At 41.6% G+C, this 144,179-nt stretch overlaps 8 protein-coding genes and 1 long non-coding RNA gene across 13 annotated transcripts in view; 4 read left to right on the top strand and 5 right to left on the bottom strand.

Annotated features, from left to right (window-relative positions):
• LOC111232840 (lysophosphatidic acid receptor 6-like) overlaps positions 1-968 on the top strand; it is a 1,546-nt gene extending 578 nt beyond the window's left edge. Inside the window, exon 1 of the mRNA XM_022760503.1 lies at positions 1-968. This exon is cut by the window's left edge and continues 578 nt beyond it. Within this exon, the coding sequence (XP_022616224.1) occupies positions 1-356 (356 nt within the window). The 3' untranslated portion in view covers positions 357-968.
• Positions 969-2,082: 1,114 nt separating this feature from the next.
• Positions 2,083-7,423, bottom strand: LOC111232866 (integral membrane protein 2C-like). The gene is made up of 6 exons (XM_022760540.1): positions 7,176-7,423; positions 5,400-5,543; positions 5,005-5,193; positions 4,226-4,336; positions 3,425-3,575; positions 2,083-3,229 (listed from the first exon to the last, which is right to left on the bottom strand). Exons 1-6 carry the CDS (start codon positions 7,266-7,268, stop codon positions 3,138-3,140), a joined length of 780 nt encoding a protein of 259 aa, XP_022616261.1. The 5' UTR covers positions 7,269-7,423; the 3' UTR covers positions 2,083-3,137.
• Positions 7,424-16,293: 8,870 nt separating this feature from the next.
• Positions 16,294-26,723, bottom strand: cab39 (calcium binding protein 39). Of its 2 annotated transcripts, XM_022760517.1 has the most exons (9): positions 26,517-26,723; positions 22,570-22,725; positions 22,237-22,401; positions 21,286-21,404; positions 19,954-20,122; positions 18,931-18,990; positions 18,296-18,361; positions 17,591-17,734; positions 16,294-16,931 (listed from the first exon to the last, which is right to left on the bottom strand). In XM_022760517.1, exons 2-9 carry the CDS (start codon positions 22,681-22,683, stop codon positions 16,743-16,745), a joined length of 1,026 nt encoding a protein of 341 aa, XP_022616238.1. In that variant the 5' UTR covers positions 22,684-22,725; positions 26,517-26,723; the 3' UTR covers positions 16,294-16,742. The 2 variants fall into 2 exon arrangements, with proteins under 2 accessions (XP_022616238.1, XP_022616239.1); XM_022760518.1 differs by lacking the exon at positions 22,237-22,401.
• A 4,302-nt stretch (positions 26,724-31,025) lies between these two features.
• LOC111232802 (transcription factor HES-2-like) lies at positions 31,026-32,342 on the top strand. Its single transcript, XM_022760454.1, has 4 exons — positions 31,026-31,088; positions 31,229-31,324; positions 31,416-31,494; positions 31,969-32,342. Exons 1-4 carry the CDS (start codon positions 31,026-31,028, stop codon positions 32,340-32,342), a joined length of 612 nt encoding a protein of 203 aa, XP_022616175.1.
• Positions 32,343-36,939: 4,597 nt separating this feature from the next.
• Positions 36,940-40,315, top strand: LOC111232845 (transcription cofactor HES-6-like). Of its 2 annotated transcripts, none has more exons than XM_022760511.1 (4): positions 36,940-37,193; positions 37,508-37,594; positions 37,694-37,775; positions 38,952-40,315. In XM_022760511.1, exons 1-4 carry the CDS (start codon positions 37,107-37,109, stop codon positions 39,416-39,418), a joined length of 723 nt encoding a protein of 240 aa, XP_022616232.1. In that variant the 5' UTR covers positions 36,940-37,106; the 3' UTR covers positions 39,419-40,315. The 2 variants fall into 2 exon arrangements, with proteins under 2 accessions (XP_022616232.1, XP_022616233.1); XM_022760512.1 differs by having other exon boundaries at positions 37,078-37,193; positions 37,513-37,594.
• Positions 40,316-47,805: 7,490 nt separating this feature from the next.
• Positions 47,806-61,414, bottom strand: LOC111232799 (period circadian protein homolog 2-like). Its single transcript, XM_022760451.1, has 21 exons — positions 60,889-61,414; positions 57,011-57,103; positions 56,583-56,737; positions 56,230-56,351; positions 55,768-55,969; positions 54,266-54,317; positions 53,606-53,748; positions 53,203-53,281; positions 52,973-53,079; positions 52,727-52,877; positions 52,499-52,607; positions 52,115-52,382; positions 51,710-51,857; positions 51,484-51,620; positions 51,098-51,304; positions 50,720-50,965; positions 49,413-50,539; positions 49,062-49,287; positions 48,644-48,881; positions 48,383-48,533; positions 47,806-48,267 (listed from the first exon to the last, which is right to left on the bottom strand). The coding sequence occupies exons 1-21, from the start codon at positions 61,341-61,343 to the stop codon at positions 48,112-48,114; spliced, it is 4,572 nt and encodes a 1,523-aa protein (XP_022616172.1). The 5' UTR covers positions 61,344-61,414; the 3' UTR covers positions 47,806-48,111.
• Positions 61,415-68,967: 7,553 nt separating this feature from the next.
• pik3cb (phosphatidylinositol-4,5-bisphosphate 3-kinase catalytic subunit beta) lies at positions 68,968-117,838 on the bottom strand. Its single transcript, XM_022760480.1, has 24 exons — positions 117,652-117,838; positions 105,733-105,812; positions 92,319-92,514; positions 90,017-90,245; positions 87,843-88,072; positions 85,055-85,234; positions 83,779-83,946; positions 80,988-81,077; positions 80,632-80,886; positions 80,411-80,507; positions 80,072-80,202; positions 79,625-79,675; positions 78,593-78,781; positions 77,936-78,057; positions 77,465-77,608; positions 77,221-77,320; positions 76,560-76,756; positions 76,350-76,459; positions 76,082-76,160; positions 74,372-74,539; positions 74,157-74,280; positions 73,903-74,048; positions 71,171-71,303; positions 68,968-70,852 (listed from the first exon to the last, which is right to left on the bottom strand). Exons 3-24 carry the CDS (start codon positions 92,475-92,477, stop codon positions 70,715-70,717), a joined length of 3,240 nt encoding a protein of 1,079 aa, XP_022616201.1. The 5' UTR covers positions 92,478-92,514; positions 105,733-105,812; positions 117,652-117,838; the 3' UTR covers positions 68,968-70,714.
• Positions 110,952-113,737, top strand: LOC111232819. Of its 3 annotated transcripts, none has more exons than XR_002665571.1 (4): positions 110,952-111,042; positions 111,230-111,346; positions 113,127-113,205; positions 113,663-113,737. It is a non-coding gene; the product is annotated as an uncharacterized LOC111232819 (long non-coding RNA). The 3 variants fall into 3 exon arrangements; XR_002665570.1 differs by lacking the exon at positions 110,952-111,042 and adding an exon at positions 111,050-111,137; XR_002665569.1 differs by lacking the exon at positions 110,952-111,042 and having other exon boundaries at positions 111,093-111,346.
• A 10,422-nt stretch (positions 117,839-128,260) lies between the features above and the next one.
• foxl2 (forkhead box L2) lies at positions 128,261-130,191 on the bottom strand. The gene has a single exon (XM_022760464.1). The coding sequence runs from the start codon at positions 129,963-129,965 to the stop codon at positions 129,045-129,047; it is 921 nt and encodes a 306-aa protein (XP_022616185.1). The 5' UTR covers positions 129,966-130,191; the 3' UTR covers positions 128,261-129,044.
• Positions 130,192-144,179: the final 13,988 nt, after the last annotated feature.

Genomic DNA, 144,179 nt, shown 5'->3' with positions numbered 1-144,179 from the left:
ATGATGGGCCTGGTATATCTCCATTTATTTACTTTGTGGCTGTGCTGTTGCTCATCATGCTGGCAGTCAACATTGTGTGCACTGCTCTGGTGTCTTGGACTCTACGCAGACGTCTGAATGAATCTGCAAGAATCCGCAACAAGGTGAATGTAATGCTGATTTTTGCCATGAACTTGATTATGTTTATCATATGTTTCTTGCCTTTGACGATTGGTTTGGTTGTAAGCAAACGTAAGGTGACACATTTGACATGTCTTGCAACTGTGAACTGCTGTCTTGATCCACTCTTGTATTACTTTTCTTTGGACGCCTTCTGGAAGAAAAAACAGGATGTGCATCTTCCAAGAGAACAATAGACAAACAACATATACCGTTTTCATATTTTCATGAGATGGCACCAGATACAGTGTATGTGATATTCTGATTTTCCTAATTTTTCAGCTAAACAGCTTGTATGGGTGTGGGTTCGTCAATTTGTTTGACTGTATGGTGGATTTTATCAACAAACCAACAGTAATTGTCTCTTCAGCAAAATGTTTTTGAAACTTTGTGAAAGAGGTGAAGAAAACGTTTGTTGATGAATATAATTTGTGCCTATAGGCTGCAACACCACAGCTTCATGTTGAGAGAGAGTTGAGCCAGTTTTAAGAGAAATAATGAATCTTTAAGTAATAGTTTGACAGTTTATTCACCCTCTTCTGGGGAGTTAGATAAGAAGATTGGTGCCACTCATATCTGCGCAGTAAATTTTTTTGCCAAAAGTCAGACGAATAGCTCTCTCATGTCCGTACATAACCTACAGCCAGGAGGCTAGCTTAGCACAAAGACTTGAAAAATGGGGAAATAGCTAGTCAAGCTAGTAGTCAAGCTAGCCAAGCGTGTAAACCCGCTAAACTGTGATCTTTTTTTTTTTACATTTTAATTTCTTTACCAATAATAAAATGAAGCTAAAACACGTGAATCGGTGCACTTCAGATTTTTTTTTGACCTTTCAACAGAGCCAGGCTAGCTGTTTCCCCCTGCTACCAGTCTTTATGCTAAGATAAGCTAACTGCTTCCAACTTTGCCATCATATTTAGTGTTAAGGTATTAAGTGGGTTTCCAAAATGTCTTTCTTAATTTTCTGCCGTTTTGTATGAATCTTGTGTTATGCCTTTTTCCTTCAGTCATCAGACCTGAACTCTCAAGACTGACAAATGTCTTGCATGTTATTAAACATCCAAGCTGGTTTATAAGCAGCTGAGAAAGATAACCAAAAAAAAAAAACCCTTACTTTTACCCTTATTGTAGCATCATCCTTTTCTCATTGTGTATTTGATTATGTGTAATCATGTTCTGACTCTATTATGTATTCCATATTATAAATCATATGATGTGACACCTGCTTTTGTCTTATTTGAGAGTGTCTCAGCAGTGGAGACAGCAGATCTCCAGCCCTAAACCCTAAAATGATCCAAAAGTAATCACTGCTAATGTGACTGCGCAATGGGGACTGGCAAAAGGGCTTGGTTTTATATTAACCATATATTATGATTATTATTCCATCCATTACAAATGCAATAAAATGTCAAATGAGGCAACTGGAGGAGAGTGATGTGAATTTTTGTTATCTGTTCAACATCAAAACCATGCAGAAGTTAAGAGAGGAAATCCCCAAATGTCACAACTTTCTCACTTGACGTAGGAGTACTGTTAGTTGTGATCCAAGAGCTAGATAGTAAGTGCATCCACCCCAAACTACAACTGTTTGTGCAAATAAATAAAAAAAGTAGAAAGCCCGTTTAAATCTTTCTCTGTGATTAAATTGCTTATTTTAATTAATCAACCTTACAAGTGTGAGGAAGGTACTCTGGACATTACAATGTCCAGTCGATAGCACTGAAAACTCTCCACCTGTAGCTGCTACTATTAATGATAACCCTAATGTACTGTAAATTCTATACTAATGCTTCTAAATTATATATATAATATACATTAGGAATATTAATGTATATTGTAGTGAAAACACCTCACTACAGAATGATGTCATTGGGTGCCAAAGGTTTTGGGGTCTTGGATTAAATAAAGAGTTATTGGATGATACATTTTTTCACTACTTTATTCACAGACAGATTTCATTGGCAGACAAAATATACAGATCAGAGTTTGTTTTGTTTAACTAACATATGGTATTATATGCTCCCTCTCAGTAGTATTGACTTTAGTCCAGTCTCTGACTCTGGACTAAGGCTTTAAACGTTGGTTTACAAAACATTCTAACAGTGCTGTTTTTCTCTTATAGATAAACACATGCAAGGGAAAACAAAGACATTACTGTAAAATGATTCACAAATGCAGTGATAAGGAGCTTTTGAAGAGCAAAAAATAAGCACAATAAAAGAGAAAAGCTGATGAAAAATGAGAGCACCAAAAATAAATATGGGTCTCCACCAGTTTCAATTATGATGGAATATTATGCATAAAAAAAGAATGCAGTCTAATGCCCAACGCAACGTTCTCTAACAATCTACAATGTACTGATGCTTTTTAAGAAGGAAATGAAAAGCAGGAAGAGAGCAAGGAAGCAACAGGCAAGAGGATTAAGATGCAAGCAACTAGTCATCAGCAGTTACGTGTTTACATTACTGAGATTATGAGAAAAAAAAAAAAAAAAAGCTAGTAACTGGAATCTGGATCATGTTTGCTCAGAAAAGCAAGGCGTCATGCTCTGCATAGATGACCATCTTGGCAGAACTAAGAGACACAAAGTAACCTCCAGGGGAGGAGAAAAAAAAAACAAAAGAAAACAGTCACCTCCCCCAACGACAGTAACCATCACACAAATCCCCAAAGAGCAAGAGGAGAGGTTTTCAAAGTATAATTCATTACTGGCTTAAGGACTTTGCTACATGGAAAATCCTGTGATAGAACCAACAGCTTAGTATTGCATCACACTTCAGGGTAAATATTACCTATGGGAAATAGAGAAAAAACAGGCAGGTAGTGAAATAAAAGAAAATCTTTAACAAAAGGTCTCAAACCAAAATCACAAGTAAAGTGCAACTCAGACATGATCTGATCCACCGGAGGGTGCTACAGTGGCTGGGGAAGTGACTGTGGGCTTTAGGTGGGTGGGGTGGCATGGATAACCGTGGTGTTTACGCTTCATCGCAGATAACAGTCTCCACCACAAATGTATTCTCAAAGTGACGGATGTGGTGGCAGTCTTTTGCCTCGCGCTTGTTGATGCCTGTGAGGGAAACAGGGTGAGACACAGAGAGTGGATCAGCAATGTGACTTTGTGTAGTGCGTGCTGAGCTTCAGATCTAAACACAACAGTTTGAAACAATAAAGCTCCTTCTTTCCCCGCAACAAAAACACAGATCATTTATCAGGTAACTAATGAGCTTTTCTTAAACGCTTTCCTCCATTAACCCCAACTCACGTCTGCGAGTGACTCGACGGTTCAGGCGGTACGTGTCCTTCCCGTTGCACAGGCGGTAGATGAAGGGTCCCAGCTGACGCATGTTGTGCACTTTGCCCGTCACCACCATGTCTTCATGGATGATGTAGGTCTGAGGCAAGTATGTTCCTTTCTGCAAGAGACAAAGAGGTGGTGGTACCATAACAACAAGCTCACTGGGATAATGTTTTCCAATGCTGAAGGGCTGGATCGTGCAAAAAAACAGCTAAAAACAGCATCATTCTACAGCAAAGTGCAATTGCAGTGATCAGTGGATTTTTGCTTTTGGGGTAAATTTTAATAAATCTTGGGGTAAGTGAAATCCAAATCTGAAATCTGACACAGGAAATTGCACCACTGACCCAAAGCAAACCACCTTGATAGTGCTGACCTTTAAGAGAGTGGAGGGCCGGGGAGTCCAGAAAGGAGAAAGATATTGTGCTGTAGATTATTAGTTGTGTGTAACCATCCACTTCTTTTATTTAACATCCTCTGCTGGTGTATATATAGAGTGGTGTATATAGAGAGTTTAAAATTAAGGACATAATTTAAACTATATCTATATATAGTTTATTGAAAAAAACGTGTGTATGTTTTTTCAATAAACTGTGTGAATTTATTTTCCAATTAGCAACCGAGCTAAGGAATAGCAAGTTAGCTGGCTAGCTCAGAGGGATTTTTCCCTCATCAATAAACACTTTATTGAAGTGCGGAGTTCGACTGGGACTAACCAGTGCTAGCATCTTCCAGGCTTGCCAGCATCGTAGCTGTTAGCTCACCAACCTTGACGTTGATAAGAAGTTCCCAGAGGTTGCGTGGAGGCATCACGATGGTGGTGTTGAGCTCAATAACGTAGCACTTGTCCAGGGCAATGTCATGGTAGGCGGTAAGTCCCTGGAAAATGATGCAGTTCATTAAAGACAAACCCCAAAGATCAGCGCTCAGGTTTAGCTTCTTATGACCTGTTGGCATCTGAATAATTTTAGCCATGCTAGCTGTGAGTCTGCAGAGATGGTGTTGTCAGTTACACAATCCCCAAATCATTTCAGCGCAGCCTGAATATTGAATTAACTGCCATTAAGATTGTGTACAGTCCCCAGAGGATGAATCCTACTGACTTCTTCCAGCTCCATAATCAGATCCATTTTTTTCAAAATGTATCCAATATTTTGGTAATGGCATGACCAAACGTCTGAAAAGCAAATGCTATTCCTGACGTTGTGTTCTTTAGCAAATATTAGCATGAACATATTAAACTAAGATGGTGAACATGTTAACCATTATAGCTGCGTTACATCAGCATGTTAGCATTGTCACTGCAAGCACATCAGTATCTTGACACTGGCATTAAACTCAAAGCACCACTGTGCTAATTATAGTCTCTGAGATCTCATCTTGTTTTATATTCAAATTTTTTCTTGTCATATTAATTTTTCTTTTTCTGTGGCTTCTTTGAAGTGGACTGCTAAAAAGCACCATAATGAGTTACTTGTGGTTGAGATTTAACTGTGCACTCTCTCTATTCAAGTTGCATAATGCATAATATGTGCGTTTGTCCTCACTCTGTGGAAGTCGTGGATTATGTCAGCAGGGTCGCTGCCTCCAAAGTGAGGCACGGGCACAGAGATCTTCTCGTAGTTGTCGGCCAAGTAGATGCCAACATTTTCCTCCAGCTCCTGACGCCCACGCAGTGGGGCGTACACAGAGTCTTCATAAAGCACCCGGCAGTGGAACAGGTTCTCCTCTGGGATCTGGACATGCACACACACACAAATCAGCACCTACATCAACACTTCAGCTGGAATATTCAGAAACAAGTCTGTAGCAAGAGTGCCCTTATTATATAGCAGTGATGTGAATAAAAAATTAAGGACATAATTTAATTTATATTACAGCGCTTGATGCAAAGACCAACCTGAGACACATACAGCACAGAGTACAGTTAATGAGGTCTTACATGAGGTATAAAGTAGTAGCGGTAGACATAGATGGAGGCAAGGACCAGACCGGCCATGAACACAACCAGGCCAAATGTCAGGCAGCACAGGCCGTTAAGGAGAGACTTCTTGGGCCTAAGCGGCAGGACTAGCTCCTCCTCATCCTGGAAAACACACACACACACACACGCACGCAAACACGCACAATACACTTATTAATACTTCAAAAAAGGCACAGAATAGGATTTCCAGGCAGCTTCAGTCCAACTTTCAGCTTACTCATCATCACCGTGACGAGCAGCTGAAAATGACCTGAATTAACCGACTGTTAAAATAGAAGCTTGCATAAATGGCAATGCAGCATTTCGAACAGGAATTACTGAGCACTGAGCCCAGCCAGCGGAAGGCATGACGGAGCGCTTGGTAATGAAAAGTTGTCTTGAGATGGTGAGTAATCTTTCCAGACGCCTCCAGTCTCGCAGCCCATCTGCTGGTGCCACGCGCCCAACCTGTGTTGGCAGGGTGGCACTACACACAGATAGTAGCCACTCACTCAATGCGCGCTGCCATTTACAGTGATAATGACTAACTGAGAGGCGGCTCAGTGCTTACTGTAGCTGTACTGCCATGTGCCTGTGGCAGGTAAAAAAAGAACAAAGGTTGCTATTCTTAACCAGAGCTATGTGGGGAAAAATAACAACGGTGTGCATAGGAAATGGATCTTTAGAGAAACTTTAGAGAAAAATGATGAAAATCATTTGAGAAAGGAAATGACACAAAAAGCTTGAAAGCAGTCGTTTTGTTTCACATGTTCATGTTTGCAATACAGTGTGTGTGTGCCATATACGCAGAATTACACGTTTCAGTTCAGTGTACTTGAGGAAATATTTGGAGACAGAGGGTGCAGAAGTACAAGGCGACAACTGTGCCAACACACAGTTCTGTTAGACTGAGTTCTTTGTGTTCTCCCTCCCCACTGAGAGAGATAGAGGCTCTTTAACACCAGCTAAGAGCGTGACACACCATGAGGCCTGTCTGTGTCCTGTCTGTTCGGTGCATTTGGATGAACAGATCTCAAAGTCACACGAGCCACTCCAGTCCTGCACTTTTGCAATATTCACTTTATATGCGTGCCTGACGTCTTATCTACATTCCATTATGCTTCAACATCTTCGGGGCTTGGCCATGTAAATTTGATAAGGGCTGAGTTGAAGCCATACTGGGATGCCCCTACAGCAAAGTTGAGGACTCCACTGTTCTGCCTCCTTAAGAGCTTTAAAAAAAAATTATCTTGCATGTGCTGCAAGCCACAACAACCCATCTGCCATTTTGTCAGCCAAAGCTTGTGCATTTCTTGCACTCTCTCTTTTTTATATAAAGCTGGAGAGTTCATCTAAATCTGCACTGAAGGAAAAAAAAATCGTTAGCAGCCATGTCACTTACAGGGCAAAATCCAATACAAAGCCTTCTATTGTTAAATTGCTTTTGGCATGTAATCGTCCATGTAGTCCTAAACAAAGAGTATGCATTTGCACATTGTGATAATAACTTGCATAAAGCCTGCAATAAGCGGCACTGGCGCAGTGGAAACCATCACAGCATTGACATGTTTTGTTTGCAACCAAATGGCGATAGACGCTGTCAAAAAAATCCCCTGCTGTTCATGGCTGTGCAGGTGCAAGCTGCCCTGCAAGAGCAACCAGGAGACAGCAGACGGGCAGGCATCGCAACATGAAGACAGCAACGACAGGCGTTATGAGAATAAGAAGAATAACAATAAGCGACGCGCTACTCACCATCGGATGAGGGATGAGAATTTCGGTCTTGTCGCCATCATTCTCCTTTTCCACTTTCTGTCCCGCGACAGACTGGAAACTGATCTTCACCATGGCTCGGTGTCACTGTTCGTGTGTCTGCCTGCTGCAGCGCCTTCACTCTTCGTCTGTGTGAACGGTGTCTGACCAACCTCTGTGAAACAAGTCCGCTCACCTAGTCGACGGGCCGCCCTCTTCTCACCGCTGGGCTGCTTCTCTATCTGTTTTTGTCTTCATCCACCGGAAGTATTTTTTTATTTTTTTATTTAAATCTTCCCTTAAAGGACCAGTCCGCTGCTTTTCGTTTACAGTAGTCGGACTCCATTCAAAAACTATTGAATTGAACAACTATCTGCTCTCAGTTAATTTAGTATGACATTCACTGTTGAATTGCGCATACACCCAATTCACCAATCAATAACCAGTAATTCTGGCCAAATAAACAATAAAACAACCTAATCTTCCTCCTTTAATATACCTAGTGGACGAAAATTAAAACACAGCTTGTTTTGTGTGATGACATTAAAGGTCTTAAAGTAGCTATAATATGTATTTTTATTATAGCAATGTATAGTCTGAAATGACAGTGACATTTTGGCTCAATCCCATTTCATCATCTTTAAAAAAAAATTTCAATCACAACTCCAGGCCTACTGGAAAAGAGGCTATAAATAATAATAATAATAGCAATAAATATTTGCATAACCTTTCATACAAGACATGCAGCTCAAGAGCTTCACAACAAAGATAAAACATTATTTATAATCATTTACTGAGTTATGACATTGTGTTTGTGTGTGTTTATGGCAGGACCTGAAATGGGACAGATGCCGGTGAAGTAACTGCAGCCACATGGCAGTTTTTTGAGGACATGCATGAGGTGTTGGGTGCCAGGCCATCAATGGACCCTCCTGTCGTGGTTGCATCTTTTAGTCTCTGATGATGATCCGGTACCAATTCTTATGGTAAGGTTTAAAAAGTAGGTGCAATCACATTTACCATGAAATGCATTAGTTGTAGCCCAGAATGTGATTGATTATGGATCTTTTGATGTCAGAATGGTAATTTACAAGGTAATGTGATTTTGGTGTTGATGATATGAGACATTGGTTTATTGTCTTATCTTTTTTTTTTTTTAAAGAAATATGTTTTGAACAGTTATGTACTCTACATAATACAGCTGCACAATTAATTGTATCAAAATTGCAATATGACCTACTGCAATTTTCAAATCATGGGAAGGCTCAAGTGTGTCAAAATACTCGTGGTGCTGCAGAGATGTCCTGCTCAAAATGATCACAATTACATTTTTTCAATATCATGCTGCCCTAGTACAGAACACAAGGTCATATCACCCAGTTCTGGAATATAATTCCTTCTCATTTTTTTGTTGTTTCAAGAGATCTTCGAGCCCATGAGTTCCGCCACCACCTCTGACACAGCATCTTCTTCCATGGCAGCTAGTACTAGCAGCCAGTACAGCTTAGTAGCCTCTCCTATATCTACCCCAAGCCCTCCAAACCCCTTCACCGAAAAAAGAAAACGAAGATGACAAATCCCATTGATTTTCTAACACAGGAAAGTGCTAAGGAGCAGAAGCACCATGAGGAGAATGAGGAGAAAACAGAGCAGTTCTTGGTCCTGTTTGAAAAGCTCATTGATAAAATATGAGTTGTGTAGTTTTAATGTGCAATATTTTTACCCTTGCATCACACAAGTTCCTGTGTATGTGAACTGTTTATGTTATTGCACGATTCAGATGCCTACCTCAGAAGCACAGCTGACTGTTGTAACCTAAAGTTATTTAAGAATCTACAAATGTAGCTTCTACTTTTATACAGTTTTTTTTTTATGTGCCAATGGAAATCCATTCTGAATGTGATGCCAGTGGCCTAATAAAGTGCAAGGCTGTTTATAACAAGACGTTTGTGAGTGTGAATAACATACATACTTAATATTGACAGTAAAATTCCTAAAACAGATTAGTATGAAAAGATTTATTAGAAAAAACATTAGGAAAAACTTGTACACATCCCTGAGATAAGGTATAACCAGTATCTGTATTTAACAACAAATGATTTCAACAAGCTAACGTAACATATATACATACACACAACTATATACACATATCCATTTCTTGATCACAGACAGCTTTACAAGGCTTGCAGACAGCCTGAGATCAGGGCAACCAGCCTGTCCCTTGTAGTATTCTCGGAGCTCTCATTTTCTGCTAGGGGGTCATGGATAGGTTGGGGTTCGAGGGTGTCCTCTGCAACATCGCCATCTGGCTCCAGCATGTCCCCATTCTCTAGACACACATTGTGTAAAAAAGGCACAGGATGCAATAATCTGAGGTGCAAATGTAGGTTTAACCTCCAAGGCTCTGAAAAGGGTAGACCTCCATCTAGTCATCATTCCAAAAGCCCTTTCAATTATGCTGCATCCCCTCGAATGATAATAATTGAAGCGCCTCTGTATTTGTCCATTAATTATTCCATGTTCTTTGCCCACATTACACATTGATTACTCACACTCAAGTTAAAACAAAGACATTGAGCCTAACTTGACTGATATTAACACATTTGATGCATAGAAAACATTTTGATTGCTTTTAGAGTAATTACTATAAATTTATGCTCAGGATATAAAATACAATTATGTATGAGAAGGCACCTAGGCCAAAACTAAATTCTTCACTTACATATATATTGGTACTAAGCACTTGCACATACATGCATACTACCGTGCATATACATACATGCAAAGGCTATATATATTCATAAACACATACATAGATATGCATGCATAATGTGAGACTATGTGTATGAGTATGAGAGTATATGAGTGCGATTATGTATGTGTGTGTTCTCGAGTATGTATCCGGTAGGCACCAAACTTTAACCGAAAGTTGCTACCACTAGGTGGTGCACCGACCAACAATAAACATGAAAGAAGAAGTAAAGATACAGGTGGAGGCAAAATGCATCATGTCAGTCAACAATGTAGCTCAGGCTGAAGCTGTCTCTTTGCTGCAGACTGCTTGCTAGGGATCGAAAATCGATGAATTCAAAAATGTGCTACTTTGGAAAAGGGTGCAATCGCCATTCACACCAGGGTCAAAGGACACTGCAGGAGATGCGGCGCTGATCGGCAACACTCGGGTGAACCCGCTAATTTTCACCCCTTTTCTGCTGTAATGTCTCTCAGAGCGCAGACACTGTAAACACACCTGTCACCTGTCAAACCCAGACCTGCTGTAAAACACCGCGGCTACACTGCGCTCAGGGATGAAAGAGTAAAATGCAGCCCCAAAATTAGTTTTTAAGAACATATAATAACCGATCAGCGGTTTCGACACTTATATACAAGCACCAACCCGGAGAGGAGATGTGACAGATCCCTTTTACCAGTTTGCATGGCGGTTAGGAGCTCACTCTTCGCCCCGACAGCAGACATCGCAATCCTCTACACTGAAGCTTCAAAAACACCGAGCAAGAGAGAGAGAGAGAGAAGCCATCACTAACTGCAGGAGCTAAAGCAACTAGCAGATGAATAGCATGCCTACCTGTAACCAACCAGATCAGACATCCCACACCGTTTCCACTCTGATGCACAGAAAGCTAGCCGGCTAGCCAATATTACGAACAAACTCAAGACAGGAAATACAACTGCTCACGTCTCAGACCCATGGCAAACTGTTAACTAACATGTTGTTTATCGATCGTTTTAACATAAAGATTGGAAGTGTGATTTAAATGGAGATATTTTAATATGATGCAGGCTGCTGTTAACACTGCTTAACTTGTACCGTGACAGAAGAAAACATTGAACCAAGATGGCGTCCCACACGGAACTCACCTCAAAACTACGGTGCCCCACAGCGGTCAAACAACACCAAAACCGGGATTCACACGGGAATAAACATCGCAAATGCCACACCCAGTGGCTTATTTAGGCTACTGCCCCACACCCGCATGACTATATGTATACATGTACAGTATATCCCTGATAGTATGCATGTATGTGCAAGAGCTTAGTACCGGTATATTTGTATGTGCAAGTGAAGTATTAAATTTTGGCCTAGCAGCTTCTCATAGAATTGACTGAAACTGAGTAACACACATTGATATTGTGGATAATAGAAAACTGAAAAATAGATTGATTCCGCACAGAATAGATTTTAGTTTGCTCATGTTACGGTATTATTTGCTCAAAAATATTTTTTCTTCAAAATATAATTTGTGTGTTTGCAAAATGTATTTGTCTGTGCACAAAAAGTCCCACTGAGCCCTCAGGAATGAGGCACAAAAATAACTCCATACTTTTACAGTATATATAATATAAACTACAATCATGGTTTCCCTTTTAATGATATTCAGTTTGTGATGTGCAAACGTTTGTTTGGCTATTTTACATCCAGGCGAGTAAATGTCGCACTGTTCACATAACACATCAAGAAATGAACATTTTCTCGAACCACTTTGCTGAGAAAGTAAATTCAAAGCCTCCGAGTCTGTTGGACTTACCTCCGGTGCCGGGCAGTTGATTTCCTCGTGCAGACAGCATGTAAAGCCTGGTGGACGTTTCAGTGTTTGGACCGTGAACTGTTCTCAGAGGGAAGGCATGGGCTCAATGTGGCCTTCCTGCTTTTTGTCTTCCTTATTTAAAGCAAAGTTGGCGCCTTTCGGCGAAACGCCTGTGTAGCGACTACTTTTCCTAAAGGCCGCTGAGAGACTTAGTAGGCTCCTGTCTGTGACACGTCCACAAAATCATACGGAAATCCAGATGATGTTTACCGGAGGTTTATTGAATGAAAAAACTCAAAAAGGACTAACAAGCAGCTGTTCCATAAAAATATAAACACCTGTTGTGATCTGACTGTGAGAATAAAGTGTTGATAATACGATGGTGATGGTGATGATGGTGACTATGGTGAAATATCGGAGCTCTACTAACTCCCTTTGTCTAAATCTCCCGCCGCCACCCAAGTGAACAGGTAAAATAAGGGGAAACCACACCCATGTGTCAATCTACGGAAGTGACGCAATACGTGCAGCCCAAGCAAATATAAACATAAGCAAAAACATATTTTGGCTCCTACAGCCTATATGTGCACAGTCCATTAAATCAGACAGATGTGCGCACCTCTGGTTTTTCCCTGCACACACAGTTTCCTGTTCGTCTGATTTCCAAAACTGTCACGGGTACGAAAAGTTTCTGCGTTTGTTTGTTCCCCAGTTTACTTTTCTTATGCAGTTATTCAAATTATTCTGGCAAAGACTCGGCCGGGTCTGGACCCAGAGATCCGGCTGAAGTGAGGTCCGCCTGGTTTTCGGAGTCCAACAACCCACAACCAGGCCTGAAGCACGCCACACGTGCCGGACGGCCATTAGGCCTACTGTTCTGGCGGTACGGGGCCTGAACGACGTTTGTTATTTTTCTGCTATTTTCCCCATGCCAGCCTTTCCCCACAACATGCTGCTTTATTAAAAGACACATTTACACAACACAACTACTCACATTCTCATGGACACAAAGTAAACCAACATGAAGTCCACAAGCAGCAGAAAAATAATCAATAAACTGCGGTGGTAAGTGAAGGTAAACTGCAAGTATAAGTCCAACAGCAGCTGTGCATGAAGTTCAAGTTACTAATAAATAATAATCCCAACGTTCATAAACAAACATTAATTTGAAAGCAGTTTTGACTAAATGAAAGGCTTAAATGTCACATATGTTACTCCTGGGCCCAAGGACAGTTAAATCTGAATTATCTGTCCTAAAGTTAGAAATCAGAGAGAATCTACTGGGCGGAACTATATCGTATGCCGTTTTCTGCTTGAAAAAAAAAAAAATTGATTAAAAGTCAGAAGTGACAAATGAAAATGTGGAATGCAGAAATTGCATTGTTTTTTTTTATTGAGTCAGGCTACTGAAGGTATATAGCTGGAATTACTTTGAGCCACTAAGTATCAGAGCCCCACTCATTGTTATAGAATAAACTGGGATGACATTGTACATTTTAATGTTTCTTACTTTATAGGAGAGTGCTGCATGTTCACAAATATTCACCAGTTAGTTCTTGGGCACAGGAATAACAAATGTGAATTCTTAAAAAGGGTTGGATTCTCCTTTTAAATGCACAATCCATGATTATGATATAGTGCTCCATCCTCAAAGCATCTGGAAAAATAACTAAAATTATGAATATTAGAATCATTATAGAAGCCTATTGGGGTCTATTAAGATAACCATGTACACTAGAAAATGAAAATGTAATTCTGTGATATTAATGTTCTTGGATAACACTGGACTTTACTTGATGAATATGAGCAAAGCAGCAGAAGCAGTCAGCAGGACATTTCCAGGAATGGATGAGTGGAGCTAAGAGAGTGAAAGAAGACAAAAACAGGAGGGAATGTGAACAGAGTGATCCAGAGTAGATCAGTAGAATAAACTGTTGTCTGATAATATTAGTACATGTCAATGTTGTTTATCCTATGATGTTATTCTTTAAAGGAATTTATTATCATTAGAGTAAATGTTCTTCTGTTGGCCTAATATTCAGTCCAGAGTCATGAAGACATTTATTTGTCCTTGTTGTGGATCCATGACTGCTCAGTTAGAGCAGCACATATTATTATGGTCTGGATTTAAATGTAGATTTTAATCAGTGAACTCTACTCCAGCATAGTGTAACAAAAATAGGTGTAAAGATTTGTGATGCTGTTTATGCCAAATTCATTCCCCATCTATGTCATGTAAATTCAAAATAGTCACATCAGACAGTCTTTGCCTCTTTTTATGTGACAGTAGTGAAAATTAGTCATTGTCAAAATCTGTTGTGTTGTGGCTTCAGAATGATGGAGACGGAGAACAATTAGATTCAAAACATGATGCAGGTTTAAGATGATTTTTTTTTCATGGGCAACTTTCATGTTTTTTCCAAATGATGTTCAAATGGCCTGATACAGTAAACAGTGCACGTAGCTGCTGTGAATGGGGAAAAAAATTCCGAAGGAGATTGTCCCCTGAATATCGACTTAAATTGGGGCTAAGCCCCAAATGTTTACAATGTCTGGCTTCGCCCCTGCTCAGCAGGCAGCTGTTTCCAGCTAAAAGCCTCTAAAATCCACTGTACACCACCTGCTCAGCAACAAACTGCAAACTATTGTTTCCTAAAAAGTGAAGATATCAATGCTATGTTCCCCAAGTGCCCAAAATCAGATATTGCAAGTTTTTCTATGACCTCAGTTACTTATGCTAATAAGAAAAGTAAAAGCTGTAATTAATCATCCATGAGAAATGTCAGTGAAAACAGTGGTAAGGGTTTTAAAGACTTTACTTACATCATTGTTGTGAATGGCTGTTGTGAATTGTGTGAACTGATTACCAAACCATTTTGGAACAAGTGATTGCAATATTAGTGTACGATAACTGACAGTTGCTAATAAATACAAAAAGGCAGTGCACACAGGAAGAAAATGACCACAGCTTTATTTTATTCCAAATGTTTTTTTTTTTTTTATTTCGATTGTAGGGCCCAGGCCTTTGACACTTCTGAAAGCACCCACACACTCTATGCTGAAACTGGAGTCAAAGTCAGCATACAGCCATACAGCCAAGAGCTCAATTTGACATTTCAATGTTGTTAAATATTTGGAAAAAAGAAACAATTCCAGTACAACATCTTTAGTACAGCATCATGCACAGCCAGTGGAGGAACATGCATGTTCAATGCGCATGGAGGAAGTGTGGGCTATCTGAGTCGTGCTGTTGTCTGCACTGAGATGGTTTCTAATTGCCAGTTTGAATGTGTAAATATGTCTCGTTACACAGACCGTGTCAGTCACGGCAAATTAACAAATCTGTGGTTTCATCAGTTTTGCTCAGCACCATGAGGACAATCCAACATGCCCAAAGTACTCTGCTACCCACAATGCTTTACACTCATAATTGTACTGGAATTATAAACCCTTTGAAGAGAACGGCTCAAACATGAGGTGAAGGGGGAAAGTAATAATGATGTGCCGAGTTGCCAATGTCCTGATGAGCTGACCCCCCCCCCCCGAAGCACACTCACTATGGGGCCACACAGCACTCCCAGGCCACCAGCCAAGTGGTGAGAACAAGTGGGGGGGGGGCAACAGATTAATGCAATGGGGGGGGGGGCGCAATCCCCAGTCCTCGACTCCAGTTAGGTGATGTTGATCGCTCTGCACCTCACAAAGTGCACAAACACACAAGCTTTAATTTTTCAGTTAATACTCTCCCAATTCCCTCCCTCCCCTTCTGCACTGCTCACACCCCTGCAGCAGTCTGAGAGATACTCAAAATGTAGATGGAGAATAAAAAGAGGATTAACAGATCCAGAGCTAATACCATGACATTCCTCCGCTGTACAAATTGTTAATATCCTATAGGTTAGCTAAATGTGAGCTGGCCCTTTAAGTTATATACAAAGAAACCCACCAGCAACCATTTCAGCAGTAAAATGAAATGCAAAAACAATGTCACTTAACTTGTTTGTTGTTTCTTTTATGGTTTAGAAAGTAATTTGATTACAATTAACCAAAAACATGATGTTTAAGGTAATATATATATATATAATATATATTCATATGTCAAGGTTAAACAAAAATCTACAAAGCAAAAAAAGGCATATGTACATGTTCACCCTGTCCCAGAAAACAATAAAGAGACCCAACTCTCAGGCTTTGACAAATTCATACCTTGCATCCCTCCCTCCTTCCCTCATGTGCTTCAAGTGCTGTGTCATAACAAAGCGCACAGGAGGTAAATGGTTCTGTGTGATGGCATCTGAGAACTTGTCCCCACAAATCGGTAAAATGAACCACTGATGCTTTATTGGATGAAGGCATAGATGCGAACTGTAGCGGTTGCTGTGATGCACGTGCATTTCCGAGTCTGTGGCACTGAACATGGGAGCCAGACTGGGCAGGCCATCACAGAGCCGACGCCAGGTACAGCCTTGGATCTGTCACATTTCAAGGCATGCAACAAACACACCAATGTTCAACTTGCTCGTACCATTTCCATCACAAGGTTCTAGCTGATATTCTTGCAGTATGTGTGTATGCATGTTTTTTTTTTTTAATGTAATACATATATGCGTGTAAACTTGTGTCTATTTTTGATCCTTGGTGTCGATCAGGAAGTCTGCCTTACTTTAAATGCACGGACATTTTCTGTCACTATGTTTGATGGACTGTTGTGTCATTATAATATACTTTACATGTCTCAATGTGCAAGAAAGCAGCAGCATCTATTATTTTCTCTTATTTCTTTTGAAGGAAAAAGACTGAAAAAGAAAAAAAATAATCAAATGTTCTCTGAGGAGCAGAGGAGCTGGCGACTTCCTGATGAGTTGATATGGGTACGTTTGTATTTCGTTGGTTTTTCATTTGTTTCCTCGATTTTTGTTCAGAAACCAGAACAGCAGCTGCTGATGGTTCCGTTAAGCAGACGTTGTCTGGATGTGTTCCAGACATGGTCCTGGTGGCTCCTCCCCCCACCTCTGCTCTTCCCTCAGGCTTCCTGCGGGGCAGGCCTCTTGAGGTCCCTGATCTGTTTGACCAGGTAAGTCTTTTCATCATTGAACTGTTCGTCCTCTGTTCTGTCGTTCTGGAACTTGCTGAGAAACTCGATGAGTTTCGTCTGGTTCTTCAGCAGGATGTCCAGGATGGGCTGAGTCTTGTTGGGGTTGGCCACAAACACCTGGTTGTGGAGGAATAGGACAAGGATATCAATATATGAAGAAAATGTCCGCTACGCTTATCGCTGAGCACATATTTGATACAGCTACAAGGATGTGTGTCCACTAGGCATCTGTGTTGAATGGATTTACAGAAGCTGCAGCTGCTTTAAGTGACACCACATTAAAGAGTTTTATGTTAAGACTACTTTAACTTTTCAAAGAGGTGCTCATGATTGTCACTTTTTATGAGTGATCAAAGTGGAAAAAGAGGGAATTTAAAGTTGATTGATATCACTGCTTACAACTGTGGAAGTCACTTAGTCAAGGGTTGTTCCAAAATGCCATACAAGCATGGTAGATGAATTAGCAATAAGTATACATAAATAAAGGAATAAGTAGGGCAGGGATAAAATCAGTATGTCTACTGTCCATATGTCCGCTCATAATCTAAAAATAACTTATGAGTGGACATTGACAAAAACATTAATTGGACATTAGCCAGTTTTCCTGGTGAGTTTTTGTCTGTTATTTGTTTTCATATATTTTTTGCAAGGTAAATCTGTAAGCCTCTCATCACCTCTGAGGGTGTTTTTTTTTTTGTACCTTTACCACTAAGCGCTTTATTGTTTGTTCAAGACACCTCATGGACACACACCGTAAACTGTGCTTTGATTTTTACCTTAAAAACATGGAAAGCCTCAAACTGGATGTTGCGGCTTTTGTCCCGTAGCAGATTCATCATTAGTTTGAGATTCTCTGGCTTGCTGATGTATTTCGTCATTATGGTGAAATTGTGCCGGTCAAGAAGCAACTCCCCCAGTAACTAGATCATTTCAGAGTAAGAAACAGCAATGAATATTAATTTGAAGATTTTTTCAAATTGGCAAACAGTTGCACATTTGCCAAATTGGCAGGATGTAATTTACTTTACCCACATAAAGTTTAATTTATTTGAAAAATCTCCATCATAATTGAAAATACAGGCTTGTTTTTTCTCCTTTACTAGTGCCAAACAAACCTAAACAGCATCATCAGAAATGAATAACAAAACATCACTTACAACTTGAGAGATAGCAGGTTTCAATCTTAGGTAATATTTTTTTGGCAGTGGGAGATCTGTCTCACTATATTTGGAATACAGATGGTGGCTTAAGAAATTATGCACCAATCAAAAACATAAGGGAAGTGAAGAAAACACTAAAAAAATTAAAGGAGTTTTAAAAGACTTTGTCCCACCACTAGATGGCAGTCATGACAAGTTGATGGGGATGAAATGATTTAGAGAAACCCAACACTCTGACAAGACCCCACCTTTAAATAGCTCTCTGAATACAGTTTCACTACTACATGGGACCTATTTACAGGCACGAATCGGGGTCCTTACCTTGAGGGACTGCCTTTTAGTCACGTAGTTTTCTGAGTGGAGTAACTTCTCATATTCACTAAAGAACTACAGAGAGAGAGAGAGAGAGAGAGAGAGAGAGGTAGTGAGAGAGAGAAAAGACAGTAAAAATAGAAGTGGTTGACGGTGAGAGGGGGAGTGTCATCTAAATGCATTAAGTAGTGGTTTTTGTATCCGTCTCTTGTATCAAAACACAATGAAAGGAAATTTTGGCAAAGACTGACAGGTACTTTGTGTCTACAGCCTGCAAATGATATCCCAAATGGCTGGTTTGATGTTGTTAGGAAAGGGACTGCCAACATGCCAAACACCCAGACCGCCACAGTTTTAATTCACATGTAACTGGTCGAACGAAAGCAGTTTGTTTCTTCTGAGCGTTTTTAGAAGTGGTCGTCTAAGACACCCTGAATTCCAATAAAAGACCAAAGCTTTGAACAACTGGTCCATAATGCACAAAAGCAGCAGCTAAACACATTGAGATGAATGATTATTTGCTCTAATCATTTATTATGATCAACTCTGTACTGTTGAATATTTTCACAATAATAAAAATCTCGATCTCACTTTGGGTGAATCCATTCTCATTAAATACTGGCTTTAGTTGAGTGTGGACTTACTCTGTCATAATGTTGCTCCAGAAACTCTGCACTCAGTAGCTTGTGTCTTGTGAGGAGGTCCTGGAAATAGACAATACTGACTATTAGAAATGAATTCAGATGAATGGTTTTGACTTAGCCTGGCCCCATTTGTCTCTATTTGGACAATGCAGGAACAACAAACTCAAACAGATGCAAAAAATAATCCTTGGAAATGCATTGCAATTTTGTTAAAAAACAGAAAACCTCTGAACCTAAAATTAGACTGAAAAACGTTTTGGGTTACAGTGTGATTAGTGATATTTCTGGACATAATCCCTTTCAAAGACATAAGACGACTGCTTTATCTGTAGCAAATTAATCCTTTTTTTTGGATGGAATAAAAATTGCTTTGTATTAAAAGAAATCCTGCCTTTAATGCCAGGATTAAAATCTGACCACTAGTATTCATTTAGCAGTGGTGTCAGTTTTTTTGAATAGATCAAGATGGACTTCTAACTAAATTCAAGTGGAACATTTCAGAAAGTTTTCACAACAGCCACCATGACTTTCTGTTTTGAAACTTCGAGGCAGATTCCTGACAGCTCAAGTGGTTCATTCAGGTCTCTAAATCATAACTCAAAACTCTGCATAAAAACCCAGTCTCTCTCATTATAACAGCTCCAAACCCACAGTCTCTCAGACTGTTTGTGTCAATGCGTCGTTATAATTGCAATATCAGCAGTAGCAGCAGCTGCTACTTGCCACCGACGCATCATCAAATTTGCTGTTTGAGCTGTCAAGTTGGTCACAATGTTTCAAATTATATAATGTAAAACAGCCACCGCCACCACCAACAACAAAGTAGCAGGAAGCTGGAGATGGGGATGCTGAAGACAGATGTCATGAAACTGTAAAAAGCATCTCAGCTCATCACCTAAGTACGTCAATTAGTTACTTCTGGAATTATGTTTTTGGTTTCTTTTGCAAAGAAATCAGTGGCTTTGACAAGTTTAGGGGTATAAGCTTTTACTCAAAGAAAATCAGTCAATTGAGTCAACTTACTTTGAAAGTGGCAAATGCGTCTGAGGCGATGTCGAACGTGGACATCTCCACATATCTGAAGAAGTCATAGAACTGCTCTGACCACAGTGTGATTTTGGCCAGTGGTTCATGTCTGATGCACTCCCTCAACATGATACCGCAGTTTAGGGCAATCTCTGGAGACTCATACCTGGATGAAACAGCCAAATAGGACAAATGTATATTGATCTGTTGATAGCTAAGGCTGCTAAGCTGAAACAAGTAGTAAGTGAGGTGCCAATGAAATACAGTGTTACACATCACAAATCCTGCTAATTAGGTCATTAGTGAAGATAATTTAGTTTAGTTTATTAGTTACTTTGTAAATACAGTGCTTCTGGAAAAACATGTTTTCACACAATACCTATATTTGCATATGGTGTAGGTTCTCCCAGCACACCACTTTGTTATCATGTTTAAATTAGGTCCCTTAGGTGTAATTCAACAAACATAAAATAAAGAAATACATCATAGTGTGTGACAGAGACAAAATATGTAAATCCAGGGAGTGGTTGTGATAAAGCTGCTGTAAGTCTGGGCGTATCAACTTGTGGCAAAGGTGTGAAATAGGACAGTGGTGCATCATATTGTAACACCTGAATGCATGGAGGTTCAAGCAATGCGCTTGGTTCTTCAGAAAACAGTTAAATGACAGTTGGGTTGGCAAACATTACATCTGTGTAGGCATGTGCATCATCACCAGTACACCAACAACAACCCTAGACCCCACCAACTATAGCTGAACTGAAATATACACCTGTGTATTTATAAGTTGTCTTACTTAGGAAATTCAGCCCAAGAGCCAAATTCATTTCTTTATGTATTTTGGATCAATGACTTGAACCGCAAGTTAATCTTAGAAGCGACTGTCTTGTTTGTCACAGATATCATATATCAATAACAGCTGCCAAATATTTGTTAAGCAATTAAAAAAAAAAAAAAAAAAAATCAGACACAAATACATTGGGGGATTTTTAACTACTTTTTAGCAGTGTATTATGCTCTATTAAAAGTGGATTGGAGAAGATTCATGGAGCACAGGAACAACTGATGAACAATACAATATTGATCAACAATAGTTGAAACTTTATCAGAGGGAGCTAGACAGGCGCAGCTTCTACAAAAAAACAATGTTGCTTCAATGGCATAAACATTTGGGCTTCTTCTGCTTTAGGCACAGTCAGACCATTTGAAAACATGCTCTCATTTCCTTTTATGTTAGGAAGTGATTTAGGAAGTCACTCGAACAAGAATTTAAATGATCAAGGGGAACATGATCAGTGTGCGTTTGTTTGTGTTTGTGTGTGTCCTTACCCTTTAAGCAACATAAAGAGGATATTCTGCTGGGTGCAGAGGTACTCCACTGTGGGTGTCCGAGTGCCAATCTGACGCCTTAGGATGTTGTTGAAGATCTGAGCCACATCTTTCTTACCCTGGTGGCAACAGATAACAAATTAACACAGGCTTCATGAAGCTAAATTTTATGTATACAATGGAGAATACAATACAGCAGTGAGGTCGGAGTGGAAAGCCAAGATGCAGGTCTAAATGTAAGATATGGTGCTTTTTGAAATATGACAGATATGTGAAACTAGCTGATCATTTTTTCTTAAAAATTTGTGGATTTGATATTTCTTTGCTATTGCGATGAAACTTTTCATTTTAGGCATTTAAGCATACGAAGAAGAAAGATAATGACAAGGATATTGACAAATGGCTACAAAAACAAAATGTCACAGTGACAGAAATCCAGCATACTCTAACTGAGTGAAACATTTTAAAAAATATATATTGAGTCACTGTCATTTTTCTCTGTTGCACTCTTGTGATTTGTAATTTTCTTTTTTAAAACAGGGAGGGAGAAGGTAAAAGAGGAAGAGAGAGATCACACAACACAGTGAGTCATGCAGTCATAGGGAGAGTCAGGGAAGCCTGCAGCAGCAGTTTCCACACAGCATCAGTCATAGACACATTGCAGGGAGACATGAGTTTACACACCTATCAACATAGGCAGGTCTGTCACGTATACCCAACTGTCCTCACTACCTGAGTGCACATTTTCAAAACATTTGCATCCCTTTCTCTCACAAGACACATTCTTACATTCTTACTGTGTGTACAAACCTTAGATAAACTAAGACCACTTCACTGCACACCTTTAGCATTAAATATTTCATGCTTTATTTCCCTTTCTTTCGATCTCATTCATTCAATATTTTTCTCCTCCCTTTGTTCTAATTCTATAAAGGAAACATTAAGTCTCACCTCAAAGTCGATGAGCTGCAGGTCTGCTATCAGGGTGCTAAGTAAGCCGCTGTTGTAGAGCTCCTGGGCTAGCTGGGCCACTGCCTCTGTCTGGGGCTCTTTCTCATTAGTCCCATATAGGATCTCCTTCATGGCCACCAGGCTCTTTGACACCTCCTCTGTGGCCTGAATATATGCATATATATATAAGTACACACAGTCATATACACACTATCAAGCAGACATCAAACTATTTCAAGCTTTAGAAAAGCTCCCCCCAAAAATCCCCTTTTTGGCTCCAACTGACATTTCAAAGGTGATGAATCAACTGAGACTGTGTGAGATTCACTGTACCTTCTCTGCCTTTTTGTCAGAGATGTCATGTTTCTCAAGCACTGTCATGCTGTCCTTAAGGTTCTTGACGATGTCCGCCGGCGACTTGTGGGACTTGCCAAAGGGGAAAGGCATGGCGGAGAGTTACCACGAGCAACCAGGCAGCGGACTGTCCACCTGAGGGATGAAATGTAAAACAGAGTCAGAGCTCTGTAAAGATGGAGAGACCTATGATAGTGTTGTTGCACTGTATATTGTCTTTCCAGAAAGTATCTATCCAATACTGTGCTCAAGCTCATTATACAAAAGCAGAGAAGTGGGTGGTGTGTTAGGTAAGGAAGTTGATTACAAATACAAAGCCTGTGACTGACAAATTATTTAGAAGTCATACTCATGCAGACAACATCAGACAAAACAAGTCTGGAAAAAACAATAGATCTTGATAAGATCTTGACAGTTGATACAGGGCAACTACATGTGGAGCCTAAGTTTATACCAACTTCATATATAGCAGGGTGCCGTGTCAGGTCAGGATGTAGTACTATTCAATGGACAATATGAAAATAGAACTATCTTGACATTGTGTATATATATATATATATATATATATATATATATATATATATATTAGACAATGAAAATTAACCACAGTCATTTATTAAATCATCACCTGTTCTACCTAACTCTGACTTTAACTACCACTCACTCATTGTTCATGTGGTGAGACAAGTGACCAATATTGCATAATATTGTTACACCATATCTTGCAATAGGTTATTTATAATTTACCCCCAGTACTGAGATACTTTTTATGTTCCTGAGACAGATGTATTTCCTTTCTTTTCTACTAAAGATTACTCTTTTCTACTCTAGACATATAAACTCTAGCAAATCAGACTCTTTCCAGTTTATGGCAGTTTGATGTTGAAATAACAGGACAATATTCATGCTGCTGTTTCTGTGTATGTTAAAATGATCCCATCTGTTTATACCACTCTCTGAACCGAACACTTATAATAATGCACATAATAAAAATAATATATACATTGCACCTTTTTATAATATAGCATATAATACAGATATGGTGTTGTATAGTAGATGTGTGTCTTCCTATATAGGATTTATAAAATAATCATCTGAGTTGTGATACTACTGTTGTTATTGTGGGCAAATAATCTTGACAGTATAGCAAGTTACACTGTGATTAGCCCTAATGTAGTATCAAAAACAACTTCCAACTAAGAGACAGAAGCAGGTGTGCTGTTCGAGCTTATCTCCAAAAAAGGTACTGTCCATGGGCCAAGTCCTCCACAACTTATGTCCATCTTTTAGACTTAATGCAGTTGTTGCTCTTGTGTGGTCATCTGGAGCAAACATGTTTACACTACAAATATTCCAATGAAAAGCACCATTAGCTCCTGCTGTAAAACAAACTACATTGGCAGGTAGCCATGATGCCAAACTGTGACTTTTAAGCCCTAACGAAGAAACTGCAGCTGGTATTTAATGCTAACACAGTTTCATACAAGGCAAATATTTAAAATACAAAAACACTGGAGAAACAAATTATATATTTTTTTGTAAATGTCACATCTAGATGTGACCGTTAATGCTTTACTGGGCATCAGTACAGTCTTATGGATCTTTGCTATGATGTAGGCCTACATTCAACATGACATAACCTCAGAACTTTAATATGACCCACTCCCTGTACAGTGAAAAATATATCTAAATAAACACATAACTAAACATATTGTACTTCAGAAATTCTCCTCTCTACAAAAACCTCTAACCCTGAGTAAAAATGAACCATGCTACAAAAACCAGAGCAATGGCATGGTCGATGCAACTGACAGATGTGACAACCATATCTCACTGCTGCTATTATTTAACTGGGTTACTTAACAAGGACCCTTATCTACTCAATTCACTGACACTCCCAACCACCTTACACACACTGTGGGGCGAAAGCCAAGTTTTCTGAACGGATAAGAAATAAGCTGAGAGAGCCTGGGCTACAAAAGAGTGTAATTAGCAACACAGCAGCCTAAATGTGCTTCTTTGCTAACAGAACAGGTCATGTGGGGTGGCTACACTACCTATTCTAAGAGCCCGAGACAGAAAAACACATCAATAAAACTTAATCCCAGTCTCATGATCATTTGAACTAAAAATATTTGCATTAAGCATGCTGCACCGTGAGCCACCTGTTTCCAATATGATACTAAGGTTTGCCACAAAACACCAACACTAAGTCATTTAGTCACTTATAGGTACACATCAAACACTAGGTATAGTATGAAACCAACCTGTTGTCCTGCCGGAATCCTCTAAGCTCTAAACACAAACCCTTCAACCGTCACACTCTTCCTCTTAGGTCTTGGCAGGGAGTCCACATTTAGAAAGCAACGCTGAGGCCAGGAATATAAACCAAGCAGCACCGAAGTGGGAGGTGCAGGTCACCATTCATATATGATGTGTCATGAGTGACTGGGCTGAAATATTACACCTGTCCCTGGCTTCACTGGTGAATCAAGCACTCGAGTTGTGCTTGCTTACATCCTCATTAATCTAGACACAACTCAACTTCGCCAGGTGGCCAAATCCGTCTTTCGCACAGGTTAATGCCCGTTAATGTAGCCAGCAGACAGCAGAACCGCCCCTCTGCTCCTGACCCGCTTGAGTATCAGTGACGCAAATAGGGAGGCAACACATATGGCAGGTTCACAATCAGCTGGTCACCGTTAACCAACAATGACTCCTTTACTAATCAGGTATCGTGTGTTTGAGTAATGTCAGGCCAACAAACGTCAGGGGTGATGTGGGCCTGACTTTTACACACACTGACCTAACATGGCCCTGCAGACGGAAACACGTCCAAATACCTGCCGACTGTCTTAAAGGGGAAAATTACCATCCTGTTAGGCAGCACAGACTTTACATATCCACAGTCACACCAACCTTGAATATAGTTATCCACCAGAAAACCATCAAAACAGTGTCAGAAGACCGCTCAAACGTCAAAGTCACTCCCACCGTTCAGTCCACAGGGCAGCAGATGCTCTGCTATCATCTGGCTGCAAGCTAACGAACACTGCGAGCAACTAGCTAATGCTAGTCCAGTCATTTAGCTAACTTATTTACATGTGTCGCGAAGCTATTTCTGCTACATATATTATTCAACGTAAACACTCACATAACTTGAAAACTTAAACAAGTTGCAAACCTACTGCCCTGTAAGTTGGTCAACACGAACCTGACAGAGAGCACCGCCCATCTGTGTTGTCCATGCCTGGTTTGTGATGGTGTAAAGCCTGCCAACTTTGCGCAATGCTAACAAAATGGATACTTGCTCATTGAGTAATTCTGTGTTTAGCAAATGCACAACTTTGACGCAGAGCCACAATAATATATATAATGCTGCTACCTTTACTCTTTATTTGACAGCTCTCTGTAACTGTTAGTAAGCTAACGTGGCCTATAATATTTCAATCACTGTCCACCTAACAACAGTGCTGCTGCTGCTGCTACTGGTTTTCTTGTGAAAGAGTGTGTGTATTGTCGACACACAGAAGGCCTCAGCGGGCCTAATGCTTGCAAACATTATCTAGCTGCTTTAGCTTCATTTAAAAAAGCTTAGAGTGTAGGGAGTACGTTTATGATAGTCGATTTTATAACGTAATATTGCTAGCGTTGGTTAGCTAACTTAGCATAACGTTAGCCAGGCCTGGCAACAGCTCCTCGCGCTAGTACTATCAAGCCCATGCCTGCCTTTAGCAGACCATCAACAGCAGGCTAGGTTCAGCTAAAACGTTTCTGGTCGGCTCACTGTGAGCTGTCCAGCAAGCTAACGTTAGCAAATATAGCTAGCTAGCTAACTTTAAGGCAGTCGTTTTTGGCTAAAGAAGCCTTACAGTACAATGCTTGCATATATTTATTCATAACAATATATATACACAACATAATACCTTGTAAACGGCGTTTTCAATAATTCCCCCCGATTTGTCAAGACAGCAAATGCAACTCAGGGGCTCCTTGGAACAAAAACTGCTTTGTTTTCCTTGTTCGTCGCCTCCCCTTGTTTGTACTATAGTTAATTGTGCGGCCCCTGTTTCCTAGTTCTTTCTCTGTCGGACTGGTAACGCCAGCAGCGGAGCGGTGATCACTGCAACAGCGTCTACCGCCTCCTCTGGCCGTCTGATGTCATGGCAACAGTGGCGGTTGTTCTGCGCGGGGATGGCAGGTGATCGTAGGAGGGCGCGCTCACCCCGTGGACAGATCATTGGACATTTAAATGTGACGACAGGCTGGTGCTGCTCCAGTTCTCTTCTCATAATGTACAATGTTGTACAGTGTATGGAGAGCATAGGAGGCGAAGTACTTTAGCATCCTACTCAACAAGACAAGTTTACAATGGAGAAATAATAATGTACAAATTGAGGTGACTGTGAGAAACTTGTATTTTACTCTGTTTTACACTTTTACAGCAATTCTACATTTATTTGTCAGCCACAGTTATCTGTTATTGCAGATTAGAATTTAAGATTGTCTCATAAAACATGACACATTTTGACCATCAACTATCAAACAATATTAATATGAATAGGATTTTTTTTTTCCCACTTGTTGCTCTACATAAATATTGAGCTGAGGCTGATATCATACAATTCAGACCTAGTGCTGTATATGGCCTGATATGATATACTTTTACTGCAGTTGAAAACATATTGACCCAGATACAATATCTGATCAGGATCTTAATTATCTGACTATTAATTAAATTTTAATGTGCATTATTGTAAAGAAATTATTTTAAAAACTATACATTTTGGGAAAATGCAATATGTCTAAATACTTCATCCTACAATAGATTTTTCACAAAACAAAATTAAACGCTTCATAAATGTTTTGCCTAGGGGTGGAGGCTGGGGTGGATTCATGGTTACCAAAGGTTGTAGCCGTAGACGGTCGCCAGAAGCTGGAGCTGGATCTGAAGGGTGACATTGATGATTTCAGCTTCAGCTGGTTTTCTGAAAATAAAGGCTGCAGGCCGAAGAAACTGCTGGCACAGGTGGGGGATACAACTGGTATTTTGAAAGCATTGTGTGGAAGTAGTTAGGTCTGCAGAGGGACACTGATGAGACTGGCTGCCAGGGCCTGAAGATAGTGTCTGAGAATGCATCTTGCTTGAAGGCTGTCTGATGAAGTGTTCAGGTAAAGGCTGAGGTGAAAGTTGTGGCTGAATGCTAAATACTGAAGGAAGTGGTTGCAAGTGAAGCTGAAACAGGCTGTCAGAGGCTTAAGGTGGAGGCTGGGGCTGAAACCGGAAGTAGCAGAGGAAGGCTGGTTCGACAGATGGCTGGCAAATGCTTAAATTGCAAACTGTTCCTGCTCATGGCTGTCAGACACTACAGACAGTTGCTAGATCTGCACAAATACAGCAACAGGAGGATGGAGGATTGCAGCTGCCCAGTGATAAACGCAGGTTTAAGCTGAGGCTATGTGTCAGTGGCTGTAGGAAGAGGTATATGCTGCAGCTTAGTGTTGGGAGCTGTGGGCACTTGTTGGTTCTGGAGGTTGTTTTTTTTTTAAATTACTGGGGTTGAGACTGGTTGCCAAAATATTTAGGTGAATACTGCAGCCAGCTGCCAGAAGCCTTGGTACGTGCTCTACCAGGTTTTTAATAGTGTTTCTACAATATGGTACTATAGCGACCTGATTGGTGACGAAACAGCCAATTGGGATAACTTTATCCTGTGTCTGTTATTGGCTGGTTTTGAGGGAGACACTCTGTGAGAGAGCTTGCAGGTAGATCTGGCAGGGCATGGGGGGGCGGGAGTGTCTGTGAGAGAACAACTGACTACAACTGAGTGAGGGACATTAGTATTGTACAACTATGTGGATGATAGCAAATGGAGAAATACATTTCTTGAGCACAGAATAGATTTGCTCAGTTTGCTCAGTTTAAGTTATTATTTGTCGTCCATCTTGAAAATCTACTCCACCTTCCAGGCACTACGGTGGAGATGAAGACAAAAGAACCACCTCCTCTCTGATTGGTCTCTGCTTTGTGATTGTTATGTGATTCAGGTGTTAAAATGGGCTCAAAATTCAACTTGTAACCTGAGTGTCATACACTGTGTGGGAACTTTGAGCACCAAGTTTTACAGTTTTCTGCGTTGTATCTCTTCACAGATTTTGACAAGTCTTTTGCAGTGTCTTTGTGCTACCTCACATCTGATATCATTTGTTCAGTTTTATTCACAAACAGGAATGAGGTTTAAATATGATTGATGAATCTTTCCTTGGATTGCTTCAAAGACATTTCAGTCAAAAGAAGAGCTGCCTAAAATGTCCTTGTTTACCCTGCAATGGAAAGTCATTTTATTAAATACAATTGCCATTATGTATTTTCATGGGGATGCCAGAATCAAACTCAGGCCAGAACAACAACCAGCAAGAAATGGTAAGTCATGCGTATGACTCCACCCCCTATGTACATGGGCTCAAATTAGGGTCAAAATGATTTTGAACTTGTAAAGTCATGTTCACAAATAATTCCAATGTTTGTAGTTGTTAAATCTTTGTAAACCTGTAAAATAAAAGCATGAGAAACTTAAGTTTCTACATGTGAGAAAAATTGTGATTGTGTTGACAAGATTTGTCTTTGACTGTGAATCAAAACTATGAACGAATGATCAGTGTTACAGTGATACTGACATTACAAGGGTCAAAATTCATACTTGTCAGTGTCACACACTGGGAATGTTGAATGCCCAGTTTTACAGTTTTCTGCTCTATATCTCTACACAGACATCCACAAAAGAACTTCTTCTCCACTGTTCACTGAATCAGTTCGATTCACATAGCGGCCTTTTCTTTAACAAATAAAAAAATCTCTTTGCCACAAGCACATTTTTTCACATATACAAGCTTTACAGGTTTACAAAAGGTTGATTTACAACTACAAACTTTGGAATTATTTGTAGACTGCTTGTTCTACAACCCTGTGTCAAATGATAAATAAATTAACCTTGTAACCTGTATGAAATGTGAACCTAAAAATGGTCTGTATGTGAGTGTGTGTGTGGTATTCCCCAATATTTTCCCCAGGATGCAGCATGTCTGCTTCCATATGGTGCCCAGTAAATCAGTCAACAAAACACTGGACCACATTCAGGTCGCAGAAGTGGGCTTACAAAGGGTTAAAACAAACTGATGACTGATGATGACTATAAAAGTGAAAGACTGGAAGAACATCCAGATTTTTGTTAGTTAGGCTATGTCGTTTCCCATGGCAACGGCTACAAAAAGGGATGTTGGCATTGAAACTTGATGGAAAAGACGCTGCCTTTAAAATTTCTGAGCTATTCAAATAGGCCTAATTATAATTCTTTAATGAAATTATGATGTAGGCTAATTGATTTGGCTGTTGTCTTGGCCGTATGGTTGGTTAGGTCTACTATCCATTACACCCAAGGCACTGGTCATCCGCTGGGCACCTGCCAAAGCCTCAGCGTCCTCCTCCTCCTCGGCCCGACTGTCCGCCCCCTCTGGAGGTTATTACTCTCTTCATGCTGATTAGGTTTGGATGAATAGCGGCCTTTGTTTGACGCCGGTTCCCACGACCCGGCATTCGCCTGGCAGTCGCGTGGCTCTAAAACAGAGCCCCCCCCCCCTCACTTTAAGGGACCCAAAGGTGGGGGGACATCTGGTCAATCTGACATCTGCTCACCAACAGTTAACAGCAGATTTGAAAACACTGAGTGTGATCAAAGCAGGATAAATACAGGGCAAGATTTTTTTTTTCTTCCATTGAAGCGAGTCCTATAGCTTTGTTTCTAAAAAAGAAGAGACATGTGTTATGTCATTAATATTCAACATCAGACTAATTAGTCTGACTAATCTGTAGAATTAGCAGGATTAATATGAGCTGCGAATCAGAATTAAAATAATACCGGCAAACCTGATTTATATGGGCAGATATATCCTCAGTTGATTTGTCAGTCTATTGTATCTTATCCTGAGCTTTGAGGGAAGAGGTCTGGCTTTTTTGCAGGTAGTGTAATGTTGCTCTTGAAAAGAATGGCCGAGGGGCTCCCCGGAGTAAAGCACGGTAACTGCACACTCTTGTTCATCCCTGGGAGAAGAGGAAACTGCAGTTTTTTGTTGGATGGAGGGTGGAGAGGGGGTGGTGCATGGTTTCAGGCTGGACATCTGTCGCTTTTGAGTATTTTTCTTTTTTTTTTTTTTTTTCTAGGCCGGGTCTCTCGGTTATTGAATGGAGCCAGTGACCTGTCAGTCTTGACTGATGGGACCCCGTGTGTGGGAAAATCCCGCAGCCAAAGAGTTGGAGCATTCACATGCTAATGGCGCCCTATAAATACGAGGGCCGTGCCGCGCCGAGGGCCCTAGAGACGCGTTGAGATTCAGAGGAGAAGGGGGACAGAAGCGCACGAGACACCCGAGGAAAAAACATGACTGCTTCATCTATGGCGCACAACGTGGGGAAACATCCCAGTGCCAAGGAGGAGAGAAAGGTAGTTTACACCTGGAAATACTATACTCAACTTCCTTTAAGGATATAGCTGTACAGTGGGCCACACACACCTCTGCGCTCCAGCGTGGTGCCTCTCCATGTCGGCTGCCTTTAACCGAGTCTATTCCTTTACCTCCACAGCTGAGGAAGCCGCTCATTGAGAGGAAACGACGGGAGAGAATAAACAATTGTTTGGACCAGCTGAAAGAAACTGTGATCGGGGCGTTCAGACTTGATGTGAGTATTTCCTCACGCGTCTCATCTCCTCTACAAGGAAACAGTGGATGCTGAAACAAGTTAACTTTTAATGCTGCTCGTCTCTCAACAGCAATCCAAACTGGAGAAAGCTGATATCCTAGAGATGACAGTGAAACATCTGCAGAACATCCAGGGCAATAAACTCACCGGTGAGGAACATGTCTCTGTGCACCTGCCTGTGTGTATCGCATATGCAGGATCTGATGCAAGGTTGCATTATATTGTAGTTTTTATTTATGCCTGTAAAGTTGGTTGATATATAAATCACTTATTGTGACTTGTTAGGGTGAAGCTGTGCAGTGAAGTTTGCAATGAAATCTCCTGACCTAGTTGACATTAGTCAGAAGGGGGCAGCAACAGCACATACTCTACATGCTGCAGGTTATGTCTTTCAAGTGTGAATGTACTCAGCTGTGAAGTGCTTAGAGGAGGGTTGTAATGTGTAATTGTTTTTAATAGTTAGGTGAAATTGTGTGGGTCAGCTGTGAAAGAGTTTGTGTATCCAAGCTGCTCCCTGGAGGAGAACTGCAGTAGCCTAGTTCAAACTGGTTTACTGGATGCAGGTTGTGCCTCCACCACCAGGTGTTGCTATAACCTCTCTCCTCTTCCCTTTCCCCCTGCAGACCCAACATCAGGCCTGGAGGCCCAGCAGAAATACAGCACGGGATACATCCAGTGCATGCACGAAGTCCACAACATGCTCCTCACTTGTGACTGGATGGACAAAACTCTGGGCTCACGCCTCCTCAACCACCTCCTCAAGTCCCTGCCCAGGTCCACCGATGAGCGCCCCCTCAGCCAGCCCACACCCAGACATAGTGTCCCTCCTCCAGCCAGCCAAGGTATCCCCGGCACACCCCTCAGAGGAGAAGCCCTGCCTGGGAGGCAGCTCCAGAGAGAGGGGCCCACCTGCCACGTAGCTGGACGTCAGGAGAGAGAGAGAGCTGCGCTCCACAGCTCCCACCTGGGGATGCTGGAGATGTGGAGGCCCTGGTGAACTGGTGGATTAATGATCTTGGTTCTCCATTTTGTTAGACCATCCTCTGTTATGTATCTTATAGATATGCTGCTCAGAAGACAAACGTGGGGCAGTTTTGTTCCAGTGACTATTATTGTAGGTGTGCTATAATGATTCTATACAGACCTTTTCTCAGTACTTCCCTTCAGAAGTTGACTTCTTGTAGCCTGCATTATAGAAGGCTCTTATTAATCTTTCATGTATTTATTGTATTAACAGGTTTATTTATTTCATATTATAAGGCATGACTTTACTTCTTAGACCACCTCCTTGCCATTGCATAGATTTTCATGTCTTCCTCTATTTCTGTATAATTAACCTAAACATTAATAATAATAAAACATATTTTACATTTTATTCAGCTTTATGAATGATATTGTTCATATATAGTTGTTCTACTCCATTATCTTTTCATATTTGTGTTATAGTGGCCATGCAATGCTGAAGAACAGGACATAGGCCCTGACATATAACAGTTTATCTTGGTCTCACAAGGAGAACCCAATTTTTCAGGTTATTTACTAATATTATTATACAAATATAGATATGGAAATATAATTGATTTTTTGACCATTGGATGATTAGGTAGAGATGAGTGTTAAAAATCCTATAACTGGAAAAAAAAAAAAAAAGATATTAGTTCACAAAGTAAACTTCTTGTAGCCTGTTAACATTTGGGAACATTTTCTAAGCTGCATTCATCAACACCTTGATATAAATTTCAAAGCAAATATCATGTAATCAATGAAATGGGTCACTCTCAAATTCTAACTAGATTCTGCTGCTCAGTGCATCTTCTCAGCCTCTTTCAGCTCATTGTTTTAAAGGCTGCAGCTGCAGATACTAAATAATTCAGCCTCACTGCATTTCCAGCAGCAACAGGCTGCTGTTTTCAGTAAATAAACTAAGATAAACACACAACCGGCCCAGCAACAAATGTCAGAGAAAGTTAATGAGTAGCTAGTGAAGAAACACCTAGCTAGGTACTAGCTAAACCCAGATATTTTTGTCAGATACTTTATTTTAGCTCTGATTTTCTTTTGCTGTTTATCTCTGTAACAGAGCTAAAATGAGAGTGAATATAAGCCTTTTTCACAGCAGATATTTAGACTTGTCAGAGTCAGAAAAGCAGAGGTGTTAGAAATAACACTGTGGCTCTTTTCTTATTCTAAGCTGTAACAGTGAAAACCAAGTCCATGAAACTGAAGCAGCTAACTGAATCCATCCATCACCTTTGTTTTTCCTGCTGTCAAATGTCAAAATGTCTTCAATTAATAAAGGCCAAGGTTTCAGAGTCACTTTCAGTTTTATGTGTTGAGGTTTTCAGATGTCTTCCTCTGAAGCCTCTGCTGTCAAGTTAATACAGTGGAGGTGGATGAAATACATTTATGGTGCTCAAAGCTGTGTCAAAAGACAATGTGACAGGTCACAATAGGAAAATCACAGGTGTGTGTAAATAATAAAATTAACAATGACTGAATTCCACACTGTTCCTGCTCACTGGGACACTTGAATAGAACAGAGCCATTGTTTGTTGGCTTGTTTGTTTGTTTGTTTGTAACGCCTTTGCTTTCTCTACCATGAAAATGTCCATAGGTGCTATTTCTTTGAAAGCAGTTCAGATGAAAACTGCTCACAGTGAGGTTTGTGGATTATTCAGAGTACAGCTCATTGTCACTGGCCAGACATGACTCTGAGTTTTTCATGTGTCATGTCATTTATTGATGTTTTGTAAAGTTCCACTCAGCTCCATTGTATCATGGTGGTGACTGAAACAGTAGCCTACCTCAAAATCTCCACAAAAGCATAAATTATCTACACGGCCAGATATCAGTGGAGATAAGATTTTAAAAAAGTATGTTAAAAAAGGGATTTAGTTGAATTGACCCTTTAGCACGTATGAAGATGGAGGTATATTGATAACAATAATAATAAAAATAGGCCTTAACTTTATTTGTATAGCACTTTTCAGACAAGAAATGCAGCTCAAAGTGCTTTACAACAATGACATTACATGCACATAAAAACAGGGGTAGAAAAACATAATTAAAAACAAAATAAAACCCACTGAATAATAATAGTGGCTTGCTTGCCTGATATCTATAGTTTCATAGCTGTTGCAGGGAGCCTCCAGTAAACCAACAGCAGATCCAGTGTTCTTCTTGAAGGCAACTAGTTTATCAAGGGAGTTAGCAATGTAGCTTGGTCCTAGCCCATGAAGGGCTTTGTATATAAGGGAGGCCCTTGAAATCACTTGTAAATGTAACAGGAAGCCAGTGCAAGGCATGTAAAACTGGACTGATGTGCTCTCTCCTCTTGGTTCTGGTTCATAGCTGAGCTGCAGAGTTTTGAATGAGCGGAAGTCTCTCAGTGTTTTTTTCCAGGAGGACAGTAAAAAGTTCATTACAGTAATCGAGTCTGCTTGAAATGAAGGCATGAATTAGTTTTCCATTACCTTTTTGATTTATAAATTGTGGTAGGCTACTTTAGCTGTGTCTAAAGTTGAAAAAGGATGTTTTCATCGCCCTATCTGTGAGTTGAATCTCAGATCTGAACCTAAGATAACACAGAGACTTGAAACCTCAGATTTAATCCAGAGAGATCATTTACCCAGATTATTAAACAGCATTTCTCTTTTTGTTTTAGGGCTGTCAGGTAGGATTTCCGTTTCCTGCCAAAAGACAAGATGGCTAATGGAGTTTATAGCTGCAGATTCATAAAATACAATTATGTTTATGTTTTTGAGATTGAAAGGATCAGACACCTAAGGTCAGCCTATGAACAGAGTGAAGGGTGCCTTTGACAGGAACAGGATTTTGCATGTTCCTATGGTGGAGACAATGACACCACTGATGATCTGTATTAGGCTGCTAGTGTCACATTCCCTCTGGCAGACTATCAACATTTTAGAAAGTTGCAGCATTTGGAGTTTGGAGCATCTTATAGCATCAGTCATCATCTCCATCTTTGCGCACAAACATACAGTAGAGTGTTCTGGTGGATTTAGGCTGCGACTTAAATAAACACGTGATTCATCATTTGCAAAATAGAAAGGTATAAAAGTGCATATGGCCAGCTCTCCAGCTATTATTGCCGTTTTGATTGGTCGCCACATGGCGCCAGTCGGCGGGTCTGAAGGGAGTGGGGGGGCTGGTCCCTCAGCGAGCTCACCAACAAAAGCGAGCCGAGACAGCTGCTCCCTCCACAGTCCACACCATTAAAGATCTGGAACAGGGATCTGGGGGTGGCGAGGTGCCAAAAATCCTCCACTTCAAAGGTCTGAAACTCTTCCTTTATTTGGGGCACTAGAGTTTAGTGGTGCTTTTTGCGGAAATGCTGCGCAATTGTGGAAATACCGTGCGTAAAAGAGCGCCTGGTGATAGGCTAAATCATTACATGTACCTGGAAGGTGGCACAGATGCCTGTGTGGAACAGACAGAACTGCTCTATTGTAGAGGTGATTTGCATCATAATACCTTGTACAAAACACGTATAATAACGAGGGCAGAGGGCTGAGCGCCCTTATTAGACATAAACAAATAGACATTGTGCGCAAAAGGACTAAACCAGCACATCCAACTACTACTGATACTGATATCACAGGCCAGCTTCATTTAATTCCTCACAGTCAATGTGTTATTTAAAGGATGCCAGCCTCATATTTTGCATTTTGGAAACACGCCACATTAAAGTAAAGATACCGTGCACAGGTACACGTTATCAGCAAAAGCAGCCAAATATTATAAACTCTCGCAGCAGAGCAGGCAACGTGAGAATGCAGTTGCACACAAATCAGAAGTCACAAAACAACGGGCAGAACAAACGAGGCGCAGGGGCAACACCTGTCGCTTTCTTTGGAGAAGGGCCCTTAATTCCCCCGGCTGATTCAGTTTGGGTCGAGGGGCCGCCAGCAGCAGCTGCCAACTGAAGGCATCGCGTTACATCCGCCTAACAGCCGGGTAAATCTGCTGAGGATCGGACACAAAAGCAGGCAGAAAGAAGAATGGGTAGGGCAAAGAACAGACATGAACAAATTCTTGTGGTAGAAGTGTTGAGATGCTAAATTCTCAGACAATTACATAAGAGTTTATAGCTTCAAATAATAAGCATTACTTTAGGTAATGCAGGCTATAAAATGATATTTCCAATATACTCTATCCATTTAACCCCCTCATGAATAAACACATATTCTTCAGGCTGCGTCTAAAAGTTATTTGAACATTAATCAGAGTTATTATCAAAAAATGAAAGTTGAGGCATCACTTTATCTGCTTCTGCATGGTAATGAATTTTGCACAGCTGAATGGGAGTACACACAGTGCATTAGCACCAACAGACGGGGGAAAACAGCGCGGTCGGCCCCCTAACCCAACAAACTGTCTGATTAAAGCCCGTCCAGCTCTACGAGGCGCAGACCGGGGCTGACCGGAGACAAAAGGGGAGGGCGCTCATTGGCTCCGGCCGTGTGCGCTCTGTTGTCCCCCAGCAAGAGCAGCTCAGCCCCTATTCACATGGTAATAAGCCCCTATAAATACTAACAACAGCCACTCAGCGCCAGCAGCACGTCTCAATAGGATTGCACAATAAACACAGGGCGCCTCGCCTCGCCTGCGAGTTTGTTGATTTTTTTTTCTTCCTGTAACCGGTTCCGTTTGCCAGCTGCCCCTCGCTGAAGACGACTCCAGAGGAAAAAAAAAAAAAATCAGCAGCGGGAGAAGCCTCAGAAGCGGCGATCCAACCAACATGGCCCCCTCGGCTCGGCCCAGCAGCACCGGACTTGGGTTGGAAGACGATGAGTCCTACTATGGGATTCAGAAAGCGGACAGGAAGGTAGAGCTACGCAGGGGATAACGCACTCTCTGGACACACCTGGCTATGACGCACTTGTCACGTCGGTTTTACACTGCATCAGTGTGTAACGCATATCACATCGCTGCAAACTGCAGTTATTTGCCAAGAGTTTCCAGCTCAAGAGGGAATTTACTGATTCATAGATGCAACTTTAATCACAGAGCGACTAATATACACCGGTGGTTTTCGTTTACGCGTGCACACTCCTCGTACTCAGAGATCCACCGCTGTAAGGACATTGTCCCTGAAATGTTTTTCTCTCTTATTAAAGTGTGATCTTTGTGTTCCCGCAGACCAGGAAACCTCTGGTGGAGAAGAAGAGGCGAGCTCGCATCAACGAGAGTTTGCATGAGCTGCGGACTCTGCTGGCAGACACAGACGTGAGTACGGGGCGCACAGTGCACCGGAGGTCACCTGTCCCTGTGATACGGACGTAGATTCAGTTTCTAAAAGGAGCTCTGCTGGTTGTTTCCCCACAGTTTCACTCCAAGATGGAGAACGCAGAGGTGCTGGAGATGACGGTGAAGAAGGTGGAGGACATCCTGAAGAACAGAAGCCAAGGTGTGTAGGCTACAGATTTGGTCAAACTATAGCCCGACACTCCGATACTCATTCAAGCAGTCTAGTTAATCTTAAAAAGTAGATGCATATTTTCAGCACTAGCTCTTATTCAAACCCTGACAGCGGGAGTTTACATCCTCTTTAACCCCAGTGATCTGTCCTGTGTGTGACCACAGGAACCAAACAGATGATGTTCAGTCTTGTAGTCATGTTTGTTGGATAAACACATTTTACACCCAAAATATAAGGACGTAATTAATATAGTTATTCTTTATTAATTATGTCTTTATAGTTTGGTGGTGACAATATATGTAGGGAAAATAAACGATAACCCATTAGAAATATGGAAATGATGTTGGTCCAACACATTCAGAGAAGCTGAACTCTTATGATATGAAAGCTGCATCAACATCCAAAATGCTACATGATGTGCAGTGTATGACAGTATGATATTACAATGATATATCACCCTGCTCTATCTGGAAAAACGTGACTCATCCAACCAAGTTTGAAATAAGACAAGAGCGTATTGATCAAATGCATCTGTGGTAGAACACCTGAAGAACAACCTGAGGGAACAATGCAGTAGTTTTTAGGTCTCCAATTATTCAGTGTTGTCACTTGGGTAATGTATCACACCGCTCCTGAAAGTCTTGAGACAAACCAACGACTGACCAGTGATAATGACTTGGATCAGTGGTGGAAAAAGTAGTGAGGTCTTAAGTAAAAGTAGCAATATCACAATTTAAAAATACAACATCACAAGGAAAAGTCCTGCATTTAACATTTTACATAAAGTAGAGTTTGATGAAAAAAACGTACTTAAAATATAAAACATACTAATAAAGACTGATTCCTTTTAGAGGTTTATATATGTTTTATTGGTGGATTAATATTATTCATGTTGAGCTTTTTCATCTTTAACAATGCCTCCTATTTCATAAGATGATGATACGTTTTGTTTGAAAAATTGTATATAAACTCACTGAGATGTCAGCAAATTTAGTGGAGTAAAAAGTGCAATATTTCTCTCTGAAATAAAGTGGAGCAGTACAAATTGGAAATCGGTATGTAAAGTATTAGTTCTCCAGAACCGTACTGTACTGGACCACAAGCAGTGGTGCAGAAGTACAAGTGCAGTAGAGTCGTTTCACACCTTTCTGTCTCCTCCTGCAGAAACAGACGCACTCAACCGAGAAGCCAGTGAGAGGTTTGCAGCCGGCTACATCCAGTGCATGCACGAGGTCCACATGTTTGTGTCCAGCTGTCCTGGGATAGATGCGACGGTGGCGGCGGAGCTCCTCAACCACCTCCTGGAGTGTATGCCCCTGAATGAGGACCACCTCCAGGACGTGCTGATGGATCTAATCACAGACACTTCTGGGAGCAACGGCAGCACTTGGCACGGAGGCGGCGAGTCCCTCTGCGCGACTCTGGCTTCACCTGGAGGAAGGAGTCTGTCCCTCGGCTCGTCCTCTGCCCTCTCCCCGGCCCCCTCCACTACGTCCAGCGAGGACCTGTGCTCCGACCTGGACGAAACCGACAGCGAGCACAACCAGAGCTCCACAGAGGGCATGGAGAACAGGGAGGCCCTGAGCATGCCCACCATGACCTACCCTCGGTCCATGTGGAGACCCTGGTAGAGGGCTGGATGGGATACATTACAGCAGGGTTTGTGAGTGTCCATTAATGTTGTGATACTCAGCTCTCCTGCTGAATACATATAAGGGAAAATTCCACCCTATGAACACTTTCAAAATAACAGTTTTTGGTGGTGTGCTTTGCATTTCTGGACTCATCTACCCCTGCAGATAACTGGCCACATGCATGGATTTTCCTCTGGACTCCCCGCATTGATATTCAATAATAAAATCTGTTCAATAAGAGACAAAGCGACCAATTACTGTCCTGACAGCTGCCTCAGTCGACCGCACATCAGTCTGCATTCAAGGAGGGACAATGACTGTGGCTTCTCTCTTCACCCACAACTGATGCAGCAAGTTCACAGCCGTTACCTGGAACTCTGGGAAATGTAGGAAACCACTAAGTGATGTAGCATCAGGCAGTGCAAGTTATATGGAACAACATTTCATCAGAAAAACATTCCTTGAGTGCTTTGGATATCACAGAAAAACGTGTAAATCTGAGTGTTAAAAGGTGGACTTTTCCTTTTTCTCTTATCAGATGGGTCCCTCTGTTCAAGGGCCCCTCCAGCTTGGGGCCTTCCTGAAAGTATTCCCCCTTTTCTTCTCAGTAGTGACACCCTGGCTTGTGATTTTTTTCCCCTTACACCTGAAGAGACCGTCCCTCTCAACACACTTATAACAAAAGGACCAGTTCAGGACGCTTACACTTCCTCTTTTGTCAATAACTCTGTGTATATAGGATTTTGTATGAGGAGAAAAGCTCTTTTAGAAGATTGGCAATGCCTCTGATTAATATAAATATTTCTATTGTATTTCATAAAGGCCTGTAGTTTATTGGACCAGTAGCCTCCTTCTGAATGACCACTTTATGTTGTAATGATGTTTAGAAATGTTTTGCCAGTATAATGTCTGAATTTCATAAATAAAACTATGTAACTGACACGCTTTTTGTCTGATGTGAATCAATGCTACAGAGGATTAACACCGGAGACAGGATAAAACTGAAGGTGATGGTTAATTCAGGAAGATTTAAGAAATAAAAATGTTTACAGGGAATGTTAATTTACCACTGAAAACTACTTTTTAGGCTTTCAAATTAAATATTATTCATATATTTTACACTTTTTCCTCACAAATTGTATGTTTTTGGTCACACAGTCTTAGGGCCCCTTTGGTGCCAAAAGCAAACTTCCCTTTCTGAAATACTCAACATTAAAATAAATAATCATCCGCATCATATCCTCCTCCTTCCTGTTAACACCCGCCCCTTCTGGGATCCGAGCTGCAGTCCCCTCACACCACGAGGACGCGCGGTGCGTGTGCGCACATGAAAGAGTCGCACCTCTCCAAGTATCGTCGCTCTCACCTCAGATACATTGAGCTTTTTAACAAAGGGCTGTGAGATCCTGTCTGGACCAGCCATCAACCTTCAGCGGCAGCGGCGGCGGCGGCGGCTCCCAGAGCGGCGCGGCCCCTCCTTCCTGCTGTAGGATGGAATAATGAGAAGGTCCAACCGGTTCCCACCCGGGAAAACGTACTTTTCTCTTGTTTTCAGAACATATGCAGGACCGATAGGAAATCTCACACTGTGGAGTCTTCGTCAGTCTGGAGTCCTGAAGGAATCATTAACACACCCGGGTGGTGGAGGAGGAGGAGGAGGAGGAGGAGGTGGGAGGTGGAGGGCCTGGGTGTGAACGTCGGAGGAAACGCATTGAAATGGGAGCGGACGAGACACGCTGATCAAAGCTCGAGCCATTTGACAGAGGAGCGTCAAAGCCCGCATAGTTGAAAAGACACTGAAAGGGACACAAGCAGGCTCAGATTCTTCAAAGGGATCAGCCAGCACACACCTACACCTACATACACACACACACAACAGCATCACTGACCCTGGCTCATCAAGGCACTCAGAGAAGCAGCACTGTGGAAATAGGGCCAAAGACTAGTGATGGGAAATGAAGGCGATTAAATTCTTTACTTAAACAAAAGTATCTCTAGTTCAGTGAATAATACTCAACCCACACATTGTGCATTCAAACTCCAAAGTAAATACAACCCAAAAATTGTCCCTCAAGGGCATAGGTTTGGTCTCAACAATGGTAGGGACGCAATAACCCCCCCCCCCCCAAAAGAAAGAGGACTTTTTTAATGCTGTCAATCAAATGGTTTATTAACAGAGGCACTAAGATCTGAGTTTATATTCAGAAAAGTATTTACATTCAAATAAAAACTTTAAGAAATTACCATATAACTTACAAGTTAACATCAGAATATAGGTGGACTATGGTTACGGTAAATATAAGTTATATAATATAATTTACAATGAATCCGTAATGGTGTGTATTTAATCACACTATTGTTTTAATACCTCACCTAAAACCCCCGAAAATGCATCTGTTTTCTCATCAGCCGCCTCTATCTGCTGTTGTTCCAGCATGCAAAATAAATAATGGTGACATTTTTCACGGGATTTCTCGACAGAAAACTAAAACGACGGTCATGAAATATAATAATACATAAGCCCATAATGCATTTAATATTAAACCCACCTCCACCCCCTGATAACCAATATTTGGAACTGCTATGCCAAACCTAAACTACTGCTACATAAAGATCTCACCATGGCCTTAACTACACACACTACATCCTAAAAAAACTATCATACAGTTGAATCAACAACTGTCTCAAACAATTTTAATAAAAACTGAACATTATAATCTTCATGGAGGAGGATTTACTGAAGGGCTGTTGTTTTAGACTACATCAGTTTTATCCAGATGCTCCTAATAAACTGACAACTGGGTGTGTTTTGGTAATTGTCAGTTGTATGCGCCGACTGGCACGGTGCTGAACTGATTCACCTGGCAGCCTAAATATGCTCTTTAGTTTATTGTTGCTCTGTCTAAACACGATTAATGTTGTTTCCTTCATCACATTGACTAACTACCCGCTGTACATTTAAACCTACACTAGTTCCGCTCCAGCACCTGGAGCTCTCTGCTCCTTTTAGAGACTTTCGCTAAGTCAGCAGTTGTTTACGTGCTATTCAGGTATGCTAGTAACTTTAGCTTAGCAGTTAGCGCTAGCTTCTCTCTCTCTCTCTCTCTCTTTCCCTCGCTCGCTCGGTGTGTCTTGAACCAACAGGTGAACTTGTTCATCAGAGTGTGGTGTTGTTGTAACTTCACTGTAGAGGATTGTGATGTTTACTACAACTTCAGTGTTGTCTGCTTTCTTACCTCCGACACACGGCTCCGCTTGTTAACCTCAGCTACCGTCGTCTGTGTACACAGTAGGCTTCACCGTGATAGGCTATTACTCGCGACGTGTAACCAATCAGATCGTGCTGTGGGCGGGACACTGCTCCAAACCACAGAGTGGTTACTACAGACCAGGTACAGGCTGCTGCATCAGAGCCAAAGTAGCCATTTTCAAATCAATTTATTTTATCGGTTGTCGGTTAAAGAAAATAATGATACCGATAATCGGAAAATGCTGAATATCCATAATCACAGGGATGAAGAGGGACGATTTGGTGGGGCAGTCGGAGCATTTGGTGGGGCATTGCCCCCTGTGCCCATGCCTAGAGCCGGGCCCGCATCTACGAATGACTTCACTCCAAACACAGTGCGAACAAGTTCAATCAAACATTGGTAGGAACGTGTCCCCACCGTCCATATGCAAACCTACATCCTTGCCCATGGTTTTTATAAATAAACCTATAATCAACCCATTAAGGTTTTTCTAAATTGTTTCCAGCATTTTAATCTTATCTGGAGGTGGAACTGATTTGAAACCACTTTATATGCTGCTGAGTTTAATCTCTAATGCATATTTCAAAAGCTGCACAAGCCACACAAGCAACAGCGGCTACATATTCATATACTCATCTTGAAATGATCAGTTCTGGGCAATTACTCCCATCAGCTGTCGCCAAGATTCACCAGTAGTTCCAAGTTTAACACCCACATGACATGACAGCTGCCTTTTACTGGAACAATTACTTTTTCAGTAGTTCTATAATTGTTTCTTTGCCAAACCCTGTTTCAAACAGAGTAAATCAAATTACAGTGTACGATGTCCTTAAATATATGCCTGTTCCCCAAACACAGTGGTCATTGTATGGTGTGGATGTTTAGGTATGACTGAATGGGTTGGATGTTGTTTTTAAGGACCACAGGTCAAATTAAATTACAGTCACACCCTATTCTGTCTGCTCAAGCCAACACAAATACATTATTCTTTACTGGAATCTTCATATATATATATACAGTGTGTATATACAGTATATATATATATATATACAAACCAGAGTTAAGGACTTTACTTCCCGCCAAACCCCTGCATGTCACCACAATCTGCTAACAGAAGATGACAGATGACAGGCTGGCCACATTACCAGATTTAGTTTTAGCAGAGAAAAAAAAAGGTAGGACTTCTGTGTCCAAATGCATCAGCTGTGAATTTGTGACCGTGCATATGAATTCTGAGGTTAAAGGTCAGTGAAATGCAACAGTTGGCGTGAGAGAGGTCCAACGGTGGAGGCGAGCATATGGCGCTGAAATAGATCCCCGGGGAACCCTGCCATCCTCGGCTGCTTCTCAACTGTCTTTGACTGTGAGAGAACAATCACTTTGTGTTTGCTGCCGCCCGCAGCAGCAGCAGGAGCAACATGCTCCTATGTGCTGCATGCACACATAGAATACACGTTATCACACTCTGCAGATTAATTAATGTTATTATTATTATCATTATTATTATTATTTGCAAGAAAATGCATATAATTTCAAGTGAAACTCATTGTTTTTAATACATAAATGTGAGTTTCTTCCTGAAGAATACACCTCAGTGTGTGGAAACAGTTGTATAATGACTCTGAGGGAGCTTTGTCAAGTCTGAGAAGAAGGAGTCATTTCAGCTGGAAACTACAAACTTATACAAACAGGGGGCCTAGAGATTGCAGCAGGTATTTACCAGGCAAAGAAGCTCTAACAGAAGATGCTGTTGGTTGTTGTTGCATTATGAAGGATGTAAGGTAAAAGACCTTTAAATGTTTTGCTCCACTCAGCATTGATCATACCCATACCTGCAAAAATTATTGATCTCGTTACATTTAAATAGGCTTTTATTCCATGTTGTTGTGTTTACCTTTTATTTAAAGATGCTTTGATGTTTTACAGGTTTATTCTCATTTTATATTTTCAGTATTGTAAGTTTGAATGTTTGTCTAAATGTTTGGTTTTTGCTTTAGGTTCAAGTGAATAAAAGACAAAAACTGCGGTCTTCAGTATTTTTGGAGCTTGAGCTACATGAGGGATTAAAAATCAGAATATATCAGCCTCTGCTGCTTCACCTCCACTGCCTGACTGTGTCCTCTTATTTTATAGAAGTGCAATACTAGATTTTTGGAGTATCCCTTTAATTTCTTACAAAAAAATGAAATTTCAGTTGTGACACGTCAATGTGAGTTTTTCCAATTGAGACTTTGATAAATCACACAAGCCCCTTCCACTGGACTGAGGGCCTCCTGTCAGTCCAACGCATTTGCTTAAACCTGATATGTAATCAGACAGTTATCTATGCATGCATATAATGTGACCCTGTGGTGGTGGTGTTGAAGTGTGTTGATTTTAAGATTTATTTTCTTTGTGGCAGATGTGGTGTCAATAGTTGTGTTTGATTGGTTATTCATGGTCTAAGCAAACGTGATAAATCATGTGATCACATAAGAGTTTACACTTTGCTTTAAGTTGCTGGATAAATGTATCTTATTGCTTTCTTTTTCTCTCCCAAATTAACTCTTTAAAATGTTCTTAGGGTAATTCTCAGCTACTATTATTATTATTTAAAGGGGTATTGCATCAAGAATTGAGCAAGGAAACAAGTGATTTCATGAGTGAACTCTTTGGTGTTGAGTAGAGAGAGCAGAGATCATGAACAGATGTACAGATGACTCACACTGGTTTAGATTTCTGTAGTTTTATAGCAACATTTTCTCAAACAACACATCTGAACTACAAAAATAGCACAGAACTGTGCTAGTTGAATATACCACAGACTCATACAGTGGCAATGAAACAAATTTACATAACCATACACAACATCATGTGTCACAAACGTGTGTATGCATTTACAGGTCAGGGTGCTTCCAACAGCCCACCAGTGTGTAGTTTGTTTAAAATGCATTTCCTCTCTTAGTGAGGCCTCAGGAGAAAAGTAAAGTTTAAAACTGGTTCTCTGTATTTACAGCGCTTTATTTCCACATTTCAGTTTTTACAATAATAAACAACATTCTTGCATTCTTACTGGTTTATACACAGGTGAGTGTTGGAGCCCCCCCCCTACATATTTTGCTCAGAGAAGAGACAAACGACAGAGACAGATTGCAGTGGCTGAAGGTGGTGACAACTGTCTGTCTTTGTCTGTGCATTCATTCATTCATTCATTCATTCATTCATTCATAGGAACAGAAGGAGTCCATGAAGCTGAGTCCACCGCTCTTCAGAATCACTTAAGTATCTGACCACTCTGTGCTTTGTCCACATACAAGCATACAAGTGCTATGTTCTGCTTACAGTAACATGACCTGGGATTTATTAGAGGTAGGGTCCATCCCCAACGACACTCAAAAGCTCTTACCTTTGTTAAAACACATGAAAAAAAAAAAAAATAGAAAAATAGAACATTAAAAAAAGCTTTGACAAGTTAAAAAAAAAAAAAAAAAAGAAAAAAAAAATCATGAGAACAAACTAACCCAGTGAGATGCTCTTGGTCCAGTCTGTGTTGCATTCACAAGCCCAACCCCAGCAGTTTCTCTGCCTTAGCACCAGAGTTGCTCCCAGTTCCTCATACTGTTTGCATCGACTACATGTGGATCATAGTTTCTATAACACTTCATGTTAGATGAAGAGGGGCTTGCATGGCTGCTGATGCACGTACAGTATATCATCATTTCCTGTGTGGGCCCGCTTTCTCCCGAAGGTTACTGACGCAACATGGTCCCCTTGTTTGCTACAATTGTAAAGCCGTTTTCCCACCATACTGCAGATTTGTTGTGAGGCTGTACTGCTGCACACACATGGCACCGGAAATATGCCAGTATGTAAAAAAAACTTTTTCTATTAATCCCAAAAAACAGATGTGTGTGAAAATTATATAAATTAAATATCTCTGAAAGGGTAAAAGTGGAGGTAATGTAATTTTGCATAATGTATAAATCCCTAAAATACTACTAATTTGTTAAAAAATGACATTTTGTAGCAGAGTTGCACCATACTGACAGAAAAAAAGAACATTCCTCAACATTTTTTTTTTTTTTATAAGATTCTGCAATTTACATGGATATATAAATATTTCTATTTATAAAAGTACTCCAAGTGTACCACCTTAAGATACGAATTGGAGGTGAAAAGGAAATTCTAATTCTCTCATTAGTTAAAATAAAATTAACATTTCTTCAGCTTTAAACTTGATTCGCAGCCTCAACTTTTCCCGTCAACTGCTGAGTTTCCTGCATCAATTTCCTGATGCTGATTGTTTTTATGCAACAAAAACATTGCAGCAGCCTCTGGATCTGTGATGAAACCCCACTTCTTCATAGCACCTGTGCTGTCGTTATACTTAACACTACATGGTATTATGTAGTGTTACCTGGCAACACCTGTAAACTGTTAAAATGAGTACTGACTTTTAGCAAAGTGGATTTGGCTTTAGCTTAAAAAAAACTACTCTAGATACATTATCTGGTAGAAAATAAATAATATACATGAACTTCTTGCACTATGCGTCAGATCATCACTGTGGAGAGTTACAACCAGCTGTTGAGTCAGGTGCTACCACTGCTGTGTACCTTGATATTGCAAATACTCAGGTCTGAGGAGAGTAGTGTGAAAACAACTCATCCATGATACAAAAAACTAACAAAAAAAAAAAACAAAAAATAAAAACAAAACACAATTTGACCCAGTCTACATCAACTACACTACAAAGGAAAGCAGAGGGGATTCTGGGGTTTGTAGGGCTTGAATGGAACCAAGAAACCACAAACATAATATCTGGCAGTATTTAAACAGCATTTTTAAATCGTGAAATCACGATTATTTTGTCAAAATAACATTTTTAAAATCAAATGTATTTATAATTTAGAATATTTATATTTAACAGACATCCATTTACTATTAACTTTTTTTTTTTTTTTTTTAATAATAACTCATCATGTCGCTGTGAAGCTTTGCCCCCAACAAAGAGGATGGGAAACAATTAAATAAAAAAATATCTCAGAAGCCAGAGGTCACCAACCACACACGTTGGATCATTTCAGAGAGTGTGTGTGTGTGTGTGTGTGTGTGTGTGAGTTGGGTAGAGTACTATAAACAGGGTGATGCTTCCAAAGCCCCCCATCAAGCACTGCTGCCCCTGTGTGGGGGCATTAAGAACTGCACTCCAACAGCTGTCCCACGTCCAACACACACGAACAAATGAACAGCGCACATCTTCATAAGTTCTGTTTGCTGTGTGTGTGTGTGTGTGTGTGTGTAGACATATGTGTGGGTTTGTGAGGATGGTCAGGCACACAACTGTTTGTCTCACATCCACGATGTGTGTGCATGTGAGTGTGTGTGAGCATCATCAGGGTCCATGGCTGGTCAAGTCAAGTGTGTCCCCCTGCTGGCGGTGTGTGTGTGTGTGTGTGTTCAGGAGCCCGATTTTGGTTGAGGATGCGAGTCCTCTGATTGGCTCTGAGTGTTGTGGTCCTCTGGGCTCAGCTCGTCGCCCAGCCCACCCATGTCCATGTCGGGCAGGTCCTCCTCCATGGGTGCCCCTGCTGCGTCCTTGCAGTACAAACACTCCTAAACACAACACACACAAAGACAATATTAAAATGTATCCAGGGTTACAGCAAACCTGATGAGACATTTCAGACTGGGTGAGAACTGTGATGGAGTTCGTATGAAAGGCCCTTACCTTCACATTGACAGCAGCAGGTAGACCCCCCCTCCTCATCCATGGGTGTTCCTCCACCAGCTCTCGTCGCTGGTCTGAGGAGAAGTGAGGCTGGCTCTTCTGCATCTGCCGCAGCCTCTCCTTGTCTTCCCGCAGAACCTTCTGAATGTCCCTGTTAGTCAGAAAACACACGGATTACTATTTAGGAACACTCATTACCCTTTTTGCTTGGAACTGTGTTTTTCCTCCTAGAACAAAACTTAATTCCAGTCAGGGACTCACCTGGAGGGCATCTGATATGTCATCATGACCTTGTCGTCAGCGTTGGCCATCAGCAGCCAGAGGGGCTCCTGGAGAACGTATTTGATGAAATGCTCTCCCTCTCCTTGAGTTGAGACTTTGGCCTGCGACTGGCCACCTTCAGAGCCTCCTTTGGCCCTCGTCTTGGCTTTGGCTTTCGCCCTGGAGTCATGTTCCAGGGAGTCAATGCTGCCAAAGTATTTGCTGGTGTTGCTGCTCCCTGTACACAGTTTTAGAGGGACAGGGAACCAGTTAAAAATAGACTTTAAAACGTGTATTTTTCATAGGAAATGTTGATCATTTATAACAATAAATAGTCAATAGTTATATCATAATGTAGGATAAATAGAAGTTAAGTTTATGCAGTGGTTAGAAATGCTCTTCATGTTCCTCTGCTGACCTGTTCTGCTCCCAGAAGCTCCACTCGCTGAGGTACCGGAGCCGTTGCAGCCTGAACCTGATCCTGAACCTGAACCTGATCCAGAGCCTGATCCTGAGCCCATAGAGCCAGAGGTGGCTGATCCAGTGCCAGAGTGGGAGTCCTCCTGCTCCTGCAGAAGGATATCCAGCAGGTCGCAGGATGAGGAGTTACCGTCACTGTGAGCCCCATCTCCTGGAGACTCCGCCTGAAACACAAGCAGGAAAACCATCAGAAAACGTGTTGGTGTGTATATGAGTGACGGAAGCGTAAACGAGACAGAGTTCTGGTGTTAAATCAAAGATACTGTCACTAGTTCATTGCATCTCTCACCTGTTGGTGGTTTTCAATCTTGGCCATTCCTCCGTTCTTCTCTCCTACCGCCCCCACTCCTCCCGACGCTGTCACAGTGATGCTGCCCTGACCTCCAGCGGAGGGCGCCGTGCTGTCCTGACGCTCCACTGACCGCTGCCCCTCCTCCATGCTCAGCAGATTGAGCTGCAGTGGCGAGCTGCACCGTGACTCAAACAGCGGCGGCGACGTTGCCGGCTCCTGCATCCCGGAGGCCGGGGTGGAAGAGCGTGATGCCGCCCCTTCTCGGGGCTCCACGGCCGGGGCTTTTGGGGGCTCGGAGGCTAGGCTGTAGGGGAAAGGCTGAGCTGGATAAGGGGCTTGTGCGACAAACTGAGGCTGCACTGGGAACGAAGGCTGGGCAGCAAAGGGCTGCTGGGAAGTGTAGGCAGTCTGAGGGGCCTGGAAAGGCTGCTGGGTAGTGTAGGCAGTCTGAGAAGCCTGGAAAGGCTGCTGGGTAGTGTAGGCAGTCTGAGCGGCTTGGAATGGCTGCTGGGGGGTAAAGGCAGTCTGCACAGGGAATGACTGTTGGTTGGTGAAGGGGGGTTGTGTTTGCATGGTGTAGGCTGGCTGCGGGGGCTGAAAGGGCTGCTGGGCTGGGTATGCAGGTTGTGTCTGGGTCTGCTCAAGAAAATACACCGGACTGGTCGTCGCCCCTAACTGCCCCATCTGCCCTATCTGTCCTATTTGGGGGAAGAGGTAATTTGGCAGCACCAGAGCCACCACAGGTGTTACAACAGGGGTGGGGAATGGAGTGGCTGCAGGTGGAGCTTGTGTGTTCTGCCCCTCTCCGAAGCCTGTGGAGAGGGAGGGGTCAAGGCATGCGGGCTGAGCTGGGGCAGCAGGTGCTGGCGGGTAGAGCGGGTACGCAGGCACCATGGTGGGGTAGGAGACGTTAAATGCTGACTGTGAGGCTTCTGATGGGGACCACGACGTCTGGTTGAGACCCTGGAGAGGGGGGCGGGGTTTACGGTTCAACACGGCGCTGTCTGACGAATCAGGATTCTTCATTCGTGGCTTCTTGGACTTCCTGTTACGGTTGCCTTTCTTGGCCGTCGTCTCAGGTCTGGTGGCGCCCTGTTTGACAGCACCTCGTGGTCCAGATGATTCTGAGATGACACATGCAGAAGTCAGATGGTTGTTTGTGTGTGAACTGGACATTTACAGTTTCTGTCTCAAAGTAACGGTAGTTTTCAAAAGAATTAATACTCAAACTGTCACCTCAGCACTGAGCAACTTAATGACATTAAGCATTTTGGCTTTGTGTGGTTACTGTGAAGACTCTGTACCTTCAGTGTGGGCTGCACCCCTCTGCTTGTGCAGATATTTGGAGCAATCCTTGTGGAAGCTCCTGGCGTTGCGGAGCTCTCTGCAGCGGTTGAGGAAGGCCTGCTCTTCTTTCTGGGTGTGTGCTGCCAGCACCTGTTTGGTCAGTCCCAGCCTCTTGTAGGCCTCCTTCTCCTGGCTCGGCGGAGACACCATGCTGACGGGCAGAGCTGGGGGCGCTGGGCTCTCAGCCACATCCTCGATTATCTCTGTAGAAGGAATCGGCGGATAAAACATCAGTTAAACAGATCTTATTACAAAAGATGGATGAGAGCACTCCTCATGCAGTTCCAGTTATGCTTCTGTGTTTGTGTTCTGCTTGATTGGAATCAGAAACTCACCCGACTCTGGCTGAGGCTTCTTGTCTCCCACGTGGACAATGGTGCTGCTGTAGCTGCACTGTGAGGTGATGGACACCACGCTCTCTGCCTTGCTGGGCAGAGTGAGGGGCGCCAGGGGGCCTCCTACCACTGCAGCGGCTGCAGACGGAGGCTTCTTAGGTGCCTTCATGTTTGGCAGGCCTGGCTGGGCGTCTAGCATCAAAGGATCTGGATGGGGAGAGATAGATCATCTGTTAGCTCCAAGACAAAGATGATTATAGTCCCGTAATTCCCGTCACTATATAAAAAGGAACACCAGTGAAGGCAAGCATCGACGAAAATAAATAACACTAGGGTCATAAGAAATTGGATCTAATATCCTGGATGTGTGACACATTTCCTCATACCTGAGTTTGTATCCTGAGGCACATGCATGCTGTCCTCTGAGCCCTTCTTGCCATCATCAGAGTTGGAGGAGGTGGTGTTTGAGGAGAACTGGTACTTCCTCTTCACTGTGATGGGGATGTTACAACTCTCCAGATACCTGAGGAAACATCAACGGATTTAATCAGAGAATGCACGTTTCACACATGTGACCTTTTAACCATCATCTGAAGACAAACAGGGTCTTACCTGATGACACTGTCCAGGCAGCTGATCTGCTGGTAAGAGCACACAGTCTGGTCTTTGCAGGTGAATTCTTCCACAGTACTGTCTCTGACCTGCAGAGGGGGCGCGGAGTCCTTCAGACGCACCGTTGGACTCTTCTGAGCTGCTGCTGCTGGAGAGAGAGAAGGAGGGTTAAATGTCAGAACCACACAAAGGCCGGATAAAAAAAAAAACCTGATGCACTTCACTGAAATATTAAGAAATAAAAAAATACTAATTTCTAATCCGTAGCTTTCAGTGACTGTTGTGTCAAATAATGAAATGACAGCACAGGGATTTATTTATTTTTTTAAATGATTCTGGGTTACAATTTTTTTTAATGCCATCTTAAAGTGACATTTTTAAAAGGTGATATTTAATTGAACTCACTATCAGTAGTCTTCTTGTGCTCAGGTTTGGATGGTAGCGGCGTGGGCAAAGAGGCGTGCAGGCAGACCTGCAAGTCCTGGTTCTTCTGCATGTGGACCCCTTTACAAATCTCCTGGAACGTCCTGGGAGGTTTGGCCTTCTCCGTCTCCTCTGCTGTGCCGCCCGGCGTCATGTTGCTCTCGCTGGACGAGCTGATGCTCACAAGTTGCTCGTGGGAACCGTTGCTGCCGTGGCTACCGTAACCGCTGGAGCCAATGTTGTGGACCGGCTGAAGAGAGAAAAGAGTGTTAAACAACCTGACTGATGCATGACTGAAAATGTTTATTTAATGTGTGTGTGTGTGTGTGTGTGTGTGTGTGTGTGTGTGTGTGTGTGTACACATACTTGGAGTAGCAGCCTGTGGATCAGTTCACTAATTTCCTGGATGTCCGAGTCTATGATCTTCCCTCCGTGGAAAACTGGTGCTGCAAAAACGTCTTCGTTCACAGGACCCCTAAAACAAACACACACACACACCACTGTCACCTGCCATGTTCAAACTGAAATATATTCCAACATGCCACTGCTGATGGCAACACACTGTGACTAAAACATTGCATTGGTCGTACTCACATCCGGACTTTGTGCCTGCCGATGACGAAGGAGACCTTGCGGCTCCAGGGGCTGACGAAGCTGGACCAGCTCGTGTCTATGGTGATGTACTCGCCATTTCTTGCACAGAAACGGACGGAGTGGTCGAACGGCTGACCGGCGTACTGCAGAACTGTGAGAGAGAATGTGTGTGAGACTCAGAGAGCTCCTTTCTATTTGTCAAACATCTCAACCGTCACATATCAAATGAATGAGAAGGGTTCTTACTCTTGCGATGCACAGCCAGCATTAAGGGTCGGTCACTTGGGTGCAGATTGAGAAGTACAGGGGTCCCGATCAGGTCCTGAGGGAGGTAACCCAACAGAGGAACAGCCCTGATGGAGAAACAGCAACAATTACTTTTTCTGATTAAGCAGGAAACAGCTCAACAGCACAGGTTCACACACGACATGACACAAATACTTCTGTATGAATTACATGGATCTCAGCCAACTCACCTCTCATCCACGTCCTGGAACACACAGTTAGGCGTGTGTGTGGTGGTGAAGATTCGCTTGTCGGGAGGGATTCTGGGAGCTGTGGAGAGAGAAGACGAACAAAATCAGTTAGCCACTAAATAAAAAAGATACTATACGTTTTTCAGTTTGAAAGGGGAGGGATAAATATTTCATAATCTGATCACAGGATTAAAATTTACCTTGTAAACATCTTATATAGTTACTAAACTGGACTATACACATGCTGCAATTGCTCATCTGCTTGATTTACATCACATTATATCTCATTTTTGGACGCTTCAAATAGTTAATACAGTTAATAATAAAGCTTTTAGTGATGTGGGATTATTCATTATGTCAGTATGTAGTAGAACGAACATTAAAACTGTGTGTGGAAACTCACCTTCGTATCCAGAGTGCACCCTCTCAGCCAGCAGGAGGCAGCAGAACTGCTCCTCTGAAAGCTCAGTGTCCTGGACTTTCATCAGGTAAGGAGTCATACGGAAAGGATAGTACTGGAGATCCCCTTCACGCTCCTTACCTCCACTATAACACACACACACACACACATTTAGGTATTATTATATATTTGATTTATCATGACTCATATGTAACATTTCGATTAATTTTTTATACTATTGCAATTATGTAATTTAAGTTAATGAACTTCTAATTTTATTAATTTGATTCTTTCATTATAGTGAAATGATTTTGTCTTAGTCAAGTAAATAATAATAATTTTAATACTTATTAACTCTAAATGGTTTATTTTGACATATAATACACCTATGTTGACTTCTTAATTATATCAAATCTACTCTAACTTTTTTTAATCTATACACAAATAATACATTATATAAAAAGATAGTTATATTTTAAATGACCACCAAGTTTTTAAAAAAGATTTTTTTAATTAGTAGTTGTAGCAACCAAACTAACCACAAGATGGAGACACAGTTGAAAAGCTCACAGCCGCTGACTTCCTCCCTGCTCACTAACCCTGTGCTGACTCAGAGCTCTTTTGAGCAGGAAACTATGGATCAGAGAAGCTGCTGTCACTCACCTGATGCGGCAGAAGAAGGACTTCTCCTGCATGCACTCCGTGGGAGACGACTCTGAATAAGTGACAAAGGAAAAGGTGGGATGAATATATCACCGAACGCATCGACTACTCCAACACAACCCATCTGTTAGTCATCGATAAGCAACTGAAGCACAGCTGCTCAGGGTCTGACCCTTTCTTTTTCCCCCCAGGAGCACATGTTCTGTTAAGTTGAAAAATTTAGGAACACGTCAACACCTTTAGGGGTGCAATGAAAATTTTTCCTTAATAAAGAGAAACAAGGAGACATTTACAAGCAAAATTGTGAATGATTTAATTAATTTGAATACAAAAAAGTACACTAGGTTTTTAATTACTTCTGCTTCAAACTATATTTTAATAAGTAATTATTTATACTTTAAACTGCTTTGAACTGTATAAACAGTATGAACACCTCTTTAATAAAGTAGTTCTTCTTAGTGGTGTCTACAGGGCGTCTGCGCTGACGGGAGGATCGTGGGATTTTTTCAACGGGCAGCATTGGTCATAGTCGCTGTTGTGTTAGCAACCTTTTTCTTGTAAAAGAAGAAGTAGAGGTTGCCTGGGCTGAATTTTCGTAATACTTTTTTATTTGCACACGTGCTGCTAAATACATTTTAAACTTCGCACATGTCTATTTTTAGTCGCCAATGCAGGTGATTCGCTCGCACTGTCGAGCCCTGCTGCTGAGTCATCGCTTGCACAGCTTGCGTTACCCAAGTGATTCCTGCAGAACAGTGCTGCTTCACATCACTGGCCTCATGATGGCTTCCAAATCCCCAGATGACAACAAGCTGTTTAAGTGAGACTACAAAATCAACTACAGTAAAACAGAGTTGATTGACAACAACAGCATGAATGGAAGCTACAGAATGATTGAAGGATTACATACTTTAATGCACCTCTGAAAGTTGTTTTTTAGTGGATTTTCTAAAATGATAGGAGACAAAATCAGATATCCAAATTGAGGTAATGCAATCCAATGAAACATCGACATATTCAAAAATGTACCAGAGGTAAACATGACCTTTTTGTCTCAGTCTCAATACAAAATAACACTAAGCTTCTGAGAAGTCGGAACTATTGCAGAGCTTATCGATTGGTTTGCGTTCGACCTATCAGGTGTACCTACTTAATTACACCATGTGACTGCACAAATTCGTCAGTATGTTTTCAGCAAATACGCAGCAGATGTCTGAGTAGGTGTTCCTTCAGTAACGTGTGATTGAGCATGTTAATGAAATATGTGATAAGTGTGTATGAGCATGTGTGTGTGTGGGGGTGGGTTACATGAAAGAAATTAGCACCAGTGTACGTGCAGGTGACATGGGTCGTGCTACACGTGCACTTTGTACCATCCACATCCATAATGTGCAGCACCATGTTGGCCGGGTTTAGTCACTTTATATCAATGAGACTCAATTTTAAAATCAAACAGAATTCCTGATATAACAAGGTTAAGATTTAAGTGGTGAGGCTGTTACCTGCTCCGGTGCACATGCTCCATGAGGGCAGCCGGTATGGCGTGGTGAAGCTGTAGAACACGCTGACATCCTGCGGCGTTAGGAACTCCACAAACTTGGCATTGTTGAACACCTCCTGCTTGCAGTTCAAGATGGACGCCGCTTGGTCCGAGATGTAAACGATCTTCCCCGTGATGAGTGAGACAGCTACAGCAAATATATCCTACAGGTAAAAAGATAAAACAACGTTTTAAAAAAAAAAAATCTTAAGTGTCTTTTCATTTCAGGATGTTCAAAACACTGAAGATAAAACCTTCTTTAACTGCACTAATACACTTGATATACTTCCTTCCACTAGTTTGTTCCACATCATCAGATTTCATTACTGCCACCACTTTCCATTTGCTTTCAAAGACAAACAGATTATTTGAATGTTACAGGGTGTTCCTACTTTACTGTGAAGTGGAGATTTGAGCTTCTTACAGTGTTTTTGAGGGTGTATTCAGATGTAATGCGGTTGATTTCCTCAATGGTGTAGGATGATACATCAAACCCTGGTGGCTGACTGTCATTGATCATCAGCATCTGGTAGTATTCCTCGTTGGCTGTAGAGGAAAGTGAACATGAATGAATGCAAACATGAGAGAGAAACATACTTTTGTCTCATAACTATAAGAGATTGTGATTCAGAGCATTTGCCCCAGATTGGTCAAAAATCCACATTTATCTGAAAAAAGTAACAAACAAATGTAACAGACGTCAACACTAGTGATATAGATTAACAACGATGTGAATACGTGTGCGAGCATGTGAATTAAAGCAAGAGCAACTCTTACCTTTCACCTGCTTGACACATCGCAGTGCATATTTGAGCGTGTTGACGGTGCTGGACTTCCCCTTGCTCCTTTTCTCTGACGGCAGGTGCATCTTCAGCTCCTTCAGGGTCTTGAAGAGCTCCTTCTGAGTCTTCGCTTTGGCTGACTGTTCGCTGCTGCAGGGCGAGCATGAGACACATACATGTGCATCAAAATGACGAGGTCTCATCAGCACTGTCACACTCTGAGAAGCACAGCTTTTCCAGCATGCAGAGCAGAACACGAGGGGTGTATGTGAGGGGATGGGGCATGAGGGGATGGATTGGCACTGGGATGCATCTACCGTGGGTCTGACTTCCACAACTTTCCACTGGTGTGTGCAAGTTAAAACTCTAACTGACAAATTGCACATGCATACTAGGGGTAGGCAAGCTCAGGAGTGTACTAACCTGCAGCCGCTGGTTGATGGGTTGTCCTGCTCGGAGCTCACCAGACTGAAGGCATTGGAGCTGCTCGGTGGCGACGGGCTGTGAGAGTTTGAGCTGGAACCATAAACAACGTGTCGTGTTATTGAAGAAGGTGTACAGAAAGAGCACAAAGCGGCGCATTATGAAAGAACAGTTAGAGTGGCCAAACAACATGTAAGACTCAACACATTAAGTGAGTCAAGGACATGGTGTTATAGACTGTACCCAGGATGCCAAGACTGTGCCATCTGCATTCTCTCTGTAAATAAGTCTATAAAAATATGGGGCGTAGCTAATAGGTGAGGTCAAACATTTCTTTTCTTGGAAATGAGATCTGAAAACAAGGAAGGCAGCTCAGGACTTTTATAACTTGTTCTCTACAAGTTATAAGATTATTAGATTAATGTTAACAACCCATTATCACTTAATATGCCTTTCACTACAGCAAATGATTCCACTCAAAAAGAATATCTTCAGAAGTCATAAGCAACCCTTAAATAAGATGAGGAAAAAAAAAGGAAAACATGAAATGCCAGTTTGGAAATGGGAGAAGAAAAAGAAAATGGAAATTTCAATGGGGTAATTTGACCACTGGGTCATTTTCCACATTTTTGTTTTATGTTAAATACAAATCTCAACCAGATGTAGTTTTTGAGGTGAACTTTTTTTTAATACTCTAGTAGCCCTCCTTTAATGGTTAGCATAGTGTACATAGTGTACATAGTGTGCCGTAGCTCTAAAGGGAGTGATAAACCACAAAAAATGCTGATAGAGGGCTCGTCACAGCGCTTCCTGTCTATCGATTCCACTCAGTCTGAGAGAAACAAAGCAACTAACGCACTGCACCTTTTTTTCTAAGGGAGAAACACAAGGAAAGAAAAATAAATCAAACACATACACACAACACTTATCTGACGCAAAGTCAGTTTGCGGTGACGGCTGGACAGCTGGATCAGCTGTCATCTGACTTTAACTGCTCTGTGGTGCCTTTTGTTGTGCTGGAATTTGTAGTTTGTACACATGTGATGTGCTATTAAATTACCAATAATAACACTACACACTTAACACTGCTCATGCTATTCTGATTTTACTGATGCCCCCTTCAAGACGAGCCAGAATGTGGAATATGCACAATCAACCAAATTTAAATTTCAGTAACTGGCAGCAATCCATTATTTTGCAAGTATCGGTAACAGCTGTGCTCATTTTGTATTTCTTATGCTACAGCTTCCCAAAAAATGTCAGAGTCAAAAGAGGCGAATGGGGAAATGTACAATATGGAAACCAAAAGAACTGCAATTAGTCAACTTCAGGCTGCCTGAAACTTCTGCTAAATGTTTCCACGACAAACCAGACGTTGCTGATCAGTGACCATGACAACAACATCAAACAAATTCATAAAAGCATAATGTAGAGTTTCGGTAATCTTCTCCTTTTCATTAACACTTTGATCGAAGCCTAGCTGCACTGTAAACCCTCCTCAGGCCACGTTTGAGGCTTTCTAGTAGTTTATTTATCTCAGTTTGCTGACAACACCAATATGCAGTTAGAACAAAGCAGGCTCTTACAGTCCTCAGATACTTACTTATTCCAATTATTTGCAGCTTTACAGTTAAATGTACGTGTCACGCACATTACTGTGTTCAAAAGCAGCAAACTTTTTGAAATTTGAACATGGAGGAAAAAGTTCATATTCTAACTGTAAATGCAACAGATGGTGTGCTGAGTTTGCTGTGTGATCCAGCAGAGGGCGCTCTAAAACTTCACTATCAGCTTGACCTATAGCTCCATTGATCTATCAGTAAAGTAGTTTGCTGTGAAAGTGGAGGACACTACTGAGCAAAGATGATCTATGCAGACAATCGCAAACACCAGAGCACCTGAGAAGTAGCGTTAAAGTATTTCAGTTCTACACCATAGATGACAAAGATAACGCTGTTTGTTGACTTTATACTAAGCAGCCTCCTTATTCCTCAATGACAACAAAACTGTGCATTCAAATACATTTGAACTCACTGCACATTAATTCAAATTCATTCAAACTTCATGTTTTGGAAAAAGCAGCAATCCTATAATCAAGCCTATCGTTGTCCAACTGTTGTATAACCAGAACCTGAGAATCAACAGAACTTGTAAAATTTCCCCTAACTTGTTATGCTTCACTCTCTTCTCATTAAAACTCACCTGATAAATCCCCAGGTCATTAACATTAACTCACCGCAGTTTAAAGCGAAGAAATGCCAACGAGTAGAGACAAGTTTATATTAATATTGGCTCATTTATCATTATTAGTTTTTTTTTTTTAACTCTAAAATTTCAGTATCAGTGTTGGCCTCAAAAATCCTGCAGTGGTCTGCCTATACTTCTCGTAGTTAATGATTGAGGCCAACTTTTTACCTGGTGTTTCTACTTAGGCTATTTGGAGCTAGAAAGAAAACATTAGGGCCAATGCTCTTGTAGGATATCAGGAAATGTGCTTAACTACTTAAATAAACTGTTATAAGGTTTAATTTTTAAGACATTTGTTCACTACATTACAGTCAAGCAGCACAGAGAGTGTGGAGCCATCACACTGAAACCAGTGGCCCTCGTCTTACTGTTGAACATCAAAACGGGAGGCCAGTTTTCCACATTCCTAAGGTGTATGTTTAAGTGTTGGACTCATTCTGTCAGCACATTCCAATACAAAATATCATCAGTCATTGAGAAGCTGAGTTCTCTCAAACACTTGGTGGATAAAGGGAAGCACTGCCTGCCTGAAATTAACTTTTGTCCTTTGCCTGTTGTCAGTTACTTGCTCCACTGCATTTTAAGGCATTTTTTTTTAAGTATTTATCCAGTGTTTTAGATTGGCTGAGTATAGTAGAACAGAGTCTGTGGAGGACAACTCTCAGTAGCATTTCATACATTAAGTGCAAATGAACATGGACTTTACAGTAACATTAGAGGGGGGAGGGTTTAATAATTCAAAAACTACATTATAGTGTAATGTGTAGTTCTACTGGAGATAGTATATGTGGGGTTTCTGCAAAATACTTGAGTGTTATGGTGCAATCAATTAATAGTGACCAGTTATTTTTGAAAAATGAATAGCAATATATTGTACATTTTATTGTGAAAATATACATTTAACAACGGATTTTGCTGGAAAGACGATGCTACAATGATGATGATGCAACACCACCATGAATAATGTATGAGTGAAGGTCATCCGTTATCTATTGCCACATTTGGTTATCAGGTTATTAAATATACCTATAATCTAACAGAATCCAATAGCTCTTAAATGCATTGATCATAAATGTATTGATGAGGTGTTGATTGGATACTAATCTTTGAGCCTGAAGTTTTATGTCTATGCTGTACTGGCCTGCATTTTGAAAAGACTTCCCATTTATTTTTCTCCACCTCATGGATGAAACTAGGGCTGGAGAAAACATTAGCGCTCGGTTATGTAATAGTCAACCTCCAGTAGGTGTGCTCTTTTCTTCAGACAAGAGACGAAAGTGATAGTCAAACAGATGCAGGGAGACATGTTACTTAAAAGCCTGGCACCTCTGAATGGCATATGGTTACTCAGCAAAGAGCCGGGCTGCAGGAAATTATAACAATCCAGAATTCTCATCAAAATCAAGCCAACAGTCATTGTCTTTTTGTACTCTGTCTCGTACTTAGGAATAAAACACTGCTCCTCTCAGTGTGAGTCAGTCACTACTAGCTTACAACAGTGACTCAGACCAACAACAAATGTTCCTTCCATTGCATTTAATGAACCTCCCTTCAGTGACCTAGATGGTCCGCTCCCCCATTGTGGTAAACACTTCATTTACTACAAGTTGGTGCATTTGATGTGTCCTCACCTTTTGTTGCTCCCTGAAGACTCCAGGAGAGCCGAGTCCTTGCCATTGCCATTGGAGCTGCCCACAGATTCATTGCCATGGGACTCGTTGCCATGCGACTCATTACCATGAGATTCTGTCCCGCTGCCACTCGAGCCGCTGCCGCCCATCTCTACATCCTCGTGCATGGGTGGGCGTGGCCGCTTCCTGTCTTCGTGCGGGGAGCCCGGCGAGGCAGGGTGTTCATGGCTGCTGTCGCTTCCCTCGGAAGCCAGTCCCAACTCTGGTTCAAGCTCGACCCCATCCCGCCCACCACAACTCTTGCTGTAACTGCTGGCCATGCGGTGAAGTTGGCTAATGGAGCCACAGGGAGAACCCTCCTCTTCCTCCACCTGGAAGCCGACCCTTTCCCGGGTCCGTTCAGGCCCGTCCAGGGATGAGTACAGGTAGTGCTTTGGATCACTGTCCTCAGACATTGGGCAGGCCACAGGGAAAAATTTGCAGAATTAAGCTATCTTCCACATGGCAATGCCATGAGATGCGTGGCACTGGGAGGTAAATGGAGTTGATGCCTCAGGAGGCAAGATGTAGTCTAAAGGAGGAAAATAAAACACAGGTGACATTACTCAGACAAACCATTTACAATACAGTGGACTTCAATAGACAGAAGATAAAATAAACAAAGTCCTAAACTTAGATACAATCAATGTGGATTGTGGATGGAAATCATCCATCAAAAGTGCAGTGGCCATCACTTTCATCTGATCATCCAGCACAACCTTGGATCTCAGCGTTTTTAAAAGTCAAACATACAGAAAAGGGCACAGCAGCACAGCAAGGGATCTTGCTGTGTGAACACACACACACACACACACACACACACACACACACACACACACACACACACACACACACACACACACACAGGCTGCTGCCATCCATCCTTCAAAAGATCTGTATAGTAAACAGGCTGTTGTTTGCCCTTTGCGGGTGGATTGAAGCCCCAAACCAGTGTGATCCAGTTCATGCTTTTTCACAAGAAAGGTGAGTCCGCAGAGATAAAAAGCCTCAGGGACACAACACAAACAACAACCTTCACGTCGACAGAAAATGCTTATGAAAAAATCCTTTGTATTATTGAAGCTGTATCTTCTCCCTGCAGCTGATGGGTCTCGTCTCATCACAAATTAACTCATTAACAGGTGGGAGAAAAAACACTGAGAACAGATCCCTGGGGGGTGAGAAAGCTCTGCCTCATATTTAACAGTATTATCATTAATGCCAAGGATGTAGACCCCACAGAAGCAGATGATAAACAGATGTGTTGATGCCTTGTCCATGCTCACTTTAGTCTAAATCAAATAAAGGTAGTCTTATGCAACACTGTGCAGTGCCCCTGAATCAATAGCAATATAAAAAAGATGTGAACTGTCCCTCAAGTAACATTTACCTTGAATCATAACATTAACTACACTTGTTACCTTAGACAACAAAATAAATACAACAAAATATAAAGAAGTTATATTTGTTCTTTAAAATGAATGAACCCAATAAAAAATACAGGAGCTACAGTTCCACAGTAAAACAATGGTTCAGCCTATTTACAGTATGTCTGTAAATAGTCCTAATAGGAAATACTGGCAACAGGTACTGGAACCAAATCCAAAATATTCACTTTTCTTCCTGCTGCCCACGAACAGGTTGCAGCTTTTTATATAAGTCTGCACATTCAGCAACATGTCTATTCTTTACTCTTTACATAAGCAATTTTACATAACTTGTCAAAGTTTATACGGAAGGTTTTTCATGTTTTTAAAAAAAACACAAAAAAACACACACACACACAAAAAACCACCCGTCAGACTTTCCAACCACCCACACATTCACTGCCATTGTATGAAATGACCCACTCTCAGTTTAACTGAGGCAGTGGCCAAGTGCTCACAGGGGATTTTCTATTGGCTGCTGTGAGTGACCAATCGGGAGAGAGCTAGGAGTGACTACAGGTTAGAATTATGTCAGCCAATTGTGGGGAAGTAAGGACTATAAGTATGTCAAAAGACATACAAATGTATTATTTCATTTTTGGAAAGAGAAACAGATCAACACTTCAAAAATAGTTTTTATGACACAGATTTATGACACAGCACATATTACATAAAATCAGACTGTTAATTATGTGTAAGACAATGCTATTTATTATTATTCACCCTGTTTACAGGAACAGTGTTAACTGTAAGCAGCAGGGTATTGGCCTTGAACAGCCAACAATAGGTGCTACAAAAATATTAAAAAACTAGGTTAACGCAGTGGAACACAAACTATATCAAAGGACGTTTGCCTCCATGTTGTCACAATTTTTCACAGATAAATGCTGTTCAGCCATGAAGATATTAAACATTGTCCACTCCAAAACTTAAGCAAACAGGCATGATATTGGTTTGCCGGTAAAAGCAATAGAAACCAAATCCAAAAATCACCATCAGCTCAACCAACTCTGATGCATTTACTGTATCTATGATTGTTTTAATCCCCTAAACAGAACTTGCAATAGTGGTATGGGCTTACCAGAGACCCTTTCCTCCATGAACATTACTTGACAGATCAGCAAACAGCAAAATCAGCAAAAAGTCAGCAAAAGTATTCAAACACACTTTCCCCCCAGATCCTGAAAACACTAAGAGACATGGCCACACAACAATTTAACTCTCAAAACAGAGGAATAATGACGTAATGACACTGAACTCCGGCTTCTGCTGGAGAGCTGATACACCCAACACACTAGCACAGATCTCAAGCATTATACAACTGCTGCTCCAGTCACATGGATTTGGCCATAGTGCAGCACAAAGTAGTGGTAGCCTTGTTTCATAAAACCACATGCTTTCACTTGTATCCAACTACTCTCAAGTGCATTCTTTGAGGAAATCTGAGACAGCAGTTACATGAGCACCTCTGAGGATAGGATATTAAGGATATACAATATATATATTATTTATCTTTCCTATAGATATATATATAAAATGCTGGAGACAATCTTCTTAGACTATCCAGTTAAACAGGGGGTAAAACATTAGTCCTGTGTTATTAGAGGAGAAGTAATCAGTATTTCCATGTTCAGTCACGTTAAGGTTAGTATTTCATTAAAAGGACATCACAAACAGACACCTGTCATTACACAACACAACTTGCCAAGTTAATACATTACAATGGTAACAATAATGAATAAAACTATAAAAATAACTTCTTTTCTAAGAGTGGTGTGTTAAAATCTATCTTCTTTGGAGCTGAAACAATGTCACCATGACTTAATTATTCTTCTGTCTTACAGTCAAGATCAGTTTCTCTCTGAGGTGTCATTATGGAGGCAACATGTTGACCATAAGCAGCTCAAGGTCTACCTATGGATAACTAATAAAGGTCTAACACCAATATGCAAATCCTATCGAACATAGCAGCATTAAACAGCATTGTGATTATCATGTCGACCTAATAATATCCACAGGTACAGAGAGAAACGGTTTTCTATGTATGTGTGGGGACAAAAGGCCTAAAAGAGGTCCTTGGAGAGTAATAAGCTAGAAATTAACCTACTTGCTTAAATAATCGAAATCCATTTTTAAATAACGTCAGCCCAATAACATTTGTCACAAATGTAAGTAATATATCCAAATAAAATTATTTTTGTAATGGGAGCAAACAACCCTTCCCCCATCTAACTCCCATTGACCTGCTATTCAAAATCCACACACACGTTGACCTGCAATCCACTGCACGGTACACTGACACAGTTATGTAAAAGTAACCACATCGGTAAAAACACGCCACAAAACAGCTGCCACTCGGCCATAGAGGAGCCAGTTCGCATAAACCCACATTTTTCTTTCCCTACGGGTGACCAGAAAACCTCGAACCGGCATTTTTAGGTTATAAAAGTACGATAAGTAGAGCAATCCGAATTGACGCGCATGCGCACACGAGTTTTGGTTATGCAACTTATTTTTTGCGCTCGGTTTTTCACTCTTTTTTAAAAACCAGAAAGTAAAAATGAAAGAAAACCAACCTGTGATGTAGAAATAAAAATCACCTTTCCGGTCGTCCTCGGTGTCAAGTAGAAGCGGAGCCGAGCAGTGAGTAAAACAGTCAGTTAAACCTCCAGTATTCCTCAATGGGAGACGGTTTAGACGAGCTGACACAGTGGCCGAATGTTCCTCCCCGGTACTCTCTGACTCTGGCCTACTAGCGAATCGGCGAGCTCAGCGCGCGACCTCAATTCAGACTCCTCCCCCGGCCTTCCCCAATTGGCTGAAAGCTACGGGTTTCCATGGAGAACGTGACGGAATCGCAGCGGTGTGAGCTCATTGGTCCGAAGCGCTGTCCGTCGTTTTATATAAACAAGCCATCCACCGCACGTGGAATACCATGTTATGCGTATCGTGCCGCGAGAGACCTGGGTGGTTATGACTATGCCGCGTCCAAAACAACGTATCCAGTGTGGAAATTACATAAATGCGAAAGAATGAAGAGGAAACAACCAGGAAACGACGAAACACGCTGAATATTACACATCAATACGTTTAATTTGCCTCGGCTCTGTTGCCGGTTGACGGTTGTAAACGAACAAATAGCGAGTTAGACGAAATGTCCCATAGCGTTATTTATTGAACATATATCTTCTAAATTACAGTGTATAACCTTAAAAACACGCCGACTGAAGTTAAGAAGAAGACATGTTGAGGAAAACACAGATGTGAATGGAAAGAGTGAAGGGGCAAAGTCCTCAATTTTTGGTTGTGTAAGCTACAGCAAGGCATGTTTTTTCCAGAGATACCTGCATCACATCTGTTACTGCACCGAAGTGATACTGCCTTTCTTCCGGAAAGAAGAACTGATAAAATGTCATTTCTGTGTGTTATTTAAGAGGGAAAATTATATGTAACTCAACGTGTAAGGCAAAGAAGGTACTTGAAAGTTCTTGCTCTGTTGTCTCTCCCTCTCTCTCTCTCTCTCTCTTGCATCATCAGGAGCAACATATGAGAAGGATGAGGGTTTACATCCTCTTCTTGTTCCAGGCTGAAGGCTTTGTTCAGCAGCTTGTTCTGATGAATGGGATTCTGCTTTGTGCCAGGCTTGCTCATCATTGTTCATCATCATGACTGGCTAATGCTGGAGAGGACAGACTGTATTATTTTCACATGCTGGCACGGCAGCCACAACAACATATTTTTTCTTCTAGGGCCAAGATTCTTCCGTAGAACAGCTCGGTGCAGAGATCTGGACTCGGTGCTTAGTACTAAAGTGCCACTTTCAAGTGGCAGCCACCAACGCCTGCTGAGGTGGCACTGTAGTCAACAACGCACCCTGCTGTCCTGCCTTATGTCCACTCACCAGCGTGGTCTCTCACATCCACTCTCACCGTCTCACTCTGCCTGCATTTATCTAGCACTTTATGAAATGGCTTGAGTATGATATCACACTGAGAGCTTTAATACTGTTTGAGGCTCTATTGTTAGCTTTTGCTTTCTTGGCATGATTGCATTGTGTTTCACTACATTTCCCAGGAAGCCTTTTGACAACCTCCAGAAAAGAGGTGTATAAACTTGCTCCATTCAGCTGTAGGCATAGATGTAGGTGGATTGGACTTTGACAGTAAGATGAGATTGATTCATGGATCACTCCCTTCACCGCTGCCCTCTCTTTTAATCATACACACATTTGATTTTCTGGTGGAGGCAGTAAACTGGGAGATCCTGCAGGTGGGTGGAATTCCCTACACAAGCGTGAGTCAGATGTGGGCGGCTTTAAGCCCAGGGGTTTTGACTGGCGGTCATGGCTTTCATGATTACCTAACCATGAATCCTCTACATTTAAAGGGCATATACAGTCGCAGAGCACTTTATTAGGAACACCTGTACAACTGCTTATTTATGCAATTATCCACTCAGCCAATCATGTGGCAGCAGTGTGGTGCATGCAATCATGCAGATACAGGTCAGGAGCTTGGGTTAATGTTCACATCAAACATCAGAAATAAAAATTAAAAATTTATAAGGGACGTATCAAAACACAGCTACAAAGGGTTTTAAAGTAAAGACAAGGAAACATTTTAATAATAAAGCAAAAATATGGATTAAAACAACAAATGCCATCATTTTTAAGAAGAGATTTAAAAGAGGACACTCAGTTTTAGATCCTCAGGCAGTGAGCTCCACAGCTGAGGGGTCTGGACAGCAAAGGCCGGGTCACCAGTAGAGACAAGTTGAGATTATACCACGTCAGGTTCCACTCGCGTCAGCCAAGAACAGAAATATGAGGCTGCAGTGGACACAGAGGCATGCAGATGCTAGGATTAAGGTTAGGGATAGGTCAGAATTTGGCAGCAGCAGCATGAATCCATGGACCCAACCTACCTTGTCTTGACAGTCCAAGTCCTAGGGAATGTTCTCTTAGCTCCTTAATACCAATAAAGTCTGAAAGCCACAGTCTGTTTGAGCATTGTGGCTGACCATGTTCATCCCTTTATGGCCACAGTTTTCCATCTTCTAATGACTACTTCCAGCAGGATAATGCTCCGTGTCACAAAGCAAAAATCGTGTCAAACTGGTTTCAGGAACATGACAGTGAGTTCAGTGAACTTCAGTGGCCTCCCCAGTCATCCAGTAGTACGCCTTAGGGATGTGGTAGAACAGGAGACTGGCAGCATGAATGTGCAGCTGCAGAAATGATGTGACATAATCACGTCAACATGGAGCAGAATCTTAAAGGAGTGTTTTCAACATCTTGTTGAATCCATGCAACGAAGAACTGAGGCTGTTATGAGAGCAAAGGGAGGAACTACCCAATTTTAGTGTGGTGTTCCTAATAAAGTGCTCGATATATTGTATGTCTTTGTAACCATGTCATTATTCTTAACTGCCCGTGAATTCATTCTTTACTTTTCAAATGATTTTTCATTTTGATATTTAACGTCCTTTGTTTACACCTTCCACAGAGGATTTCTGTCATTGTGTCTACACTCCCTATGAATAACTCTTCTACCAGGTTACTGTTTTACGTAACTGCACTCAACAGCCACACACATACAACAGATGATTCACACTGAGCGATGACTGTGGCTTCAAGTAAAAGAGAATCAATAAATGATGATCACTGAAAGCAGAGACTTTGTTAACATTCCCTACAGAGTGAAAAGAAATACATTTCCTGAGTCATATGAACGGCACTAAAGAAAAGTACTATTGTGCCCTTTAGATGATTAAAAGCCCACGCACAAAAGAGCTTCATGATGAGGAGGGCGGTGTGTGCAAAGATCCTACTAAATATCCTTTAATTCTAACCTGAGATAGGAGGCCACCAGAGGCAATGTAAAAACGTGCGAGTTTCGTCAAGTCAAATTGCCTGCTGTGAAAATGGCCTAATGCCACATCTTTATAACATGTCCAGGAAAAGTACAAAATATTCAAATATACTGTATCTTGGAGGATAATGTGACAATTTTATTCTGTGGTGGAAAGTAACTCTAATATTGAACTTAACTACATTCTAGATACTTTACTTGAGTATATTGATTTCATGCTACTTTATATTTACATCTCGTTTACAGTTTTAAAAACTTATGACTTGATGAATTGTTATAGATTTCACTGCCAATAATGAAATTGAAAAGACCAGGTATATATGATTGCTGTGATTCTGTTAAAGAAAAGACCAGGCAGTTGAATCCTGTGATTCTATTTGGGGGAAAGACCAGGTAGTTGAGTCCCGTGGTTCTGATCAGAAAAGACCAGGTATATAAGAGTCCTGTGATTCTTTAAAGACCGGTCCACAGTGTCTGGAACAAAAGGGGGGAATTAAAAGAAAACAAAAACCCCCCCCAAAAAATTGGAGCTAAGGACATAGGAATTTTCTTCAACAACACTACTTTCTTAACTTGTGCATAAGGCAGGCAAAAATAGGTCTGAATGTATTTCTGGTTTGGAATCAATAAGTGCCCATAACAGCTCTCAAATCAGAGACAAAATCCATGGTGCTGCCCTGAGTGGGCACACGATCACACAACCCACACCTCCAGCAGTGAACGGACCACAAGTGGAAATGCAGTGCGGTGGAAAATAACTTTAATAAAACTCCTATGAAAACAAAAAACCAGCAAAACAATAAAAGCCTGTACATTTGACAATATCCAGTGTCTGAGACATTTGAAGGCTAGTGGTGCGAAACACAGCTGCATCACACATAAACCAACAGACAAAACCATTATAGGCTTAGGCCTGTGCCCAAGGTTTAATATAATAAGATATGGGTCATATACTCGGATATTGCACGAAAAATCAAACACAAGATGCAGATACTGGAGGAGCACCGTATGTCGAAATGGGGGGGGGGGGGGGGGGGGGGGGGGAGTAGCTTCGCATTGCAGTGTAATGTCCCTACTGAGAAACCCCGCCCACACAGGCCCACAGACCCCGCCCACACCTGCTTGTATAAAAACAAATACGCTTAAAAAGAGAGCGGCACATATTTGCACATTCAATTCCGAAGCAGATCATTAAAAACACAATATAAACAGTACAATTGCTAAACATTTTGCTTTTTGTTTTGGTCCTAACATGTTAAAAGCATCAGTTATTTCTCAGTGAGTTTATTTTGTCATGGTTGCTAGCATGAGTGGGGTGGCGCTTTAAAAGGCTGACATCCTTTTAGACTTTAAGACAGGTAGGGTGGAAATAACTCACAGGTGATCACGCTTTGTCCAATAATGCTCTTGATTTGATAAATTTGAAAGAAATAATGCACATTGTCATTTCAAAATAAAAAAAAAAATAAAAATGTTTAGTTCATTAAAAGACTATTTGAAATTTCTCATATACATCTCTCTAAAAACATTCCAGTGTTCGATGGTTCAAATGAACTGAGATTCCAAACAGTGGACCAAAAGGCTCAGGGCATCTTTTTCTTGCATCAGTCCTTTGCTTTTTATCATTATTTCCCTCACACAAGCTTTTTTTTGTGGACTAGTGAAGTAGTCTGGCACATAGAAGTCTCATGATAAATTCTTAAATGGCGAAAGAAAACTCATTAAAAGAAAAAAAAAAAAAAAAAAAAAAAAAAAATACAATCTTCCCGCAGTTTTGAGGCACACTTTGAGGCAGCGAGAATGTTAAGATGCACTTCCTGTGGGCGTTGTGCACATTGTTTTAAGACGTGGGGGTCGTTTTTGTTGTCTTTTCCATTCCGCCCTTTCCACACCCATCTGTTATCTCCTCTGTACTTAAAACAGTTCAGGGGCGTGTTCAAACCATCTGCCTGTTCAGAGTCCGTGCAAGCACTGATTCAAGTCCGTCCGACAAAACTCAGCCGCTCCGAAACATGATTTTTGTTGACAGCCCGCTCTGTGGGGACAGGTTCATCTTTAGTGTGGACAGAGTGGGTGCTTCAGTTCCCTTCCTTTGGCTGTGTGCTCCATCATCCGTTGCGCCTGTGCAAAACTTGCAATGACGTTACCCACCGTGATTCCACAGAAATGTCACGAGACCATTAATTTGGATTTTCAGGAGGCACCATGCCAGAGTGATGCGAGGTGAGGAGGGGGTGCAGTAAGTGAGGGTGCAGGGTAACTGAACTGTCTCGGAGAGTAGGTCTTACTCTGTAAGTACAGTATGTGGGGGGGTGAATCTGCTCATGTGTGGGATATTCTGCGAGATTCCCTTCTTTAAATATAGGTGGATTTGACCCTGTCTGCTTTGTCACATGTCCTCTCCCCTACACTCACACACTTCTTCGTCGTGTCCTCATGGCCCCTGGCCCCTGGCCCCTGACCCCCCGCCCTTCAGGGATGGTAGCTGCTCTAGGAGCGGTTGTCTTTGGCCACATTGTGGGCCATCCAGTTGACTTTGGTTGTCCAGCTCTCTCTCAGGGCCTCATCAAACTTCTGGCGGAACTGCTTCAGGGCCTCGTCGTCTGTTTTACCCAGAGCCAGAGAATCCTGGGGAGGAGAGGAGGACGATTAGTCAAGACGGCAGGAGGATGAAGAAGTAATGAGGAAGTTGATGAAAAGGACACAGAATGTGTTAAACAGCAGCTAACTGTATAATAATTTGAAAAAGTTGATATTTGTAGGAACCAGTTAAGGGTATTTGTCTGTGCTCTTTGTCTTTATTCGATCTAAAAGTATGAAACAGTGGTTCAGACCTAGTACCTAGTAAGTTTAACTAGTATGAACAGATGTGACTAGTTTGCTTTTTCAATAAAAGTGTGTGTGTGTGTGTGTGTGTGTGTGTGTGTGTGTGTGTGTGTGTGATACCTTTAAGTACTGGATGTCTTTGACTGAGGTGAGCTCAGGCAGTCCAGCAGTCAGCATGAGGGCGAACAGTGTGATGAAGAGGTTTCCATTCTTCCTCAGGATTAGATAGGCCTCCTCACAGTACTGACGGAAACTACGACAGAGACACACACACACACACACACACACACACACACACACACACACAGTACGTCATTATGCTGTTCCGTCTTTCTGGAAACCATGAACTAATATGTGCACCAGTGAAAAATGAAATGAGGAAAACTAACAATCAATAAACTCAAACTGTTTCAGTGTTTTTTAGGATGATTATAACCCACACCCCCTCTGATGTGGAGACAGTGGTAGTGGAGGTCACGAGCTTGTGCTGAACATATCTGCTGATCGGTGACTTGGTTAAATGACGTTGCCCACACTCTGATCCTAACAGGTGATAAACATTTCCTTTATGTTTCCAGTGACTCACTGCACTCTGTCAGCGCAGGTGGTTTCACGGCGCTTCAGGCTCGGACAATGAAGATCCGATCTTTTTTTTTTTTTTGCATCAGCTCCCAGACCTACATAATCACAATATGTGTGTTTGCTAATTGTTTTTCCTCTGGGTTTATTAAAACCCTGTTATCATTGCAGCTGAACTACAAACTGTTTCATATGTTTTAGAGTTTGTTTTGTTCTTTTTTAGATCGAAATCAAAGCTGTAGTTTAAGATATAAAAATGTTATTCTCAGGAACAGCGAAGATGAACTGAGCTTGACGTTTATCTCAGGTATAAAGGAAACACCTCACCACTTCCACTCACTGTTTTGAATGTACTGTAGGTCATCAGATCAGTGGGTACGCCTCCACCAGGGTATTTCCGTTTTCACTAAATCATTTGTACTCATGTTTACTGTGTAGTACACAGAGTACTGTTTCTTCATCCCATACACAAAAGATTTGCTGACACAGCAAATGGATTATTGCAATGGATTATTTTCGAGCTCTTGCGGGAGACGCTGCTCTTCACCAACACCCTGCTGGGAAGCTCAGTTGTTGGATAACAGTTTAAATGTCAGACGAGCATACTGAGTATTACATATAAAGTCAGTGCAATTAAAAATTTAATGACTAAAGACCCTCAGTCAGCGTATTTCACCATAACAAGCTCTCCAGCATTAACAGTCCAGCGTTATGTTCTCTGACGGCTATTTCTCCAAGGATTTGTTCTTCTTTACAACACATCTGTGAGTTATAAGTTCATTTAGATTATTTCTGAGCTGTAGTAACTTTGACTACAGAAACTGTTGATGCAGCAAAGGACCTTCCTCCAGACGTTTACCCTCTGCTGATACTGACATGTATGTGGGTCATAACAACACAGACTTACCACAGGGGTATTTCCACTTTCACCAAATGAGTTGTATCTCTTGTTACGTCACTGTTTTTTACTGGTAAACAATGTACACTTTGGTTGTGCTGTCTAATGAAGCCTGTGCATGCCACCCTTGCACATGCAGCGTTGTACTGATGTGAATCAACCCTCAATAACACAGAAACACGTCGTTGAGGTTTGAACTTGTGTGATCACATCAGTGATAATAGATTAGCTTTGTCATTGTTGACAGAGAATTATTACACAGAAAAGATCTTTAACTTCACTTTGTACATTTTCACTTGAGGCATCAGTCAGCATTAAGTTAACAGCAGTTATTATAAAATATCCACCTTTTGTGTATATATCAAAAAGAAAAGACAGATAGATTTAATTTACGGATCCAGGGAGACTCGACAACGAGGCAGGTAGAAAATGCATCAGCTCGGCACTTGAATGTAATCAAGAGCTTTTGTATGGCACAAGACAAAGCTGATAAGTGGTTTAATTTTTTAGAATTTAATTCTATCAATTTTGCATAAAACAATACGTTTCTCATTGGAGTCAATATGTTTGAAGTACTGTGGGGTTAAATGATCTATTAAGATGTAATTAAAGAGATTTGATCCCGATCCCTTCGATCCTTCAGGTTATACATGAGGTGTGTAAATTGTGACACTGCTGATGGTTACATTTCTCCTCATTGAAAGTTGCAGGGACGGTGTTCATCAGTGCCTGAGCTTCAACTGCCTACTGCTGGTGGGAGAGGGTACTGCACCGACAGCGAGCACAAGCTGTGGTGCGACTGTGATGCCCTCTTTACCCACATGTAGGCTTTGTGCCCAGCGTCACTTCATTTTTTTTAACCTCTTTTATTCCGCAACTTATGTAATGCTCGTCTTCCCCTCTCCTAACAAATAAAACACGGAGGTATAACAGTTCCTCTGCATTTTCACAATGAGCTAAATTTTGCAGGTTTTAAGCTTTTGTAGCTGTAAAACATTGAAGGTGAAAGTAAAGCTGTCTAATGAGCTAAGCTAATTAATACTATAAATGCTGACTAACTATACTTGTTTATAATATCATATTTTTGTTATGCTGGTTTTCTTTCATGGGCGCAAAAAGGTTAAGTGCATGTTTATGATCAAAACAAAGACATCTAATTGACAGCCTAAAACTGTGTGTTGTAAAATACACACACGTTGTTTAGCCTACCTTCATAAATCTGGACGGGGTGGGCAAAATAATAGGAACAACTGTCGACACAATGCAGTGCAGGTCAACAGCCGCACAAATTGCAGCCTTCAAAATGATGATACAGTCAAGCTGTTATATCAGACTGCATTAGTGAAAAGACACAGACGGACACGGCGGAACAAACCTGCCAAACTTTTCTGTGTATCCCGTCTTGCCCTGCTGTATGACGTGGATGAAGTCGTGTGTGAGGATAAAAGGTACGCGCTCCCTCTTGATGCCAAACTTGGACTTGAAGTTGCCCAGGATGTGGCCGAAGTCTATGTGAAAGAGCTGATGGACAAAAGAGCCAAACAATCAGTGAGCGCCATGGAAACCAGGAGCAAAACCAAATGGAGACTGCATCATTTATATAGAGATCAAACACACTGTGTGTCTCACCTGTCCAGTGCTGCGGACCATGATGTTGTCACTGTGGCGGTCTCCAATGCCCAGGACGTAGGTGGCTACACAGTAGCCTGCACATGACAGAGTGAACTCCTCGATAGCCCGATCAAGAGCATCGCTGTCAATACACAACATACATGTAAGAAAATGTTCAGAGAACTCGCACCTCTGAGGAAACGACAAAGATCACAGCAGGTTCATCGTCGTACCCAGAGTTTCTCTCTTTGAGCCAGTTGAGCAGAGCATCCTTGTTGAAGGCGGCAGCTGCTGCCACGTTGCTGCTGGTCAGCTGGATGTTTGCAATTGTGTCTGCCGAAGAGACGACCTCAATCAGCCCGGCCCGGTCACCTGTCGCTAGGCAACCGTACGGTACGATTCTGCAGATGTACAGAAAGAGAAACAAAGAGCTTAATGATAGCAACTGGATCTGTCAACAGATCCATTCCAAGTATTTGGTGGGTAGAGACAAAAAAAAAAAAGAAGGAGGACAAAGGAGACACATGGAAACCGCTTATGATGCACAAGGAACACATAACCGCTTCACCAAGCCCTTTTTCCCCATTCACAATTGTTGCCACAATTTCTGCTGTCTACATTTCCTGAGGAAAATATTGTGGATATGTATGTTTCACTGTCAGGCAACATCCATCATTATTTATTGCAAATTTGATTTGGTTTACACTTGAAACACTCTGCATAAAACACCGTAATAAACATCCGATGTGGTGGTGACAGGTATCTTATTCTTTTCATAGTTTTGTCATCGTATGAATCAAAACTGTCCCCAAAGACGTGACTCAAACAGGAGCCAGAAATCTGTGCCACACGAAAGCAAAAAATCTGATTTGGGTCATTTGACCAGGCGGACTAAACGAAGCTTTGTGTGCGTTTCTGTGGAGATTAAGATATTAGGCTGCGGTCTGTTTACAAGTTGATTCTTATAGCACCCCTCTGGATGCAATTCACTCTGTCAGACAGTATACAATATCACACTGTGCGTAGTGAGTTAAGACATGACAGATGGGAGAAATACAGGATCTGAAGACCATATGGTGATTACGTAGTGACATGCAGGCCAGACAGATGATACGTTTTCTTCTTTGCTCATTTCAACGTCTTGTTTTCAGTTTCCACAAGACGGCGCCAGTTCATTTTGCAGGGTGCAGAATTATGTGACCTGAAAAAAAAAAAAAAAAAACTTTCCTTTTCTGTCCTAATTTACTGACAGTCTCCACAGTCTTCTACACGAGGCAGCCACCATCCAACGCTCACAGCACAACCAGTTTCTAGATTTCGTTTGCTGTTTGACAGAAGTTTAATGGAGACCAAATCCGCTTTAAGGCATTTCTTACTCAGCTTGATGTGATGCCATGATGATGTTGAGTTTAAATAAATGAATAAAACGACTACAGACGACCAACAAGAGCTGAAACGTGAGGTAAAATACATCCGCAAGAAATTAAAGGCAGGAAACAACATTGTCCCTACCTTTAATCTCAGTGTCCCCTCACTGTGTTCAAACTCTGAACCCACGTCCCTGAAATCTGAAACACCGTCTTCAAGCTCAACTGTCAAAACAAACCCCTGTAATGCTCAGCTCCAGATGTGTCAGTGTATGACCAAGAGAGAAAAAGTGTCTGTAACAGTGCAAAAGTGTGGATTTGATTAGGATGTAATGCACTGTGTGTCCGTGCATGCGTGTGTGTGTGTGTGTGTGTGGATGTCTAGGGTGTAAAAGGTTTGGAGGTCAAACTACCATGGGGTAAATTTCGTGTCTCTCCTCCTCTGTGCTCCCCACCAGAGCTTCCCCTTCCCCACAGAGAGCAGGAACAAACAGCTTGACACAGTATGTCCATTTACACACACACACACACACACACACAAGCACACACACACACACACACAGATACAAAACTCACCTGAGGTCCAGACTCGCCTCCTTCCATAGCAAATCCATCAACCTCAAAATCTGGAGGGTCAGCATGTCTTGCCTTAGGTCTAAGAAAAGAAAATGAGTGAGGGAGAAAAAGTAGAAGAAGAAAAGTTGTTTATTTCAAAATTAGAAAATGGAAAGTGTTTTCATTCCCTCCTCATGACCTTGCAGTACAACTTCCCCTCCTCCGACTCCTCCCACCCCTCTTTTCTCTTTCACATCCCTCCCTCCGTCGCCTCCTCTATTCCTCCTACCGTCTCCATTCTTGAAGATGATCCCCAGGGTGTCTCCCCCCATCAGCTTATTGTTGTAAACAATCCAGAGCGGCTTCATCTTAGAGTCCATGTACCGACACCTCTCCACACTGAAGAGAGACGGAGAAAAGTACAGGAGAACAAGTTATTTGAAGCTTGTGATCAGAATAGAGATTCTCACACTCCGTCACATGAACATTAGTGTCTTACTTGATGCCAGAGAGCAGGACGTTGGGGTTTAGAGGGGAGTGCAGGTCTGACAGAGTCTCCGAGTATCCACTCTGCCTCAGACACGTCATCATGGCCTCCTTGGTCAACATTGCCTCCTTGGTCTTGCTCCGGGCGTTTTTGGTGGTTCCCAGCTTAATTAGCTCATTGACTGACTTTAGCTTACTCAGGGCTTCCACCTGGTCGAGTCAAAAGATGGACCACGTTAATGTTGGAGCAAAATATCGCTGTGTGAATTATTCATCCTTGTTACTGACGACTAACTGAGTTCATTCTGCTTTAATGGGCTATGTCAGCATTGCAATCCCAACCCAGTGTGCATGCTCTTCAAAACAGGACGTGGCCAGATAACTGACTGCGCTGATGAGGAAGTGGGAGGAAGCGTCCAGAGGAGAGACTGTCAGAACCGACAGTGTAGAGGGCAAAGGTCGGAGGGCAAAAGGGTGGCAGTGCTGTGTCTGCGACCAGCTAAAAATACCATAAATCTAGTCCTGCCAGGGTTAACAATAGACCACAGCTATTCTGATCCCACAGCAGGGATTAGTAGAGTAAAAGTTTGACGCAAAGCTATGGAACTGAGGATTGAGGCAAACAACCTGTGAAACACAATAAATAAAAGAGAAGCACAGTGTGTGAGACGTACCTGTTTCTTTAGAACCTCAATATGAGGGATGCTGCCTCTGCAGTAGGCTTCCAGGATGAGGGCAAACTGGATTGAAACAGCTGGCATGTGGATCTCTGACCTGCAGAGGGCAGCAGAGAGCAGCCGTGTTCACACGAGAAACCTCTCCCTGACGCTCCAGTTCTTTTACTTTATTTCTAATATACTAATAGACACGTGCAGACATGTTCATGGGTTAGCCCCAGACACACAAGTCTGTACATACCGTAGGTGCCAGAAGAGGAAGTGTCCTATCTTGCGGTTCCCCTGGGCACGCTCCAGCAGGAAATGGGTGAGGGCACAGTCATAGTACGGCTCATAACGCAACACCTGCACCAACTGGAGCAGATACTGCGACAGTTCCTCATTGCTGGTGAGGAGAGAGAGAAGGCAGGATCAGAGAGGGAAGCATGACGAGTGGTTTTTCTAGCTTTTACCTTTCTGTCATTTGAAATCATTTAATTGGATTTTAAATTGTATGTGCCAGTTTGCTCTTCAGGAATAGACACAACACAGCTTTATCAACTGTCAGTAACTGATGCATATAGTCATCTTTAATACAATAAAACAGGAGGAAGCTGAGGCAAGGTGTTGTGGGTGACGGCGGATGATATAAATGCAGAAGCTTGAATATGAGAGGAATAACAAGTGCTGTATTATATAATGTGTCTGTGTGTGGGTGGAGACACATGTTTACCTCATATCGCGCAGACAGCGGACAGCGTATTCTCTGACATACTGGTCAGGGTAGTTGAAGTCCAGAAGCTCCAGAGCGTCTCTGGGACTTAGTTTGGGCCAGATCTGAAGCAGTGCCTGCAGCTGAAACACAAATTCAATTTTTTGAAAATTTATTTTAAGGCTGATTATGAAACATTTAAGATGTTTTAATGCAATAAACATATTCTGTTCCTAAAGGTGGATGTAAAACCATCAGGCCATCAGTGATCATTTTTACCAAAAGTGTAGCTCCAACCAATGCAAAATATAATCTGTAGAGCTGAAACTGAAAGATATTGAGATTATATTGTTATAAAGTGACATGGTATAAAAAACAGGTATAAAATGTATGTATTATGTATAAAATGTAGATATCTATAAGTTTGATTGAGAGTATTAAAAATACATTCAGAACAGTATGAAAATATGAACTTCTTTGTGTTTCAGAATTCATTCAATATTAAGAAAAACAATAATAGATAAACATAGAAAACTTCACATCCAAAAGTACAAAGATGTGAACTAAACTTGTTTATTTTAGCTTGTCACAGTATTAAAAATGAAGCTTGTACGTCACCAGATTGTAGATGGATAAGAGCTGACTTTGTTCTATTAAACTGCATGTACAGCGTCTAACCTGGGCCATGTCCTCGTGTTTGCTCCACTTGACGGAGAGTAGCAGCTTGGGCAGCGACTGAGGGAAATTCTCTCGACAGTCGTAGCGTAGTGTCCAGATTAAGTCCTTCTCGTTCTCACACAGCTGAGAGAGCGGGTCCCGCTCCATGATCTCCTTCAGCTCTATGTGGAACTTCTTACCCCCACGACCCTGATGAGGAAGGAAGAGCGGTTGGATGACGAAGATGTGGAGGGAGAGACAAGGTGGAGATTAATTGGAAGAGGGAGCAGCACATGAAAGGTAATGAGGTGACGGAGATGAGTAGTTACTGAAAAGAACCACTAGATGGCAGGAGTGTATCAATGTCTCCGCCGGTTTCTCATCAACTGTTTTGATTGCACCTCTATACACAATCGAGAAACCAAAGACTAACACTGAATTGTCTCTGTTTGAGACAAGTTGTTTGTTGTCTGATTCAAAATGGACACATGAGCCGATGATATAATTGTAAACCGGATCCTGATATACAAACTTCCTTTAGAGAGGAGCAGCATTAGTGAAGCTGTGTGAACCACAAGGTGTCAAGCAGTAAAAAGAAATAAACACTAACTTGTAAATCAGTGATAATCCTAGTTTCACACATACAGCTCAACATTAAAGGGCTGCGTTCAGACATGCCCTCTGCATAACACAGGATTACATAACTGGCTGTAACACGCCCAGCAGTGGGTTTCTTAGATGAGGGGCAGTGACACAGGAAAACACACACCAGTAATCTGATAGAGTTTTGATGGGGATTGAAATATTTTTTCTGCTACACCCTGCCAGCATGATAACAATGAGTTTCCTAAGAAACTAACAAACTGGCAGTGTGTGTGTGTGTGTGTTTGAGAGGGTATAATTGCAGTATGTGTGTGATCAGAGTGTGTATAGGGAGGGTGTTACTGTAACAAATATGCCACCGTATTTTCACCTGCTTTGCCCTTGTATGTATGATCGTGTTTGGGCATGCCCACACAATCCCCCCCCCCCCCGTCCTGTACATCAACTCACCATGGGTGCACAGTCGCTTGCTCTGGCGATCTCTGCAGCTTTTTCCAGTATCTGCAAAAAAAAGTGAGTGAGCACTATATATGAGTGAGCACACACACACACACACACACACACACACACACACACAGACACACACTGATACATCGCTGCTAGCTTGAGCGTATTAAGTAGGCTGAGCACGTCCTGATCCTTTCATGCTAACAGCCGCCACTTCATCATAATCACTAGGTACCATTATGAAGAGCACTAAGCCACCGCGATGGCAAATTCAACTGCAGTCAAGTGTTTACAAAAAAAAAAAAAAAAAGGCCACAAAGGTCCCATCCTATTGTCTCTGATCAGTATGGTACAATCACACACAATTCATTTATTCATGTGTTTTAAATTTACAAGCTTATTCTGGATGCTGGTAAAAAAAAAAAACAAAAAAAAAAACCCACGACTGACCTTGTCGAAGGGAGGGAAGATGACGGCGTGTGACGAGTACTCCGGGAAGTGGATATACAGTGCTGTAGCGTTCTCAGTGTACGGGTTGGTCTGAATGGTTCCTATGGGATTCAGCATCTCTTCAAGTTCATCTGAGGAACACACAGACACAGACACACACACACACACACACACACACACACACAGATAACACACTTGGTTGCTGTGAATTTACTGCATGGCGGCAATTACTAGACGAGCTCATTTAAGTTTAATTATATCTGTGGACTTAAAATAAGCATGAGTGTGTGATCGTGTGTGTGTGTGTGTGTGTGTGTGTGTGTGTGTGTGTGTGTGTACCAGGAAAGGAAGACCAGCAGTGCAGGTTGATATCTCCGGTCTTCAGTTGGCCTTTGTAGTCAAACACCATGGTATTGACCCAAGCTATAGGGTAGTGCTGGATCACATTAATAATATTAATTATTTATCGATAATGCTGTGAAGATGGAGTATGTGTGTAAACTGAAGAAGCTTTTATTACATTTCAGGCCCTGCAGACAGAGCAGGGTAGTGATTCTTACCACTTTGCCTGCTTTGCGGATGGTCTGGTATTTGTTTATGTGCGGGTTTTTGGTTGACTTCTGCTTCTTGACCTTGTCCATGACGGCGTAGATGGCGAAGCAGAGGCGGGTCATGCGCGGCAGGTCGCAGACAGAGATGTCAAACTCCAGCATGCTCTCTTTCCACGTGTGGTCAGAGCGTCCGCTGCTCTCACTGCTCACCGCCGGCTTGCACAGCAGCTCCGTGCCGTGGAAGAGCCCCGCCCTCACCTGGACCTGGGTGAGTGGGAGAGGGGTTGGTGTGTGTGTGATGGGCGGCAAATTTGAACAGGATCATAAGCAACCGCTTCGTGTATGTGGACAAAGCGAGAGTTTACCTTAGCCGTCTCCTCTGCGTTCACCTTGCTGGCGTTCACTAGGACTATCTTAAATGGGCAAGACACGTCCCACACACACGTCTGTACTTGCTGAAGAGAGAAAGTGAGAGGTAGACAGAGAGACTTGCAATGAGTGAACAGCATTAGCATAATGCAGTGTAAAAATATGTACTCCAGCACGCTGCTTCTTCACACACACACACACACACACACACACACACACACACACACACACACACACACACACCAACAGACACAAAAAAATGTGGGAGGTCAGGCAGGTCGTTCTGATGTCAAGCCGAGTGGATTTGCGAGGGTCAGCAGACAGCAGGACAAACAGCATCACATGACACCAAGAGACTACGAACATGACTAACTAGCACACTTCCTGTAGTGTGCTGCCTCTCTCTTTGTGTGTGCTGATGTGTTTAAATACTCATGTGAGTGTGTGTAATTTGCCTCTTGTCTGATGTGAGACTGTAGTTTGCGTACAGGCAGAAACAAGAGCGTCATGTACTGTATCATCACAAAAACACCTTGTCCTTCTGTTCCCTTCTCTCGCTTTGTTTCCCCACAGCACGACAGCAGAGCAACCAGTAACAGCTTCTTTTCCTGAAAGTAAATCTCTCTTCCCGCCACAGACAACCACACTCTGAGCTTTTTACTATCCATCTTTCAGGATGGTCAAAATGCCAAAACAGTTGTTTGAATTTAGGATTTAAAAGGAGAGACCACATCTGTGGCCCTGGTCTCCTCGGGTTATTTATAAGGGGTCAAGGAATTCTAACTGCAGAGGCTCTAAACATAAATTGATAAGAAGCAGCAATAAAGTAAAGCGAGGCCTCTCTCCTGGCTTTAAAGTTATCAGTAAAATCAGTTCTATGATCAATAGGAAAGTCACTACAATGACGCCACAACCTGTGAAACACGATCTGGTTTGTTAATTGGAGTTTACACCCTGACAGGTGATTATGAGCTGTAAACACAGGAGATGTGCAGCAGAAAAAGCGAGGTGTTACCGTTGTCTCATCAAGAAACGATGAAGGGATGAAAGATCGTTTCTTATAGCGAAACGGTCAGAAGATTAACTGCAATAATTCTGATAATAGGATAATGGTTGGAGTCAAAAGTACTAAAGCTGCGTGGCGCCCCTGTAGACTAATGGCTACAGCTCATACCACATAATCACAACATCCATGCTTCCTCATCTTTCCACATCCCTCTCTCTCTCCCCATGTTTCCTGTCTCACGCTTCACTGCGACTTTCTCATAAAGGCAAAAACACACACACAAAAAAAAAAAAATCCCTCAATCCATCTTCTTAAATGTGAGTATTTGCTGGTTTTCTTAGACAATTCAATATGTCTGAATTCTGGACTGTTGATCTTGCAAATCTTGACGCTTTGAAACACGACATTGGCAAATTGCGACGGTTAATTTTCACTATTTGTGGACGTTTTAGAGACAAGAGAACTAATAGATTAATCTGGAAAACAAACAAGAGATTGACGGAAATATTTATTAGTGTGGGTGCCCCGGTGGCTCACCTGGTGGGGCGCATACCATAAAAGCTTAGTCCTAACCGCAGCGGCCTGGGTGTTCGAGTCCGACCCAGAGGCCCTTTGCTGCATGTCATCCTCTCTCTCTCTCCCTCCCTGACTTTCCTGTCTCTCTCTCTCTCTCCCTATCAACATAAAGGCAAAGAAATAACTTATTAGTTTTACCTTATCAACTGTCTGGCCAATATTTTCACATGTCCAAAGCGTCATGGGGTAATTAGGTTTTTATGTCATTTTACAGAATCCTTGCTTTATGATAAATCATGATACACAGTGATTGTGACACTTTGTAATTCCTTAAGTCATCGTGTCCAGTGACTATTTACGTAGTCATCGAAAAAATGCGGAAGTGAGGTGGAGTTAGTGGCTGTTGTTACTGTAAACCAACCAAAATGTTCAATCATAAGCTGGAGACAGTAAGAAGAAGTTATGAAATAACGGTTCTCACACTTTTATGATTAGATGTGAATATGTGGTTATGTTTCATTTCACCTGTAAGATTTACCCACTCTCCAAACCACCACATCACCGGGGCATCAACAGTCAGCGTGGAATCAGGATATCAAAACCCCAGGAGACGCGCCAACGAAGGCCAATTAAATCCAACCTGACATTTAAAATGTAGGAGTGATGTCACGGTGCACCTGGCAGCAGCAGCAGCAGCAGCAGCAGCAGCAGCAGCAGCAGCGGCGAGGAGATAGCGATGTTTTCTGACAACGTGGCAAATGCTGGCAGGACAGTGCAGGCTTGCTCAGAACACCGCCTCATAAAAGACAGGTGGCAGCTGCCAGCACATGTTTGCTTGGTAAACCTCCACACCTGCCTCACTCTGTGCCGGTGAATCAATAAAACTGCGACGCTTTGACTGTTTTAGTGAAACAAGAACACGGCTCAGTAAACACGGGCAGATATTAAGTGACTCTTATCTAGAGTACATGAGAACATTTTCATATGTGCAGTTTTAGTCCTGGTGATGTCAAACAACCACTGATCAAATTTGGGTGCATGAGTTTAGATACATATTTACATGAGTGAAGACCATGATAAAAAATAACTTGTTCAGACAATTTCAGAAATGACTAAATCTGTCCGAGCTGCGTATGTCACAAAGGAATCAGCTGACCTGCATATTTGGAGTAAGTAAATCACTGTTCACAGAACAGACAAAACCACCACAACACAGAATGAAAAAGTACATTCATTCACGCAGCCACATGGGTTACTGTACTCACCGTGGGAACCCTTCTCTTGGGAGGTAGCGGTAAAGGGGGGTTGGAGGACTTGCGGCTGACCACAGCCCCGATGGTCGACATCTCCCTGTCAAACATGGCTTTGACGGTGCTGGTGTGGACCAGGGTAAGGTGTGGAGACTCCTTGGCTTGGATGCACGTGCGGATGTACTGCAAACAAGACAGGACAGGAACGGATTTTAGCTATGTGCATTTTTTTAGCCTTTCCTAACATGGAAAAAGCTAGATGCCTTGTTTACAGCTGTGCTTTATGTCAGAGTTAAACTTGCATTTTGCTCACTTAAATCAGGACATTCACAGTAAAGTGTGCAAATGAGTTGTTGTATTAGAATAAAAGTAGAACTTCTTTCAGCTAAAGTACTTTTAGGACAGAAGTGAAATTTATCCACAGTTTGTCTTGATCAAATTAAGATCGCAAGGCTGCAAATGGACAAAACTGATCTAGTTTCAATCACCTTGGTGTTATGTTCAGAATTTAAAAAGAAAGTCATGTGACCAACCAGACTTTCTTAAAGATTTACCTAATGAGGCTCAGAAATTCAATCACATCTCCCGACAAAAGGAGAGGCAGTACCGGTGAAGCCATAAGGAAAGAACACACTATGAAATACATTATTCTACTGCCTTATCATTCACTCTCTCTCTCGTTTTCTTTTAGCCAGCTCTTTCCATCACTCACATCATACACTAGGACTGCATCTGAAAACTAGCCGGATGACAAATACTTTTACATTTATTATTTATGGTTAATGTGTTTTGATTAATATCAATAAACCTAAATTAATGTTGTAATAAAATGAAAATCAAAAGTATATCTTTAAAATGTCCATTTGGCAAAAAGAATGATGAGCTACAGAAGAAAATGGCAAATTTAAACAAATAATAAAGTTGTTTTTATGTGCCTGATGTTCATGTGGCCGTAATGTTGGTGGCCTGAATCTTTACACATCAACATGGAAACTGCAAACACACAAGAATCCACCATCTGCAACTCCATCAAAAATATTACTGTGGAGCCTTTAGCTGCGTGGTTCAAGCCATTCTACTTTTCCAGGTTGTTATTGTCACACTAACGTAACACTGACCGCCTTTCTCAGACCCAGAAGAATCGGCATGCTGTAGATATTAAACATAAAACCTTTCTTTAAAAAAAAAAAAAAAAGGAAATAAGAGAGGCAATCTCAAGTATATCTGGTTGTGGACATGATATTGACACAACAGGTCCATCAGTCATTGACAGACACGTGTAGCCACCGACCTTGTACTGAATCAGGGGGTGGTCTCCGAACAGGAACTCCAGACACTGGCTGAGCCTCAGTACGTACTGACCCCTCCACGCCTCCTCCTCGGGGCCGTGGGTGGTCAGCCACTTCCTCACAGCCAGCTCCATCAGCTCTGTGGGGGTGCAGGATGACGGCACCTTCAGACTGGCTGAATCCTGGAAGACAGGAAAGGAAAACAGAGACAGATTGAGATTGAGATCGAGTCAGGTGCTTCATTTTTAAATTCCTTTAAGTGTTTAAACTCGATTTCTGTGTGTAAGTTTTACTGAAATCAGGTTTAAGAGATGTCAAAACCACTACAACCACGACTTGTTCACGCACAGACGTACACAACTGTTTATACACAGACGTCTAGATGAGATAAATGCATACTACATACAGTCACTGAGTTCATATACACACGTGATCTCTCGGACATGTGTATGTTCTCGGCTGAATGACGTCCCGCTGCGACAGATTGTACAACATGTGTAAAACTGTGCGTGTGAGTCCTGCACACGTTACCACAGCCGGGCTCATATGTTCTGAGCGCCACACTGAGATTCGCCGCTTCACTCTATTTATAGCACAGCACTGACCTGATACCTGAGATGGAATTATAATTTCCTGGAGGTTTAATAAAAATGTCACCCGTTAATAATTAACAACAGAAAATGGTTTCGCTCTGGTGGGGCTGCAACACCAGTAGCCCCCGAGCTAACCTGAAGTGGTTTGGCATTTTACAGCATTTCTCTTGTGTGGGAACTTTATTTTGAAGTTGAAGTTAGATGGGACTCTAATGCAGTGAGGAAATAAGAGAACAAGTCCAAGGTAAACCACTGAACAGGCCTAATGATATCACTAAGAGGAAGGTTCCCACTGAACCATGGTCATATATTCACTTCATAACAATAAACCACGCCGCCACACTTCCTGTCTGTAATGAGGCTCATTGTGTCTGACCTCCTAAATAAGACTTCCTGCCAATGTCCACCTGAGCGCAGTGGCACAGATGGCCCGTTTGTCTATGTGCGTTTGTGTGTCTGATGTTGATCAAAGCTGATACACAAGAGTCTGGAGGGACACGGCCATCTGTCTTATGATTAAATAACATTATTCCTAAAACAGAAGCGAAGAGACAAAGACAGATGGAAGGAGACAAGAGAGTTCAGGGAAGGAGAAGCAAAGAGAGGCTCGTTTTAATCAGCATTTTGGTCCCTTGAGCTGTCATGCTAACTCGTGTGTGTGTGAGTGTGTGTGTGTGTGTGTGTGAGAGTGGCATAATTTCACTGATGGTTTTGACCCACTTCGTTTTGTCACATGACTTGCTATTTGGGCTCGGTCACGTGACTTCTGTGGAGCAGCCAACTGTGAGCAGAGAAAGAGGCTGAGCGAGCGTGCACGTGCCTGCGCTGATGGAGTCACATGGCCACTTCTGCTGCTCTAACAAGGTGGTTTTGTCTGCTGTAGTGGTGCAGTAAGTCACACTGTTATTCAGAGCTCATTATGCATGCAAAGACATTGTACTGGCAGCAGCACATTATGGGTTTGGGGTAATGGGTTTTGTTATTATACCAGCTTGGCTGCAGAGTGCTTTAAACAATTATCCCTCATTGAGGAGCCTCCTCCAGTGCAATTAGAAAAATGATGACAAAAATGAACACACACGTACGTGAATTAGCCGTCATTGTTGGTAACTGATAGCTGTCTACCAAGAAGCACAAGTGCCCCATCCTGCATAATGAAATCCATTTGCCACTTACTGTAATATTAAACATGATATCATTAAACAAAATAGGGACCTATTATAATTAATGAATCAATAAGTTATTGTGTTCGTACAGTTTACTGTGAGGTAAAATAGGTGTAAGATAATTTAAAATCAAATGTTGTGAAATGTTTAAGTTCTCAATTATTCTTCTCACCATTGGATATAAAATAAAATGATATTCCTGCGTCCTATCCTTTAAGACTCTTCCCAATAGATGGTACCCGGTCTGTGGTAATATCAAAACTAAAATGGTAAATGGATTGCACTTATATAGCTGTTTTCTAGTCTTATCAACCACTCAAAGCACTTTACACTTCAATCCACATTCACCCATTCACAGACACACTCTTACACTGATGGAGCAGCTATCAGAGGCAATTCGGGGGTTCAGCATCTTACCCTCAGTGGACGACCCGCTCTGCCTCCTGAGCTGCCAGTCACAGCCTAACCAATCAAACTTAACGTCTACAACGCTGTGTTTTGATATGTGTATTGATAAAATCATGAATATTTCCATTACATATAGATTCTCAGAGAAACTGACGACTGGTATGTTTGTGACACAACTTTCCAGCCAAGAAGAAATTATTGATAGAAACAAATGCAAAATGCAGTAGCCATCAATGATTTAATTAAAAACAAAGATGAACTTTGTAGTTGAATAGTTTCCACTGGTAATGTGAGTAATTTCAACCTCTTTGTCTGATGGTGACAGTGGTGACATCTTGATTTTTTATGTTATAAATGTCATAAAACTGTTGTGGACACAGCACACTGGAGTCTTGTATTAATGACTTTAAGGTTAAGGTCTTTTTGCTGATGGCAGAGAGGTTTTAGGGGAAGTAGTTCACAGTTTGATTATTGCAGAACCCAAAAAAAAAAAAAGTTTTTAATAAACATTTTAGACCTACATCCCAGATTCAAACACAAACACACTTGATCCTGGTCTCCACTCAGTCTAACTACTGCGGACAGCTGTTAGCATTTTTAGCTATGGGTTTACAGATTCTCACCTGAGACTGATCAAAGTGGATCGTAACTTTCAGGTCAGGCGACCGGTCGTTGACTCCGTCAGTGATGGCCGTCCCAGCTGCGGGCTCCAGCTGTGGGGAGAAGCAGGCCTGCAGCCACTCTGCAAATGTCATCTTCTGGACTCGCTGCATCTTCTCTTCAGTGACTCGAAACATCTTGCTGCGAAAGTCCTTCACCTCCTGGTCGTTAATGGCGTCGAGCTCATGGAGACCTGGTGGAGGATGGTAAAGAGCATCGTCACAGCACTGCTATGAAGTAGGATACATCATGATTTAGGTTTAGATTATATTTTGTAACAATTTGTCTAATAATGTGCTATGAGAAGTGGGTGTAATGAAATAACACAAACAGGTATGGACCCTAATTAATCAGTGTTTTTATATATGACCTCAGCATGAAGCTTTTCAAGACATTCACACCTAGTGGTAGTGAATGTGTGAAGGAATTATAAATGGGATTAAAGCAGAGCCTCCTAATATTGACACTAGTGCCAAATGCCAGAGGTACGAGCTGCTGTTTGGCTGATCATATTTTATCTCCGTGCTTCCTGTTGAGCTTTTGTCTCGGTATTTTATCAAAGCGGTGCAGCACAATACTCTCTTGGTAATGAAAACAACATGTTGACATTTAAAGCCATTTAACATTCATATGACCCTCAGCATTCAAAGAGGGGCTCTGGACCACATTAGCTGCATTGTGTGCGTGTGCGAGCCGGTTAGTGTGACTGTATTTCTGGAGGGGAAAAAAATAAAACATGGTCAGCCTTGTGAGTGTGTAATAGTTTGTTACTGTGCACAAGGTTGGTGTGTGTATATGTGGGACTATCCAGACGTGCCTGTGGGGCTCCTTTTGAAACACCACTTTACTCTGTCAAAAGCCTTTAAAAGATCAAGTCAGACCAAAGTGGAGCCAGGAGGAAAGAATATCAATATCGTCTGAGTCTCCTTCAATCAGAGACCCCTCCCTCCCTCTCTGCCTTTCTTCCTCTGAAGAGGTCTGCTGTGACCAAAGGACTTCCATAATCCTGGACGTGTCTGTCAGAGGAGGGTTGAACCAACGGCCCAAGTCTGTTTTCTTGTGCTTTACGCCCATAAACTTCACTGTTTGTGCATTGTGCTGCTGAATGCTTCCAAAACACCGATGACCCACAGCTCAATACAGCGCCTGAACGCCTCCTGCTGCTCTGCTAATGTGATGCTAACGCTACGCTGTCTGTGTAGACATGCTGTTGGTGAGCAAGAGGAAATAGTTGGTTCTTCACTACTGTGTATTTTTATGTATTTAAGCAGAATAAAAATGAATTTGGAGAGCTTGCATCACACCTCATTTAACTACAGGTAGTACGGCTGCAACAAGCCATTATTTCCATTATTCATTAAGCTGATGATTATTTTGTTGATTAATTATTTAACCATTTTGTCCTTAAAAAGTCCCACAGCCCAGGGAGAGATATTTAAACATTGACAACTATTTGACAAGGAGTTCAAAGACAAGAAAATTGACAAATCTTCAAATTTGAGAATCTGAAACCAGATTTATTAGTTATCAAAATAGTTGATCAAGCTATCAATTGATTAAATGATTAATCAAATAATTGCTGCAGCTCTAATAACTACTCTATTGCTGTATGAGTCTGACTTTAGTGAGAGCTTTAGTGTTCAGTAAGAAACTCTTTTTCTCCTCTTGTGCATCAGTGAGTCTGAGCTTCAGCGAATGTTTAATCACCTCACAGGACCGAGCTTCTCCTACAGCAGCGATCGATCTCCTCTGCTCCTCTAAAAAAGCCTAATCTTCAGCAGAGATAATGCAAAGTGACAGGTGATGGAAGACATGTCAGAAACATGTCCAGTCAATCCTCACGCCTCGCTATCAGACAGCAGGGCCACTGATAGAAGCCAGCTGCAGATGGGCCTCAGGTCTGACGTGTGGGGTGAATGTGCCGAGTAGGAGAGCTACTTAGTGTGCTGGTGGAGGCGCTTAAGGTAACCGTCTCACTTACCGACTCTTAGGAGCTTTTCTTTATTCAGAATGTCAAAGAGGGACAGTAGATGAATCAGTCAGGGAGGGAGTGATGTGTGTGTGAGAGAGTTTCCGTGATAATCTGCCACTTTAAACTGGAGAAAAGTCTTAAAAGTTAAAAGTGATGCTGCCTCACCCTTGCCAATGAGCACGCCGATTTTGGAGTCCAGCAGACGCTCCGCTCGGCCGCAGTTGCGAGTCACCAGCTTGAGCACCGGCAGGAAAGGGCGAACGTCGCACAGCCGGCGGGTTTCGTCCTCCAGTTCTTCGTGCACGGCGGCCTGGTTGACACACTCGAACATGTGGCTCTCCATCTCGCCCAGGGCGGGAAACAGCGGCAGCGTCTGAGCCTGTTTCCATAAGAGCTGGGGGGCAGAAGAAGTGGTTTTGCTTGTGGCTTGATGGACATGTTAATAAGAAGTTATCTGATGGGTTTGATAAAGCAAGGCTTACTGCAGCCTCTTAAACCAAATTCCCAAGGGCATTCGTTTAATTTGATGCCTTACAACCAACAAGAATAACAAGTCATCTAATGTAATGTATTGACAAAAGTGTATGTTTCATGCTCATGGACAAACATGACTCATGGCAGGATGACACAGCTCGTGGGTGAGCGAATTAGGATGTGAATAATAACCTCAAGCAGCCAATCCTGGCATGATTCATGTCACTGTGCTGCCGCAGCATGATCAAAGGGTTGGTGTCATGTCGTGTGTCTGTGTGTTTGTCTGAGGTTGTGGAGCGACGCTGTAACATTGATGTATATCTTCTTCTCCAGAACACTTGTTTATTTTAAGTTATGCTGATCATATCTCCCCATAAACCTTCATGCAAAATGCAGAGAGGGTTTAATTAGTTGATGCAATGTTCTCAGAAATGAATTATTTAATAAAATCATTTCCATGCTATCATCATTTGTCTCAAGTTTACAAGCCAGCAGAACCATCAGTTCCACAAAACATTTCATAACGGCCTTCTTAGAAATCTAAAAGTTGCCTTCATTAGTATCAATGAACCACGGTCATTTATTAGCCGGATCTTTTTGATGCTGTTTGATCACTGAGTCTTTGGCTGAACAAATACCTTTTCCTGGTTTCCTCATATTTTTCCTCTCTTTCATTTACTATAAAGGCTCAGAGGAGTCTCTCTCTCTCTCTCTCTCTCTCTCTCTCCCTTTTTTGCTTCAGTGACATATAATTTGTGAGAGCTTTCCACTGCTTCTGTTCACGCTTCCCTCAGGGACTGAAGATCTCTCGCATGTCTATGCCGTCACACACCTTTTATGCGTGTGCACCCACGTATACATTTGGCCTGATGAACTCAAAGACCTGAACAGAAACCTCAATCGTCAAACATTATTGCTAAAAGAAAATATTTGTGAGTGTCGGACAAAGTGAAATCAATGTATCTCTGGTCACATTACAAGATCTTATATACAAGACCCATTCAGAACAACCTGCTCGGGCTCTATTTATTGGCTGGCCTGGGGGAAAATGCTTGAGTTTGTGTGTCGATGCAGGGTGTTTTCAAGTCCATAAAAACAGAAATGCTGTATATTGTAATTCAGTCTAATACAAACAGCCCTGAATAGTGACAGTAATAAAGATTACCTTTGTAAAACTTCCGCTCAAAACGAAATTTTGAGGCTTTTTGTCAGGTGACGCTCTACTGAACTGTTGTTTTTATTATTTGTGCTCATGTGTCTATGTGAACAGATGCCACAGAAAGAGCTTTCAGTAAATTCAACAACACCAACATGAGGTTCAGCCTCAAAGTAAGGTAGTTTTTATTGGATGGTTTTTGTATTTCATCTCCTTGCATCATACAGGTGTTTCCATTTTTCTGGTTACTCTATAAGTAGGATATAAATACCTACATCCCATCCTGAGGGGGCTGCTGTTCCCCTCAGCACACATCACACACCTTCAGACTGTGACACTTTGTAAACACTTCTGAGAGAAGCTTGAAGTCTGTGACTTCTGACCTCCACGTCACATTATTAGCTGCAGTCATGCATGATGTCATGAGCTATTTGCTTGCTGACAGCAAAAGCTACTCGCAAAACAAAAAACACCCAGCCAACCACAAGAGCCACCTCTGTCAAAACAGGCATTAGATAATGTCTAACTGACTAACTGTGTGACTCTGTGTGTGTGACTCTGTGTGTGTGTGTGTGTGTGTGTTGTACACTGTTTTCCTCATTAGGACAACAGGCCTAGAGGCATGCACGGACAATAATGTAAGTTCAGGACACACAACAGGCAAACAAATTCATTAAATCTCCTTGAAGTGTGTTGAAAGTTGATTTTATTGGAGTCTATAAATGATCCGTTGTGTCGTAACAACACAGCTGAAATTATCTCATTCAGCTAGACCTCGCAGCAGAAATGCATTTCTACATGGAGAGCCCGATTCAGCCCAGAGCCGGTGCCACTCACCAGTTTGATGTGCTGAATGGTGGCCTCGCGCGGAACATCCATCTGGATGTAGATACCGGTGGGCAGCAGAAAGTCCACAGTGATCTGGTCCGGAGCGTGTCCGGCCAGGGGCGAGTGGGCTGCCCATATGTCCAGGAGGTCTGTCATGGCAGGAGGCATGGCAAGGGGCAACACACACCACCTCAACCATAAGGACCTGGAGGGACAGAGGAGAGAGAGAACCAACAAGTTTTAGAAGAAGAAGACGTTTATTGAAAGATACTTCATTCATCATTTACTCTGAAATACTTATTCTGAACAGGTCATTATGTTCATTGAAGGGTAAAGTTGTGGGACGAGTGCAAATCGGTTTTTAAAATCATAATTACAGAGGAGAAAATGCCAGATGAGGGTTAGAGAGCTGGTAAAATAACAACTTCAGAACTATCAGAGCAAATTATAATATGAGTCATCCATCTTCCCTACATACAGTGGACATGTTACAGTCCCATGTTCTCATGACTGAAGCTTTGCAACTCAAGGTGGTGTTCTGAAAAGTCATTAGCCCGTTCCCCAAAGCTAAATCAGTTATTAAGAATAATTACAGCCTGGATTAAACTCTGAAATAACTGCATGTGCACAGGTTTAAGTCACAGACCAAACACAGAGGATCAATTCACAGTTTAAAGGAAGTAGTTTAAAAAGCAGACATTTAAAAGGCTTTTCCAAGAATTATGGTTTCGCATCCTCCGTCTTAAATCACTCAAACATGTCAAGCAATGTTAAAACCACCATTTTGCCTTTTTTTCTATCATCCTTCCCAGTAACAACTGGTTGACAGGCGCAGATGATTCAGTGTGGCTGTGTCCCTGTAGGGGCAGCACTGGGCCGAGTCCAGTGGGAGGCCGCTGGCTTTAACTTGGATGAGGGCCAGTGCTCAGAAGAATGCCCACTAAGCAAACAGAACAAAAGGTCAGCCTGCCCTCCCCTCATCTGACAATCTGGTCCCCACCGCACAGGACACACGCGCATAATGAAAACAGTCACACTTATAGATGAAGAATGCATGCGTAAAAGCATGCATATGCACCACGCACACCGTCCCCACACACACACAAAAACACACAGAGCGCTGTTAAAGTAATTATCAAGGAAGGCAGGGGGGAGTTCACCTCCTGCCTTACGTACACAGCTCCCGTCTGTTTTCAATAACACTGCTGAGAAAGGCAATTTCTGTCAGACAGCGACATACGCAGAAGCTCCAAATCAAAAAAGATCCAGCACATATAATTCAAGAAACTGTGGACAGTGAGCAAACACACATGTGGACAAACAAACACATGCACACTGCATGTTGACTGCAGGGAATTCCTCGGAGCTGCAGTAAGTGGCTTCCCAGCTGTTGGTGTAAAAACAGCCCACAGCCTGGTTTCCATTTGGGCTTGTGCCGCAACCACAGCTGTACCATCACACCACTTCCACCTGCCTTTTTTTCTCATTACCTAGTCCTCAAGTGGACTAGTACATTAACTCTTCCACTAGGCCGCAGGTCCATATCCATTTCGTCCCGATCTGCCCATTAAAAACAACGGACCTGATTGCCTCTAATGGTCTTTGCTCCTCCAAGTTAAGTGCTCGAGCTATGCCGCCGTTATGCCACGTGGCTGAGGATGGTGCATATCCGCGGTGCATTTGGAGCCACAATCTCAGCCACTTAACATTATCAGCCATGCAAATGGAAAACAATCTTGTGTGTTTCTGTGTGTTGTTCAAACTGAAGAATGCTGCCTGAACATCTCTTACAGGGACTTTGCAGTTACTGAAAGCGATGAAGGATGATGCACACGAAATGAAATAACGCCTCCACACACACACAGGACAATGTTTTACTCACTGACAGACACACAGACACACAGAGACACACACACACACAAGAGAGAAACCCCTCCACACAAGAAGCCATTCAAATCAACAGTTAAAGGGCAGACAATGGCGAGTCTCTAACGTCACAAAAGGTGCACAGTTACACACATGAAAAGTAACATGACACGCGGCGTGTCTGTCTGACGCAGTAACAACACTGGGTGGTCAGGGGTGGATGAACAACTGCATGTACGTCTATGAATATACACACACTGATCTCATTAATTACAGGCTTCAAGAATGTCACACCAGACAGCTTGAACAGTGTCTCATCCTGCTGCGATGCCGACACTCTCTCTCTCTCTCTCTATCTCTGTGTCTCACTTACACACACATACTGTACATACACAGGTGAGCGGGGTTATTGAGGATGTGGTGGCAGACAGCCAGAGGTCTGCTGTGAGGTCAGGTTTCAGCGGAAGGATCAGAGGGGAACAAGTGGGTTTGCAAGATCAGGGAGAATGAGAGAGTTTCATGTGACAACAAACAGAAGAGCCTGAAGGGATCCGCAGAGTTAGCCCAACATTAGCAGAAGTAAACAATGCATAACTATGTAGCCTGCGCCCCACGGCTCCTCAGGCACACTCTGATGACAGCTTGTGTTTGAAGGTGCAGAGATATGATCCTACTTATATGTGCGCTGCCTGTTTTTTGTGCAAACCAAGGCAGATTTTGTATTTATGTAACAGTTTTAGAAACAGCTGTAATTCCAATGCATTAAGGGCAATTTTGTGCCTTTTCATTTTCACTACTGTCTAAAATGTACCTTTCCTTGTTTCCTTTAACAAACTCAAATACAGCTGCCTCGGAGGAAAAAAAAAAGAACCGTCACTGTTCACATCCTCTAATCTTGACATCTGATCAAATATGTGCAAATGCACTGGGAAGGGGTGTGTCTGTAAATCAAAGGAGAGTAGGGAGATCAGAGGGAAGCACAGCTGAGAGACAAACTGGTTTGGTGTTATGAAAACTCCAGTGACTGTCAAAGGGAGACGAAAAACACAGAGCAACAAACAGTCCGCTATAAAGCAAACCAGCCACAAACTTATACCTCAGATGATGATGATGAAGCAAAGGGTTGCTTGTACTGGAAGTGGCTCCTCTGAAGCGATGACAGTGACATGTTGTGAAGGCTTTCATGCCCAGATGCATTGATGGTTATTTAAACACTGGTGTTACTCAGCACTCTCTTTCTAAAGCTCTCTCTGTCTGACAGTAAGAGGCCTGTGAGGCTCTCTACAATGGAGTGTGTGTGCGTGTGTGTGTGCGCATGTGTGTGTGTGTGTGCGTGTGACTGATTGAAAAAGAACAGCTAACATAAATGGTGTGTGTGTGTGTGTGTGTGTGTGTGTGTGTATAAAAGGCCATGCCTGGTGATTAAGAGTCCTGTGACATTTTTTCTTCCCCGCTGTGCTAAAAATAAAGTTGACAAAGAGGATCTAAGACCTCTTCACCTCTCTATTACAACCACTGTACTCCTGTAAATGAGTATGGAGACATACACACTGGCAGCACTGAGGAAGCCTGAGTCAGCGTTTCCACCTCTTGGTTAGCAGAGTGAGTAAGTGTTTGTGCGTGTGTGTCAGTGTCTGTTCGGGGGTGTAGGTGGGGTGGTGTAAGTCTCTTCCTCCAGCACATCTTTGTGAATAAAAAACAAACATTCAAAGTGTCTCAATGAACCAAACTGGAAGTGATTCATCTGTCAATTAGTAATTTAACAAGCAGAAACGCCAAAGACACTCGAGGATTTTCTATTTTTTTCTGTTTTATATCTCTGTTGATTTAATATCTTATCTATTATTTCTTGTACCAAAAAAACAATTTAAGGACATTACTTTGGGCTCTGGGAAATGTGGTGGGCATTTCTCATAATAATAACGTAATTAAATGATAAACTAATTAAACGAGAAACAAAAATAAAAAACAACTAATTAATCAAATGATGGAGAAAATATTAATTACAAACCCTGTTTCATTATTACATGATTTTAAAATTCACAATCGATCCACTTCCGTTGGCCTTAAAGTGCCACCGCCACAAGGGCACAGACTGAAACGCAGAGCTCATGAAGCCGTAATGCAACAAAGCTCCACGCTGCAGATGAAACGAGCAGCAAGGACACACACTGGACAGCAGACTGTCCATTCATTAGAAAGGAATGTATTTTTTTCCCCCTCTGAATTATTTCTAAAAACACAACACAAAGATTAGCACAGGTAACTCACACACACTCTCACTCACACACACTCACACACACACACACACACACACACACACATACACATACACACAGAGTGTAACCTGTCAGAGATGAATGAACAGTGCTTGTAGCTTTAGTACACAATCCACTTACTGTGCTAAAATATGGCTGAATATTGGTGTGTATTGGCCTGCAGGCGAACAGAAAGCTCAGGCTCAACAGTGTGTGTTTGTCTGACTGGTGTGTGGATAAGCGGTCAGCTGGGGCGTGTGTGTGTGTTCTGTGTGTTGTGGCGGGTGTGTGTGTGTGTGTGTGTGTGTGTGTGTGTGTGTGTGTGTGTGTACTTTGAGTCACTGTTGGAGCAGTGTGAGCACGTACTGTATTTAGGAGTGGATGTAGGTGGTGGCTATCGACGGTAAACGCACACTCAGGTGTTACAGTCACTTCACCGCTGACACACTCAGGTTGGGTCAGTGACTAGACATTTTTTGTCTGTGTGTGTGTGTGTGCGCATGTGTTTGTGCAAAATCACTGCAGGACGTTTACACTACAAGTTGCACATTCACTTCAAGTTCTTCTACTGCTATTTCTCCATGCTTTGATTTTTAGATCTTTGCTGCACTCTACAACTGCTTATGGCTTCCATGCTCCAGTTCCTCCACAGGGATCAAGTTTCACCTGATGTTACAAACCAAATCGTCATCTTAGAGCCGTATCCTAGAGAAAACAGAGAAGCATCATGCCTGGAAATAGAAATGAGGAAATGTTTTGAAACCAAATCCCCTGTAAAATAGTCTCACAACCACTAAAGAACAAATTATCTCCATACATTCTGTATGTGAGAGGAAATGTGAATGGAGTAATTGAGTGGGAGCGTGTGTGAGTGGGAGCGTGTGTGTGGGTGGGTGTGTATTTTTGTGTTGGTAAGGTTTGTGTGTGTGTGTGTGTATGTAACAACCACATCCGGCGAGCTAACAGCGTTCCATCATACTAACCACCTCCAGTGACACAGTGGCAAACGCCCTCTTCTCAGACAGGATGCAATGACAGCAAAACAGGAAGTGAGTGACAAGCAAAGACTGGAGCTACAGTCCCCACAAGTCATTCATAAAAAGCTCATCAACGCTGAATCAGAGACAGACCTGCTTTTCTTATTCTTCAAGTGTTACTTTCGAGGATGTTTACTCAACTGCTCTCTAGTCAAATCAAGATCTTCTGCTGGAGTAGAGGAAGATAAAATATCTTTTTATGGCTTTTATGGACAACAAAGTTTGTCTATGTAAGTAAAAATCCATGAGACACACTTGTAATTTGTGTGCCGTGGATTCTGAGATGGGCGCCAGTGTAATAAATCTAAAGGCTTGTCCAGACTGAAACTGAAGCCGAGTGACTCCATATAAAGTAGATGCAAAGATGTGAGTGAACGCGGACAGATGTCAATTTGCCCTGGGCAGCATAAATTTGAGGTGAAGATGCATCTGCACATGTTGGAAAGGTTTCAACCTGAGCTATAACATTAGTGCTGATCCTGTGGCCGTATAACTCCACTTCATAAAACCACAGGAGGCAAGAGTAAAAATAGAGAAACTGCAGGAAAATATCCGAAGTTCGTGGTGAGTTCAGTCTGAGCTGTCTCATACAGAAAAACAGCCTTACTGTACTGAGCACATTCAATGTGTACACTGCCAGCTAGATATATCTAACGTCTGTAGAGTCAATAATCAATCTGTTTCTGGTGAATAAACAGCGAGTGTTAAAATACCGTAAATGTAACGATTTTAACAAATAACGAAAGGTAAAAATTTGCAGAATATGAGCGAGGCTCTCTCCACCTTCGAACGCCTACTGTGCCCCCTTCATATTCACGTCCACCTTTCTTTGTCCTTCAGGGACGTACTTTGTTCTTCTGACTGGTGCTGCTGCACATCTCCCACCTCTGTCCCGGCGGAGCGATGACTCAACCAGCCAACCTTCCCAACAATCTTACCGTCATTACGTAGATGACAGAGGAGGTCAGCTCCCACAGCATCGCTATGACATCACAGTCCACGAACATTTTGTGTAATGGATTCTGACATTACCATGTTTTCACTGTGCTGAGCAAGAATAAACTTCCCACTGCATTACAGTGAAGGTTATAATTCACTTGCAATCAAAGTGACATTTGTCACACGGCTATAAATCCACCGTGACACTAATCATATCCAATCCATTGCCTATAGTTACATCACAGGCAAGAAAACACCATATAGACTGAAAGTTACATCATAGCACTTCAACAGCCGTGTCTGAAAACCTCATGTGACAACTGTGCACCAACACATCAAAGTGCCTCTGACTGTGACATCACGATGAGTCACTACACCAGATAGATAGTGACAGTGCAGGTCTGCATTACGACCATATCAAGTTAGAATGACATTAGGGGGTCTAATATGTGCTTCTATTTCTGCATCTGCATCAGTGGATGAAGGAGGGAGGAAGACGCACAGAAGGGAGGTAAGGAGCGGAGGAGCAATTGGACCAGATCCTTTTCATGCAACACCGCAGATTGCTCTTAGAGCGATGCTTAATCCCTCCAACAATACTCACTAATGGCAAAACAGTGTGTGCAGGTTGCATGATTAAACTGTGATAGTGAGTCAGGAACCAAAATCATATCATTTCTGCACGTGTAAATGTTTGGAGTTGATCATTTATACAACTTCATTGTCCTTGTGTCTTAAAAATATAGGGCAATATGCATTACTAGAATAAACCCTTTTCCCCCAATGTGGACTTAAAAATTCATTCAACACATCAATTCAGTAAAAATTGCTGCTGCACAACTGCTGATTATTTTTTAATTACTATTATTATTTTTTTTTAAATCTCAAACATCATATAGATTCAAGAAAAAAAACTTGCTACCGTTAGCCTGTGGAAGTGTCAAGAGGCCATCCAATTGTACAACAGAACAAACTTTAGAAATGCACTATCTTCAAGTAAATGCCAGTTGGGACAAACAGTACTGTGTATGAGTTTAAGTCACTTTATATGTTTGGATTCCGTCACAGATCAGTCCCACATTCATTCCACAGCATGGTAATGACCCCAAACATACAGCCAGAGTCATAAAGATCCCCACAGAGCCCTGACCTCAGCACCATGGAGCCAGTCTGGGATTACATTAAGAGACAGAAGAACAGAGGCAAGTTCTCCAAGATGCTTAGAACAACCTTCCTGCCACTACCTTCAAAAACTGTGCACATGTAAAAGGCAAAAGGTGGTTACAGCAAATATAGATTTTTTTTAATTAACTGAAAAATAAAAACTGTCCATGGCATTATGTATATTATAGGGCTGGCCGATATGGTCTATAAGTAACATTGCGATACACAAAATAAAAGTATGATTTAAGCCTTTGATGCATAAAGCGACACACTCTCCTGCTTCGCGGCTGCTTTGATCTTGGGATTCGGCATCCACCCCTAGTATATTGCATAAATGTAAATTTTTGCACATTACTATATCACAATCATTTGTTTAAATTGTATTTGCTTTAGTAACTTCCCTGTACGTATTTGTCCAAAGCTACTGTTTGTGGTTTGTCACACCAGTAACTGTGCTTTTCACAACTGGTGGAAAACACCTGCAGTGACATCACACAGTGGGGTGTGGACAGAACATGCTTGTTGACGGTGCCTTCAACGGCACATTGAAATGCAGAAAATACAATCATTCATCACTTTTGAAAAGGGAACAAGGCAACGATCATTTTTTAAAATCAGTTGCCTAGCAACTTCGCTCTATTGAGGTAATGCCAAGCTTGAACACCAACCATATTATGCACTAAACATCCCATGTCAAAAACATGATCTCACAAGTTCCACTTAGAGGCGGTATGAGTTTAAACCTGCCCAGAACACACTGTCCACACTGAACTGTGTCATGCATGAGAGCGTGAGAGCACGAGCAGGTGTGTGTAGTAACAACAGTACAGTCACTTCCACTAGGGGTGGGTCACATGGAGAGCAGGCCATGTACGGTATATGTATGTAGTGTTTTGGAGGACGTAGTTGGTCTGACACTGACAGGTGTTTCTATTATTTTGTCCATCTCATTTACCTCATTGAAGGTAAGGTGAGTAACAGAAAACTGTCTCTCAGACATGAACATGGGAATTGTATTGTAATATTTACAATTACAAACTGTCTTAATCAAATTCCCTCTGATTCCAACCTTAATCATAACCTTCATTAAGAAGAGTGGTTGTATTAGACTCCATTAGCTGGGCAAGTAAAATGAAGCACTGAAAAGTTGTAATAGTCTTGTTGACAATTTCAGAGTGATGTGATATGTATATTAATTGTCATGAAGACAGACTGCATAATAAAAATGGATTATGAGTTCATCTCATTAGCTGTCTGTGTATGTGAGGAGGGGGGCTTGACAGAGCGTTGGGTGGGGGGAGCAAATCAGATGTGCAAGTGTGATTTTTCCACAGAGCCCGATTCACAACACAAGACACAAGACAAGTGAGGAGAAGCACACAGGCTGCACACAGAGAGACAAATGTGGATCTCTATCCATGACTCAGACGTTTCTCACCTCCCTCAGAGATGAGACGGAAAACAGGGGATGTGGGTGGGTGGGGTGGGGGGGGCATTTTCAAGGTGACAGGAGAAGGAAACGCGATTGAGGATAGATGGAAAGATTTTGACAGCCTTCAAAACGAGAACACGGGAAGCCAATGAGACGCTGATGAGCTAACCGCACAGGTGGAGTGTGGATGTGAGGTCACGATAACACCAGAGGAAAACAGACTAATTAGTGATGGATAATGAGAGAGAGAGAGAGAGAGAGGGGACAGGAAGAGAAGAGAGATGGAAAGGCAAAGTGTGATACAATGTGTGACTGTAGTGGGTGGACCCGACTGGGCTGCGTGTCCACAATAAGCCTCTGTGTTTTTGGCAAGTGTGTGTATGTTTGTATGTGCGTGCCAGTGAGGACAGTCCCGTGCCCTACACAAACACTGCCCTTGTGTTGCCCTCGCTTGCCCCCATCAACCTTCCCAACCAACCCCCTAAAACATTTCTCTCTCTCTCTCTCTCTCTCTCTCTCTCTCCCTCCTCTTGCTCTCTCTCTCTCTCTCTCTCTCCCCCTCTGACACACACAAAGCTCTGTCAGCTTGGCCTCACACACACTGAGCTCCAGTAAAAACAAAAAACACAGAGGCTGCAGGGGGCAGCGGGGTCACATGGTGCTGGTCACACAGTGCCCCCCCCCCCCCCCCCCCCCGCAATAAACAACTTACACTTGCATTATTTAGCTGTATTCTGCACTGTGGGATCTGCAGCATGAGGCGGCTTACTCATACCTTCAGTAGCTTCTGCACACCAACACATCACACCACAGGGGTCAATGCCTAAGCACATGTAAACAAGCTGCTTTCTTAGTCTGAGCTCTGCTGATTAAAGTCAATACTACGGTAAATACACACCAGCTACTCTGACAGACGTGCAGCTGATGTTTGCCATACCTTTACTGAAAAGCTAAAGGCTATGCAAACTCCTGCCACAACCATATCATTATTCAAAGCAAACAACAGATACACCCACACCACAGACACAAGGAAGCCTACACACGCAAAGTGGCCTTACCAATCTGATTCTGTGAAACAGGAAATGAAGAAATTCAATGCAGGCATATACACACACACACAAACACACACACATAAACACAACTAATTTCTTCTTTGCCTTGCCTGCTCCTGACAATGAATCAAACACAGTTCTTAGAAGATTTATACAAAAATAAATCCCACTCTTCTATAAATACACTAACAAACAAGAAACAAGAACTGATCTATTTTGAATACTATATTAAAGGCCATTTCTGACCCCCCTGCCCCCCTCTCTCTTCTTTGCCTCAGCATCCAATGATAGGTATGGCCAGTATGGTTCTTCCTGTTTTGATGTTGAGCAGGATTGTGCACCAACAGCTGCTCTGTGAGGGTGACATAAGGATTAGCCTTTGTTCCATTTGACACAACAGCTTCTTTTTTGAAAAGGACTGGGGGAGCTTTCCTCGGAAACTCTTACAAAGAGGAAACAATGAACAGCTATCATTAGGGAGTCAACATGTTGTAGACGCACTTCACACCTTTTTTTTCTCTCTTCAGGTCATTATTTTTCCACAAAAAGAAATTAACCTTTATTATGAATACATCTACTTAATAACTGTAAATCACTGTCACTGTTACCACCCACAATATCAAACAATGTCTCAAACACTCAAAAACTGGTAACATCATATCTGTAAACTTATTTACATGATAAATCATTTGGTCCTTAAAGGAGCTATATGTTGGTATTTCCGTTTAAAACATAGAAAAAAAAAAATCAACCAAAATGATCAACAGAATGTGAAGAAATAACAGTTTTGATATCATGTCAAAGACGTCCAAGTATGCTGCAGAGTACTATGCTAACCAGCTAGCCATAAGTCGCTGTAGGCTAAAGTCTGCCCTCAGTCAGACGTGAGAGGATGAAGCAAAACAAAGCAGAACAAGAGTTAGGACACAGCTCTTGGTGAGTTAAGGATCGAAGATTAATCCTGAACTCACAAGTTTCTTAACAGCTGTTAATGCTAAAGTTGGCTATGTAGTGATAGCAAATACCTACATGTAACTCTTTTAAATGTCAGGAAATTATTGGAAGTGAATGATGGAAATTATAGGTCACACTGAATCTAAAAATATGTGTGTCAGGGCTGTGGGTTCACATTCGACTGAGATACTACAGCAAAAAGTACAACTTTTGATGCAAACTGAGGTAATTAGCTTTAAAGTATCCAAAAGTACTTTAATTAGCCCCATAAAAAAAGTGTTTGTCACAGCCAGTGCTGCTGCAACTGATGACTGTGTTGATAAATGGACTAAATCAATGAGCAAATCTACAGTCACTGATTTCCTGTTGTTTTTAATTACACAGGCCTGAACTTGTATCTTTACTCTCACACAGTATCTTTGTCTCATGTCTCTCCTGCCGTGCACCCCCTGCAACTTGCACCTCACAGTTTGAAACTCCCTGGACTAATTGTTTCAGCTCCATTAATGAAAGGTAGAATGTCCCATGTTCAATTTTGGCATCATTTCAACCACGGTGTGTATTTTAAATACCCCTGCATGAAAAACTCAAGTTCAGCAGAGGAAGACCAGAGAAGATTTGAAAGGTTGTTTGAGGTCAGCAGTGAGACTCTTCAAATTTGGGAAGTTTGAAAATAGATTTGAAAGAAACCCCAGCCTGTCACACACGGACATGCAGCACGAAACAGTGAAGAGGGGCTCCAAAGAAATCAACAAAAATAACACAGAGCTGCCGAGAATGTCGCGGGGATGGCTCCCACACGCACTGCTGATTTTTCAGCATTTGTCTCCCAGCATCATCTTGCCAAACCGACCATTTATCTCCCTCATAAACAAAGGGCCACACATTGGCACTGAATGGTACGCACACACACACACATAAGCCTTGGCTCCGGCTATCATCTCGCTATAGAGGTGACTGGGTTTCTGGGAACACTTAGCTGCGGTAAATGACATGCTAATGTCCTCCTCTTCAGATTATACATCCATCCATCTGTCCGCACTGCTCGACTCTGCACACACTGCACTGCCACAGCATCCCTTTCTGTTTAACTAATAATATAACACACACACAAGCCACTGTTGTGACCAAGAATCAATGCCACACAGACAGACAGACAAACACATCCGTTGATTTTGCAGACACAATATAATTCACTCATGTAAACTGCCTTTCTTTACTCTCCATCTATAATTAGCTAACTGTACCAGTGCATGTGCTATTGTCCAGCTGAAAACACAGGCTAGGCTAATTATACACAACTTCTGCGATACCTCGGGCAGCAAGGTCAGTGCCACACGGATAATGCCACCCAAACATACTGCTAAGAATGCACTTAAGGGCAGGGCTTCCTACAATTGTGTGAGTGGAAGGGTTTCTGCACGCTGCTTGATGTTAATACTAAAATGAAAGAACATTAAAAAAAATAAAGAATAGACAGAGCGAAAGGATGTTTCTCGTTTGCCTTATGAGAAGCTACATGATGACCATTAAAGATCCTTCTGCTTATGGTGACAACACAGCAGTGTTGGTGGGATGATCAGAGCATAGCACAAATAATTGGATCAAGCTATTTTTCCACATTTGAGTAGGAGTGAAAGAAAGAGGGGGGGGGCGCAGGTGGGAGGCATCTGTACCAATTATTGGTCCTTATTGGCCACCAGCGCTGACTGATCGCAGGAAATATGGTTGTTATGCTGATAGATGTCAAAGCTGCACCTGTCCGACCACATTTACAAAGTATTACATCTGACGCATCTGAGAGGAGGATGGAGGTGAGGCAGTGTTTACTCCGTCAGCCAAACGTGATGGCATGCACATGCCATCATCAGGAAGAACAGGCCTATAAAGGGAATTGATTATCAGACTTGTTGCAGATTAATCCAAAGAAAAAGAAAAAGACATCTTCTAATGAGCGAGCGACTCTGCACTTAATAAGCAGTCGACTCGTACACTGCACTTGGCAACAACCGGGGTTGGATCGACTAATTGGGTCAGTAGTGCTGAGACCATTCATCCAATCACCACATCTGTTCTAAAAAAGGGCCCTGCTGATCAGCTCACTGGGCAACTACTTCCCACAGCGAGGGGAAAACAGGCATCTGTACGGCCACTTTATTCTGAGCTTCGTAAAGACAGATGTTGTGCATCAGATTGTATTGGTGCACAATGTATACATACATACATACATGATACTGTCCACTATTTCCTGCGCTACCTGTTACATAAACTGTCCAAAGTCTGGTTAAGCACAAGGTGCAATACTTGTGACAGGGAAATGAAGAGCAGCTAAGGCTCAAACCACAAGGCAAGCTGTAGTTACACAAAAAAACCATAAAAAACAACAACACAGGAGGTATTTTGTAACACATTACAAATGATGCAGTGTGGTGTGATGGTGTAACACTGATCTCTGACGTGAAAGTAAAGCATGCTGGCTGACTTCCACACATTCCCCGCCTGTCAGAACGAGGCCTACTCTCCCAGATTCCAGCTAAGTCACTGCTCCATTCCTCCTCTCCCACTTTCACAGAGAAAGACACGCACACACATGCACACACACAACCACACGGCGGAAACACAGGTAAAGTAGGCCACGATAACAAGATACAGCATGCACATGCACAAACACACACACAAACACACACACACACACACACACACACACACACACGGTTTTACCTGCTGTTTCCTGAAGTCTCTTATTTCCTGTTCCTCTGCTCCTCACTGGGGGCGTCTGCGTAGCTTCTGGGACACTGCATCTGATGGTCGAGAGGACAAAACAAACTGTCAGTGGAGGGGGGGGGAACTGTACAAAGAAGAAGGTGTGAGGTCTAAAGATCAAACTGAAGAGACAGTAAAGAAAAGTAAAATGTGTGAAAAGTGATTGAACACAGAGAACTGAAAGATAACAAGATGCAGTTGCACTGAGGATTTGTCCGCAAGTCTGCATCACCTGATTTGACTCAAGGGGCCCCATCGGCCCCCGCCATTCGAGATAAGACAACAGAAAGAACAGAGCGCTCAAAGTGCCCCCTTTGAACCCTCTCCACTGTCCCACTTCTCTCACCATCTATTCCCTCTGCCTCCTGCTTCTTTGATATCTAATCTTTTCTCTCTCACTCAGGATTATTGTGGAGATGATGTTAGAAATCACTGAGTATTCATCTGTGAGGATTTCTCACCTCTGGAAACACTGAAGAATAAAACGGTCAACACTGAAGCAACAAGCAGACGAATTAGAGCAACATCATTTGAAAGTATGTATGAAAACAAAAAGGTGCATGATTCAGTTTTTCCACTATTAGTCATGTTTACCAGTTCTGACAAGGAAAGTGATTGCATGCAACTACTTTTGATATTGACAGTAAAGATGTCCTGTAGACTGGGCTGTACAAAAATATTAGCACAGCTGCTATGATAAAACATCCTGTGGAGAACCAACCTGTGCGGCTGAATTTTGCGCTTACTTTATGTTTGTCATCGTTATCTCGAGCAAACTGAGTAGATACTCAGAACAGATTTGAAATATTCACTGTGAGTGATTTGAAAAACAAGTGAAGAAATGTTATTTTTCTGTGAGAGTGGAAGTGAAAGGACTCATGGTGAGAAAAAAAAACCAAAAAAACGTGATTCACACCTAAAAGAAAGTCTGAGTCACATGGTGCTGAATCGTTTAAGCACCCAAAATGAAAGAGTGAGAAAAGGATTTTCCTGCAGCTGATGTTGCATTCAAGCAGAAGTCCTCTTCTAAGAAATCTAGGTTCCAAACTATCATGAGCAGCCAGCAGAATTTATCATAACCAACTTGAACCAACTTGAATTTTTACTATATTAATTTCTATATTTACCCATCAATGTGAATATGCTCTTTTTTTTAATATTTCACTTGTTATTACCTGTATAGATGAAACTGACTCATGGTTAAACTCATTCATCTTTACACCTTACTTTACAGTTTTAACAGTTGAAGCTGAAGCGATTAGCTATCAATTAACTGATTAGATAATCAACAGAACAGTAAACAGAAGATATTTGACCTCTGACTGAGAAAGACTTGAATCTGAAGATGCTACATTGGTCTGGGGTTTACTATAACAGACTTATTTCACTTTTTTCTGACATTAAATACACAAAATGATTAATTCATTAACAAAATATTGCTATATTACAACTACTAACAGCATCATTATAGATATTTTTATCTCACAGTTTTAAGAAGTGAAGAAAAAATCTCAGATGACTGGTATTCATTTCATTTTCTAACTGGCAGAGTCAATGAAAACATCATTTGCTTGAGTAGCAGGTCTCGCCTCATTCAAATATGGCTCAATATGAGACAATAAAAGCCTTATTCATGTAAACTCTGAATATAAGAGAACAGCAACTCTAGCTTGAAACATCAAGATGAAACAGGAAGCCAAGGACGTGACCACTGTATGTGCGGACAAAGTGCCCGAGGCGGTGTGTAGGCCTCTCCATCAGTACCATCTGCCTACAGTTCAAAGAGCTGCTACTATGGAGACCAAGATGTAAACTGGGCATTATGGTAAACAAATATACAGTGGGCAAAAAAAAAACCCAATGAGGCCATAAACCGTGATGACACGCAATGCCCACACTCTGATTGAGGTCAGTAAACTTCCTGTTTTTCCCCTGTGGTCCAGATGCTCTATCTTGTTTAGCAGGGTGTGACACAGAGAGGCTCACACAAACAACTGTGGTGAGAGAGTCGGACATGTTTTATGTAAAGAAACAATGATTATACATTTAAAGCAGTAAATCCATAGGAAGAGGTGAGACTCTGGGTTTCAAAAGAACATAATTTATAATAATTATTTTGTGGTACAGTCCACACACACACACACACACACACACACACACACACACAGCTACAGTAAGATTGCACGTGGAAAGTTCCAGGAAGTGTGCTGTTTAACAGAATGATAAAATCACAGGCCAGAGACAGTCAATGTTTTACTCCCGACTGAATTCAGCTCAAAGTATCACATGATCAACACCAGTGTGTGTGTGTGTGTGTGTGTGTGTGTGTGTGTGTGTGTGTTACAGTGAAGATTCTGAAGTAACTGAGAGAGCAAGACAGACAGAGAATTCAGTATAAAGCGATTCACTGATGACGTTTTTGCTGGAGGGCCAACCCCAAAGTTAGCTTTGCCGCGGTTCTCTGGAAACGACTGCACTGTAACATCAATGGTTTTTTGAGTTTGTTTCTGGGCTGAAGCCGAAAATAATCTGGTTAATCACAGATTGTTAAAAAAAAAAAAAAAAAAAGAGCCGTGACGTTAGTGACAAATGATTCTGAAGCCTGAAGTTCAGACTTATGCTCTCACCATCACTTCATGTTTTCCAAAAAGGGGGATATCCAAATTTCTAAGAACTCTTATCTTTAAACCTTAATTTAATTGAAGTATTAATTCTTTAAACTTTTCTAAATTCCCAGAAAGAAGGCATGAAAATAGCTGGCAAGATCCTGATTAGTTATGACAACAAATACTGCAGTTGGTGGTGCTACTGCCGACTTCAATATTTACGATACAAAACCTTCTCTGCATCTACTGGCCTTTTAGACGTGCGTTTTAAACACAGTCATTACAACACATACAATATTCATATTTGTTATATGAGATTATCTTGACACAATTATGGTCGTTTTACAGACGAACAAGAGCATAAATGCAACTCCTATTAGCTAAAGGCTAAAGCTACAACAAAGATCACATTCTCAGTCCTATTTTAAAACCTGCGATACAAAAGCTCCAATTGGAAAAAACCATAAAACTGTAAATCCACCATGAAATATCATTAATGAACACAGCACAAGAGCAAGAGTTTAGAGCATTAAATGGGTCATAATGGTTCAATTATTTTGTGACAAACACAGCATTAGTCAAAAAGTCCATGTTTTATATGTTTCCAGTGTTTTGTTTGAAGTGTTGATCCATAAGAAGATATATTTGTGGTTTTAAAAACCAAAAAACAAGGCTGGTGAGCCAATAAGAAGAGAGGAGGCCCTGAGCCTCTCTTCTGATTGGCTGACTGTTTTCTGAGTGATCGAATAAAAATATAGCTGGTTTCATTTAAACAATCAGAAAAACCAAATCCAGCAAGGCCGGACAATGGGTTCAGGTGGGCGGGGCTTGGGGCATGGCTGAACGTGGAGACTGTTTCATTGTGACATCACAAGTTACATAGGTGCTGACGGCTTGTTTTAAAGCTCAGTTTCTGAATTCAGTCTGTGTGCATTTCTCTGTGGACTGAGGCTTTGACACTTTCACAGTATTAAAATAGAACCTAGACCTGCTTTATAATCAAACAACACATGGAAATCTACCTTTATACAATATGGGACCCTCAACTTTAGTAACGTTTCTCTCAGAAACAAGTAACTGATTTTCAGAATAAAGTGCCTCTGTTTTTCAGATTCTAGGCAGTCGGAGAGGAGCACTGCAGCACTACTTTTGAGGCATAACAACACTGGGAAAACTATTTCCAGCACAATGCACAGAGTAGTGGTTAGTGACGTTAGCTTCAAGTGTTTCGTGCATCTGGCACTGTTGCACATACACTCTGCTCTGCTCTGGAGGACCAACTACACAAACAAAAGAAAAATAAAACCAACTGATTTACTCATCTCAGTCTTATCATTGTACTAACTAGAATAACTTTCATGATTTTCTATCTCTCTCCACACACACACACACCCGCACACACACACACACACCCTTCCTCTCCTCCACCCATCCTCCGTTACAGGAATGAGAGGAATGCACAATCCTAAAATGACTGGGGGCCTCATCAGTAGACAAAGCTCTCACTCTGGCTCACCTTGGGGTACATCCATGCACACACATGCACGCACACACACGCACACACACACACGCACAGACCTAGTCTGCCAATATGCCCTCCATTTCTTATTGCCTGGGTCATGTGGGTCAGTCACTAGGGGAGCATGCTCACTATTCTCATAAATATCCTTAACTTCATTACAGCCCTCAGGCCATAACGGGCAGTGAAAGTTCCTTTTGTAAACAGGTGGTTTTCCAGAAGGGTTGCATAATAAACCCAATCTCTTGGAGGGCACTCCCTGTCCCAACACTGCACCATTTCTTCCTCACTGTACCTGGCAATGACTGAATGCTAGGAACTACACATAAATAAATGCAGTGTAAATTGAGAAATATGTTCACTGTGATCGCTATCTCATCTCAACTAAGTTTTTTATGTTCTTTATAACATTATTGTACGAATACAAAGTAAACGCTGCTTGGAAATGCAAGAAATCAACTTAAGGAGGTTGTTCAGAAATCATGTCCATTAAAGACAATTTAGTTAATGACCTCAATACATGCAAAAGGACTGCGAGAGGAATGCACCAGTACACACATTTCATGCACTCCCCAAACCAAGTGCGGTCTGAAGGGCCATTGCATTTGACCATGCGTCATGAGTGCCTCACAGTAAACAAAAGAGCACTGTCCTTCCATTTCTAAAAACAATACCCACCCACTCATTAGCACCGTGTGATGTTTATGACCCTCCGTCACAGAGGAACAAGAGAAATTAGTTTTACTGACATCAAAGTAAAGTTAAGAGGTGGATAAAGTAAAGTAAATGAAGTTTTTATATCACTGCAGCTATTTGTGATATATGTGTCTACCCAGGGCCTTTAAGCACTTCTTCACCCTGTCTCCCTGTATTTAGCTACTTGCTTCAACCTCTATTTATAACTGCTATTGTGAGGCTGCCCTCAGGTGGGTGGGTGGACCGTGTGAGTCTGTGTGTTTATTCTCAAAAGTTCCTCTCAGATGCTGTAAATCAGTAACCTTCCGGCTGCCTGACTGAGCAAAGGTCCATCTCAGTCTGTAGACGGTACAGCAGCTGATCACTCAGAAGACAAACACACACAACACACACCCACAGAACTGTTACTGGCAAGGGCAAACACAAGTGAGAAAGACTTAAAGAGAGGTAAACTCTTCACACCACCCTGACTTGTTGACATCATGAGGACAGCAGGAAGTTAGATGACACCACGTTGCAATTGAATGCAGTTTAAGATAAATGTGATGCTTCTCAAAAGCTATTAGCACAAAAGAAGCGAGAAATAAGAGGAAGACGAAAGTGCTAAACTTTGTGCGTACTGTACATTGTCCAGATTCTTGTGCAGGACACATCAACACATACCAAGGCCAGTGATGCTACTTGGTTCCTGGCTGTTGGAACAACAGTCGGAGTTGTTGGAGTCACCTGAGGCCAAGTGTGAAAGATCAACGTGAGTGATGGTTTCTCTACTTTAACGTAGAAGCCTCCGTCACTCCTCTTTCAACCCTCCTGTCTTCCCGTATGTTTATAATGCATAAAAATGTAACCAGTTTTTTTGTAACATATAACATCCATGTTTAAACTATAGGGCTGTCTGCATGTTATGATATCACAAGGCTCAATGCATGCTCACAGCAGAGTGTGTGTGTGGGACAGACATGTGCAGTGTGTGTCATCAGCAGTTGCAGACAGGGACCCGCGCTGGGAAGACGTGTTGCCATAGAGATGTGAAGCTGAGGTTTTGCCCTCTCAGGTTACTGAGTGGAGGCTGGACCCCCTTGGGTAGCAGCATAACCCAGCGCTATCTATGCATCTAGGGCTGCCGCGGTTACCGCATCAAGCTACATGCAAGGAGACAGCTAGCAACCACGGCAACCACTGGTGTCACACCACAGACGTCTGGTGCTTTATGTACTTTTTGTTTATTACAACGTTTTTATATTTGATATGTTAAAAATCTGAATGATGAAGTGTTTATTCTTCTATCATTAAGTCCATCTGGGCTCAGATACAGACTAATGCACTAATGAATTTATTAGTGTTATTTGAATATGTGAGGTTGAATACCTTTATAAGAATATGTAAAACAACTGAAAGACTTAATTTAGAACATCTGTAAGGCCTATGTGTTGAAATTGTAATTTCCTGTTTGGTCACAGCTTGCTCTGTAAGCAACAGATTGCTGCCTAAATCAAAGTAAAGTGGGTTTACACAGCAGTGCTTCCTTTGTGACATAATTTTCTGTTTCTGTAATGTCACCAGCCTGGTAACTTAAACCTGTTACAAAATGGTTTTGCAGTTATTTTTATGCTGTATGATCATCATCATAATTATACTCAAGATTCTAACAACAATCTCTTACACATGACAAAAACATATACATGTAAATATACAGTGAGTATTCACTGGGCTTTGCTGATTCACCTCAGACCAGTCAGCGGGTTTTACTAGAGACTCGTCACAGAGGATGATGCTTTTCAGAGAGAAACAGATATCTATCTTATCTACCCTGCTTCACACTTTCCTGCAGCCCAAGAATCTGTGGTGATGGGCAATCTAACTCTCCATAACTCCAAACAAGCACTGTATGTCCAATACATCCATCCTGTTTATCATCTTTATACCCCTGTATGCCATCAAAACATTTTTTTCCTACAACTTACTGTCCTTATCTTCTACTTTTTATTTCCATGGAAGTACGATCCAATGTTTCCCTTCTCTCAGATTTAGGACCAGATAACATTTTAGCTTTGTTTTCATCACCAAAATCATTAGATGCGCTGTAAATATAGACCATAAGAATAAACAGCCTGTGATTTCTGTGCATGAAATGGATTTACAATATTTTAATTCTGTGTCATACAAATGACATACAAATTTGAAATGAAATGTAGCTGAGGAGTGATATATCATATCTCCATGTTTTCATATGGGCAGTGTGTCTGCAGGAATGTGCTCCACAGATTAGAATTAAACCATCCCAACATCATCAAGCTTGTTCTTCCCAGCAAGTTGCACAACACACTCCAGATATTTGTAAAGTCGATCATTTGAACATCCTCATCATTGACTGACTCACTGGCAGAATGACTTACTGACTGACTGGAATGGACAAGTTTGGAGAGGATAACAGGCAACAACTGTGGGAAACCTGTTTACTAGCCAATGTCCACTACTTTCTCAACGTTCCTAATAATGGTATTTAATAATGTTTATGCGCCAATTTTCAGGTGAAAAGATGTCACATCTTCACACCATTCACAACCGAAGTCTGTGTCACACACGGAGCAGCCTGTAGCAGGTCTCAAGGTGAGAGCGTCTTCATTTCATGTTTCAGTGTTAACTACGAAGTCTGTTTTCCCTCACACTTCACTTCAGAAAGCGAGAGTGTGTTCGCTGGTACAACAAGAGGAATAGCTTCCCACAGGTGAGCAGACAGATGCTGTCAAGCCCTAAACTGGATTGTAGAATTTACACTTCAGAGTAAATGCGAATAAATGCGTCTCTAACCACACCTGTATCAGGAGCATTTGAACTGTTTTCCACTTAAATCTACTGTGTTCAACTTAATAACCGAGAATGAATTAAAGCAGTTATTAGTTCAAGGTGTTCCTGTGCAGACTTCTTTATATGACTCTGCACATGTCATGTAAGATTTACTGTATCTCTCATATATTTCACTGTACTGTCTCTGGCATTTCTCTCTCTCTCCTCATTACATCTCCCTCTATCCCTCTCTTGCTGTCTTCCCTGCATTCCTTGGCAGGTCCCAGCGTGCTGTGCAGCAAAGTGGAGAATTCCAGCAGGCCGCTCTCATTTCAGTCACATTTCTTGCTATGGCAATTTCCATTCTATGTATAGTTTTATAATAAGCACTTGGGTACAGTTTCTACTCAGTCGAAGAGAATACAGAACATTCCACTTTCCTCGGTCCGGACTGGCAGCAGATGAGACTGTGCCGCTTAAAAAAATAAATAAATAAAAAAAAAGACAATAGTGATCATGCAAGCTAATAGACATTGTGAAAGCCAGCTTGCACACACACACACACACACACAAAAACCTGTCTCCCTTTCATACTGATCTTTGAGAGGATGTTACGCAAGCCTTTCACTATAATGAGGGGTGATTACTTTAAAGGTATAACAGCAGGAAGTGTGAATGAGTGAGAGACAGCGAGAGGTGACAGAGACACTGGGGCAGAGAGCGTGACGAGGAAGATAATAGGGATAGTTGCAACACACACAGGTGTTTCACTCCAAACAACAGAATATACAAATCTCGTTACAAAAGTGGGTCTCTTGAAATAAATACGTAGGCGTTTTATATGAAATACGGTGAAAAACAGCAACAGCATTTTATCTAAAGGCTTCAGTGCAATCAGTCTCAGTATTCAAACACAGCAGGCAATCAGCGAGACAGCAGCTCAAAGGCAGAGAACATATCAGGCAAAAAAAAAAAATCAGCTGGTCAACGACCATCGCCATTGCAACAAACACACTGCTAATAATTATTCTCCATATTAAACCTTCAAAATTCATATTTTCTCATTTGTTTTCCACCTTTTTCTGAACTTGGATATTCAGTCCTGCATCTCTCTCCGTCTCTTTAAATATTTTGTTTGATATATATGTACAGTCCGGTCTATAAGTGTTAAGACATGTATTCAAGCACACAGGACTGAAACAAGCTTTCCCTCGCTGTTCACTCAGTATGGATGTGAACACTCTAAAAGTCAGCATTTTTACCCCACAGTCATTGTTTCATTTGAAATCCAAGATGGTGGAGTAGAGCCAAAACAATGAAAAAGTATCACTGTCCAAATACTTACTGACAGCACTGTATGTTTGGTTTAATCATGCTGCAATATGCCATTACACCTCTATATTTTGATGTGCTTCACTCTGAAACTTGAAGAGACATTGAGCACTCTGAAAAATGCTACAATAAACTGCATTATTGTTGTGATAACTGGCACCAAAACCTCTGCTGGTATATAAAGTAAAGTCTAGCTGGATCAGCCACGTGGCTCCTTGCTCTTATCTTAACCTCAGAATTTCACCATGCTGTAGGTCACTGAGACTAGAAACACTTCACTGCGACCTGCATCATTCATGTAATTTACAACACAAATAAGACCACCCCCACCCCCACCCCCCCACCCCCACACACACAGAAAGTGATCTCACTCAACAGCACTGTTCAACTTTTTAAGCCCCATGATACAGAACATGGACGTCACTGCAGTTGCAAAACTTTCCTTTTTTCTTGCTCTTAGAGGAACACTTATTTAGGATTCTGCTTTCATTTGTGCCCAGTTTCTCGGTAGAGGCCAGCTTTGGGACTAAATCTGGCTTGGACTAAATAGCTGCATTGTTGGCGGATGTCTTTAGAGTGACGTCAGTTAGCCTTATCAGTGTTCTCTAACTTTACCTCAGAGGAGGCTTGACAGCGGGGCAGACCCCACCCAGCACAGGGCTTCCAGGATCAGTGCCTGAGTAGTAGCAAATAATCCTCTTGGTAAATTCTTCTCCTCTTTTGTAACATGAACACGGCTTTAAGATTTTCTCTCTGTCAAGACTGAAGTAATCATCAAGTGTGATGGACAGTGGAAATGTGCGTGTGGGCTGCTATAGAAATGCTCTTATGCATTAGACACAAAGATAATAGCTCTGGAGATTAGACAAGTGAACAGTGAAAGAAATTCATCTTTAAGCTTGTGTGTGTGTCTACATGTGCCTCAGGCCAGGTTAGAGGTGGGCACAAAATCCTCTGTAATAGGGCTGTATATGTAATGTGATATTATAATTGAAGTATCTAGAAATTAAACTGTGAATTTGTTTACACTTAAATAAGCAGATTTGATTTCTGTTTTTGTTTAATCTGGAGAATTAGAGCAGCATCAATCCTATATTGCCATTAAACAGTGCTGCTCATTTATTTGCAGCTTCACCTACAATGGCTTCAAATAGCCAGAGATATTAAAAGGATAGTGGCCTCCGGAGAATTGGTGTAGCAATATCTCTACCAGCTGAAGAATCTCTAACGTCATACATCAAATTAATGCTCAACCCTCAAGCTAGGTGCTGATCACACACTGTAAGAGCAGAGTAGGCTCATATATATATATACACAGACACCTGTGCACAAAGCTGCTTTTGTTACATGGTACATGCAGACAGTGACATTATCACTGTAGACCTACTGACACAGAGCGAGCTAAAACTAAACTCTGGATTACTGTGACTGAAGAACAAAAACAATATAAAAGCGCACACAAAGTCAGTCACAGCTACATTCTCCTCGTATATGACACATGCAGTACAGTTGGCACTGGTCTATGTTTACTGAGAAAGAGGATGACTTAATTAGAAGATCCAAATTATGACAATTATAAAGAAGTAGCCAGAATGTCAAGTCAGCCATTATTGTCAAATAGGCTCCTACAACTTCTACTATATCAAAGTTAGCATGACCGGTTTGAACAGACATCATAGCCAGACTAATAAGTAGTAAAATTAGTCTACACTGTTGATTTATTAAGCTTTTTATGAATCAAGTTGAATTTCACAACATCAGAAGGATCATGAAACCTAACCAAGCAGCTACCCTCTACCCAAGAAACTGAACCTCTGCTGTCTTCTGTCTCGGCATGAAATAAAACCAAAAGGTTGGTATGATTATGACAGAAAAGCTGACGACTACATGAATTACTCTCCAAAGTTTCACATCCTCTTTATCTGGCTCTGGTGTCTATCTATTTCTCAACAATAAAACAGACACAGCTGTCATGCTAAAGCTTCAAATAGTGTGTCCCAATGTAGACCTGAGGTGGGAACCATGGGAACAGGGGTCACAGATAAAGATCAAGAGGCTCCCAAATAGTTGGAAAGCTTGATCTCACTGAAATCTAAAAATCATGGATCCCGAAAGAGAATGCAGGGTGGGTGACTGTATGTATAAATGTGAAATCACACAGCCTTGATTGTTATATAAGAAAAACTACAGTGAAGTCCAAGCTGGGAGGTTGAGGACATGTGACGAAACAAGCTGAAATAGTTAAAACAGCTTCTGTCATTGCTGTGAAAACAGGAAAAAAAAAAATGAACACATGCTGTCCTGGACAAAAACGCAACAATACAGTTACAATACAAGCACCTACCAGAGTCACCTCGGTTGGGCTGTAATCACTCCGGAATGCTGCATTCCGTTCTCGTACGCAGGGAGCACTGAACAAACTCTGTTTAGAAATCTAATGAGTTTGTTGTTGTCTCGCTTGGCGGATAAAATCAACGACTCCCCCAAAAAACAAATCCTAAATCCTGAACAAATCGGCACGACCTCCCTTCCCGGTGTATTCAGCCTGCATTTACACCCGGGAACAACACTTGGTTTTCATGAACTCCAACTTAAAAACTGGTGGTCGCCGTCGCCATCCACCCATGTATAGGGAGCGTTTGATTACGTTTGTGGCAATAAAACAATTCTGGCAGATTCATTTTTATCTCAATAATGGTGGACAAACTAGTTTGCTCGTTAAATGTCGAACTGAAATGTGGCTGTTGATGATTTGCTGAAGTTTTTACGCTGCGTTTTCCGAGGAAGGGAACTTATAGTTTTTCTGGATAGCTTAAGCAATGCGACAATCAATTGACGGATTGATGAACGGAGTCTGGTGTGACGCTCTCACGCCACAGGTTTAAAAGTGCGGGGTTAAAATCAATTACACGAAACGGGGATAAGTGGGTGACTTACCTTAAGTCAGTGATGTCGTTGACGAATGACGCGGGCGTACAAACAGCTGGAAGTTAATACTGCTGTAATGTCTTCAGGACAGAGTCGTTTCTCATATAGAAAGTCTCGTGTGGTAGAGGAATCCACAGCCGGGCTCTCTGCGGGCAGGACAGACCTCGCAGGTGGAAAGAAGCGCGGTCTTGCTTCCTGTTTGTTTCAGAAGGTGAACTACCACCACCACCGCTGCTTTTTTTCCTCCGCTAGCTCTCCCTCCGCCGCCACCGTCAAGTCTAAGAGAGTAGCAGAGAAACAGCACCTCCGGTCAACGTGTTCAAAATAAAAACCCTCATTGATTACAGACAGTGGCCTGTGTGAGACTCAATCTGCAGCGTTTTGATTATTAATTTATAGCCAATATATATATATTTTTTTTTACCCCACAGATGTTGGACAATAAAGTCCGTAGCCTAATAATCATAAGATTCTGTATGGGAATAAGAGCATGAAGATTTGAAATGATAATGTGTTCGGATTAGAGTTTCAGAGATGGTCCATTGAAAATTAGTCAGTCAGCTGTTCAGACAAAACAAAAACAAACATACACAAACACGAGCTGGAAATAATCATCCAGACACCTGCACCTCAAAATATTATGTACAAATCGATAGTGTATAATATGTCAAAAAGAGACCAGATTGTATTTTGTTTCGCCTGGCTGTATTTCTGGTAGGTGATAACAGTTGCTTACAGTGTGGCATGTAGTGTACAGTGGGGGATCTAATTATTCTTGAGGAGCATGCTGCATGCAGCTCCTAAATTTGTTTCTAGATTACAAAATCACTTTGTTTAAAAATCTAAACAAAATAGTTCAAAATCAAACAACAGAAGCAAATAACATATTTTATAGGCTGTATTTTCTTTTGTCTGTTTTGTGTTTTCCCCTGTATAAACACATTCCTATTATTCAACAATCTTTTGCAACATAACACTTGAAAACACTTGACACAGCCCTGCTGTTCCTAAGTGACACTGTGAGGCTTTTATTGTGAAAGCCGCATCTCCTCTCTTCTGGTTTTAGTCTGTCTATCTGATTTGATGCAGCTCTCCAGTAGCGGCTTGGAGGTCAGACGGCTTTTCTCCCAACAGCCACAAAGCACCAGCACAAAACTTCTGAGCAATGGTTTCACCCGGAAACGCAAAACAATAGTTTTTAAACTTCTTCTTTTTAAGAAAATACCCGAGTGAATATATTTGGCAAGTAGGAAGTTCAAATGGCAGTCGGTTTATACATGAATAAGGCCTAATCTTTTATTTAGTCATTGACTAGGGCACCCTTTTAAGCAAGGTGACCCCCCCTCCCTCCCTGATTGACACGTTTTATCTTTATGAAATGTATACAACTCTGTAAAAGCGTAGCCTATGGTTTGGCTTTGCTGCCCTCTGGTGATCAAATGGGTTACTGCTTATTCAACTCAAAATATTATGCATCCATACCAATTTGTAAGACAGATAGCCTTTTTGTACACCTTATGGTTTACTATGGTAAAGTCCAGTATCTTGTATAATTATTAAATTATCTTTCCTGTCAGACGACTTGGTTCATAATCATTGCTTAAACCGGAGTTAGGGAAAATACTTATTTTTAGTTATGTAAAACACTCTACTATGATTAATATTTTGTTTAACATGGTTTACCAACATAAAAAAAGTAAAATAACAACTAAACAAATAAATAAAACATACCAAAAAACTCTTAAAGGGACCGGAAGCACATCTACGCTTACCTCCTCATTGAGAAATTATGAATCACGTGCCCCGCCCACCGCCGCCGCTTGCGCAAAGTTTATCGGTGAAGGAGCTAACAACATAGTTAGCGTTATTAGGAAACATCAGAGAAACTCCGTCACAAACGTTGGAGGCTCAGTCAGACCCAGACTCAGATGAGGAGTCTGTTGCGACCAAAATCAACGAATAGAAGACGTATCAGGACGGTAAGAGTAGCTAGCATCTTTTATTTGTTTACGTTGTTTGTTAGCTTACTGGCAGTGGTTGACACTGCCTTAGTGTTTATGCTAATGCAACTCTCGCTCTCTGTATCAACAAGATTTCGGTGGCCCGGGAAAGAGTGATGTTTACCAAGATGGTTAGCGTTAAAGGAAACATCGGAGAGATTCAGCCATACAAGTTTGAGCCCCAGTCAGACCCAGACTCGGAGGAGGAGTCTGCTCTGTAGCACAATCGGTAAGGTAAAGCATAGTTAGCATCGTTTGTTTTTGTTGTTTGTTAGCTTGTAACTGGTAGTAGCTGACGCAGCGTTAGTGGCTCTGCTAACACAAACTATCCCTCTTTCTATAATGATAATGTTTCGGGTTAAATTTTTGCCCGCCCGCGTCCCAGCAAGTGGACGGGGTTGGTGCCTTTGGTTAGTGACACATGGAGTCCAGGCTGTCTGGTCTAAATCGTGGATGTATGGTCTGAATCCGTTTTTCTGAGACTGTCATTGGTTCACTGCAGTTCCAAGGTGGAAATACTCAGTCATGGTGTTGAGTGCTTGTTTCATTCATGATATGTCTTGTATTATATAAAAAACACCATATGGGCATGATAACAAAGTTAAAAACTTTATTGTCATTGAAGGGGCTCTAATATATTTTGTTTTTACAACCATACAAATGTAATCTTCCTCTCTGAATATTGAAACTGAAATTAACAATAGGCATTTCTCACAGCAGACATTTAGACTCGTCAGTTGCAGGAAAAGCACAGGTGTTGTTAATAACTAATAATCAACAATGGCTCAGCTCTATTCAAGTGTCCCGGTGAGGCATGACAGTGACAGTAAGACATCAAACCAGGGCCCTCAAACTGAAGCAGCTGAATTGAATTCACTCATCATGAGTTTTATTATTTACACCTGTGCTTTTCTGACTGGGACATGTGAAAAGGGCCAATTTTCTTCTAATGGAAACGATTTACACACTGGGCTTTTGATGTATATGTCCTTTTCTCAGAGATTTATCCCTTGTGAAACCTTGGTCTGGTCTCACCTACATTAAGAAGTAGGCCACTGGGTTTTTGGCATGATTAGGATGTAACTCTGTGGGGTATTATCACGCAGGTGTATATCACTCACTCACCTTTAGACAAGAGTTCTGTTCCTTTTTACCTTGATAGAAATGAATGTTTTAGGTATAGGCATCTGTATCGATTGCTGGTTAATTAAGGGAGCATTTATCTTGATATAACTCTTTTATTTCTTGTAGAAAATCCTCAATAATTTCAAGCACGATAGCCATGATTAAAAAAAAATTGTAGTTTGAGTCTAATTTGATGTAGACTGTGCTGTATACTCTTTTAATGGTGTCTTTGCTTAAAACTATTACATAGGCTACTTAGAAATGTTTGTCCCATCACAAAATGATAGTCTCTCTCGTGCCACATGGGGGCAGCAAACACCCACACAGCACAGCGTTTATTAACTGTGAGCCAGTTTCAAGGTAAAACCAATGATTCCTCAGATGAAGCATGTTTGGTGAATTAAAAAAAAAATGTTGCCAATGTGATTGTTTTTTAATGAAAGTTGAGTGATAGTATTCAGTGTTATTGCTGCATATTGCTTGGTTACACTGCCATGTATGCAGCTGGCCTCAAGAGTGTCTACAGGATGACCAGATCATACCACGATCAGAATCATACGATCAATTATAAGGAGTTTCGTCAGAGATATGTACACTTAAACAATCTGCTTAGGCCACAAGTATGTGTGGTGCACCTCATCAGTGATAGAAGCTACGTAATGTGTCATGTGCCTGACCTACTCGTGGGCAGGGGTTAAAGGCTGTCCTTCAGAGTTCCCCTCATAACGTTCTCATTGTCTGAATTTTGCTAAACATAAGCTGGGCTCAAAGGGAGCAGCCTATGCAGTGTAATCCTGGGTCCAGCATGCTTCCATTACTGCTCCTCTTATTTGATTAAATGTACTCTAACTCAGTCCAAACCCACACTGTGTATAATCTCATCACACATGATAAGCGTGTAATAAAAAGCATATTTAACTTGAAAGGGTACCTTATGCGAATGCGTATAATTATGGATATCAAAATATAATCATTTGTTTAATTGTGAGGCCTTGCCAAGAGGTATGTAATTGCTTGAAAGAAATATAGCTGAAATTGGATTGCAGTGTCTGAAATCTGACCTGGGACTGGGTTTGGCATGTGCATAAAGGCGGGGCAAGGGTAAGGCCTAAGGCCAACTTCCTGTTTTGCATGTACTCAATAGACAGAGACTAACTTCACAAACTTTATCATTTAAAGACAATTCAGCATTAAAATAGAACCCTGAAACACACATTTGCTTTAGAACTATTACACAAACAGCCTCATACCGGTCTGACTCATCACTTAATTTAATTGTGTGAATTACCTCTCATGCAATTTGTATCCTAAACGGGCCACACGGCTCTGTTTTGAAATTTAAGCAAACCCTGGTAGTATAATGAAGGCATTTTGGAATAGTTTTGGTTGTGAAATAAGCTCAGTGTTTGGCATTCATATCCGAATGAGGTTATATTTCTATTACTGATAGTTGGCTGATGTATCACTGGTTTGCAGTGATTATATGTCTCACGTGTCCCCAGAGGTCAGCCAGAGTCTGACCATGAAGTCGTACTGGTTTATTATACAGCCTACAGTATCAGAAGAACAGGTGCTGGCCCTTAATGATCCCTGTGGGAATTTGGTTTCATCTTTGATTAATTGGAATGTTAACAGGAGAAGAGTTATCCTAATAGCTTCTTGTTGCCAACCCTGCGGAAGTTTTTAGAGGGGGGTCGAGAAAGGAAAGGGGTTTAAAAATAGACTCCATCAGTGCACGATGGGAAAAGACCTGCCATTTAAATCCCGACAAAGCAATTTGCAGCTCATAATCAAGAGAACGGAAACATTTTATCGCATTTCCCTTTACAGTATAAGCTGCCCAGTTCCGCCACATCCATGGTAGAAATTAGCATCAGACAAATGCTGGTAAAAGCAGGTCTGGTGTGTTTGTTCAAACAGGTCCACTGGCACATACCCAGGTATTGCTTGGAGATGATATGTCATAATGAAAACCTGTTTATTTGGTGACGTGAGTTTCAGGATTACCTTTAATCCCCTGATCTGGAGTATTTATCATAAATGTGATCGGTGCAAGAAATTAAATTAATATTTTCATTCTTGCCTCATGTAACTTATTCACTTACTGTCTTCATCAGCGTCCCACTACCTCGCTCCTGAAGGTTTGAGTCGTGACGCCCCTCATTTGGACAGACTGTGTAGTGATGGCCTGTATGTGACATTTGAGTGGCCCTGGTTGGAGGGTAAGAAGAGGTCAGTGCGTGATGATTTTTCTCTGTGAATAGAAGACAGTCCATCTTTTCCTTGAATAGATGACACTTGGGTGTATTTATAGTCATGGTATTTCTAGACACCATCGAACCTCTGTTGACCAGGAGGTCCAGTTAACAAACGCACGATTCCTATTTATAAACCGTGGCAGTGTATCAACACACTCTATTGTAATTATTTTGACTTATTAAAGAATTATTGCATGTAGTCTATTGTTTCGCGGGGTTGTCATTAAGATAGAAATCAGCAGCCACTGAAAACATCACGTAGATCACCGTGACAAGTTGCTTACATTGGAGATTCACCAGAGGACGCGTTCAGAAAATAAACAGCTCTATATTGAGTAATGCCACAGATATGCGGCGGACAGATTGAAACTTCTAGTACTTCTGTTCCAACGAGAGAGAAAGAAAAAATCTCATGCTGATTTGAACAATTGCCGGATTTTCTGCGAATCAAATCTTTGCATATTTTCCTGTTTGGACCAGATGTATACCAAACAGTGGTGACCCCCACTCTCCTTTTCAATGGGTTTGGGGTGATGTGCGCCGCTTCTTAGTGGAAACTGTTGCTCTTCAATCTCAAACATTGGTGAGAATGCCAGGAATTCAATTGTGTGCAGGCATTGGGAAACCTGCAACCTGCGTGTGACTTGACCGGCAGGGTCGCATCGCCGGTGCCCCGTCGAGCATGCGAAGCTGTCATACCCGGAGCGAGGCCAGGTACGCGCCTCTCTCTCTCGCTCTCGCTCTCGCTCTCTCTCTCTCTGTCTGTCTCTGTGCGCGCGCTTGTGACGATGATGAAGCGGGGGTCAAACGCGTTGCTTCTACAGTCAGTTGACCTCATTCGTCTTGTTGATTATAATCTGTCATCTCTGAGAGCGTAACAAAGGATACAATCGCGGTTATTCAGTACGTGTTCAGCGGAAAAGACGCATGAAAACAACCGCACATTGCGTTAAACCTTTTCACCTCGCGCAGAAATAATTGAGGATTAATAGAAACATCTATTCATCACCTACAGCTATATGGACATGCGCCTTATTCCGCACCTTCCCCAGAAAACAGACTAACGCTTACATTGATGCATATACGGTGGGCCTATGTATGTACACTTAATGTAAATAATTGTTATCTACTATCCTTATGTTATTGTTAAAAAAAAAAACCTACAACTGTCTTGTATGGTTTGCTACGTTTTTGTTTTTGTTAAGGTGTAACTCTCAGTATGTCATGATAAATTCTCTGTATCATGCACCATGCAACGAACTCCTATTTCTAGGTCTATTTCTAATGTAGTGAAACGGCCTGGCAGAACTTCGATGAATTAAAATATTTTAGAATATATAAGTACTAATTCTACTAAAAGTTAATTAATTTTGTCTGTAGTAAATATTCTGAACACCCAGCCCACAGCCCTTTTTTCACAAACAAAACAACATGCAAGTCCAAGCTGACGCAAACCTTGATCAGCTGACTTTATAATCAAAAGAAGACAATATGTTAAGCAGGCCTGTTGGAGCCATGAACCTCGGCTGGCCTTATCTCCCTTAGTCCCTGAGACATCCTGTATGCAGGCCCATTGTTCCCGGCTGCCCGGTTGAACTGTCAACCTTTCTGCGCAGATGCACACCTGCCCGCCGCACAGATATATTCACTTTACAGCTCGTACAGAGGAGATTTGGGGCTCAAAGTGTGACAACAAAAAGTTGTATGTAGGTTCATGTGTGCATGCGTTTGTGCCGCAGAAGTATAGGATAATAGTGAGCAAAATTTCAAGGGGACTAGTAATAAATGGCTATCACAGGCCACTTTAAAAACACAGGGCTAAAAGCAAAATTAAATAAACAGCTCCTGCAATATTAATTTGGCAAATGCTAATAATATGTAAATAATAATCAATAACTTCAACGTGTTTGTTCTTTTTTTCCTCTTTAAAAATGTAACTCGACTCTTAACTTTAAATCAACAGCTTTAAAACCATTAAACCCACCTCTGCCTGTAGTTTATGCAAAGGTTAGTTACATTCGCCGAAACATTCCTTGTAAAACACTTGTGTATTTATTATTTTTCTGAGAGTGTTTAGAATACACTTGCCTTTCAAACGCGCCCTTATCTCCTTATTGTTTACAAAACATTAATGTGAGGAAGCAGAGAATGTACACAGCTACATTTCAGGCTCGCCTCGACGGTCCCTCTGCACACAGAAGGATGGCCCCAGTGTCAGTGTTACTCCGGCTGGGACCGCGGCTGCTGATCAGTCCCGGTGCTGGTGCTGTTTTCTCCTATATGTTTCCATCACCGCAGCCTCATGCAGGTTTACTGAGCAAACGAAGGAAAGACGTTTGTGCTCATTGACGTCGACGGTTCGTTGCTGTAAAGCCTGTTTATCATGCGGAGAAGAAGACGCTAGGTTCACGGCATCACATGTGGTCGACTACACAAGTATCCAGACTTCCCGTTTTAGCAGTGTGTTTATGGTTTTATGCGGAATCTGTCTTCCAGTGATGGACTGAAAGTGTTCTCATTGAGTTCCTGTAATGAATCTCTAATTTAACGATTAAAATAAATATCCTTTTTAAAAACTAGTCAGCAAAGGATCATGCGCCTCATTCACAAGTCTGAAAACAAAATTATAAAGTTCAATATAAAGACTTCATCAACAATTAATAATCTATGGAGAAAAAAATCTAGGCGTTGTTCTATTTTGAAATAGACCGACTATTTATTTTTGCAGAAATTTTGGAGTGTTTAAGTTTTATAGATTTTTACTAGCCTATTTAACTACTTCTTTTTAAACTTGAGTTTGCCTACATACAAGGGGCTCAACAAAATTGTGGGCACGCACAAAAAGATGTAGCCAAAATAAAACATCCTTGTTTTAATTTTTTTAAAAACCGTTTTGTTAATTAATGCACTGTTAATTTTGAGTTTTTGTCTGCATTCTTCCACATGATCAAGTCCAATATGATGACTATTTTTGTTTTGTGTTAGTCTTTTTACGCTCGTTGCATTTATGTTGCTTCCTTTTGCGTGGATTTAAAAAAGTATAAAAATCTTTAAATCTGATTATATACGGGTCACTGTCACAAATGGAGAAAACTTTTAAATTGTGTACCATGCAACAACAAATCGCTAATTCAACATTAAACATCACCTCATAATAATTAACTAACAATCATGTCTTATGATAATAGCAGAAGCAGCTGTATATTGGTACTATGCAACCCTCGTGCAAATGTCATGTATATGCCACTATCGTTGCTACATGTGAAGCAGTTTTATTTTGTTGGGTCATTGTTTTCCCGAGCAGCACATGACATAGCCTGTGCAAGTGAAGGGTTTATTTTTCTGGGTGATGAGTCCGTGTTTGACAGACGCTGTGGAGCAGAGAGGGTGGATCAAGGTGAATGTGTGGATACACCTCCAGGCACTCTAAACTCACATTAGGAGACGTTGGACTTTGCTGCTTCACCGTGAACTCCGGCGCCAAATACGTGTGATCCGTGAAGGGTGATTCCACAATCTAATTTACAATGGGCTATTAAATGTTAAGAGGTAATATTTTGTAATTGGTCAGCCTCTAACGTAATAATTCAATGTGCATGATAGCTGTGATGTGTTGTCAAAACAGTGCATTTTTGTAGTGATACAGTCAAAACCAGATGGCACTAATATATCGATCCGCTGTGATAATGTGACGGTGATAGTAGGAGGGACGGGGCTGAGGTCAGTCCGTATTAAAGCGTTTCATTCGTCAACATGTCTCTTCTACGGAGAGGCTCGCTGGCCCTCGGGGCCTGGGGATGCTCCTCTGGGGCTCACAGGAAAGTGTCTACGTAATTCAACAGTCTGACTAACACACAACTAAGAAGGAGGAGCTGTGAGTCTGGTTTTTATACTTTAACACTCTGTCAACAGGCACCAATAGTTTGTTTCTCACAGGACAGCCTGGCCTGAATGAATTCATCCTCGAGTGTGATGTCACATTTTGCAACTTGAGTAAAGGTTATTATGACCTGCTTGTACGACCCTTTGTATTGCCAATTTTTTTATTTGTTTTTATCATACCTTCCTGTGTTTGTTGGTCTTATTTCCTAAATGATGCCGTAGCCTGTTATTCATCGACAAGATAACTGCATTAACATTGCTGTTGAAGCACTCACAGGCAACATTTACAGGAAACAGAGGGAAGAACACCTCTACTATTTAATACTGGCAACTTCTGCATTGTTGTAGTTGTTATTATTATTATTATTATTATTATTATTATTATTATTATTGCTGGTGGAGGTTTATTGTTGTTAACCTATTTAGAGTAGGGCTAAAGTAAAAAAAAAAATGATGGTAATCTTTAACTAAGTGCGTGTTCATTATTCACATTTAAAGCGCAGAGAACATATAATTGAAAGTGGAAAACTTTGCATTTGGTCGGGTCTTTTTTTTTTTTCCGCGCATGGAAATCCTTCATCCTGAAATATCATGCTACTCCAGGAGCGTCCTAGCCTCCATACGTCGCCATTTTCTACTGACACGGAATCATTTGTGAAGTGTATTAAATACAAATTACATTAAATATTACATTTTTTAAATAATATTTAACGTCTAGTGGCCTGAATAAAGGAGGACGAAATACTTATGACTGATGCGTAATGGTTGTTTGTTGTAGAGCAGTTGTGCAGTAACAACCAAAGATGTAGGCTAACACAGAACATATTATATTAGAACAGACATCAGTCGCTGTGGAACACAAATGATCAATAACAGTGTAAATGGAAATGTATTATTATTGCTATTATTATTAATATTATTAATAATATTAATATGGTTGTTGTTATCATTATTATTCCTGTAGATGATAAATGCTCTATTTTGTCTTGTCACACTACTAGGATAAATTTAACAGATTATCATAAATTAAGATAAAAAATGACCGATTAAATAGCCTATATTTACATTTTCCTGGAGACGTTGTGCCTGAATATCAGATATTTTATGAAGTAAACAGTGGACTGAGTGCAAACCCAAACCTCACCTAAACCTGCTCAATGGTTCCAGATTATTATATCTGAACAAACTGTAAAAACTACTGTATATTAACAAAATGCTGCGTTACCGTCACATAGCTGTTTACTGTTGGTTGCTGTTTGTCAACAGTGGTTATCACAGCCTAAAGCTAGAACAGATTAGTTCATGACCACTGTTTTACTTTAAGAAATACAAGTTTATTAAGAAATTCACAAATCTAGAAAAGAGGGAAAAGTGCTAATTAAAATGAAACATGGCCCCAACATGAAGGACACAATATAGCTAATCACGTTTATAAAAAAATAATAATTAGAAAGATTAACAAAACCTGGCACTGGCTGGCGTCATATTGGAAATCATATCATACATACATATGGGATCAAGAAATATGGAAAACCCTGAATTGTATTTGTGGTAGTCTGATGGATCTCTACCCACACTTTCAACCTCAGCAACTGAACAAGAGTCACAACCATGCAGGCCTTGCTCAGCGCGTGTTACTCAGAAGGCCGAACAGCTCTGATTCAATGACACATTAAAGCTCTGACTAGGTTAGGGCATCTTATGTTCACGTTTCATTTGGCAAGAGTCAGGAGAAGCCGTGCGTAAAGTTGAGAGAAATCATTACGCATACCAATATCACACAGCCGAGGCAGTGTCAGCAATGTCTATCCCCGTCAAAGTTTTTCATAGGCACAATTTTGACTACAGGTTATGGCCATCAGTCCAAGTGTAACACAGGCGCACGAAATGGCTCCCAGAGGTTGTGCTACCTGATGTGTCCTGATGACTTCTTTACCTCCCGTTTCCATTTTGCAAAACTTTTTCAACACCAACTCGCGCATACCTCCTCATCGACATTTACAGATGTCAGCTGGACCCACACAGCTCCTCAGAATGGTCTCTTCAAAAAAATACTCTTGGTTCTGTTTTGAAATCACAGGAATTAACTCTTTGCCTCTTAGAGTCCCCATTTTTTACACAGACCATTTGGTAAACTTTAAATATCAATCCTCGTGTGTAACGCCGAGTGTTTGGTCTCGTGTTCCCAGTAAGAGCAGTGCATCATGGAGAGCTCCGCGGGCTGGCGGGAGCAGGCGAACTGAAGGCCCGGTCCGTTACTGGAGGAGACCGGAGGCGGTGCCGCGGTGGCCGGGCTCAGCTGCTGGGCATGGTGGGGATGTGCAGGATGATGATGGTGACTCATGCCGTTGTAAGAGTTCACCATGCTGGGCAGCGCCATGCTCTGCACCCTGGAGTAGGGGTTATAAGATGAGGGGGGTGACAGCCCCTTCACGTTCACCGGACTCACGTTGCCACTGGCCATCTGACAGGACGTGTAAGACATCGGAGTGGGCGGTTGGCCTAGCGACCAGGAGTTGTTCATGAAGCTAGACTGCAGGTACTTTGGCGGGGACAGGTAGCCATAGCCGTCTCCTCCGAACAAGGACTTCCCCGGCTGGAAGTGCGTCGGCGGAGGTCTGAACGGCCGCTTCATCCTGCGGCGTCTCCTGTAGTTCCCCTTCTCAAACATGTCCTCACAGGCCGGGTCGAGAGTCCAGTAATTCCCCTTTCTCTCCCCGCCGCCCTCCCGCGGAACCTTAATGAAGCACTCGTTGAGACTCAGGTTGTGTCTGATACTGTTCTGCCAGCCTTTCTTATTTTTCTCATAGAAGGGAAATTTGCTGATTATATACTGGTAAATACCAGACAGAGTGAGGCGCTTCTCCGAGCTCTCGCGAATGGCCATGGCAATGAGAGCGACATAGGAGTACGGTGGTTTCTGGGACGGATCCGGCTTCTCCGACACTTTGTCCTGGACCGGCTCCTCTTTGGGTCGCTCTTTCTCCTTGTTCGTGTTGGTGTCGTGGATCATTAAGGCCATTGCGTCATCCTCCGAGTTTTGGTAAGTGGCCATCATTGCGCACACCAAAACAAAACAAGTCCAGTCCAGATGCCAACAAACAAAACTCTTTAATGGCGCTTGTAACCTCGATGAGCAGAATGATGTACTGCAGACCCTCGGGATGCACCGCGAACTGAAAGTTGTCCTCAAAACTGCGCACAGAGAAATCTTTATTTTGCAGCTCAGTGGGTGACATGCAACAGACCTTCCTCTCTCTTCAACAGGGATTTTTCTAAACTGGTTTGTGATGCAGGCGCAACCCAAGTTGTGGTTTGTGAGTCGTTGTAAGCCCAGCCCTTTCCTCTTTTTTCACATCCACTGACAGGCTGCTTTTGCTCCAATGCTCTCCGTGCAGCGACGTAGTGCTTCGTGATTTGTGCGTATTTGAGTTCCGCCTCCGGTGGTTACAGTATATGAAAAAATAATCAGCTTCCCTAAACCTGTTGAAATACGTGCGTATCAGACCCGGGTCAAAATAGCGCACTCTGGACATTACACATCTATTTGCATTTAAATAGACAATTACTAAGAAAATCCTGGATATGAATGTGCCATTCAAATAAGCTGTTAAATCTTACATCTATTTCTTTATACTGTGTATTATACAGATATTAAATTCAGTGGCATAAAGGGCTGTTAAGTTTTTTTCTGCTTTAAGGATTAGAAAGAAAGAAAGAAAGAAAGAAAGAAAAATGGAAATATCTGATTAAATAAATTTGTCAGATTTTCGTGCACCATGCAGTCAAATATTAAGTATTTAATAACCTAATAATTTTAATATTAATAACAGTAGGCTAGGTTTACACATTTTCACATGTGAATTATGGATCTTATAGGTGCATTTTCTGGCCCGGACAAACAGTTGTTTCAACATAATTCGGGCCAAACACCTTCAGTCAAACTTTAGCCAAATAATATATCTGACTAAGCTGTGCCAGATGGAGGCTCTCACATCCCAACCTCAGTCCAAAGACATGCACATTTGCAAACGGCTGCATGTCCACAGCTCTAAGAAAAGTCTGGATAGATAGTGCGGCTTAATTAGCTCACATTGAGAGGGAAGTGCAAGGAGAGGTATACATTTCTTTGGCCACCCATGAGGGTCCCCTCGGCTTTCTCTGGGAGTGTATTTCCGTGCTCTGGGAGTCTGTGCAGGTGGAACAGCATTGGCATGTGTGTCATCACCCTGCACCCAGTCTGCAGCCTGGCCGCAGCAGCAGCAGCAGCTGAACCGCGGTGAGAGCCAACCATCTCTCAACGTGCAATTACCACAGACTCACGGTTTCAAGCGTTACGACGCGATGTTATTTCTTGTTTCAATGTCTTTTTCACATGTTTAAGACGGAGAGCATTTCCAGATAATCTCAACAACGCCATTATGCCATTGCTTTGTAAGTATTTGGCTCGGTTAAAACATTACATCATTCAGTATATTAATTAATTCAGCTATCAAACCACACAGGGTGAGATAAATCCATTGCTGAAATGATTTTTAAAAATGCTTTCGGACCATAAATTTATAAAACGATTTTCAATATAAGAAGAAAAAAAAAAGTAATTTAAATGCATTGATTCTGCAGTTATGCTCTGTTTGTGCGAAAGATGACTAGTATCCTGTAAAGAAAGTCTAACTTGGTTAGACCTTTTTCTTTTATTTTTGTGTGTAAATTTTGGTTTTGAATAAGCTAAACGTATTTACTGTCCATTTACATGAAACACACAAGTCGACTGAGATATGTTGGAGTGGTTTGTAAGTTTGCTTAGCTTTACTGTACCTCATGAGTTGTTTAGTCTTCTTTTATTGTTCCAGAGAAAGTCTGTGGTCTTCTCGACTTCCCTGGTTTAAAAAAAAAAAAAAAAAAAAAAAAAAAAAAAAGTGGAGGAATTACCCAACAAACGTTTGAGGAAAGACCAAAGTAACAGTTTGTTTAAAATCAGTCACATCATGTCTCCTATCATGGTTATTTTAACATTTGCATAGGAATCATTAAATATTGCAAAGGAATCTAAAAATGTGAATATGAAAAAAGAGAGTCGAATTATTCCTCATAGCCTACAGTAGTGTTTAGAGGTTAATGTAAACTTCATTTAAAAGTTAAACTGTCATCAACATATAGCCAATAACTTATGCTATTTCTCATTTAGCCCCATAATCCCTTCAAGGAGCCCCTGGTGGCCCCCGTGGCATCACCCTAAAAACACTGCTAAACTAGCATATACTTTTTTTTTGGGGGGCTAAAGTGATAAAAGCAATGATGTAGACAGAAATGTATTTAAGAACGTTTATGCTAATGGAGATATTGCCTTGTGAGTGAAGTCTTTTCTTTCTATCAAGTAATTTTATAGTGGCTAGAAAATACCTCTGTTACCTGTTGTGAAAAAGTTTCCTGATAGTTGTCTTCACAAATGTGACTAATTAGCCTAATTTGCATCACCTGAACCACGTCATTTGAGCAACATATAGACAAAATAGATAATTTGACTGTATATTTTTTTCTATATATTGCATACCGCAATATAGCTAGGCCACTGGTGTCTCCAGGTTAAAGCTACTGGTCCCAAAATAATGTTTTATTATCTTTTCCCTCCTCCATTACCTGTAACCTTCCCGCCTCGGAGGTGCCTCAGTCACGCGCGTCAAGTCACAACAAAGCTGTAAACTTGCATGTCGACAATCCGTAAACAAAACAAGGAGCCTGAAACTTGAACTGCTTGTAGGCTTCGGAGAGGTGCCGAGGAATGTTAATTTGATAGCCTGTTTTCGTTTGCAAGGACTTTGATAAGCAACAAATAAACAACTAAATTAACAAATAAAACAAATAATTAACAATAAAAAGGGAACCAATGTGCAAACTGATATTAGCTAATAAATACTAATATGTTTAGTGTGATGTGATATGAATTTGCCAGGGATGTTAAGAAATTTTGACTCAAAATTCTGGCAATTTCTTGTTTATTTACATTATTTATTATTGGTTTTATTATTTTTATTTTAACTCAAATGTTGCTCTGAGCCACATACAACAGGTCTCCAAAATTAGATTATTTTAAGCAAAAGATATGAAATTCTGTTTTTTTATTTTTATTAGCCTAATTGGATTTAATTTTAACAGGGAATGCTTACCATGGAGTATCCTGTCCAAACGAATAGATGATCGTGTTTTAAGGTTTGTTTTCTGGGCTGCATGAGATGAGTGAGACAGCTTCATGAAGGCCTACTGCAGTTACTGAGAAGCCTATCACAGACAAAGAAGACTCCGTGTTTTCCTTTTAGATAAATATACATCCCCTTCTTTCTTTCTCAAGTTATCGCTCGACCCCCCTCAAATGAATAAAAATATATCATATAAAGATCCGACACGTCTCACTGCACAACGCGTCACAAAGCTAGCGAAACATATCTGAAAATTAATTTGCATTCATGCAACATGTTGGCAGAGTTCATGTATCACAGGCCTATATGAAATAATATCTATTTTAGTTATAACACTTGTCAGTTGTTGCCACAATCACAAGCTGCAGAACAGCAGTTCTTCCTATAACCGCCCTGAAGAACAAGTGCGTGAGTGATGAGAAAAACAATAATTCAGTAAGACTCAGTTGTGTATGAGCATGTTGTACATGGCTTCTCATCAGTTAGTTTTTAATGAGATCATTGTAGTTTTTGGTGATGAAGGTGTATATAACACATTTATAACCATTATTGTTCTATAATGGACAACCTAAAGCTTTGCTGTGTTATTTATCTCACAGCCTGCTGTATCTTTAATGTGATAGGTCCACTATTATTTCTTCATACGCGCGGTGTGCGTGTGGTAGGCCTACAATGAACTGAAGAGCCATCATTGTAACGGGCCGTAATGTAATTTGAAAGAGTGGAATTCCTGTCCTCGCGCACTTCCTGCCCTCGCAGGTCCGGGACTAGGATGTTTATGATAGCGCGTGCGGGTGGAATGCGGCGGACGGATCCTCCGGGTCAGTTCGGGACCGGCTTCAGTCAGCAACAAGGGCAACAAGATAGGACCAGACCGAGGGAAAACTGATGAGAAAGTTACAATTTCTATTTATACTTTATTTTTATTATTATGTAAAAAAGCTGTTTGTATAGAATATAATTTTGATATGATGATGATAATAAAAAATAGCAAACTACAAGACATGTAAATAATAATAATAATATTAAATGAGCATATAAATGGTTGAAGTAATGATGATAATAATAATGATAATAATAATAATAATAATAGACCTATTATTGGTAGTGCTATTTTATAGCAGCAGTATTTTAACTGTTTTATTCAACTACAATAATTTATTCAAACTATAATTATTATTAAAGATGATTGTTTTCTTTCCCCGATGAGCTTACAATTGGTTTCTTTTAGCTAAGAACTGCTGCTGTGTAAACATAATATAAAGATACACATACCTTTATTTTGCCTTAGATTTCCATCAGATTTAAATTTGAGTATTTATCATCTGAATTATATCTTATAAGTGAGAGAATGTTACATTGACATGAAGTTGCTGCAAATTATTATTATGGATAATAAAGTGGAACCCCTTTCTTAATGAGAAATTAACTTAACATTGAGATGGAATGATTGTAGCCAACAAAATGAGCATACAAATGATTTAAATTAGTTAGAAATTAGTTATGCAGCCTGCCAAAGACTTTTGTAATCCTTAGGTAATCCTTTCACAGATTTCTTTCTTTATCCGAATACCCATAAAGTGTGTTAATTAAAACTATATAAAATATGCTTTCTTGCTCTATCTAGAGTGACAGGAGAGCAGGGCTGTGTGGTCCATAAGCATTGGTCCATCAGCACTGTACAGGCGGCAGGGAGAGACATCTTTCACTGGTTGTCCCAGTTTGATCTCACTGGGTCGGTCCCTGGTTCATTTGCATCTGGCTTGCCTGCATGATTAAACATCAACAAGACGTTGCCTCTCCTCAATGGAATCCTTATGAGGTGCAGGAAAGAGATGGGTGATGGGGGATGGAGGGATAGAGGGAGTAGGTGAAGAGGAAGAAGAAGAAGGATGTACCCTCAGCCCACATGCAGCGCGTCCAACATGGCTCTTGTTCCTTTCCAAAAGAAGAGAGAGATAGAGCAAATAAACACTGACCACCAGACCCCCCCCTCCCCTCCCCTCCCATCTCCTTTACATCCCCACCCGCATGGATTAAGGATGGAGGGGGGGTACACACAGACATAAACACATATGCACACATGGTCTCACTTTTGAGGTGTTGTGTTTATATGCATGTGCTGCAATAAGAAGAAAATGTCAGTATTAAAAATGTATTGAGGGGTGTTCACAGCGGGCGGTGTGTGACGGACACTTCCTTACCTTGTAAAGTCCATCCCCTCTACTTGAAACAGTCAGATCATTGTGTGAGAGTACACACCACATCCACAAATCTTCCACACATCTCCCTGACCATCACCCTTCATTAGCTCCACTGTGGAGGGTGATGTGTTTTTCTGGTGGCCTGGCGTGTTTACATTTCTTATCGGCTGCAGGAAGCCTATTGGAAGCTCTATGGCCTCTTACAGTAAGTCCTGTGACATGGACGTAATCCATGGAAAGGGAAAGAAGACAGTTACAGTTTCATAACTTTTCTCATGATATACAACATCACAGCTAACTCTGCTCTTTTTTTTCTTTCTTTTTTTTTAAAGTTTTCAAATCAAAACAATAAAATAACACTTTTGCATAATTCACTTTATTGACATCTTTTATCATTTATTATCAATTAAGGCTTGCTGTCAGACAAAATTGCTGGCATCCTTTTTTTTTTTGCACAAAGTGAAAAATGGAAATATAGTTGCATGTGAGTGTATGTGAGTATGCGGGTAAATTCCAGTGTAGTAATCAACAGTCATTTTTTCTGCAAGTGCAACACCAGAAAAATTGAAAGGAGTATTGAAAGTGAGAGATGAGATAAAGGTAGAAGAAAAGAGCACAGAACAACTGAAAAGTGAAAGTAAAGAGGGAGGTGAGGAGCAAGGTGAAAATAGAGGGCAGAGCAGAGGAGAGCCACATTGTGTTCTTGCTAACCTTTACTGAGAGGTGAAGTGCTGCAGCCTCCTGCCAACAAGATTCTCTTTGAGGTTTTCTTGAACTGCTGCCAGGGTTTAAATGATTCACAGGAGCATACGTACGTGTGCGCTGTAAGCCGAAGGAGAGCTTTTTTGAGTCAGCACGTAGTTTTTTTTTTTTGTGTGTGTGTGTTTGTGCGTATACTATTTATGCAAAAGGTAAACAGAGTGAGATAAGGAGATGGGAGGAAAAGAAAAAGAAGGTAAACTGGTGATTATCAAAGCTTGAGGTGGATGTGACTGGAAGAACAGCAACAACCTAAACTCACACTAAGCCAAAATTGTGTAAACTTCCTCAAAACTCACCGGCTGAACCTTTTCACCCCCTGAAACAGCTCGACGAGTCACTGCCACAGCCCAGACTCACACTCCAAAATCCCCAACCTCAGACCCATTTCCACATCTTCATCCCGGCCGGGGATTAGATTTCAGGCCAAATCAAAACAAGTCACTTCGTTAGAGGTAATTACACAGGTAGCCTACCTCACAGGGCAAACAAACATGGCTGCCAGCTGACACCCTGAAGACAGATCAAAGTGTGGGTCTGACAAGGAATGGGGAGGAGAACATTCAAACATTGGCGTCTTCTCAACCGCTCACATACTCACATCTTCTCTTACATGTGCGCGACTAGCTGCAGGAACGTGTTTATGGGAGTGTGTGCACACGCCGCGCACCAACCGCTTCACACACTTCCTTTTTATAGGCTGGGGATTGTGCAGTTGAAAGATGGAGAGGAATCAGAGGTGAACAGAGTGACCTTTACAGTTGAGCTGCATGTGAGAACAGTGTGTGTTAATGGTGCAGAACAGCAGAGATGTGCTGCACATACTGTGCTAAGGGTGGTGCTCTGCGTTGGTGGTCTGTGTGAGGAATGATATCGGACATGGTGGATGTGTTACCTGTCAATGTGGCTCTTTTCTATGACGAGTGCATTATTACAGCCACTTTAAAGCCTTGTTCCACTAACTCCCTGTTTCACGTCATCTTAGCTTTTTCAATCCTATGAATCCTTTTAGGTAACACAATCTTTTTTTGACAGTAGCACTTCAGAACTGCAACTTTTTATGTCATGAATACGAAAACAAATAGTAATAGTGGTTTTAAAATAGCAAATTCTGGCCCATTCGTGAACATAACTGTGGCCAATGTACAAAAAAAAAAAAAAATGTGTGTGTTGCTCTTTCTGTTTCTCACCGTTCAGCCTCTGTTTGAACCAGGGTGTTGTTAAGGCAACCAGGCAAGGTTATTCCTCCCTTCTCTAACATGCCAGCCTACCCGTGTACAATAGAGCAGAGCGTATGTGGGTTGCAGTGAATAAGGTAAGAGATGTTATCTAATCGCTGCATGGAAAGAAGAGAAACGGGAAGCCAGGCAGTCTGAACACCAGCTGTCCGTTACGGTCTTTCTACCTGTTTTCTGTGTGTGTCTCTCTCTCTCATCACTGTTCTACATTGTTCTTGGGGTGCTCCTTTATCTCTCTATTGATTATTAATTAAGCATAGATATAGCTTTGGGTCCATGCTATGCTACTTTGCTGATGACAATCTTATTGATTGGTTGGAACAGAGGCTGCTGTAAGAGATGCATTAAAGCTCAATGTGCTGCAACACGTACACATCCGTCCTAAAAGAGAAAGGGGAACCAAAGTAGCAGGATATGAGACAGAATGCAGTATTACAGACATATTGAAGTGATACGATATATATTTTATGAGCTAAAACTTGAGTATGTTGACAAAATTTATGGTTTTGACTTAAAGATTTGGTGATAGAAAAACAAAAATCAAGGAGGAAGTAGGTGTTTCGCTGTAATAAATTACCACAAGCAAATCAAACTATTTAGCAAAAAAGGATCAGAGATTTCTTAATTTTGGATTTGGCTGTCATTTTCTTTGAACATAAGATATTGCAGACACTGAGAGATGATGTTTGGGGCCACCGCTGCTGACTTCAAATAGATCCAGTGAGTATAGTTTGAAGATGAGATCTAGAAACCACACGCACCACAAAAACACACTGAGCTCGGCCAACAGAGGATCACTCTCTGTAGGATCCGCTTGCACACAGCACACCACACAAACCTCCCCAATCCCAGCTCTCCTGCCTCCGTCCTGACCTCAATAACAAACAGGAAAACCAGGCAATGGAACACACACGCATGAAGAGACAAAATCACTCTCATAAAAAATAAAAAAAATATACACACACACACACACTGCACATACAGTGGCTGTGGTAACCTTGACGATGGTTAAAGAGTGGGCTAGCCGGGAGCTGGGGATGAGAGGAGCGATTCGGGTTACTGTTTCCAACTGGAACACAGCAGATCCCCTCTGACTCCACTTGGACAAATCATAATCACCTAATATCTGCTGGAAAATGTGGAAAAAAGGCTGCAAGTCCCAAAAAAGAAAGGTGAAATGCGGGTAAAAGAAATATTAATCCATCGCAGTTTAGTATTCCAACATATTTAAACCCCACCCCCCCGAGACACCATATCTTTCTTGGTGTATAGTTTGCTGCGCATTGTACATGGGCCAGGGTGTTAAAGTAACTTCACTTAGCTCAAAAAAGTCATAAAAAGCAAAATATAATATTCTAATTTTGAGAAACTATAACTAAAAACATCAAATTAAGAACAACATGAAATATGAGAGTGTGAGAAACTTAAAATTATTTATTAGGAATGAAGTAGTTTTAATGAATTTTTACTCCTAATATTTATTTGGAGATTTTTTTTATTTTTTAGAAATTTTCACTTTATAGTAGAAGTACAAAAATGACCTTTTATGTAAATCAAATTGTTTTTAGGATGACTACAGGCGCAAGATAAATGTTACCACTTTGCTCTAAGTAACTGCATCTTTAAATGAGCAAAAGTGCTATTCATTATAGTGTGGGACATGATTTTTTTTTTTTTTATTTCCAAACCAAATATTACCACTGTGATGAAGAATTACAGTTACTTGGTAGGAAACAGGTGGCTGCCAGAGTTGCAGATCATGCAAGGTGGCACCCATCACTGTTTGATTCAGAGACGGAGGAAAAGAGGAGTATTAGAAGGGAGAACACGTCCCAGAGAGGGCAGAGCAGAGCGAGGTCAGAAAAGGGGGGATAAAAGAAGACAGAGAGAGAGAGAGAGAGAGAGCGCTTCCTTTGGTGCATTTTCCCCCGAGGGCAGAGAGGAGGAGAGGGGCCGCTCCCCTGACAGATCTGAAGATGTCCTGTTTTGCTTTTCCTTCTGCTCTCCCTCTTCCTGCAGGAAGCAACATCACGCTGGGCACCAAAGCCTTGGCAAGCGCTGGCCATTCAGATCTGGTACTGATGTGTGCTTCTACAGATGCAATGGAACAATAATAGACAGACATACAGATGTGCAAAAAGTCAAATGTAATCGAGGTGATGTGAGATGCTGAAGAAGCACTGCAAGTGGTTGAGCCACCGGATTTATGCATAGTTTAATTTTATAACATGTCACATCAATTAACGGTCTTCAAGATGAAATGCTGGGAGGATCCGCTGCCGCCACTGAAACATACAGTACAATAGCAAGAGAATTTAGAAGTTATACTGTATATGTTTTTCAAAGTGACAAGATGACATCACTGTTTGTGAATTCTGGCAAAACAAATGGGAAAAATATTGATGGAAGGGAGTCTTTGCACTAAATACTGGAAATGTCCAAAATCGAAGCAAAATGCATCGTAAATATTTGATATGATTCTAGTAAAAAAGCTAAACTGAAGAAAATGTATCTGATTGCATCTGAAAATTTGAGGTTGATACATTTGAAATAGTTGAGACACTGACTGAAGTTTAATAGAAGTGCTGGTATAGAAGTTAAAGTTTCAATGTTAGTGTAGTTGAAAAACTGGAAATTTACTGTTGAAAATTTTAAAATGGTCAAAATACAGAAAGAAGACAAAGTGGAAATTGTAACGGAATTAGTGAAAGAAGATGAACTGGAAGTTGCGATGTTAGTGCCGAGATTAGTGAGAGATTAGTTGAAGTTGCAGTATTAGTGTAAGTGCTGAATGGAGTTGAAGTGTTAATGAAGCCTGTTCAAAACTGAAAATGTACTTTTGAGAATTAGAAAATGGTCAAAATACTGAAAGAAGTTGAAGTGTTAATTTAAGTTTCAGCACCGAGAATAATTGAAACTGAGCGGGAAGTCTTGGCTGCTGTGTAAAAGTGAAAGTAAACATTATCATTAAACAATAAGTGGTGTAAACAGATGAAATCAGTGGAAGTGTCAGGTCACATGTAAGCACTAAAGGCGACTGGATTGTCAGTTGAATACAATGGAAACAAATGAGATTATTTCACCCTATAAGAGAAAGCAACACTTGTCATGAGAGAACACAACTTCATTTTCAGTAAACGTCAGCGTAGTAGAATAAAACACAGCTTGCTTGTTTTCATCCATATAATACATGTACCAAACACACTCATACAGATGTCACATCCATTCATAAAAGTTTGGTTACATACAACTATGCACATGCACATACACACTGAGGCCTGTGGTGACTTTTGTTCTCATATCCATCCACACGTTTGTGATTCACACTGACATCATCACCAACACACACCCAGTGCAGGCTTTGTGGAGTCTCCAAGGACCCACTTACGCTCTTTGAGCCTCCATCCAGAGCCAGGCTCCCTCTCTCTCCCCCCCTCTCTCTCTCTCTCTCTCTCTCTCTCTCTCTCTCTCTCCCCCCGCCACATTTCTCTCCTCTGCTCTCCTCTGACTATTCATTCACACTGGCTCTGCCTCTGTGTGTGTGTGTGTGTGTGTGTGTGTGTGTGTGTGTGTGTGTGTGTTTTCCTCTCATTCTTAGTGTGAGACTTTATCTCTGAATCAGATAAGGCTCCGGTACTGGTCTTAAACCTTCAGCAGATCTGTCCAAACACATGAGCTCATGTCAGAGGGCTGCTGCTGCCTGTTAACTCCATGAGCTAATATAGAGTCCATGTGTTTGTTGGTCATGCTGTGTGGAGGTGTGGTGGGTCCTGGTTTCTTTCTTCATCCCTGACTTCAGTTTCCTATCATTTCTCTTCCTGTCCTTTATTATCTGCCACCCCGTCATTGAATTTTGATCATTTCGACCGTGGTCCTCCGTCTTTTTTTTTTTTTTTTTTTTTTTCTCTTGCTCTGTTTCTCGATGTCTCTCGAACAGCTTGAATTTGATCATGTTAACACTATCAGACGTGGAGATCTCAAACACAGGACGTTGTCAAGCCAACAAAGCTGAAGCCACACAGGCAGAGTTGGGCTGGACCTGCATGATGGTGTGTGTGTGTGTGTGTGTGTGTGTGTGTGTGTGTGTGTGTGTGTGTGTGTGTGTGTGTGTGTGTGAGTTGTCTAGTAAGGGATTGGGTGAGCAAAAGGGTGCAAATGTGTACGTGTTTCACAGTCTGGTACGAAGAGAACAATAGCTGGGTATGTGATTTTTGTGAGCACACGTGTATTTCATCACCCTGTGTGGCTGTTTGGTGACTGCCTTGCGTGTGTGTGTGTATTACGTCCCTGCGGTGGTGGTGGGGCGGGGGTCCGTTAGGAGGAGACTAAGGTTACCCCCCGATAGAGGCAGCGCGGGGTCATCCCGCGGCGGGACACTTCTCAGGGCCGACCCCATCGCCCCTCGTGGCCCCCCGAGCAGACGGGACTTCTGAGGAGCGAAGAGGAAGGACCAGAGGAGAGACCCCCGGAGAACAGGACCCCCGGTCTGCCCCAGACCCCGGACCCCAGCCCCGGCAGGGCCCGACCCAGGCCCAATGTGTTCCCAATCAGGAGAAACACAAACAATACTTTTATTAAAGAGAGACCGCTGAGGCCATCCCCGCACACACACACACACACACACACACACACACACACACACACACACACACACACACACACACACACACACACACACACACACACACACACACACACACAGAGGGATAGAGGAACACATATTTCTTTCCTCTTCATATAAATGGGAGCAACATTTGTTTTATTAAGACAAAGATTAAGCAGCTGTAAATCAGCTCTGGCAAATAGCTGTCAAATCACTATTATCACCATCACCCATGACCCCAGATCCTGCCTTCCCTTTCCTTCTCCGCGCGCTCTCTCCTCCATTCTTCTTGGTCTCTATCCGGGAAAACAAACGGAGGGATTAGGGATTTGTGGAGGGGTAATGGGAGCCAGGTGGAGGAGTGTGACTGTGGGGGTCTCCTGCCAGATTAAGGGGGAGCTGCAAGGCCCAATCCCTCACACTCCTTCCTAAAGGCAGCTAATGTTTCTTTTGAAGAAATAATCCCGTTTGGCCATCTAATAGCACTTGGCAATTATGAGCCTTTGCAGGGCATGTATGGTATTACCAGAGCTGGCTACCAGCGTGGGGGGACGGAGGGAGACGGGCTGCAGGTAGAGATATTTTTCAGGAACAGAGAGAATTTATCTAATGTAAAATAAAGCATCTTAAATGAGCATACAGAGACATTATACTGTAAATATCCAAGAGGGCTGATAGACCAGGAACTCTTTTGTTACTTCTTGACTTCTTCTGGTGTGTTTAGTCACTATGCTCAGAGTCTTACCAAATTATCACCAAAGCTGTATTTCCCTATTACTGTAGAATAAGATATTTTGTCTCCTCTGTGGATTAACTGATGTTAGTTGTGAAGATGGATATGTTTAAAACGAGTTTAAAACGTCTTAATTTTTGTGTTTTATTGGGAATTACATAACACTGAGCCTGTAGCTGTTGTGGCCTGGTGGAGTGAGCCAGTTTTGTGGCTGTCACTAAAAACGAACATGCTGGAGTGAAGAAGTTGGTCCTGTGTCCCTTGATAATAGTTGTAATGCCGCTGATGAAATAGAAGCCAGCATTACAATAAGGAGGTTTTCAGTATTTTTTGCTTTCACCCTGGGAAAGTGATAAAATGAGTTTCACTCAAACATGCCCATATACAGATTAAATCTGTTTAGTTTATTATAATTTCCCAATTCCAAACATACTGATTCTACAAAGTATAAACAGTAAAAACCATGTGTCTCCAAATATTGAGATTTTTAATTTTTTTGGAAAAACTGAAAGGAAAAATTCTCTAAACTTCTTAGGTTAAATAAAAAAAAAACTAAAAATCTCACAAAAAAATGATCACAATCATATGATGTTTGGAGATGAGTTTCATAGTATATTGGTGTTGTCACAGCATGCTTAGCTTAGTTTAGTCTAGTATACAATAAGGACTTTACAACGTGTACTTGTACACCGATGTATGTCAGTTTGCCGCCGCCAAATACAGTGAACACAAAGAAAACATGTTTTTATAGCAAAGTTTTAATAATTATTTTTAGTTTTCCTGCAGCTAAATACAACTGTCTGTCTCATCACCATCGTTGCTTTATTATAATTTTGTGCAGCTGTGAGCAGTTCATCCAGTTCCTCTGTTCATTGTGGGAAAATACTGTGCACCAATGTTACACTAAAAAGTATTTTTTAGTATGAATACTGACTTTTTCTAGTATGTTTAATTTAGTCATCTTTCAGTTGTGAACACTTGAACTGCTAAGGATTAGTATGGAGTATGGATGTGAGACACATAATTATGTCACACGTTTGGCCTACAAACGTTGCCCCCTTGTGGATCGGTGCAGAGGATAAACAGCTTTACAAAGAGCTTTTACTGACAGCCTGTCTGACTGACTGATCCCAGGCTGATAAGTTTGTTTTGTTGGTTTTATGTGTTATTTCAGACAGGTCCAGCCTGTTCAGGGACTGACTGTAAAAACACAGAGAGCTCAACAAGCTGCGGGGAGAAATTATTATCCTCTCTGTGTGTTCATTTTTGTGGCACACGAGGATGTAGGGTTTGAGTCAAAATGATTAAATAATTACCAGACTTTAGGTTGTGGGTGGATGACCAGATCTTAGGAAAGACATTTGAATGTGAGAAAGGTCCTTCCTCAAATAACACACACACACACACACACACACACACACACACACACACACACACACACACACACACACACAGGCACATTTATGCGTCTGTTGCCACTTCAGACCCCCTTTTTTCTTAAATCTCAAGTAAGCCGGATGGAAAGGAAGAATTAACCC

Source organism: Seriola dumerili, unplaced genomic scaffold (assembly GCF_002260705.1).
Source record: "Seriola dumerili isolate Sdu_G_001 unplaced genomic scaffold, Sdu_1.0 BDQW01000337.1, whole genome shotgun sequence".
Lineage (NCBI taxonomy): Eukaryota > Metazoa > Chordata > Actinopteri > Carangiformes > Carangidae > Seriola > Seriola dumerili.
The sequence above is the reverse complement of the archived record's forward strand: the minus strand, read 5'-3'. Positions and strand labels throughout refer to the sequence as shown.

What these genes read in the sequence shown, in the direction of transcription:
- LOC111232866 (XM_022760540.1), bottom strand. Translation starts at nt 7,268, where the DNA reads ATGGTGAAGATCAGTTTCCAGTCTGTCGCGGGACAGAAAGTGGAAAAG. An exon ending in GCTACTACTTTATACCTCAT is followed by an intron (nt 5,194 to 5,399) that starts GTAAGACCTCAT and finishes GTGCATGTCCAG; the next exon opens with ATCCCAGAGGAGAACCTGTT. An exon ending in CCGTCGAGTCACTCGCAGAC is followed by an intron (nt 3,230 to 3,424) that starts GTGAGTTGGGGT and finishes TTTCCCTCACAG; the next exon opens with GCATCAACAAGCGCGAGGCA.
- cab39 (XM_022760517.1), bottom strand. Translation starts at nt 22,683, where the DNA reads ATGCCTTTCCCCTTTGGCAAGTCCCACAAGTCGCCGGCGGACATCGTC. An exon ending in CTGACAAAAAGGCAGAGAAG is followed by an intron (nt 22,402 to 22,569) that starts GTACAGTGAATC and finishes GCATATATTCAG; the next exon opens with GCCACAGAGGAGGTGTCAAA. An exon ending in CTCTTTATGTTGCTTAAAGG is followed by an intron (nt 20,123 to 21,285) that starts GTAAGGACACAC and finishes TGTTTCATCCAG; the next exon opens with GTATGAGTCTCCAGAGATTG.
- LOC111232802 (XM_022760454.1), top strand. Translation starts at nt 31,026, where the DNA reads ATGACTGCTTCATCTATGGCGCACAACGTGGGGAAACATCCCAGTGCC. An exon ending in GTGCCAAGGAGGAGAGAAAG is followed by an intron (nt 31,089 to 31,228) that starts GTAGTTTACACC and finishes TTACCTCCACAG; the next exon opens with CTGAGGAAGCCGCTCATTGA. An exon ending in CCAGGGCAATAAACTCACCG is followed by an intron (nt 31,495 to 31,968) that starts GTGAGGAACATG and finishes TTCCCCCTGCAG; the next exon opens with ACCCAACATCAGGCCTGGAG.
- LOC111232845 (XM_022760511.1), top strand. Translation starts at nt 37,107, where the DNA reads ATGGCCCCCTCGGCTCGGCCCAGCAGCACCGGACTTGGGTTGGAAGAC. An exon ending in TTCAGAAAGCGGACAGGAAG is followed by an intron (nt 37,194 to 37,507) that starts GTAGAGCTACGC and finishes GTGTTCCCGCAG; the next exon opens with ACCAGGAAACCTCTGGTGGA. An exon ending in CTCTGCTGGCAGACACAGAC is followed by an intron (nt 37,595 to 37,693) that starts GTGAGTACGGGG and finishes GTTTCCCCACAG; the next exon opens with TTTCACTCCAAGATGGAGAA.
- LOC111232799 (XM_022760451.1), bottom strand. Translation starts at nt 61,343, where the DNA reads ATGTCTGAGGACAGTGATCCAAAGCACTACCTGTACTCATCCCTGGAC. An exon ending in CCATCAACCAGCGGCTGCAG is followed by an intron (nt 56,738 to 57,010) that starts GTTAGTACACTC and finishes CTCGCCCTGCAG; the next exon opens with CAGCGAACAGTCAGCCAAAG. An exon ending in GGCAGGCACAAAGTCCGGAT is followed by an intron (nt 52,608 to 52,726) that starts GTGAGTACGACC and finishes TGTTTGTTTTAG; the next exon opens with GGGTCCTGTGAACGAAGACG.
- pik3cb (XM_022760480.1), bottom strand. Translation starts at nt 92,477, where the DNA reads ATGCCTCCTGCCATGACAGACCTCCTGGACATATGGGCAGCCCACTCG. An exon ending in ACCCCCTGATTCAGTACAAG is followed by an intron (nt 83,947 to 85,054) that starts GTCGGTGGCTAC and finishes TCTTGTTTGCAG; the next exon opens with TACATCCGCACGTGCATCCA. An exon ending in TTGAGGTTCTAAAGAAACAG is followed by an intron (nt 76,757 to 77,220) that starts GTACGTCTCACA and finishes TGACTCGACCAG; the next exon opens with GTGGAAGCCCTGAGTAAGCT.
- foxl2 (XM_022760464.1), bottom strand. Translation starts at nt 129,965, where the DNA reads ATGATGGCCACTTACCAAAACTCGGAGGATGACGCAATGGCCTTAATG.